The sequence below is a fragment of the Pungitius pungitius genome, unplaced genomic scaffold (genome assembly GCF_949316345.1).
Source record: "Pungitius pungitius unplaced genomic scaffold, fPunPun2.1 scaffold_48, whole genome shotgun sequence".
Lineage (NCBI taxonomy): Eukaryota > Metazoa > Chordata > Actinopteri > Perciformes > Gasterosteidae > Pungitius > Pungitius pungitius.
This window is the reverse complement of record NW_026909802.1, coordinates 7,520-149,457: the sequence shown is the minus strand read 5'-3', so window position 1 is coordinate 149,457 and position 141,938 is coordinate 7,520. Positions and strand designations below refer to the sequence as shown.

Below are 141,938 nucleotides of genomic sequence, written 5' to 3'. Positions count from 1 at the left end.
ATCTAGAAAAATGGTGTAATGAAAACACTTTTGTAATTGGGGATTTTAATGTGGTCCTAATGGAAAAAGATTTGTCAAAAAACAATGTCTATAGAAATGGTTCTAGTAGAAGTACACTGAAAAGAGTAATGAATAACTGCAATGTAATAGATATTTGGAGGATATTAAATGAAAACAAAACCGCATTTTCAAGAAGACAAGCTGTAGAAGAAATATTGAAGCAGTCAAGAATTGATTTCTTCTTAGTGGCTTCAGGTGTGGTTAAACATATAACATCTTGGTAATACTACTTTTACTCTGGGAGCGATCACGCTTCAGTGACAGTGTGTGTGGGAGGTGCGAGAATGAAGAGGGGAGGGGGTTTATGGTGTCTAAATATAAGTCACCTGAAAAACGACATATTTAAAAAAAAATTGAAAGGTATTAAGCAAAGGTGACACACGATATGGCTTTTGTAGATTACGTGTTTTGCTTTTGGGAGGATGTTAAAGAAAAACTAAAAAAGATGTATAAGGTTCAGCAAAAACAAAAACTGGGAGAATAAAAGAGGAAAGAGAGTTAATTCTCCTCCTGCAAAACGACATAGAAAAATGTGAAGAAGATCCAAATTAAAACAGCGAAAAATATGAACTGTATAAAACCAGAATAACTGAACTGGAAAGAATAAGATGTGCGGGTGCAATAATACGGAGTAGAGCAAAATATATAACTGAAGGAGAAAGATGCACAGCTTTCTTTCTAGGTCTAGAAAAAACGAATTAAGAGAAGACATACATCTCTAGCCTTGAAAATTCCAGGGGGTAAACAGAAGAAGAAACCGAAGGCATTTTGAGAACCATACAGGGTTACTATCAAAAATTAATTGAAAGTGAAGGGATTGTGACTAGTGAAATAAATTAAGTAGTAAGTAAGTAAGTACAATAAATAATAAACTAGATAATGACAGTGTGTGGTGTGAGATGCCGCTCTCACTGAGCGAAATAGAACAGGCCATAATGAAGCTAAATAAAAATAAAAGCCCGGGGGCAGATGGTTTGCCGGCAGAGTTCTTTCAAGAATTTAAGGAAATGCTGGGGCCACTGTTGCTGACACTCTATGAACAGATGGACACTGAGCAGAGGGCTCCAGCATCATTTACGGAGGGGATAGTCACTCTGATATTCAAAAAAGGGGAGAAAAAGCAGCTTTCCAACTACAGACCGATCAGTTTGCTTAACACAGACTATAACATTTTCACAAAAATACTTGCAAACAGATTAAAAACTGTAAGGAATTCAATAATAGGAACAACGCAGGCTTACAGCATTCCGGGGAGGGACATCTCAGACACCATCAACACAATCAGAGATACAGTATGCTGTTTAAATAAGGAGGGGGCGGATTTTGTTAGGAGTAGACCTAGAGAAGGCTTTTGATAGAGTAAAACATCCCTTCCTGTGGGCGGTGCTGGAGCGCTATGGTTTTGGACCAATATTCATAAAAAGAATCAAAATGATGTACAGCGGAGCGAAAAGTAGGGTGAAATGTAATGGATTACTAACTAACAGTTTTGAGCTAGGACGATCAGTGAGACAGGGTTGCCCGCTGTCGGCGCTGCTCTACAGCCTGGTGGCGGAGCCCCTGGCCTATACTATAAATAATGACGACCTAATAAAGGGAATCTGGACACCGGCAGGAAACCAAATTAAAATTATGCAGTATGCAGATGATGTAAATATTTGTGTGAAAACTAGTAGCTGCATAAACAAAGTATTAGACCATATAAAGAAATATGAAAGAGCATCAGGCGCAAAAATTAATACAAAAAAAACAGAGCTGATGGTCTTCGGGCCCTGCAATGTCCCAGCTGATATGTGGGGTTTTAAAAAAATAGAGGACGAAAGGAAAATCTTGGGTATATATATAGGTAAAAATGAAAAGAGTGCAACGGACAAAACATGGAAGGAGGTTTTGGTAAAAATAAAAAACCTGCTAAATTTATGGTATGCAAGAGGCCTCGCTTTGAAGGGAAAGGTAATAGTAGTAAATGCCCTGATACTGTCCAAAATTAATCACATTCTGGGGTCCTGTGAGCTGCCCACTTGGGTGTTCAATCGGCTCAATGCAGCCGTTGCCACGTTTTTTTGGAAGGGAAAGGGGAATTCGATCGCTCGCAAGACGTTAATAGCTAACAAAAGGGAGGGGGGTTTAGCTTTGATTGATGTAAGTGTAAAAAGAGACGCACTGAGGGTAAAATTAATAGGGAGATTTTTAAATCCAAAAAGGCAGCTGCCCGGTAGAGATTTCCTGGCAGGCCTCCTGGCAGGGTACGGAGAGAGAAGTGTGTATAACCTATGTGCCCTCTCGCCAGCACACGTAAGGGTTGGTCTGTCGGGGTTCTACAGGGAAGTGCTGGAGGCTTGGGACAAAATTATGCCGCATCTCACACCTGACGTTAAAGGAAAGGTGCAAGTGCTAAAATTACCTTTCCTATCAAGCCCGGGGTTTGTTGGGGGCGGGAGGCTGATTACGAGTTGCCACTTATTGCAGGCAGGTTTAACAGCCGTAGGGAGTGTGTGTGGAACAAACGGCAGTTTTGATTTAGGAAAAGTAAATGGAAAACTCATGGCATGTGGAAGTAAATATGCACCGGCAAGAAAAGACATAGGGAAAATATTTGATCAATGTATGGGTCATGAATTGAAAGAAAGAATGAATGAAGTGGCAGAGCAGGACAGGGCACTGGGTTTTACGCTCTGTGGTAAAGAAAAACAAAAAAATATAGTTAAAGTAAAAACAAAAACTTTCTACAGCATCCTAATAAAAAAAACATAGTTAAACCAGCAGCAGAAAAGGCATGGGAAAAAATCTTCGCAGGGGATAAGGCAAACTCAATATGGGTAAATCTTGAATTTAGCCTCATCCCCCCAGAAGTCTACAGCTCTGAGTTCAGGATAATAATAAAAAAACAGGTAATATTTTACAAGAATTGTCTTGCACCAGATACACAAGGAAAAGTTCTCAAGAACGTGTTCTGTGTGTGAAACGGAAGAAGAGGATTTGGAGCACCTTATTTGGTCTTGTACAGCACTCAGAGCCTTTAGAGAATACATAAGAGAGCTTATAACAAAGGGTTGTGGAGTAAAAGTGACGAGGGGAACATCATGGGACTGGACCTGGTGTTTTGGACTGCCAAAGAATGCTGGAGGCCGGAGGATGGATATCCCCAACGCATGCCTGGCATTTGCTAGGAAAGCAGTGCTGTCGAGAAGAAAACTTGCCCTCTTCGAGGGGAAAAAAAACAGACATTGAAACTCTTTTCAAGAACAATATAAAAGCATACTGAGAACAATATATGCATTCAAAAAAGATCTGCTCAAAGAATGGATGGACGAAAATAATCTCTTGTTTCAGGAGGTCAATGACAAAGATCTTTTGGTTTTAAATGTTTTTCTTGTGCTCCTTAACTTCTTGTTGGTGTGTTACGTCCCCATTTAGTCTAGGCGTAAGGGAGCGCAACCCCTGCAAACATGAGCCCTGGTGGAGCGGCTACCAAAGCTATGGGGTCGTGGTGTGGTGGACTACCAACACAAAGGCAACTAGTGTACACAAAAGGAGGTTTATTCTCTCCTTAAAAAGGAAAACCAAACAAATATTTAGGGGATAAGGGGCTGGGCGAGACCAAAGCAAAGAAACAAACTAAAAGGGTGAACACTTCCCTAACTGACCTAATTCCCCCCCCCCCCCTGCTATACTACCTCGGGCACGGGTAAGGCCCAAAAGTACAGGGAGTGGTCCACCCAGGTCTTGCCTAGTGTATTTAGACAGGCAGTCAGCTACGGGTGGTGTATATCCATGGGTCTCTTCCCTAACAGATCCTCTCTCCCCCCCCTGCAACACAGGAAGAAAAGTGTTTAACTCAAATAATAAACAGTAAACAAAACAAATGTAACATACACACTAAACCAAAGATAACAAACCAACTCTAACCAAACAAAACTCTCTCTCTCCAGAACAAAATACTTACAAAACAAAACAACAGAAACAAGCGCAGAACAATGAGAGCACACCAGCGAGCCACCAGAAGAGCGCTGCCATCAGAGCTGCAAAACCGACCCCTGCACGATCTTAAATGGCAGGTCTTTATAGACCTGCACCAGCTGCATCCAATAATGAAAGGGGGAGGAGTCCAGGTAGGTCGTTGTCCAATCGGCAGTGAACCTTGGGTGAAGGGTAGCCATCATGCCTGCAGACATCCTGTACATGGAGAGACAGGATACAAACCAAAACAAACACCGCCAAAACGTAACAGTTGGTGTGTCCTTCTATTTTTGGTTCTGTTTGCAAAAGCTATGGCTGCGAAAGCAAAACTTTCTACTGCTGAGTGAAAAAAAAGAAAAAATCCTATAATGTGACTTTGTTTTCATCTGAAAGACCCTGATCGCTGATATTCAGGAAATAGGTAAATAATATGTATATAGTGAATATGTAAAAAATGTGAAAAATGTTTTGAAAGTATTTTTTATAATCAAAGAAAAAAAAAAAGGATTAGCAAGAGAGGGCCTTAAAACCTGAAGGTAACTTTACTTTTCTTCACTGGCAATTCTACAGAGGTGGAAAGAGTAACAAAATTTTGTACTCAAGTAAAAGTACTGTTACTTAAGTAAAATGTTACTCGAGTACATTTTTAGACTGGTAACTTTACTTGTACTCAAGTAAAAGTAAAAAAGTAGCTCATTAAAAATGTACTCAGAGTAAAAGTTACTGAGTTACTTTTTTAACAGCTGGGTGGGGTGCAGGATTTTAGTGTAGTTAAAAAAAGACAAAGGAAAATAAATTTCAATCTAGTTGTTTTTAATTGAAGACCTTTACTAATTAAAGTGTAAAGCCAAAAATGATAAAATAAAAATAAGAGATACAAAACATCAAATCTAAATTGGGTCAGGGACCTTCAAGTATTTAAAGACCAAACTGTGCCATTGTCAGATAACAGACCAGTCGAACAACAAAACATCAAATGAACAACGTGGTCTATTCTTTTCTGTACATCTTTACACTATGAACTTTTTGTTAAGTTTGAGTAGCAGTTGGTTTTCAAAGTTAGTAGATTTCATCCTTGCCCGCTTTGCAGTGAATAACAGTCCAGCACTACTGAATAGAGGCTCACAGGCAGCTGAGGCAGTAAGACCAGTGTTGAGTTTGAGAGAGAGGTCCAACAGAACCATTTTGTTTGAGATACAAGCAAGGTACCCATCTAGCTCCCCTGTACCTTGTGACCTTCTGGACTTCATTGAGGAGAAGAAATCTTCTTCATCTGATGAATGTTGCCCTACTTGCTCCACTTCTGCCTCTGCCATTTGGTCAAGGTGTTTTCTCACATAGACCAGACATGTTGAACGACAACACAACAATGAATATTTAATATTTCTGTCAATGCAGAAACTGCAAAGATTCATTTTACTGTACTTACACAACCCTGGTATATTGAGTATTAACAAAATAGACAAAACTGGGATTGATAATTAGCAACTGATTACACTATAAAACAATGAAATCATACCTGCGTCTAGGATTTCAGTCCTCTCAGTCCAGGTGTTCTTGAACTTTGGAAGAAGGATTGCTGCAGCTATCAGTTCAGGGTCTTGCATCATCCCACCAAAACGCTTATGGACACCATCCTGAACTGCTCTGATAAGGGGCAGACACATTTTGGAGGATGTCTCCAAAATGCCGAGTTTTGCTTGTAACTGGAAGATCACCGGCAGGAGCCACCACATGTGTGTGTTGGTCTCAGACTGAAGAATGTTCAATGCCTTCACAACAGGTTTCATACCAGTGCAATACTCCGTCAGGAAGCTGGACTCAGCCTGTAGGACAACAAATGCAATTTTTTTTATATTTCTTGCAGGAATAGGTGTGGATTAAATATTAAAAATATATAAGGCGAACTTTGGGAAATGATTTTCATTTGTGTAATTTTATACTTATTTGATTAAATTATATAAAAAAACTCACATTTTCACTTTGAATTCTTCACAGATATTTCTGATAGCATCTTCGCCATTGTCTTGTATTATCCTTAAGATTCTCTCCACAGGCATGTATGTAGAGTTCCACCTAGTCTGATTTGGTTGGATGAGCTGTAGCTCGCATTTATCTTCAACAGTTTCTGCTGCCATGTATGACCGACCTGTCTTGTTCCACATTGCTTGGCATTTCCCAAAGGCAGCTCGTGATAGCCGTTTGTATGTGTCATTGTTCTTTTCTGCCAAGGCAGCATCTGTTGTGGCGACTAAATTTAACAAGTGACATGCACACCTTTGATGTGGAAGAAGCTGGTACTCAAGATCGCTGTCTTGTTCCAGGATGTCATCATAACAAACAAAGTTGATCATGAGCTTGTCAACCTTTGGCTGTGACACACGTTTGTTTGCACCCGGTGCAAATACGTCACTTATTTTTGCTTGCTTGGCTGGGATTTCTGGTGGTTCCAGGGTTCGCTTCCGTGTTGCCACATAGTCACTGAAGGCCTTCAGCTTTGATGGATGTTTTCTCTGTAACCAAACAATTGTAATCATTTAAATCAATGTCACGATCATTAAACATGCTGAATTTAAAATATTTACATTCATTGATAAAAGGTTTTCTACACACATTACATTTTGTCTTTACATTTCATAGTGCACAATTCTTGCTAACTGAACAGTAAGATAAGAATATGACTAAATGGATGTATTAACATGTCTAAATTAAAAGGGATGGGATAGTACAGTAGTATAGTAGAAATGTACCTGTGGCCTTCCTACCAGTCTAACAGGATATACAGAAATATAAAATGTCTGCGGTGCATTATAAATAATAAATTAAATATGGAATAACTTCGTATTAAAGCTACACTTTTCTCCGTTACCTTTGTTCTTTGATTAACTTTGGTGTGGCGGTCCGTCCGACGGTTCACTGACGTCGGGACGTATGCACTCCAGTGGCGGACCGTTTACTCTGCAATTTTTTAATTTCAAATGTTGCTTAAAGTACAGAAATGAAACAAGCTGAAATTATTCTAAACATTGCTGAAATAATAGAAAAGGCTGAAATACATTTAAAAATTGCAAAAAAACAGAAATGGGAGAAGCTTCTATGTATTTGAAAACACAGAAATAACTAGTAAATGCATTTCCTGCTGAAAATGCGTTGGAATGCAAAAAGCTGAAATTAATTTTAACCCTCCCGTTGTCCTCCCATCCTCCGGCAGTCGCACGCACGTACGTACGTACGCGCTTACGTCACGCGTTCAGCCATCATCCCCCCCCCCCGCCCTCCGGCAGTCGCACGCACGCACGTACGCGCTTACGTCACGCGTTCAGCCATCATACACCCCCTCCCGCCCTCCGGTAGTCGCACGCACGCACGCACATACGCACGTACGCGCTTACTTCACGCGTTCAGCCATCATACACCCCCTCCCGCCCTCCGGTAGTCGCACGCACGCACGCACATACGTACGTATTGCCTTACGTCACACGTTCAGCCATCATACACCCCCGCCCTCCGGTAGTCGCACGCACGTACGTACGTACTTACGCGCTTACGTCACGCGTTCAGCCTTCACCTCTCTGTGCAAGACTATTATGGCCCTTTCTCAATACCTGAGACGGCGAGAACGGACTTGCGTTCCCGCGAGAATACACTCGGGAGGTTCTGGAGGGGGGGGGGGGGGGAGAACGGAGAACGGTCATTTCCGCCATTGGAACAGCAGCTGACTTGATGACGTCACCACGTCAGCTGGTCTTGCTAATACGTTTTAATTTAGTTTTTGATTTAAATATTTTACTATTAACAAGCTTTTGTCTCATTTTTTGTCTCAGAAATTGTATATATAAGCAGTCGTAAAATCAACTTAGGAGGAGGTTGTAACAAAAAATAAACTATTATACTAAAATATTTTAATGCACACACACACACACACACACACCTACCGTTTGTCTTGTTACTCATCAAGAGGCTGATAATCAGTGTAGTGGTCCTCGTGCAGCAAGCCGCTGACCACACATCAAAGATCTTACAATAGTACAATAATCCATATGTGGATTTTTTTATTCATTATTATTACAATTCAGAGCTTCAGATTTTCTTTGAAGCTCTTCCGCCGGTTTAGACTCTCGAGCGCGGTGCTCACCTCGTGTCCTTTAATTAAAACATTGTTAGTTTTAATGCACAACGATGGACAATAAACAAGCTGCGCTCTGCGCATACAGACAATACGTATGTACAAAAGTTACATTTAAACATGAAGTTATGAATCTAAACAAACGGACGTAACCGGTGAACAACCTCCGTCTCTGACACCACGTTAAAAACGTACCAAGACTCGTCGTGGTACAGCTAAGTCTCACGTATAAACCGCTACGGAGACGCGAAAACAACCGGCGGAGCATTTCACAGCAGACTCGACGAAAACAGGCCGCTCTCCGCGGGCTGCGAGATGATCAGCTGACCTCCCGGCGCTGGAGGGTGTCTGACGGTCCGTTATGACTACACGTCCACGGGGCAGATTGTTACGTTAAAGGCTGTTGACAAACATTTGCTTTAACAACTAACTTTAGTCATAAAATTACATAACGTTACTTAACGGTTAACTCCTGGCTCATGGCTCTGCTGACACCTGCTGCTGCCATCATCATTACTTTAAATATGATTCATATTACTGTCATCAAAAACCAACATCTTTCTGCTCTCCCTCCCCACAGAAGCCTCTGTGGATGGTGGTTCGATCTGATGGAGGTTGTCCCTGCAGTGGTCCTGCCGTACACCTCTTCTGCTACTTGCAATTACTTGTATCATTTCAGTTAGAGAAATTGAATGTATTGTACATCTTTTACATTGTTGATTCTGTACACATGACATCCATTGCAGTCTGTCCATCCCGGGAGAGGGATCCCTCCTCTGACGTTCTCCCTAAGGTTTCTTCCCTTTTTTCCCCATTGAAGGGTTTTTTTCATATTTTGGGGAGTTTTTCCTGTGCCGATGTGAGGGTTTCGGGACAGAGGATGTTGCATGTGTACAGACTGTAAAGCCCTCTGAGGCAAATTTGTAATTTGCGATTTTGGGCTATACAAAATAAAATGAATTGAATTGAATTGAATTGAATTAAATAAAGTAGTATTTATAAACTCGGACATCAAGTTGTGTTTATTTTCCTCCGTCGGTCGTTGTTGCCTGCCGCTTAGGTTGAAATGCATTCTGGGATATTTGGCTCTCACAACAACAGGCGAGCCTGCTCCAATGCATTGTGGGTACAATGGGCGGCGCGAGTCGCATTCGCGTATTATGACCGCGTTCGTGTTGACGAGGAAGACTCATTTAGAATTTCACGTTAAACGGTGCAACTTTTACTATAGTAAGCAAACTATATATATATATATATATATATATAAATGTATGTATCCGTCAAGTATTTGTGTAAATGTGAATAAAGACAATGCAGATTGGTGTGTACATCCATTGCGTTTTTATTACGTCAAGCATTCAGCCTTCACCCCCGCCCTCCGTTAGTAGTAGCACGCACGCACACACGCGTTCAGCCGTCACCCCCCTCCACCCCTTGTCGTCCTCGCGTCCTCCAATAGTCGCAGGTGCGCGCCGCGCCTCCGTCGTCGCCGCCGTCGTCGTCGTCGTCTCCGTCGTCTCCGCGGCCCCCGCCTCCGTCGCTCGAGACACGCCGGTCGGCGCAGGCGGGGCAGAACGCGCGCGAGCAGCCCCGGCAGATGTACCTCCTGCACGTGCAGCTGACGGTGTGCGTCTTGCTGTCCTTCTTCGACGGGCAAATCTGACACCTCTTCCTCTTGCTCGCCACCCTGGACAGAGTCGAGGCGACGGCCGCTGCCCGCGTTTCCGGCTCCCGTTCCGCCTCCGGCGCCGCCTCGGCTCGACCGCGCGCCCTCCGGGCGGCCCGCACGACCGCCGCGGACGCTTCCGTGCGGGGGAGACACGCCCTCCTCTCGACGAGCGGCGTCACAAGCTCTTTTCCGAGCCGCTCGAGGAAGAACCTGCGCTTGCTCCGCTTGCCGGACATCAAGTCGGGACGGACCTCTCGCCATATCACGAAGGCGTTGTAGGCGGACACGTCGACGACGTTGTGGAACACGACCAAGGGCCAGCGGGCCGTCATCCTCCTGCAGCTGTACGTGGCGATAACCTTGTCCAGGTTGTCCACGCCTCCCTTGTTGCGGTTGTAGTCCAGGATGATCGCGGGCTTCCCGTCCGGGCGCTCGCCGACCTCGGCCTCGGCGTGCCGCGTGCTCATGAGCACCACGTTGCGGTTTTTCTTGGGCACGTAGGACACCAGGGCCGTGGTGGGCATGAACGCAAACATCGAAGAGAACACTGCCCTGTCCCTCGTCACCAGCAGAGCGGGCGGAAGCTCGGGCTTGTTCTTTCGAACCGTGCCGCCAGTTTGTCGCTCGCTCGTCGCTCGCGCCTCGTCTCGCGGTCGTCGAATCGCAACAGTGTCGAGTACGCGTGAAAGTCCTTCAGCGGCATCGTGGCGCGGAAAATGGCCCTTCCGCTCTCCGCGTCCCACAGACTGGCGGCGGCCTCCCCTCTGGACCTGTACACGCCCGCCAGGATCAGGAGGCCCATGTAGGCGCGCAGGTCGACCCGGTCCATGCCTTTCCAGTCGTCCCCGTATCTTCTGCGACCTTCGAGGTTGGTCATCTCCAGGACAATGTCTTCTATCGCGGGCGTCACAAACAGCCGGAACGTCGAGGCGATGTCGGTGGCGCGGGACGCCGCTTCCTCCGTGGGCCCGGGGGTCGGCGGACCACGTCAGTTCGCCGTTTTTGGACAGAAAGGTGCATGTCTCGGGTCTTTCACCCATGGCGCGGTCTTCTTCTTCTTCTCCTTCTTCCTCCTCCTCCAAAGACAAAGCTTCGTTCTCCGGGTTGTATTCTTCGCCGTCGTCGTCGTCGCCGTCTTCGTCTTCTTCTTCTTCTTCCCCTCGTAGCTCTCGTTCTTTGTTGTCAGCCGCGGTCGAAGCCTCTCCCTCTCCCTCTCCCATGTCAGAGTAGTGGTAGACCTTTCGCGGCTCCACCGGATCTGCGAAAAGACGTTCGAGGAGCTCGAGCGCGGTCGGCTTCGCGGCAGTCATGACTTCGGGCCCTTTCGGGGAGACGAGTGTTTCGCGCGTCGCCTCGCCCGACTTTATCGCGCGTCGCCTCGCCCGACTTTATCGCGCGACGTTAGTATCGCCTCTCTCGCCGACCCGTTCTGTCTCTTCTGTCTGTCTCTTCTGTCACCTACACGCACGCACGCACACACACACAAATCCAGCACCTCGGACAGATCTGCGCGCGCACGAGGCGAGAGAGAGAGAGAGAGAGAGATTCCAGCACCTCGGACAGAGGCCCCCGCGTCCCACACCCCCTGAAGCGCTATCTGCGAGCGCGTGAGGAGAGAGAGAGAGAAATTCCAGCACCTCTGACAGAGGCCCCCGCGTCCCACACCCCCTGAAGCTCTATCTGCGAGCGCGCGAGGAGAGAGAGAGAGAAATTCCAGCACCTCGGACAGAAGCCCCCGCGTCCCACACCCCCTGACTCTTTATCTGCGTGCGCGCGAGGCGAGAGAGAGAGAGAGAGAGCGGAACCGGAGAGAGAAATTCCAGCACCTCGGACAGAGGCCCCCGCGTCCCACACCCCCTGAAGCTCTATCTGTGAGCGCGCGAGGAGAGAGAGAGAGAAATTCCAGCACCTCGGACAGAAGCCCCCGCGTCCCACACCCCCTGACTCTCTATCTGCGTGCACGCGAGGCGAGAGAGAGAGAGAGAGACGCGTGCTTGTTTCTGTGTGTGCGTGTGTGCGCGCGCGTGTGTGCGATTTCATTTATTTATTTATTTTTAAATCGTCGCAGGGCCCGACGAAGCGGTGTGGAGGGAGCCCGGAGAAGCCGTGACCGTCCGGTGCCGATCTTCCCATCCGAAGCCCGAGTACAGTATTGTTATCTGATGACGGGTCGCGGCGGCGGCGACGTAAGGGTCCTGTTCAAAGACGACCAGCCGGGCGGCGGCACCGTCGCCCCCGAATACCGAGGCAGACTTCGGTGCGCTTCGCGTCGAGGCCGAGCGAATGACCCGCTCTCTCTCTCTCTCTCTCTCTACTAGTACTTTTGTTTATTTGGGGTTGTGTTTATTATGTGCTTTGTGTTGAGCTGATTTGATGTTGTGAATTGTTTTCTTGGGATGTTGAGAAATAAAGTGTTTTTGAAAAACCAAAAGAATCTGTCTGTCTGTCTGTCTGTCTGTCTGTGTGTGTGTGTCTGTGTGTGTGTGTGTGTGGTTCTGCACCCCTTCGGCCCTTTTGATTGCGACATACAGCGAAAGGTCAACTCGAGAGGCCTTGCCACGGTTGGATATTATACTTTGTGTGGATCTTTTGCGGACGTTGATCGCGTACCTGAAGCCTCTCTCGCACTCGGCGGCGATGCATGTTGTTGTCGTGTTTTATCTCTCTCTCTCTCTGTGTGTGCGTGTGTGTGTACGTGCGTGTGTGTGAGGTTCGGAACACATTCACCCCTTGCAATCGTGACATGCAGGAAAACGTCATCTTTGCCGAAGCCCCCACCCCCCCCCCCCCCGGTGGCGAAGCGAGCCGATTAGACCCGAGCGATGAGTTCTCGCGAGTTCTCGCGAGATGACGGCTCGCTACGAGCCGGGTCGTTGTGACCCGAATGACGTTGCCGAGGCGAGGGTCAGTGTGACCCGACGCCGTCGTCTGGGCTGAGGCGCTCGCCGGAGCGAGCCGATTAGACCTGAGCGATGAGTTCTCGCGAGTTCTCGCGAGATGACGGCTCGCTACGAGCCGGGTCGTTCTGACCCGAATGACGTTGCCGAGGCGAGGGTCAGTGTGACCCGACGCCATCGTCTGGGCTGAGGCGCTCGCCGGAGCGAGCCGATTAGACCCGAGCGATGCCGACTCGCCGGGTCGTTCTGACCCGAATGACGGAGACGAGACGACGGTCCCGGCCCTTCTGATGGTGACGCGTAGCTAGCCGTCATCTCGCGAGACCTCGTCGGGTCGTTTTGACCCGAACAGCGCAGGCCTCTCTTGTGTGAATGTTGCCGAGGGTTAATGACGTCACGCCCCCGGTTTAAGTCCAGCATACGGGGAGTAGCCTCGTTACCAGTTTAGCTAGCTAGCACTTATCGCTCTTTCATGTCCCAAATATCTTACCGTCCAGCCTCCACATTACTTACGGTCTGCTCGTCCGGGGTTTCCGTCCCAACTCACGACACACACGTCCATAGGTACCGTTAGCTAACCACGGTTAAACCTACACGTCCCTGCACAGTGGATGACTGCTGAGCTACTGGCCATCGATCACCAGCTGGTTTCTAATGAGCTCACAGCGAAGAGATTTAGACAAATGCTTCCTGGAGCAAAACTAATTGGAGTAGCCAAAAAATAGCATTTTGAGAGACAAGTGTAATGGCAAGATATAATGATGCCATAATGTTTTATTAGATTCATGTATAAAACCAATCATGACTTTAATTCTGAAGTTCCAAGACACCAGCTGTGTGGGAACTATCTGAGCAGAAGAATCTCAGAGCACCTCTCCTCTTTGATCCCATTTGTCTTTGCATAAAACGGGTGTGAATTTCTTTGATTAGATCCAGGACAATAGCCAAACATCTTTTGTAAGCACCTTGAGTTTCCCTTCACGTCTGGGACCTCCTTGCCTGTCTCAAAGTCTTTAGCATAACAAAACCAACGTGTTAACCCTGCCAATGTATGAATATAGCCGTGTTCCTCTCAAACATTAAGAAGAAGCTTGCCACTGCCTGTCCATGTATAGCTATTGCAGACCTCTTCTTCCTTACAAGAAATAAACGGAAAATGCAACTTTGATTCACAAGAGACTTTACAACTGATTCCCGATTGCATGAGAAAATCTTCCACAACAGTGTGTGTGGAAGCGAGCAGGGAGAGAGTTAGAAGTGATAAAATAGAGTGCATTAACACGTTTATTTAAGACAAACCGAAAAGGTTAATTATAAACTTGTGGCTATAATTATTGATTCTGAGGTTAAAAGAAGCTCACAGACACATTGACGGAAGGTTAGAATAAACTTTCGACATTGAATAAATTCTGCGAGGCTAACCTAAGCTTGTTGATCAGAACATAGTTGTCTGCTCCGGGAGGAATAAACATAAACTGGGTGATTGTATTAAAATGTAAGGTGAATTTGACCGGGAAACAGATGATGGTGGCTGGGGGCCAGCGCCAGGATATTTTTGGAAAATGATGAATGACCAAGTAAGTGGTTGTGGAAACATGATACAGTGGAACGTACGGACCATGCAGTGAGGAAATTGTTGGAGAAGAAAGCAGTTAGTGTCACTCACGCAGATATTGAGAAAGGAGAAGAAAGAACTAGAAGGTAAATTTAAATAAAAGGCCGGTTTATTGGGGAATCGTAAAATCCGCAAACAAATCAAAGACATGGAGGAACATTGTTCCGCGTGGTTTTTGTGTTGGATAAAAAGAGGGGTTCTTCATCGGCACAGAAGGAGGCTGCATGTGAAGGGGAGACGGTATTAATCCATGCGGAGATCTCACATAAGAGAAATGGAACACACACCGCCGCCTGCACGAAGAACGCTTTCTGCACTAACTGCATGCGCGCCAACTCACACACACATCCGAGCAGCAACAAGCTCTCATGGACATTGTAGAGCAATTGGATGCACAGCAAAAGCTTTCACTCAAACACATGTGCAAAGTTTTCTGGAAAATCATTAGAAAATAGGCCCACCACTATGGTGTGAGTTCAAGGCAGACTTTATCATGCTTTGTGGATTCAGGGGGATTCTGTAGTATAAGAAAAAAAGTCTATAACTCTTCTCAAAGTCCTCTGCCCTGGTCTGTTAAAGGATTAGTTTGGTTGTGTGAGGCCAGGATCCACTTGAGCTGGAGGAGAGTGATGACACCCGTTTTACTAGCGACCCTGGACTGATGTTTTTAAAGGTTTTCGCCCACTTTTCTCACTCAGTGGTACTGAAACAAATAGAAACTAGAAAATGCATTTCCTGCAGAAAATGCGTTGGAATGCAGAAAGCTGAAATTAATTTCAAAAAGTTGCTTAAAGTACAGAAATGAAACAAGCTGAAATTATTCTAAACATTGCGGAAAGAATAGAAAAAGCTGAAATAGATTTTTAAATGGCTGAAAATACATAAATGAAAAAAGCTGAAATGAACTTGAAAGAATTGCAAAAAATCAAATGGGAGAAGCTTCTATAAATTTGAAATCACAGAAATAGTAAAAGCTGAAATTAATTTCAAAAAGTTGCTTAAAATGCAACATGCTGAAATTATTCTAAACATTGCTGAAATAGAAAAAGGTGAAATACATTTAAAAATTGCTGAAAATACAGAAATGAGAAAAGCTGAAATGAACTTGAAAGAATTGGAAAAAACAGAAATGGGGGAAGCTTCTATGAATTTGACAAAATACAGAACTAATAAAAGCTTAAATTACTTCTAAACATTGCTGAAAGAATAGAAAAAGCTGAAATACATTTAAAAATGGCTGAAAATACAGAAATGAGAAAAGCTGAAATGAACTTGAAACAATTGCAAAAAAACTGAAATGGGAGAAGCTTCTATGAATTTGAAATCACAGAAATAATCGAAATAGGAAAAGCTGAGAATTAAAAAATACATTTTTTTGTAGTAATATAAGGTTTAGTACTATAGTTGTAATTGTGGTACTAGTGGTACTAGCAGCAGTAGAAGAAGTAAGTTCTAGTTTCACTAGTTTTTGAAAGCAATTGTGGTGTACCTATTGTAGAGGTACAGATAATCATTGAGGCTTTTATTTTGAAATAATGGAATTGGGTGGGGGTGGTTTGGGAGACAGAATGTTTGTTATTCAAAGCAAATGGACTTGGTAAAATAGATTTGTACAGCGCTCTTCTAGTTTTCTGACCACTCAAAGCACCTTAACACTACATAACATCATTCACCCATTCACACACCAATGACAGGACCTACCATACACATTGGCACCTGCCCAACCAGTAACTAACATTCACACACACTGTAGTCACAGCTAGAGGAACACTGCTGGGAATAAGTGTCTTGCCAAGGACACATTGACATGCAAGTTAGCCGGGCCTGGGATCAGACCGCCAACCCTCTGATTGGAGGACGGCCGGGCTCCCCACTGACCCACAGTCGCCCTAAGCTAATAAAACTAAAGTTTATAATTGATGGGCCTCAAACATTACAGTAAGAATTCCCTCCATTGGGGTTGAAATACTAGTAGTACTAGTAATATTAGTAGTAGTAAAAGTCATTTTAGTAATAATACCAGTTGAAATACTAGAAGTACTAGAAATATTAGTAGTGGTTGTAGTACTATTTGAAAGCGCAATAAGTATTCAACGAAACAGCTGAATCCTAAGCTTCATGTTTAAATAACATAATCATTGCAGCTTTTATTTTGAAATGATGGCATTGGGGGAGTGGGTGGGGGGTGGGGGGTTGAGAGACAGTATATATTATTTAATAGGCCTCATCAAACATTACAGTAAGAATTCCCTCCATTGGGTTGAAATACTAGTAGTACTAGTAATATTAGTAGTAGTAAAAGTCATTTAGTAATAATACCAGTTGAAATACTAGAAGTACTACTAGAAGTACTAGAAATATTAGTAGTGGTTGTAGTACTATTTGAAAGCCCAATAAGTATTTAACAAAACAGCTGAATCCTAAGCCTCATGTTTAAATAACATAATCATTGCAGCTTTTATTTTGAAATGATGGTATTGGGTGAGTGGGTGGGGGGGTGGGGAGGTTGAGAGACAGAATATATTAGAAGGCCTCATCAAACATTACAGTAAGAATTCCCTCCATTGGGTTGAAATACTAGTAGTAAAAGTATTTTAGTAATAATACCAGTTGAAATACTAGAAGTACTACTAGAAGTACTAGACATTCTAGTAGTGGTTGTAGTACTATTTGAAAGCGCAATAAGTATTCAACGAAACAGCTGAATCCTAAGCTTTATGTTTAAATAACATAATCACTGCAGCTTTTTATTTTGAAATGATGGTATTGGGTGAGTGGGTGGCGGGGTGGGGGGTTGAGAGACAGAATATATTATTTAATAGGCCTCATCAAACATTACAGTAAGAATTCCCTCCATTGGGTTGAAATACTAGTAGTAAAAGTATTTTAGTAATAATACCAGTTTAAATACTAGAAGTACTACTAGAAGTACTAGAAATATTAGTAGTGGTTGTAGTACTATTTGAAAGCGCAATAAGTATTCAACGAAACAGCTGAATCCTAAGCTTCATGTTTAAATAACATAATCATTGCAGCTTTTATTTTGAAAAGATGGTATTGGGTGAGTGGGTGGGGGGGTGGGGGGGTTGAGAGACAGTATATATTATTTAATAGGCCTCATCAAACATTACAGTAAGAATTCCCTCCATTGGGTTGAAATACTAGTAGTAAAAGTATTTTAGTAATAATACCAGTTTAAATACTAGAAGTACTACTAGAAGTACTAGAAATATTAGTAGTGGTTGTAGTACTATTTGAAAGCGCAATAAGTATTCAACGAAACAGCTGAATCCTAAGCTTCATGTTTAAATAACATAATCATTGCAGCTTTTATTTTGAAATGATGGTATTGGGGGAGTGGGTGGGGGGGTTGAGAGACAGTATATATTATTTAATAGGCCTCATCAAACATTACAGTAAGAACTCCCTCCATGGGGGTTTGAAATGATGAGAGAAGGTGGAGAGAAGGAGGTCATGTCAGGCTGCACTAATCAGCTAATTAGGATCAGCTGTGAGTCACAGAAAGAGGCCCAGCTCGTTGGCGCGGCAACGGAGCAAGGTGCACTTAGCTCACAGACAGTTACCGAGAACCCACACCTCAAACAAATGCTTCCTGGAGCAAAACTATTTGGAGTAGCCAAAAAATAATTACATTTTGAGCGACACAAGACTCTACCGAACGTTTGAGTGTAGTTTTTATGTCTTTATGTCTTTTAAAACTGCTCTACCAACAGTTTACAAAACATGGACCCTCTCTTGTCTTCCGACTTTGCCCGCACTCTAGCGCTCACTCTAAATTCGAAAAGGACCCCAAAACTAGTGAAACATAATGAGTGGTTATGAAAAAACTATAATAGATATCAACAAGCTGTTTTTTTAATGAAATTGTTAAGACTTGTGTCAACATTTTAAAGTTTAAATGGTGTCTCTAGCTGAAAGATTGGAAAAGCTGAAAAAGTTGAAAGTTAAACAAGTTTTGAGAGGATTTGAAAATTTAATCCATTGGAAACCATGTTAAAAAGTTTGATGTTTTTAATTTATATTAATTCAATTATAAGAGCTAAAAAGCTGAAAAGTCATAGCACACCTCTCCTGAAGGAGCTGAACATTTTAATATTTGAATGGTCTTAATAGCTGAAAGTGTGAAGGAGTTGAAAGGGGGCGCGGAAGAAATAGAAGAATAATAATAAGTTGAATAAAGACTAGAAAATGCATTTCCTGCTGAAAATGCGTTGGAATGCAGAAAGCTGAAATTAATTTCAAAAAGTTGCTTAAAGTACAGAAATGAAACAAGCTGGAATTATTAAAAACATTGCTGAAAGAATGGAAAAAGCTGAAATACATTTAAAAATGGCTGAAAATACAGAAATGGGAAAAGCTGAAATCAACTTGAAAGAATTGCAAAAAAACAAAAATGGGAGAAGCTTCTATGAATTTGAAAACAGAAATAAAAGCTGAAATTAATTTAAACGTTGCTGAAATAATAGAAATAGGAAAAGCTGAGAATTAAAAAATACATTCTCTGTAGTAATATACGGTTTAGTACTAGTTATAAATCTAAACTCTGTCCTCAAACAGACGTAACCGGTGAACAACATCAGTCTCTGACACCACATTAAAACGTATGAAGACTCGTTATAGTATAGTTATGTAGCAGGTCGAACCAACCATTTAGAAAGTTAAATTATGATTTAATTAGAGAATTTTAGAACAATTATTTCATACTGAAACATTTCCCCTTGTTCATGACCATGCTTTAACAGGGAAACACCAGTCTTACTCAAGGGGGAGTTATTCTAACTGAAGGGGGCTCAGTAACCAGAACAAAACAAATAAATTCCCCGTAACAACGTACATTCATTCCACTGCGTGGTAATGTCATTAGCAACATATAGCCATAGATGCAGTAAACGACAGGCCAAGCTTAACACTGTACTGTAACACTGAATGCAGCAAACATGTAATCACAGCATTCAAAACTACCCATAACGTAGACGTAAAAAAAGGAGCCACGATCAGCTGATCACGTTGCTGTTCGTGGACAAGGTGGATTCACGTGTGGCAGGATATTACTCACGTCGGGTAGTGGCGTGGGAGAGGGAGGGAGAGAAAGCATGCGTGCTGCTGGCACATCCCGGGCTGTAGAGGTGAGGCGGCTGGCCGTCGTTATTCGCTGGCGCGGTGAAGCCTTCAGCGTTGGAGACGAGCTAATAAAGTTCCTAATGTCAGCTAAACACTTAACTAGCAGCTAACATCCTACCGTTGCGCTTCCTCAATCACAGGTGTACTTCCCGGGCTCCGCCAGCAGCTTAATAACAACACCGAAGGAACGTCACGCCCCCGGTTTAAGTCCAGCATACGGGGAGTAGCCTCGTTAGCAGTTAAGCTAGCTAGCGCTCATCTCTCTCCCATGTTTGAAATACCTAACCGTCCTGCCTCCACATTAATTACGGTCCGCTCGTCCGGGGTCCCCCGTAACTTTCGACGTGCTTATTAACCGACGGACCTTCTTGCGGTCCGCGAAAAGTTTATTAATAGTATCACACCGCGTAAGAAAATAAACTCACGTGCCTGCAGCTCAATCACCGAACAACGTCACGCCCCTCCCCCGTAACTTTTGACGTGCTTATTAACCTACGGACCTTCTTGCGATCCGTGAAAAGGTTATTAATAGTATCACTCGCGTAAGAAAATAAACTCACGTGCCTGCAGCTTAATGACAACACCGAAGGAACAACGTCACACCCCAGCAGACGGGGAGTAGCCTCGTTAGCAGTATAGCTAGCTAGTACTTATCGCTCTCCCATGTCCCAAATATCTAACCGTCCTGCCTCCACATTACTTACGGTCTGCTCATCCCGGGTCACCGTCCCCACTCACGACACGCACGTCCATGTCATTCTTCCTCGACACGGACCCTGAACTTAACTTGAAGCTAAACTTGCGATTAGCAGACGCATCTGCCATCGTATCCGCCATTGCTCATCGCTCTTAGTCTCTCCCTCGTCCCGCCCCCTCCGCTCTCTCCGTTCGCCTGCACACAACTTCCTGGTCAATGATTGGCCGGACCTATGGCCAAGTTCAGGGGCGCTATTGGGTGTGGAACTTCAGATTGACATCCCAAAGTAATCTCAGGGGCTGTATATAAAGAAACATGTCCGTATTGTTATTTTTTTCCATGACTGTACGAACCCTGGTTGAAAGAATAGCTGTGTCACGTGACGACACTAATCAGCCGTTATGGTTCAGCTGGGTGAGACCAACTGACAGAGTGGAGTATCCATGGCGACGGAGAAGCTGCTCACAGACAGGCAGTGATTTACAGAAAACCAACACCTCAAACAAATGCTTCCTGGAGCAAAACTATTTGGAGTAGCCAAAAAATAATGACATTTTGAGAGACACAAGACTCTACCGAACGTTTGAGTCTAGTTTTTATGTCTCTATGTGTTTTAAAACTGCTCTACCAGCAGTTTACAAAACATGGACCCTCTCTTGTCTTCCGACTTTGTCTGCACTCTAGCGCCCACTCTAAATTCAAAAAGGACCCCAAAACTAATGAAACATAATTAGTGATTATGAAAAAAGTATAATAGATATCAACAAGCTGTTTTTTTAAAATAATTGTTAAGACTTGTGTCACCATTTTAAAGTTTAAATGGTGTCTCTAGCTGAAAGATTGGAAGAGCTGAAAAAGTTGAAAGTTGAACAAGTTTTGAGAGGATTTGAAAATTTATTCCATTGGAAACCATGTTAAAAAGGTTGATGTTTTTAATTTATATTAATTCAATTATAAGAGCTAAAAAGCTGAAAAGTCATAGCACACCTCTCCTGAAGGAGCTGAATATCTTAATATTTGAATGGTCTTAATAGCTGAAAGTGTGAAGGAGTTGAAAGGGGGCGCGGAAGAAATAGAAGAATAATAAGATTAAGTTGAATAAAGATTAGAAGAACAATACTTGGAATGCTTGAAGCATTCCAACTAATTAGAAGAACAATACTTGGAATGCTTGAAGCATTCCAACTAATAAAGAAAAGAAGAACAATACTTGGAATGCTTGAAGCATTCCAACTAACTAGAAAATGCATTTCCTGCTGAAAATGCGTTGGAATGCAGAAAGCTGAAATTAATTTCAAAAAGTTGCTTAAAGTACAGAAATGAAACAAGCTGAAATTATTCTTAACATTGCTGAAAGAATGGAAAAAGCTGAAATACATTTAAAAATGGCTGAAAATACAGAAATGAGAAAAGCTGAAATCAACTTGAAAGAATTGCAAAAAAACAAAAATGGGAGAAGCTTCTATGAATTTGAAAACACAGAAATAATAAAAGCTGAATTTAATTTAAACGTTGCTGAAATAATAGAAATAGGAAAAGCTGAGAATTAAAAAATACATTCTCTGTAGTAATATACGGTTTAGTTATATACTAGTTATAAAACTAAACTCTGTCCTCAAACAGACGTAACCGGTGAACAACATCAGTCTCTGACACCACATTAAAACGTATGAAGACTCGTTATAGTATAGTTATGTAGCAGGTCGAACCAACCATATAGAAAGTTAAATTTCAAAGTATGATTTAATTAGAGAATTTTAGAACAATTATTTCATACTGAAACATTTCCCCTTGTTCATGACCATGCTTTAACAGGGAAACACCAGTCTTACTCAAGGGGGAGTTATTCTAACTGAAGGGGGCTCAGTAACCAGAACAAAACAAATAAATTCCCTGTAACAACGTACATTCATTCCACTGCGTGGTAATGTCATTAGCAACATATAGCCATAGATGCAGTAAACGACAGGCCAAGCTTAACACTGTACTGTAACACTGAATGCAGCAAACATGTAATCACAGCATTCAAAACTACCCATAACGTAGACGTCCTTGTGTACAATAAAGTCCAATTTTATTATTCACACTGCTCCCTCAGTATTATGTCCACTTGCAGTTCACGGTTTTACCCGTTCAGTTAAAAAAAGGAGCCACGATCAGCTGATCACGTTGCTGTTCGTGGACAAGGTGGATTCACGTGTGGCAGGATATTACTCACGTCGGGTAGTGGCGTGGGAGAGGGAGGGAGAGAAAGCATGCGTGCTGCTGGCACATCACGGGCTGTAGAGGTGAGGCGGCTGGCCGTCGTTATTCGCTGGCGCGGTGAAGCCTTCAGCGTTGGAGACGAGCTAATAAAGTTCCTAAAGTCAGCTAAACACTTAACTAGCGGCTAACATCCTACCGTTGCGCTTCCTCAATCACAGGTGTACTTCCCGGGCTCCGCCAGCAGCTTAATAACAACACCGAAGGAACGTCACGCCCCCGGTTTAAGTCCAGCATACGGGGAGTAGCCTCGTTAGCAGTTTAGCTAGCTAGCTAGCGCTCATCTCTCTCCCATGTTTGAAATACCTAACCGTCCTGCCTCCACATTACTTACGGTCTGCTCGTCCGGGGCCCCCCGTAACTTTCGACGTGCTTATTAACCGACGGACCTTCTTGCGGTCCGAAAAGTTTATTAATAGTATCACACTGCGAAAATAAACTCACGTGCCTGCAGCTCAATCACCGAACAACGTCACGCCCCTCCCCCGTAACTTTTGACGTGCTTATTAACCTACGGACCTTGTTGCGGTTCGTGAAAAGGTTATTAATAGTATCACTCGCGTAAGAAAATAAACTCACGTGCCTGCAGCTTAATGACAACACCAAAGGAACAACGTCACACCCCAGCAGACGGGGAGTAGCCTCGTTAGCAGTATAACTAGCTAGCACTTATCGCTCTCCCATGTCCCAAATATCTAACCGTCCTGCCTCCACATTACTTACGGTCTGCTCATCCCGGGTCACCGTCCCCACTCACGACACGCACGTCCATGTCATTCTTCCTCGACACGGACCCTGAACTTAACTTGAAGCTAAACTTGCGATTAGCAGACGCATCTGCCATCGTATCCGCCATTGCTCATCGCTCTTAGTCTCTCCCTCGTCCCGCCCCCTCCGCTCTCTCCGTTCGCCTGCACACAACTTCCTGGTCAATGATTGGCCGGACCTATGGCCAAGTTCAGGGGCGCTATTGGGTGTGGAACTTCCGATTGACATCCCAAAGTAATCTCAGGGGCTGTATATAAAGAAACATGTCCGTATTGTTATTTTTTTCCATGACTGTACGAACCCTGGTTGAAAGAATAGCTGTGTCACGTGACGACACTAATCAGCCGTTATGGTTCAGCTGGGTGAGACCAACTGACAGAGTGGAGTATCCATGGCGACGGAGAAGCTGCTCACAGACAGGCAGTGATTTACAGAAAACCAACACCTCAAACAAATGCTTCCTGGAGCAAAACTATTTGGAGTAGCCAAAAAATAATGACATTTTGAGAGACACAAGACTCTACCGAACGTTTGAGTCTAGTTTTTATGTCTCTATGTGTTTTAAAACTGCTCTACCAGCAGTTTACAAAACATGGACCCTCTCTTGTCTTCCGACTTTGTCTGCACTCTAGCGCCCACTCTAAATTCAAAAAGGACCCCAAAACTAATGAAACATAATTAGTGATTATGAAAAAAGTATAATAGATAACAAGCTGTTTTTTTTAAATAATTGTTAAGACTTGTGTCACCATTTTAAAGTTTAAATGGTGTCTCTAGCTGAAAGATTGGAAGAGCTGAAAAAGTTGAAAGTTGAACAAGTTTTGAGAGGATTTGAAAATTTATTCCATTGGAAACCATGTTAAAAAAAGGTTGATGTTTTTAATTTATATTAATTCAATTATAAGAGCTAAACAGCTGAAAAGTCATAGCACCCCTCTCCTGAAGGAGCTGAACATTTTAATATTTGAATGGTCTTAATAGCTGAAAGTGTGAAGGAGTTGAAACGTGCGGCGGAAGAAATAGAAGAATAAGTCGGAACTAGAAAATGCATTTCCTGCAGAAAATGCGTTGGAATGCAGAAAGCTGAAATTAATTTCAAAAAGTTGCTTAAAGTACAGAAATGAAACAAGCTGAAATTATTCCAAACATTGCTGAACGAATAGAAAAAGCTAAAAATACATTTAAAAATTGCTGAAATTACAGAAATGAGAAAAGCTGAAATCAACTTGAAACAATTGCAAAAAAACTGAAATGGGAGAATTTTCTATGAATTCGAAATCACAGAAATAATAAAAGCTGAAATTATTTCTAAACATTGCTGAAAGAATAGAAAAAGCTGAAATACATTTAAAAATTGCTGTGTTGTTCTATGTTAACTTTTTGTAAAATGGATGTATAATCAGTTTAATCAATTCAATCAGTTATGACAAATCCATGTAATCGTGCAGTCTGTGTTCAATGTCCAATCAATACATGTTTTGATCCCTGATTACTGATTCAATTTTCAATCAATAAATGTTTGTCACAATTCTCGACTTTTCTTTTAAAGTCTTCAAAATCCCCGTGTAGCCTCGGATAGTGCTATTATTTGATTACTGTGTGGATGTTAAAAAGCCTTTAATTTTTGCCCACAAATGATAATTTACTCCTCGCGTGTTTCAGCATTAACTCTGATCATTTGTAGCCGGCATCGTGTGACGTCTGCCTTTGTTAGAGCGCTCTGTTTAGGACAGTTCTAATCAGTCTGTCGCTTCCACTCTGCCGCAACTCTCCCCATAGCAACCAGAGCCCCGCACACACAAGCAGCCGCTACGTCACACATAAACAAATGACTCTGTATCCAGTCAGCTGACGCTACCGGCAGCTAGCTTTCGTCGGCTAGCGCTACTATCGCGCTAGCTTTGCGGTGGCTGACAAGTTATGTCAGCAAGCGCAAACAAGTTGTACGAAGCTACTGCTGCTCTTGTATTTAGCCAGCTAGCCTACGTGGATAACCGTCACTCTGTCTGTCTGTCTGTCTGTCTGTCTGTCACTATTAGCTACGGAAATGGACGAGGGTCTCTGTTAGCTGTCCCTTTCCCGAGTACTGAAAGCAGCGCTTTACGCAGTGGCTGTTTAGCACAACAATGTCAAATATATACCTGTGTATGAACATCTATCTATCTATCTATCTATATCTATCTATATAGATATAGATATAGATAAATGCACACGTGTTATCTATCTATCGATTATTATCTATCTGATGGATACAACTCTGTGTATCCGGAACATATATATGTACATAACATCCGACTATTTTTATAATAAATGATAACACCAAATATGAAATGATAATCGTGTCCATAAATATTCAAAATAATAATTACTGAACTATAAAAGAGAGCAAAGAGAACAAAAACTTTGTTTCATGAGCACAAAACTCGCAAACGAGTTTTCCTGGACGAAGGGCTCGCGGACATGACGAGGCGGCGCGTGGACCTTCTAGAACATTGTCGGAGCCGCAGCGGCGCGAAAAATCCACTGCTGTCCATCCTGAACCGAGAAAGGTAGGTCACTTTGGTCCCTTAAAGATTCGATAAAAACGAGAGGCAAAAAAGCCGTGCTCTTTGAACCCCCTGCTTTGTATAACGTCAAACTTGGTCAAATAAATCAAAATAATATTAAAATGATATTAATTGAGAGGCTCGTGTAAAGACGTAACAGGTAGTTTAAATTTGAGAAGGCTGAAATGTTCGCCTTCAAGGGCTAGCATAAAACAGCACTCAGTTAATAGTAGGTAGCCTGTCTACATTCGATAAATACATACACCTGTTTAAAAATGAATGAAGACAGAAAATCTGCAAATGTCCATTTAGAAAAGACTTGCTGTGACTTTGACTATTTGTCTTTATTCATTTCAGAATGGCGTTAAGAAAAGTTCTTTCGTCGAAGCCCCAAACCCCTTACTTTAAGCCCCCGGCAATACACATTTGTGTGGTTGCACTGAAGGACCAGCATAGGGTCACGAGGTGGGACTTCCAGGACGGCAGAGCGGTGGCGGCCGTCACAAAAGCTAATGCCGTCATGGCCATCAGCGACGGGCACTCCGTGGCCAAAGTGACCCTGTATGAAGACCTGAAGGCCCAAGTTCAAGAGGGTGCTTCCTACGTGGTTCGTGGCTATAACCTGAGGGGCAATTCCCCTCCATATGCCTTTAATGTCTCAAGGGAGACAGAATTCTTTCGAAGCAGCGCCCTCGTCATCGACGAGAAATTACAAAACGAGGCCTTGAGGCTGATCAATCCTCGCTCGCCCCTGACCCCCCTCAGCACCTGCAGGGAATCTGCTGGTCTGGTCACGGTGGAAGGGGAGGTGGTCGAGGTAAGTAACTTTCCGTTTAACGGGACTGCGATATATATAGCCAATGTAGGTTGTTGCTGTAAAATTAAGAGTGTAAGTCCGCCGGACTGCAGCTATGAGAACATTAACACCCAAATCCACTGTGTTCAGGTGTCTGAGCTGAAGGAGGTGGTGGTGGCGAGGGACCGCGTGCCACTGCAAAACATCACGTTGAAGCAGGTGGGCTTTTTAATGAATGCCTATAGGTCACTTTGCATATTGTCAGCACAGTAATACACTATGTCATTCACAGGGGGAAACAAAGGTGCCCGTGTCCCTCTGGAGGGAAACCGCCCTCCACTGCTGTGAGATCGGGAACGTCCTGAGAGTGTCCCACCTGAGAGGGTCGGAGTCCAATTATGGATTCCGGCTCCAAACAACGGTGGAGTCAGCAATTGAGGTATGCCTACTAGGCTTTTTTTCTGCTTTTTCTTCATGTGTTAGTTACCTTGTTACGGTTATCCTCATCATCACAATAAATATGATAATGCATCAATTCAACAATGTATTTACGAAGCATGAAGCTGCATCAGATATTTTGTTGCGTATGCTATCAGTTTAATAGAACGTTTGTATGCTTGTGACCAAATACCTGCATGTCTTTCGCCAGGCGGTCAGTTCCACGGCAGCGGAGGAGGTTGGAGTTTACGGGGCAACACCGGCACGCGGGGCTCCCGGAAGCCTAAAAGTGCTCCTGGAGGACGACAGGACGCTGTTCATCGAGGAGAGCAAGTGGCTGCCAATAGCTGCCATAATGGAAGCGCCACCCTTACCGGTCAAAATAACCGTTAAAGGCAACACCATTGTCGCCATTGAAGCCATGCGGAAGGAGGAGTAGCTGTTTGAGTTTCTTTTTGTTGTTGCTGTTTTTGCTGTTGTTTTAATGTGTTCATTAGGAATCGGTTCTCCGTTGTTCAAATTACCTTTCACATTGTATAGGATGTTATTAATCAATTTGCCAAAGTTCATGTGTTCTGTTTTTGTTCTATGTTAACCTTTTGTAAAATGGATGTATAATCAGTTTAATCAATTCAATCAGTTTAATCAATTCAATCAGTTTATTCAATTCAATCAGTTATGACAAATCCATGTAATCGTGCAGTCTGTGTTCAATGTCCAATCAATACATGTTTTAATCTCTGATTACTGATTCAATTTTCAATCAATAAATGTTTGTCACAATTCTCGACTTTTCTTTTAAAGTCTTCAAAATCCCCGTGTAGCCACGGATAGTGCTATTATTTGATTACTGTGTGGATGTTAAAAAGCCTTTAATTTTTGCCCACAAATGATAATTTACTCCTCGCGTGTTTCAGCATTAACTCTGATCATTTGTAGCCGGCATCGTGTGACGTCTGCCTTTGTTAGAGCGCTCTGTTTAGGACAGTTCTAATCAGTCTGTCGCTTCCACTCTGCCGCAACTCTCCCCATAGCAACCAGAGCCCCGCACACACAAGCAGCCGCTACGTCACACATAAACAAATGACTCTGTATCCAGTCAGCTGACGCTACCGGCAGCTAGCTTTCGTCGGCTAGCGCTACTATCGCGCTAGCTTTGCGGTGGCTGACAAGTTATGTCAGCAAGCGCAAACAAGTTGTACGAAGCTACTGCTGCTCTTGTATTTAGCCAGCTAGCCTACGTGGATAACCGTCACTCTGTCTGTCTGTCTGTCTGTCTGTCTCTCACTATTAGCTACGGAAATGGACGAGGGTCTCTGTTAGCTGTCCCCTTCCCGAGTACTGAAAGCAGCGCTTTACGCAGTGGCTGTTTAGCACAACAATGTCAAATATATACCTGTGTATGAACATCTATCTATCTATATAGATAGATAGATAGATATAGATATAGATAAATGCACACGTGTTATCTATCTATCGATTATTATCTATCTGATGGATACAACTCTGTGTATCCGGAACATATATACAGTATGTACATAACATTTGACTATATTTACAATAAATGATAACACAAAATATTCCATTTCCAATGGTTTGCAGTATTCTTTATTTCAAACACAGGCTTTTTACATTGTTACCAGACCTAGGTTAATACTCACAGAAGTTCAAGTCTTTATGTTCCAGTAGCCCGGACTGATACGTCTGGTCCAAATTGTCATTTAAACTATCCCAACGCTAAGCTCAGTTTACTGAGGCTCACCAAAACACTTCCACTTCCTTATTTTGATGGAACATTTGGTTAGAATCACTACTCAAGGTTAGAACATGAGCATGATAGGATTTGCTTCAAATTAAATATTTTTACAAAACTCTTTGAACCAAGTTATTTTCAAGCCAATTTGGAAGATTTAGCTTGGATTACCCATTTTGATAATTTAACACTGGGTTTGAATACTCATCTTTACAGTAGAGTTTAGGTTACCCTAAGGATTGGTATATGCCTGTGAAGAACCTCCTATGTACCTACCAGCTGAAACCCCATAATAATGACTCATTTAATACAAATATGGAATTTCTTAAGGTTAATTTGTTCATATACACGTAGCAATTGCAATAACACATTTCCACTATTCATCTTGCATATATCTGTTAGAATATTGACTGAAGAGGGATGGATGACATAAATGAATAAATACAATCAACAAAAAAAAAGTGATGAAACAAAGAAAACATACATTGTTAGATCAAATGAAACAAACAAAATAGACAGGTGTCCTGTAGTTTTTAGAGATAACCATACTTTTCTTGAATTTGTTTTGTACGCTGTAAAGACCTGTAGTATTGTGACCTTTGACCTGAACCACTACACCAGTTATTATGTCATTGCTTAGTGCAAGGATAGTGTTTCTATAGCAACATGGAGGAGGAGAGGCCTTAAAGACAAAAACAGGAGAAGCTTCATTCATGTAGTTAAAAATGTAAATAGCACATGCAAGTAGTAAGACTACCAGAGATATATTTTAAAAAGGATATATTAACAAATTGTTACCGTTACTGCTGGTTTAGGAAGGAGCTTAATGCTTCACAAAATTGGGGCTGTGACAGTGATGACTGACTGAAGACTCATCTGCAGCTGTTTCATTGCAGTTGCTCACATGATCTCTTGCTTAAGAACCAACTGTTAGTCTCTGCTGAACGGACCAGTGGGCACCAATGGATGCACAAATGGAGACAGGGGGGTAGGAGGACAATGCTGGTCCTGAAAAAAGTAAACAGGAAGTTATTGTTATCAACTGAAGATTGAAACTAAACATTAAATAATTACATAGACAAAATACCTTGAACTCGGGCTGCAGGGCAGAACAACTTGTATCGCCAGTGCAACTGAATACGCTGCATGATCTTCATTTGTGTGTTTAGCCCTTTCTGCAGTCCTGAGTGTCTTCATTGTGAAGTGGAGAAATCACAGAGGAGAAGGAGCTGAAGGAAGAGGTGGATATAAATTACAATGTTATTTAAGATGTAAAGTTAGTGTTAATACATGTAGTGTTAGTGTTAATGCATTTATATAGAATGAATACATGAATGAAAACACAATTAAAAGAGAACATTAGGAGGCACATATCAAATAACAAAACAATACCTTATTATCTGTTGTGAAAAAAACTCGAAACTGACAGAGAGAACACGTGTCTCTGTGGTCCAGCCGTGAGGTGTCCACTGACAGTTAAGATAGTGCTCCAACATCTGCTCTGTGGTGGCATGATGTCTTGTTCGGTATGAGCTGATCCAGAATCTCAGAGTCAGAGAAAAAGTGAGGCAAAGACCAGCAGGTGTTTTCTCATCCTGTGCTTTAAAGATGACTCGGACAGCCAGGAAGTAAAATGTGTCTCTATGAGGTCTAATGGTGTTAGACAGTTCAGTTGGTGCTGCAGTCTTTGGCATGTCTTAGATGCTGTAAACTGATCCACCCATTGAGGAAGGAGATGAGGACAAAACTGGAAGGTGTCTTTACAGAGGACACAGGAGGATTGTGTCTCCCATCTATTACAAAGGAAACTTAACATTAGAGGACATGTGAGAACTGTGTCTCCTGTCCATCAAAAAGGAAAATTAACATTATAAAGGACACATAAGAACTATGTCACCTGCCCATCAGAAAGGAAACTTAACATTATGAAGGACACATAAGAACGGTGTCTCCTGTACACCAGAAAGGAAACTTAACATTATGAAGGACACATAAGAACGGTGTCTCCTGTACACCAGAAAGGAAACTTAACATTATGAAGGACACATAAGAACGGTGTCTCCTGTACACCAGAAAGGAAACTTAACATTATGAAGGACACATAAGAACGGTGTCTCCTGTACACCAGAAAGGAAACTTAACACTACGGAAGACACAGAAGGACATTGTCTGATGTCCATTACAAAGGAAACTTAACATTACACAGAACACAGGATAAATAAAATGACATTAATGGGGATAGAAGTGTGGGGATTCAGCTGGTAGGTACATCAGAAAGTATGTGTTACATCTAGAACACATACTTTCTGATGTGCGTCTGCTACACTAAATGTCAGCAGCTGTGTACAATGCCATGTACAGCATTTTACATTGTACACGGCTGCTGAAAGATTTTTGGCCTGTGCATTTATCAACCCTGATCCAAACCCACCCTGATAAATGCACAGGCCAAAATGTGTTAGAAATATAGATAAAAACAACATGATTACCTGGAAAACTATATGACCCATAATGTTTCCCATATTGTGAACACTTAAAATTACTCATTCTACTAACTAATTAACATGCAACCACATATTTTGACCAGATGATTAAGTTTTCTTTACATTGACAGTTGCATGAACCAAGACTAATAACATTTTATTTAATTTTTTTTAAATCCATGATTCTCAATGGATTTTGGACTTACCTGACAATTTTAAGACCTGTTGGAGGAATGTGGACAGAAAACGTGATTATGACAAGTGATATTTTTTACTGTACAAGAATAAAGGCCCTGCTGTGGCTGAGAAAATAAAAATGGCTGCACAGAGGATGCCCCTCTTCTGAATAATTTTGGAGAATAGTATTAAATCAATGTATATAAATATTAGTTTAAATTAAGTCACAGGGACATTACTTTTTTCTTTAAAACTCAGCTGATACCTTCATGGACCATTAGAGGACATGACACAATAGACAGGGTTGTGATAACTGTAATAAGTTCTCATCACACCAGAGTGGAGACAGTGTTGTGGTTGTGAGATGAAAATGAGGTCCAGCAGTGTGTTCTTAATCGGTGGTTGCATTAGTGATGACTTGTGCATATCCTCTGGACTGGAAGAGCTCAAGGATTGGCTTACCAGTGTTGGAGAAGAGATTCTCATTGAAATCCCCACAGACAATGATGGGCTGACAGTCCATGATCTCCAATGAGTCCAGAAGGTTCCCCAGGTTGGACAAGAATGATCTCACACTGTAGTCTGGAGGTCTGTACACAGCTGCAATCAGGGCACTCGCTGGGGCTTCTACCTTCAGAGCCACAAACTCAAGATCGGTTACATTATGTACGTACTGTTTCTCACGCACTTGAATGTGGTTTTTCACATAAACAGCCACTCCACCACCACCTCTGTTGGCTATTTGTGGAACATTTGTGTAAGACAGGTGTCTGTTGCGTTTGAACATGTTGTAGCCCTCTAAATGAAGACTCTCTGCAACAAAGGAGCCTTGAAGGTGAGTTTCTGTGAGACACAAAACATCTGCAAGACACAGTTCATGATGGCTCCTGATGTCATTGATGTGAGATGGCAAACCTTCAGTGTTATGGTGAACAATGGTCAGAGTGTCTCGTCTGCTCAATGTCTGTGTCATACAAAGAAGAGGCATCATGTCGTCCAAGTTGACTTGTCTCATGGTCTCGAGTGCTCCAGTGATTTCTCGGTTGGCATAGATTTTACTCTCATCCAAATCCAGCATGTGCAATCCACTGAGAGAGGTCACTCTACTGATAGCTACATAAGCCATGCCAGGTTCAAAAATATGTTTCAGTGACACTACAGCTGATGTCCTTGTCATACCCTGAACCTTGTGTATGGTACAGGCAAAGGCAAGTCTAACAGGAAACTGTCTGCGTACCACTCCTTTCTGTTTCAGATTATCCTCTGCTCTCTCTATGTACACCACATCATCAGGGCCGCCTGGTGCTCTATTACGGTAATTCGTTCCAGCAGTTTGATCATCCATCTTAAGGCCGAGCATAGTGACATGTGCAACACCACTCTGTTCTGAGGTTATCACCCTGACTAGTGTAGCAAACGACCCATTCACCAATCCCTGAGACACGTCTATGTTTCTGGTGAGCATGACTCGAGCACCTTCAGCTAGGTTTAGTGTATCTGGTAACTCATTTCTGGTTCCTTTGTATGGTTGGGCTTGTCGAGCCATTCTTCCAGTGCGTGGGTCTTTCTTGTAGTCATCTGCATCGATCTTGGTGATATTAGAATGGAGCAGAGCTAATGTTACTGAGTTGTGTGAATCAACCTGTTTATTAGTTGCAAAGATGTGCAGGACATCAGGTGGACAAAGTGATGGTTCAGTGATGGTCTGTGACAACAAGGCTCTGTCTGCTTTAGACAACTCATCTGACTTTCCTTTCACACGGATCCGATTCAACATCTCTGCAAAGGCAACATCATCCTTCTGCCGCATAATCTCAGTAAGGGTGATTGTCTGAAAGTGTTCCTGCCATAGGTCAATCTCACAGGGCTCGTACACACAGAGGGTCTTGGACTGTCGAACTGGTGGCAGCTGATAAAAGTCTCCAACCGCTATTACTGACATTCCTCCAAAGGGTTTGGGACTGCCTTTGATCTGTTTCAGTCTTGCATCCACATAAGCAAACAGGGGCTTTGACACCATGGAAACTTCATCAATGATGAAGATTTCAGCATTTAAAAGTTCTGATCGGACCTCATCCAGTTGGTTACCAAGTCCTTGAAATGGAGGTTTCAGACTTCGTGGAAGCTTGAGCAGAGAGTGCAGTGTTGATCCTGATATATTATAGGCTGCAGTTCCAGTGAAAGCTGTCAGCAGGACCGTAGGGTTTGATATGTCCACCTCCTCAGAATGGCTGGGCACTTTGCACAGTATCTTAGATGCTTCTGAGTAGATGCATTTAATCAGATGTGACTTTCCTGTTCCTGCACCACCATTGATGTAAAAGAAAAACTGCTCAGGGTTTAGGCCACAGACACGCTTTACGCACCAGTCTCTAACTGCATAGAATACACATGCTTGTTTCTGGTTCAGGTTCTGATACATCTGTCGTAGCAGTGCGGGGTCAAAGGCAGGAGGCTCTCTGATGGCTCGAGCTTCTGTTGCAGCATCAGCCTGATTACTGTATTCTGGAACATTTTCTTGAACACTTTCATGATCTGGCTCTCTTGCCTCCAGTTCTTCGATACATTCCAACCTCTCCACTTCAGATTCGGGAGCCAGATTGCACCATTCATCAATAACTCCTCTGTTCTGTTCAAATTCTTCAACTGCATTCTCAATCTCCTCACTATTTTTCTCATATTTGTCTTTGTTTCGTTTCACAATGTGTTGGACATACTCAGCATAGTCAGAACCTGGTAGTTGGACGCAACCATTTTTATAGAAGGACTCATATGTGGGAAAATGGGGTCTTTTGAGTTCCATGTCTGATCGGTGAGGAATGTACAATTTCAGTAATGTGCCATAAAACTTCTCTGGATATTTTTCCTGTGAGCAGCGGTAAAATCTGATGATAGCAGGCTTATCGTTTTTACGCTTTTGCACAAATCCCATCTCATTGAGGAGGGGCAACACATCTTTTCCTTTTTTCTGCTGGCCATAGACAATCCTGCAAGTAGCTGCGAAATCAGCCAAACACATCTGCTCAAACTCTGGTGTTTCTGGTCTGGCTTTGTATTTGTCAGTCAAAGATGTCATCCACACATTTACACTTTCTAATGTTGTGTTCTCCAGGTAAGACATGGGGCGACTCATTTTCAGTGCGTTGTCATCCGTAGGTACGAATATGACACCACGTGAACACTTCTTCATGTTTATTCCACATGCTCGAGTCACACACTCCTGGGCACTGACCTCTCTCTTTTTAGAGTATGCCTGCATGATTTCCCTCATTTCATCACATTCATTGACGTGGTCTCTGGTGGAGTTTTCAATGACTGTTTTAAGGTACTCAGAAAGTCCAGATTCCTTTTTGGTGATGTAGCTGGTGAGATACATGATGCACGAATATGCATTGAGAATATAACTGACATCAATGTTGGCATCCCAGGCTTTAAGTAGATGTGGATTATATCCATTTACCCAGCAGTCTTTTGGCTCACGTTTCAGGATCACCGCACTGGATTTGTTAATCACATTGAGGCATCCTTCATACTCTTGGAGTGTTAAGTTGCATTTAGCGAGGAGCTGCTGCAAACTGAGTGAGGCAGTTTCAGGTTCATTCAGCAACAAGTTCAGTGGTTGGAGCTTGGACTTTGCTATTTGCAGTTGCAGTGGAGCAACGCCCTCACCAGGTCTCGATATCATTGTCTTACTGGAAGGTGGTTTAGGAAAACCAAATCTGCAACCCGAGCTGGGACTTCTGAAACATGTCCTTGAGTGTTTTTTGCTGTGAATTTGCACCTCTGTGACCTTCTTGTGTAGTTCAGGTTGTCTGCGTGGATCAGGTAGCTGAGCTGTGATGTATTTGGAAACAAAAGCTGACACAGTCTGATCATCATCCTCCTCAAACACAGGCGCACCATCTACCCATATGAGACAGTGAATGTGTGGGCTTCCTCTGTGCTGAAACTCAACTCGATAAAAGTAGTCAACAACTTTGCCAAGAGGCTGTGCAGGAGATAAGAGCAGATCTCTGAATAAGGCCTCAACACGCTTATCAAACATGCGCATTGTTGTCACTGGATTGCTTCTCAGAATATCACACTTTGCTGACCAGTCAAGCCCTTCAAAATTCACCTCCTCGCCTTGCTGTCTTTTTATTGCTTCAATCACTTCAGGCCAACGCATCTCAGCAGCAGAAAATGTACAAAAGAATGTAGGAGTTCCCAACTGTCTGATCATGGCAAAAAGGTCTCGTGTGGTTTTCTCCCAGTAGGCTGGTGTTCCTCTCAGTGGCTGCATGAATCTGACTGCATCTTTGTTCCTCACCAGTTTCTCTACCTCTCGTTTATTCTGCAGCATACCAGAAGTTATATTTCGTCCATCTCGAGTCATTGGCTTTCCTTTCCTCAACTGTATTGTCATGCTGGATGTGGCCAAGTGTATTTCAGTCACAAACTGAGCAAAGAACAAATAGTTTGTGTCTCTGGCAAAACGATCATCAATACAGAAAAGCCTTGCTTTGAAATAACTGCTGGGTGTTACTTTCATACGTCTCCCTTCATCCAGTGTGTTTTGACCTGTAGGGAACTGCACAGGAAAAGCCATCGCCTCAAGTTTAGGAGTTTTAAAGAAACCAACTGGACTGTTACTTTCTGCAGGGGCAACCGAGTAGATTCCTTCACTGAAACATAAAATCTCCTCTGAAACATCACATGGCTGAAGACATGATTCTAGAGCAAAACCACCATTAGGCATGTCACCTTCCTGTTCTTCATCATCTCTTTGCTCCTCTGTTTGTTCACCATCACATGACAATATTTCAACATCCTGCTCTCCACCAAGCTCAGTCTCACACAGTGCACTTTTCTCACACATGTCAATTTCCTTTAAATCAGCATCATCATAGTCGTTCTCATCCATGGAGGCATCCTCATCATCATCCTCATCTTGAAGTGTTGGGTCACAAAGCTCAGCCTCATCTCTGATAGTGATGTCCTGATATTGTGGATGAATGCGTTTGAGTTTATGCAGCGCCTGCACTAGTTTAGACCAAGTGACCGTCTGGAACAGCTGATGACCTCTGTAACACAATCGTCTCTTCAGCTTTACTCTCATCACTTGAGACTCACTTCTCAGTCTGGGTAACGCTTCCACTGTTTCCTGCACCTCAGACGGGACACAAACCACATTGCCATGTATCGCTCTCTGTCGTCCTTTGGGAAGAGGAATGATCTTTGCAAACGCTATGCACTTGGCTATGAGATGTCTCTCCAATATGTTGAGGTCACACAGTTCAGGTGGAATGTCAGCGAGCTCCAAGTTGTTGGCTACAGCGAGTGTTGGCATGACTCCATCTTTAAGATGATTGTGGCAGGTGTGACAGATCCACTCTTCCTTTCTCTCATCAGGCACATTGCACTGTTGTTCATCTCTGCACTCATCATCACACACATGGACGTACTTTCCTGTCAGGCATGATGCTACTATGTCTGAATTTCGTACATAGTTTAACCTCTTACAGGGTCTTACTTGGTTTGGAAATGATGCTTTGTGACAGACGGTGCAAACATAAGTGGGACCGAACTTTATTTGTGATCTGAAAACAGATATGGCCTCTTTGATTACACTGTTGTCACTTTCTTCTGTTGGTTTATTTATCCCTCTGTATTTCCTTTTTACTTTCATGGCACATTTCATGTTCTGCATACTCCGATATGTAGGATTGTTTTTATATCTGTCTTTCATCCGTTGTTTCATTAGTTGTTTGTGTCTCAGTCTGAATGCCTGGTCATGGGCATAACGCTGAATAATATGAGATCTCTTCTTTTGTCTAAAATCAAGGCTGTCTCTATAAAAAGCAGTGTAGTACAGTTTTCTTCCCTTTCTAAACTCAGCATTGTCTCTGTAGCGGCCAGTAAAGTGCTGTTTTTGTTTCTCTCTAAATTCTGGATTATTTCTGTAACGAGAGACCAAGATTTGTTTTTGTTTCTCTCTAAATTCTGGATTATTTCTGTAACGAGAGACCAAGATTTGTTTTTGTTTCTCTCTAAATTCTGGATTATTTCTGTAACGAGAGACAAAGATTTCTTTTCGTTTCTCTCTAAATTGAGGATTATTTCTGTAACGAGAGGCAAAGATTTGTTTTTGTTTCTCTCTAAATTGAAGATTATTTCTGTAACGAGAGACCAAGATTTGTTTTTGTTTCTCTCTAAATTCAGGATTATTTCTGTAACGAGAGACAAAGATTTGTTTTTGTTTCTCTCTAAATTCAGGATTATTTCTGTAACGAGAGACAAAGATTTGTTTTTGTTTCTCTCTAAATTCAGGATTATTTCTGTAACGAGAGACAAAGATTTGTTTTTGTTTCTCTCTAAATTCAGGATTATTTCTGTAATGAGAGACAAAGATTTGTTTTTTTTTCTGTCTAAAATCAGCATTTTCTCTGTACCTCTTTGAAATGTACTCTTTCCGTTTTTGCTTGAAGTCAACGTTGTCTCTCGTATTATTACTTTTCTTTTGTCTAAATTCCGGATTATTCTGGTATTGCCTTTTTGCATGAGATATTTTTTCTGCTTTATATGCTTTATTTGAAGCATACCGTTCCCTTTCTTTTCTTTTCTTAATCTCTTTTCTTCGTTGAGTTTTCTCTGAGGTCATTAGTCTGCTCTTCATTTTTCTCCTTTTGTTTTTATTACACTTTGTCAGTTTACATGAGATTCCCTCTAATAGAATATCAGATAAATCACTGGCAACAGTCATTTCTACTGAAGAAGAAATATTTGGTTCATTGAGCAAAGCGTCATGTGATGGAAGCAAAGTGGCTTGACTTGACAGTTGTGGTTCATTCGGGGCATCAGGGAATATGACCTCTTGTGGTCTCGCCGATGATGTAAAGATGATGTCACTGGACTCTGCGGTCAATATGTTGTCAGAGAGATCACTGAGAACAGGGTTTATCACTTGAGCAGGTGATTCTGATTCATTGTGAGGAGCATCATGTGCTGTGATGAAGACCTCTGGTTGTTTTACAGCTGGAGTGTGAGGAGTCATTTCAGGTGAACTTGTCTGATCAGTGGCTGTGTTTCTCTTATGAGGAGGTGAGTTTGATTCATCCACAGGGACAGCTGTAGGTCTGCAGTCTGTGTTTGGGAGACCATTGTTCAGGTTGACTGTGTTCATGTTGTAGAACTCCACAGGCTTCAACTCATAGGTACATGAGGACTGTGTTTCCATCATTCTGTGGGACTTCTTGAGCCTGTCAATCATGTCACTGAGACGTGAGAATGTCACCATGATAGCAGTACCTGGTGTGCGTGAACCGGCTGGTAGGGGCAAACCTCTGGCTGTTCTGGAGTGTGGGTCAAAGAAACCATATCTGCCTGACTTGGTTCTGAATACTGCGATACACAAGAGTCTCATCAACAGCAGAGCGTACTTCACATCTGATAACAAGCAGCTGAGTCCTGACTCCAGGTCCAGGAAGCTATCCACAGCTCCAGGTAAAGGTTCTCCTAATGTGCCGTACCTTGAAAGCTGAGTCATGTTGACATAGTGTGTAGCGCTGCGTGCAGGAACTTCATCAGTGAGCTCATCGGTGGTCAGATAGATGTGATTAGTGACTTGTTTCCTGGTCTCTCTATACATGGTGTTACCTTTATCCAAAACATGGTCCAGGTCTGCTCTTGTGATGTTTTCATTCTCATGAAGGAATGAAAGAAAGGTCAGTGAGTTACAGGTGCACTGCCGATTTCTGGATCTGCCGTATCTGATGGAAGCCTGGCTGTGGGATGCACGCACATGTTGTTCAGAAGGCTGATCTCCAGGGTCTACACACTCTGCATTAGAAGGTCCTGCTACACATGGATCATCACAGTTTGTTCCTCTTTCTCCAGCATCTGATACCTGTGGTTCACATGACTCATTACTTTGACCTAGAAGGTTCACCTGCATGACATTAGAAGGTCCTGCTACACATGGATCATCACTGTGCTTTCCTCTTTTCACAACATCTGCATAAGATAGCGGTGGTGGACATGAAGCGTCAGGCTGACCTTCCTGTTCCACACGTTTACACTCTGCAGACATCTTTACCTCTGCACTGCTCTCAGGCCCAACGCATACTGCTCCTTCAGTAGTTGTTGCACAGTGAGTGTCATTGGACCGCTGCCAGCGCAGGCTCTGAGCTTGTGACCTCTTACTTTTCCTTGGCATTGTTGTCGTTTCAAAAACCACAAATGTTGTACAAAACCAAGATATTAAATGAAATTTAGTAAAATATGACCTTTAACGAACCAGGATTTGAAGATGGATTAAACCGGTTTGCTGCGATTAAACAAAAACTAATAATGCTAATATGAATGAAAAATAAACTGTTTGGGGTTACACTTTTCAAAACATGAATAAATAACCTAACACTTAAAGAGATCAATATATTAGTGTTACACAAATGTTTTGAACGTCAAATTCAGTGACAGCAACCTCAAGGATATTCCGGATTCTTTTGAGGTTTTAATCTAAAACCAAATTATCCAATTGTTTGCCTTATTACAATATATGAGGCTCTGGACAAAGCACTTCTAAGATTTAAATACTGCAATCGGGTCTCAGTATGTCTGCCTATGTTAATGAAGTACCATGTACTAAAGTGACCGATTGTATTTAATATGCAATAGATATTGCTTACCGAAACCTTGATTTATCTGTGAAAATAAATATTCAATGTAAAAACTGAAGTTTACCACAAACACACAACTTGGAACTGGTTAATTAAACTGAAAGGCGCGGTCAGATTCAAATGGCTCAATTTACTTGTAGAAATGATCCTAATACTTTACTAAGCTATTGTTTATATTCAGGAGCAGATGTTATAGGAGTGTGAGATGGCTGATGAATGCTTCTGAAGAACGTTGGATCAGCAGGAAACAGCCACACCTGATGAATCCAATTCAGTATTAACAGGTTAAACAACAAAACACTGATATACACAATGTAAGTTTATAAGAAAAATATGTTTAATTAGGTATAATGCATGTAGCAGTATGAGGTTTCCTTGTACGTAGACTAATCAAGTTAACAACAGTGTTAAGTGTGAAAATATATCGGTTCACCAAGAAAACCTCTTAAGTACAAACCAACAGAAGTCCACAGCAACAGAGATCAGGAGCAAATAACGCTTCTCTGTAATATAGATTTGTAATAGTTCTATGTATATTGACCAGAGTGCAGTTGTCTTAAATTATGTTTATTCCTTGCACTTTTGTAAATAGTATACCAGGAAATCTACCAGACTAGATTATAAAGTGTAATTTCTTTTCACAATCCAATTATCCAATTCTTTGTATCAAAGTGTAGTTCAATTACAACAAAAATATTTGTGCTTGTGTTTTTTTAGCTTCTGAATTAACTTTTCAATTCTTTCTTTAGGCCAATTTTGTTAATCTCATTAATAGTAAATTTCAAATGCTTTGTCAAATTAGTAAAAAGAGTAATAGCGTTGTATAAATATATGAGTTGATAGGAGATGGAAAGAGGTGAGAGTGAGAGAAGAGAATCTCTCAGATCATTCAAAAAGGTAGATCAGGTACCAATAACCCGGGTGAGAGTGTTCAGAGGAGAGACAGAGAGCGTGAGAGTGGAGACTCTCAGAGTTCTGTTCAGACAGACAGGTATCAATGACCTTAGGCAACCAAAAATTGGGTTTCAGAGTTCAGGTTTCAAAATTCAAGTTTCAAAATTCAGGTTTCAAAATATCAGTTCAGTATACAGATAGAGTGGGATAGAAGAGGGATACAAAGATAGAGTTTCCAAAATCAAAGACAGAGAGGTAGATTTGACAGGAAAGCTAGAGTAATCATATTGTAGACAGAGTGGATACAAGGTATAGGATAGACAGAGAGCCAATGGGATAGAAGAGAGATGCTGGACAACAGGACACCTGCAAGACACACAAAAAAACATCCGTTAGACAATCTTTATATATATATATATATATATATATATATATAAAATAATAAATAATGCTGGCAGGCACTTATTATATTGAGTGTTGATTTAAATCAATAATGGACTATTCTCCTGGTAAATGTTGACAAAGGGACATCAAAACTGTAGCAAGTTAAAGCTGTTGGTTGTACATCGAGAACTGTCAACGATGATTCCTGAGCCGATGGTGGGCTTCCGTGACAGGGGATGCTGTAGGTGCACACATTGTAAACCCCTGAGACAAATTTATGATTTTGGGCTTAAAAGAATTGATTGAAAATATTTTGTTATGCTCTGACTGTGAACCAAGCACAACCTGTAACATAATACAGTGATCTCCCCTACTATTATAACATTATATATGTTAAAAATATGTCACCAGAGTAGCAACAGCCCTCAAATCTCTGGAGAAGACACAGCTGACAAAGCCGGGCTACGCTGCTAACGTACGCGCCGAATATAAAACCAAGAGGTTGAGCAACACACACATGCTGCTCATACAAACAATGCTGCTCGGCCATCTGTGATTCATTACAACTTCACTAAATGTTTTAAGAAAGTACATTCAGTTGTCAGTCATATCTGAAAACTTACTGTAAAATGTGTCCGAGGAGTCACCAACACTAGTAGGCTGCAGTTAGAGACAGGAAAGAGGAGGCAGAAAGAATGAGAACTAAATGAGGGTTTTCAAGACTATTATTATGATGGGATGGTATTCTAAACTGGAAACCAATAAAAGATCAGTTTACTTACAGTAATATCTGAATGAATGTGTGAGCTTACACTTTAGAGTCACCAGCCGCAATAGTCTTCCGTTCTAGATAGAAAAGAGAAGTTGGGAGGAGTAAGAGGAGGGTGACGGATGAAGAGAGGTTGAGAAAAGGTAGATATTTTTAGTTCAGTTTATTTAACATGCAAGTACTTTCAAGTGAAACAATGCATTTCTTTATTGATCATTTCTGTCTCATTGAAAAGTCGCAGTTTTCACCAAAGTTAAAATATATATTGCAGTGTCGCGGTTTTGTGGCAATACTGACTGACGTCAACAAGACAACATTATATATTCTTTCCATATGTGTTAATGCCTCTTAGGGACTGAAATGGCTCTATAGTATGGTACATACAGTCAGAGCCGGGGCAATTAGTTTGGTAGCTGCAAAGTATGAAATTAAAGAAAGAAATGTAAAACTCTAATTCCACCTTCTCAATATTTATATTTATTAATCACTTTATTCCTTAAAAAAATAAAGACATTTGAGGAAATTATCTTGCAATATATCTGGACGATTAAAAACCCATCCCATTTCAAACAAAAATGAACTATTCAAATTATAAAGAAACAAAAATATACCAACAACTTCAAAAATGATGTGGCAGCCATCCATAAAATACGATGCAAATGTTGAATAAATTGAAAATATCTACGTCATTTGCAGTATAGTTATGTAGTCTATTAGATATTTCTGTTGCATTATTTTTAACTTACCACACACAATGCAGATAAGGAGGATGCTCTGTTGTCTAAGAGAGGAAACAATATGACAAACTGACATTAAGAAGGTTCTATCTTTCAGCCTTTAAACAAAACACCTTAGAAAATGATATATTACATACATAGAGAAGTAGATAACTGCTGTTCCATATTACCGACATAATGAGGAATGAAGTGTAATTCAATCTCAGTCATATATTAAGGTAATGTTGTTGTGGACAACGTTTTTATGACCTTAAAAGAAATAGACTACATACATACAGCTGGTAAATAAACATATGGCGGAAAAACGCATCAACTAAATTAACTTGTTCTTATAAAGTCAAGCATTAGCTTGAACTGGTCTCCAGCAGTCTACCACAGCCAATAAAGTTGACGTTTTACATAGATTTGCATTTTACATGTCCCAGCTTGGTAATATGTAATGTCAATTTATTGAGTTGACGTGATAAACTAACGTTAGTTAATTATGTTTCTCAAAAGCAACAAACTACTTTAAATGGAATTGACATCGGATTTGTTAATAGAAGAGTGAAACAGTCCCGTGGTTACCACATGCTAACTTCTACGTAATGGTAAAAGTAGCATTACGGTTAGAGCGGACGTGGCAATTTCATCAGTTGGCTGACTAGTTTGGCAGCGAGCAAAGTAACGCTAACCAGCTAACTCATAACTAATGCCTGGCAAACTAGTCAACTCAAACTGATAAAATCATTGCTATTTTAACCAATCTCCAATTAACTTTACTTGAATTATTATATTATAAAACGGGTAGAATAGATTCAGCGTTCTAATTGGTTGAGAGTGAGTCATGGGGTGTACATTATTGAGCTCTGTACAGTTCTTGTTCACATGGACCAGCGTTCCATATCACTGCGCACTCAAAGTAACAGATTACCGTTAGATTTTGCGCGACCGTTAGGTAATATTTCAATTTTTAGCTCGGTGGCGATCGCAGAAAAAAGACCGGAAACAGTACGAATGATTTCGGCCAGTGCGAGCTTTCGCAACCGGTGTGAATGAATAAGAATGTGCGAGATATTGCAAGGAGACCCAATGTTGTTTACATACACCTTCGGGGACTATTTTCTCTAGGCTACTGAAATGCGATACACAACCATTTAGTGCTGAAGCTATTTACTTACTATTTATAATTTCGCTGGTATCTGCATCATAGCATAAGCAATAAGGTTTTGAGCAGTACTTTATCTTCAATAATGTAAAGCCTATCGCACCTTTTTCCTCAATGTTGCAAATGAATTAAAATCGCCTCCTTCCTCGTAATAAACTATGACACAAATAGAAATATTTCCCTTATGGCACACAAACGAACCCGTGACTTTTAAACGTTAAACTACGTAAACATAGAGGCTAACGGAGACTAGCCATATTAACTGAAATGATAGTTAGATAAATAAGTAACCCAACTAACCAGTTGATGCCAGTTCAACACATAGCTTAATCCTGTTAACGTTACATATTTTTTGTCTTCGTCATACTAATGTGTGGCTAACGTAGCGGCTAGGCAAGTGTTAGCCACGAGTTGGCGTTGTCATACGGAGGGAATATTTCACGCTTTTATTAGCGTACAAATAGTGCACGGGTTACAAACGGACCGCAACGCCGTTTCACAACTATATAACTGTCATTACACCATCCAAACTATGAGCCCGGGGCTTAGTGGTACTTACCGGTCAAGACTTCAGAGGAAATTGACGGAGATCCGTTGAATGTGACGTGGAATTTGATAGATGCATTCAGGAACATTCGGAAAGTCATAAATCCGGGTATCGATAGAAAACTGTGCCACACAAACCTCATAGCTTAATTCATCAGCTATCTTAATTCATTTTATTAAATCCATAGATGTCCTTTAAGATCATTTGTATCATCACCAAGATACTGTAAAACAAGCTGATAAATTGACAAAAAGATATGGTCTTGATTAGGTAATGTTTTCCTAATGCATTATATGAATTCACTAATGTTTTTTTTAGTACATAATCCGTGACATGTTTTGTTAATATCACCATCAACACTATTAACCTGCTATCACCCGCTGAACAACTAAATACGCAAAAAAGAAGAATGTTATAGTTGTAATTGTGGTACTTGTGGTACTAGTGGTACTAGCAGTAGAAGAAGTAAGTACTAGTTTCACTAGTATTTGAAAGCAATTGTGGTGTACCTATTGTTGAGGCACAGATAATCATTGAGGCTTTTATTTTGAAATAATGGAATTGGGTGGGGGGGGGTTTGGGAGACAGAATGTTTGTTATTCAAAGCAAATGGACTTGGTAAAATAGATTTGTACAGCGCTCTTCTAGTCTTCTGACCACTCAAAGCACCTTAACACTACATAACATCATTCATCCATTCACACACCAATGACAGGACCTACCATACACAGTGGCACCTGCCCAACCAGTAACTAACATTCACACACACTCGTCGTCACAGCTAGAGGAACAATGCTGGGATCAAGTGTCTTGCCCAAGGACACATTGACATGCAGGTTAGCCGGGCCTGGGATCAGACCGCCAACCCTCTGATTGGAGGACGGCCGCCCGCGCTCCCCACTCACCCACAGTCGCCCTAAGCTAATAAAACTAAAGTTATTAATTGATGGGCCTCAAACATTACAGTAAGAATTCCCTCCATGGGGGTTGAAATACTAGTAGTACTAGTAATATTAGTAGAAGTAAAAGTCATTTTAGTAATACTACCAGTTGAAATACTAGAAGTACTAGAAATATTAGTAGTGGTTGTAGTACTATTTGAAAGAGCAATACGTATTTAACAAAACAGCTTCATCCTAAGCTTCATGGCTAAATTAGATAATCATTGCAGCTTTTATTTTGAAATGATGGTATTGGGGGAGTGGGTGAGTAGGTGCAGGGGTTGAGAGACAGTATATATTATTTAATAGGCCTCATCAAACATTACAGTAAGAATTCCCTCCATTGGGTTGAAATACTAGTAGTAAAAGTATTTTAGTAATAATACCAGTTGAAATACTAGAAGTACTAGACATTCTAGTAGTGGTTGTAGTACTATTTGAAAGAGCAATACGTATTTAACAAAACAGCTTCATCCTAAGCTTCATGGCTAAATTAGATAATCATTGCAGCTTTTATTTTGAAATGATGGTATTGGGGGAGTGGGTGAGTAGGTGCAGGGGTTGAGAGACAGTATATATTATTTAATAGGCCTCATCAAACATTACAGTAAGAATTCCCTCCATTGGGTTGAAATACTAGTAGTAAAAGTATTTTAGTAATAATACCAGTTGAAATACTAGAAGTACTACTAGAAGTACTAGACATTCTAGTAGTGGTTGTAGTACTATTTGAAAGCGCAATAAGTATTCAACGAAACAGCTGAATCCTAAGCTTTATGTTTAAATAACATAATCACTGCAGCTTTTTATTTTGAAATGATGGTATTGGGTGAGTGGGTGGCGGGGTGGGGGGTTGAGAGACAGTATATATTATTTAATAGGCCTCATCAAACATTACAGTAAGAATTCCCTCCATTGGGTTGAAATACTAGTAGTAAAAGTATTTTAGTAATAATACCAGTTTAAATACTAGAAGTACTACTAGAAGTACTAGAAATATTAGTAGTGGTTGTAGTACTATTTGAAAGCGCAATAAGTATTCAACGAAACAGCTGTATCATAAGCTTCATGTTTAAATTACAGATAATCATTGCAGCTTTTATTTTGAAATGATGGTATTGGGTGAGTGGGTGGGGGGGTTGAGAGACAGTATATATTATTTAATAGGCCTCATCAAACATTACAGTAAGAACTCCCTCCATGGGGGTTTGAAATGATGAGAGAAGGTGGAGAGAAGGAGGTCATGTCAGGCTGCACTAATCAGCTAATGAGGATCAGCTGTGAGTCACAGAAAGAGCCCCAGCTCGTTGGCGCGGCAACGGAGCAAGGTGCACTTAGCTCACAGACAGTTACCGAGAACCCACACCTCAAACAAATGCTTCCTGGAGCAAAACTATTTGGAGTAGCCAAAAAATAATTACATTTTGAGCGACACAAGACTCTACCGAACGTTTGAGTGTAGTTTTTATGTCTTTATGTCTTTTAAAACTGCTCTACCAACAGTTTACAAAACATGGACCCTCTCTTGTCTTCCGACTTTGCCCGCACTCTAGCGCTCACTCTAAATTCGAAAAGGACCCCAAAACTAGTGAAACATAATGAGTGGTTATGAAAAAACTATAATAGATATCAACAAGCTGTTTTTTTTAGGAAATTGTTAAGACTTGTGTCAACATTTTAAAGTTTAAATGGTGTCTCTAGCTGAAAGATTGGAAAAGCTGAAAAAGTTGAAAGTTGAAGAAGTTTTGAAAGGATTTGAAAATTGAATCCATTAGGAAACCATGTTAAAAAGGTTGAAGATATTAATTTATATTAATTCAATTATAAGAGCTAAAAAGCTGAAAAGTCATAGCACCCCTCCCCTGAATGAGCTGAACATTTTAATATTTGAATGGTCTTAATAGCTGAAAGTGTGAAGGAGTTGAAAGGTGCGGCGGAAGAAATAGAAGAATAACTAGAAAATGCATTTCCTGCTGAAAATGCGTTGGAATGCAAAAAGCTGAAATTAATTTCAAAAAGTTGCTTAAAGTACAGAAATGAAACAAGCTGAAATTATTCTAAATATTGCTGAAAGAATAGAAAAAGCTGAAATACATTTTAAAATGGCTGAAAATACAGAAATGAGTAAAGCTGAAATGAACTTGAAACAATTGCAAAAAAACTGAAATGGGAGAAGCTTCTATGAATTTGAAATCACAGAAATAAAAGCTGAAATAAATTTCAAAAAGTTGTTTAAAATGCAACAAGCTGAAATTATTCTAAACATTGCTGAAAGAATAGAAAAAGCTGAAATACATAAATGACAAAAGCTGAAATGAACTTGAAAGAATATCAAAAAAACAGAAATGGGAGAAGCTTCTATGAATTTGAAATCACAGAAATAATAAAAGCTGAAATTAATTTCAAAAAGTTGCTTAAAATGCAACAAGCTGAAATTATTCTAAACATTGCTGAAATAAAAAAGGCTGAAATACATTTAAAAATTGCTGAAAATACAGAAATGAGAAAAGCTGAAACGAACTTGAAAGAATTGGAAAAAACAGAAATGGGGGAAGCTTCTATGAATTTGACAAAATACAGAACTAATAAAAGCTTAAATTACTTCTAAACATTGCTGAATCTTTTTCATTCAAACTTAATGAACTTGTACACCGCTTTGCTAGTCTTCTGACAACTCAAAGCGCTTTAATACTAGATGACATCTCTCACCCATTAATACACTGATGACACAACCTACCATACACAGTGGCACCTGCCCATGTGCACAGAATAAACCAGACAGGAGAAGATCCTGGCAACAAGTCAAAATAAAATATAAAAACATTTTGCATGGTTGGTGAGTGCCTCAAAAGTTTGCAAATAGTGTAGAAATTACTGAAAGCTTCGTGGCGGTGCCATCAAAAACGCTCCTGGATACTTCCGGATAAGTTAACCGTCATGTCTTGATGATGTCATAAAGATGCGCGGTTTTGTGAAATAAACATGGACGCATACAGCGCCAATGACTAATACAAGTACTACGTGTTTCACTTGGACAATTAAATGTTAGTGGACACACACACAAATACTACAGCCCCCATCTCGATTACAATTGTTCACTCCTCAGTGCGCAGTTTCGCCCACCAGCGGACCCCCTCCTCCCCCCTAACCCCGGCTGGTCCACCGTAACTTTTGACGTGCTTATTAACTGACGGACCTTCTTGCGGTCCGATGAAGGTTATTAATAGTATATTAAGTTGACGCTTTGTTGCGTAAAATAAAGACCAAACGATCTCCTGTCATTCGCGTAAGAAAACAAACTCACGTATCTGCAGTTCAATCACCGAAGGAACAACGTCACGCCACTCCCCGTAACTTTTGACGTGCTTATTAACCTACGGACCTTCTTGCGGTCCGCGAAAAGGTTATTAATAGTATCACTCGCGTAAAAAAATAAACTCACGTGCCTGCAGCTTAATGACAACACCGAAGGAACAACGTCACAACCACGGTTTAAGTCTCCAGCGGGGAGTAGCCTCGTTAGCAGTTTAGCTAGCTAGCACTCTAGTACTTATGGCTCTCACATGTCTCAAATATCTTACCGTCCAGCCTCCACATTACTTACGGTCTGCTCATCCCGGGTCTCCGTCCCAACTCACGACACGCACGTCCACACGTACCGTTATCTAACCACGGTTAAACCTGCACGTCCCTGAGCTACGTCTTTATGGCCATAGATCAACAGCTGATCGCTAATTAGCTCACGGCGAAGAGAGTGAAGAGATTTAGACAAAATCCACACCTCAAACAAATGCTTCCTGGAGCAAAACTATTTGGAGTAGCCAAAAAATAATGACATTTTGAGAGACACAAGACTCTACCGAACGTTTGAGTGTAGTTTGTATGTCTCTATGTGTTTTAAAACTGCTCAAACAGCCGTTTACAAAAAGTGTACCGGCTGTGTTTTTTTTTTTTTAAATGTCGGCAGATTTGTATGGAAGCGTATGGGGCTCGGGGCAGACTTTGTCTCACAATCAGGCTCCTCACGCAAAAAGTAAATAACTCTGACATTCCAAACTTATACGAGTCCAACCAGCACAAGCACGGCTAATGTTTTCTTTTTAAATGAAGGCTGAAAAGTGAATATTGTGGCCGTAAAGATAAAAGTGCCTCTTTTTTTTTTACTGAATCCTCACACGGCGCTCACTCTAAATCGCGGGACAATCCGGAAAACTCCACTCTAAATTCGAAAGAAACCCCAAAACTAATGAAACATAATTAGTGTTTATGAAAAAACTATAATAGATATCAACAAGCTGTTTTTTTTATAAAATTGTTAAGACTTGTGTCAACATTTTAAAGTTTAAATGGTGTCTCTAGCTGAAAGATTGGAAAAGCTGAAAAAGTTGAAAGTTGAAGAAGTTTTGAAAGGATTTGAAAATTTAATCCATTAGGAAACCATGTTAAAAAGGTTGAAGATATTAATTTATATTAATTCAATTATAAGAGCTAAAAAGCTGAAAAGTCATAGCACCCCTCCCCTGAATGAGCTGAACATTTTAATATTTGAATGGTCTTAATAGCTGAAAGTGTGAAGGAGTTGAAAGGTGCGGCGGAAGAAATAGAAGAATAATAATATGAAGAAGATGAATAAGGCGGAATAAAGATTAGAAGAACAATACTTGGAATGCTTGAAGCATTCCAACTAATGATTCCGTTTCATGATTGCTAAATTAGTGTTGATCAACATTTACGATTGGCATACTATTGTTTGTAATTTAGCCGTTGAAATACAGGTGCTAACCCAACATGTTAGAATTGCCAGTGAAGAAAAGTAAAGTTACCTTCAGGCTTTAGGAACCTCTCTTGCCAATGCTAAGAACTGCTTCAATTTTAGAAAAAGAAACTTCTGATTATCTTTGACACGTTTTAAAGGATTAGGAAAAAGATGAAAAGCAGCTTACGGCCATACCTCTCTGGTTCCGCCCGATCTCGTCTGATCTCGGAAGCTAAGCAGAGCAGGGCCTGGTTAGTACCTGGATGGAAGACCGCCTGGGAATCCCAGGTGCCGTAAGCTTTTTCACTTCTCTCTCTGAAAGCCGCCCAGCGCCGTAGATTGTACACCTACACAATTGTAAAAAAAATGTCACATTGTAGAAGAGATGCAATAGGAAGAAGATGAAAGGTGGCTTACGTCCATACCATCGTCAGGCCATTTGAGGTGGCGGGGACTGCAATGGCCATTCACCGATTGGCTGGGACCCCTGGGCGGGTCTTCTCTAGTCCATCCAATTTTCGGCATGGGATGTCACAGCCTTCTTTGCATACCCTTATTTAACCCACACAAAGATGCCAACGGCAGGCGTGTCATAATTCATTGACGCATTATAAAGGATTAGGAAAAAGATAAAAAGCAGCTTACGGCCATACCTCTCTGGTTCCGCCCGATCTCGTCTGATCTCGGAAGCTAAGCAGAGCAGGGCCTGGTTAGTACCTGGATGGAAGACCGCCTGGGAATCCCAGGTGCCGTAAGCTTTTTCACTTCTCTCTCCGAAAGCCGCCGAGCGCCGCAGATTGTACACCTACAAATTACAAAAAGAATATCACATTGTTGAAGAGATGCATGTTTAGTGTTGTTTTAACGTTGGATATGAAAGGAAATTAGACAATATTATCCAAAATGATTCCGTTTCATGATTGCTAAATTAGTGTTGATCAACATTTACGATTGGCATACTATTGTTTGTAATTTAGCCGTTGAAATACAGGTGCTAACCCAACATGTTAGAATTGCCAGTGAAGAAAAGTAAAGTTACCTTCAGGCTTTAGGAACCTCTCTTGCCAATGCTAAGAACTGCTTCAATTTTAGAGAAAGAAACTTCTGATTATCTTTGACACGTTTTAAAGGATTAGGAAAAAGATGAAAAGCAGCTTACGGCCATACCTCTCTGGTTCCGCCCGATCTCGTCTGATCTCGGAAGCTAAGCAGAGAAGCCCCTGGTTAGTACCTGGATGGAAGACCGCCTGGGAATCCCAGGTGCCGTAAGCTTTTTCACTTCTCTCTCCGAAAGCCGCCGAGCGCCGCAGATTGTACACCTGTTTTAACGTTGGATATGAAAGGAAATTAGACAATATTATCCAAAATGATTCCGTTTCATGATTGCTAAATTAGTGTTGATCAACATTTACGATTGGCATACTATTGTTTGTAATTTAGCCGTTGAAATACAGGTGCTAACCCAACATGTTAGAATTGCCAGTGAAGAAAAGTAAAGTTACCTTCAGGCTTTAGGAACCTCTCTTGCCAATGCTAAGAACTGCTTCAATTTTAGAAAAAGAAACTTCTGATTATCTTTGACACGTTTTAAAGGATTAGGAAAAAGATGAAAAGCAGCTTACGGCCATACCTCTCTGGTTCTGCCTGATCTCGTCTGATCTCGGAAGCTAAGCAGAGCAGGGCCTGGTTAGTACCTGGATAGGGGATATAGGGATGCCTTTCACCTGATTGTGCTACTGACTTTGGTTTCTCTTCAATACGCATAAGTCTTTCGCCTTTTACTAAAGACTTCCGTGGAGAGGAACAACAATGAGTTGACCTTATTTTTTGCCAGGCTCTGCTATTTGGCTGAGCCTCATGTACTTGTAAGAAAAAGAAATTAGTAGGATGGAAGAGCCTGTCATTTGAGTAAACTTATTCCTGGAGTCTCTGGTTGAGCTTTGGATCAAGTCTCAAATTACTGTCTGAATTTAGAGTGAAATCAAGATTTAGGCAGGAGCTTACACTTTTGATTGCAAAAAAACGAATGATTTTTGAGGGCTGTTTGGGGTTGGTTCCATTTTTAGACAGAGGTGCCTAGAAGTGAAATCACTCTCTGAATTATAAGTGAATTCAACAAGAGTTCATCAAAAGCTTACACTTTTGATTGGAAGGAATCAACAAGAGTTCATCAAGAGCTTACACTTTTGATTGGAAGGAATCAACAAGAGTTCATCAAGAGCTTACACTTTTGATAGGAAGGAATCAACAAGAGTTCATCAAGAGCTTACACTTTTGATTGGAAGGAAATCAAAGATTTTTAAGAATACAGGCTGCGTGGGGAGTGGGATGTTAAGTAACAGGCGACTGCCACGCCCATTTGTATGAGCCGCACCCCGACATTTGAGAGATGCGCTAGTCCGTTGGGTCTGGAGGCAAACATTCATGTGTCATCGCTTCTCGGCCTTTTGGCTAAGATCACCATGGTAATCCATTTTTGACAACGCAAGGGAAGCGCGTGACGACGGAGGAATGGCCACATCACCCAACGAGCAGCCGATCCCAAAGGTCGGGCTGAGGTATACTCTGAGATTTCGAGCTACCAAAGAAGAAGATCAGGTCCTGTCGAGAGTTTTTTTTGGAAAACAAGTCATCATGGGCCAGCTTAATCTGGTGATACAGGATGTTCTGTGCATTCAGTGGAACCAGCAGGAAAAAGCTTTTGACGTTACCTTCAGGACCGAGGACATCTACAGAAGAGTATCGGAAATCTGCAGAAAGGAGGCGAAGGTGAGCCCTGTTGCCTACTACGAAGTCCTGAACCTTGACAGACCGAACTTCAGAACAGTGTCAGTCCATATGTACAACCCCTTTGTCACTGATGAAGCTTTAGTTTCCTTTCTGTGCCAGTATGGGGACGTGGCAACATCAGCCCGCCATATAAAAGACCCACTTGGTTTTTGGACCGGACGTCGGCTGTTCCAGGTTCTGCTGAATCCAGATCCGACAGGGCCGGATGGCCTCCAACACCCCCCTGCCTTTTTTAGTCTTGGGGGCGACCGCGGGTATTTGTTCTATAACCGCCAGCCAGCCTTCTGTCGTAAATGCAGACGGTCTGGCCACTCAGAAGCAGGCTGCACGGGGGAAAGCTGCCGGTTTTGTGGGCAAACAGGACACGTGGCCAAGGAATGTGTGGCACCGAAAACTTGCCACGGATGCGGAGGGGCGGACCACCTCTATAGGAGCTGCCCTAGCCGCAGGAGGACTTTTTCCGAGGTTGCAAAACAAACGGGAGTCCTTAACAGAACCACAGTGCAGGAAACAGAATCCGAGACATCGCGGCCTACCAAGGAGGGGCCAGCACCGATGGGGCCTGGAGCAGATACCTTAGAGGGAGGAGTGGGAGCCGCATTGCAGGACGAAGGAGCAGCATTAGTGGACGAGGCAGCCCAAGCAGCAGACCATAGCGAGATGGAGGAGTTTCCGGAGCTTACGCTTGGTGCATCCTTCCCCACGATGAAGCCAGGGGCACGAAAGGTCTCACAGGTTTTTGGAACACTGACGTGTGAGTATGAAGAGTGTGCAGAGGAGGCATGCAGTAAAAAAACAAAGAGGGAGAAGACGGATGTCGTGGATGAAAAGGAGGGGATTGACGGCAGTAGGAGAGAGGAAGCCGTGAAGCTAGGGAATGCCACTGACGACAGTGGAGCCAGAGAGGACATACAACAGGACCCAAATGGGAATGCTGCAGAAGAGTTGGAGGGACAGTGCACAGGGGAAGGAGCTGCCTTGATGGCCGAAGGGCTGGGGATGGATTTTGAACTCCCCCAAGGCTTGCTCATGTTGTCATCCCCATATGGGGAGGACGTATATGATGGACCTAGTCGACCGGCAAACTCGGCAAACACGGTTCCTCTTTCCTGGGCTGAACAGATGGACAAAGACACCCCGTACACCCAGTAGGGGGAACAAACTTTGCCTGAAATGGGTTCTCTTAAGGTACTGTCATTAAATACAAGGGGAATGAGGGACAAAGTGAAAAGGAGGGTCGTTTTCGATTTTGTGGCCACACTCCAAGCTGATATTTGTCTTTTGCAGGAGGTTCATTTACGGGATATGGGGGACGTCAAAATGTTTTCAAAGGAGTGGACCAAAGGGGACTCAGTTTGGAGTGTAGGGGGGGTCCACTCCACAGGGGTGGGCATTTTATTTGGAACTAAAGAAATTCTGGTAGAGACATCCTTTGTTATTGTCCAAGGGAGGATAATGGGTACAGACGTGACATGGGGAACAGCCAAATTCAGGGTTATTGTAGTATATGGGCCACAATCAGCAACCGAGAGGAAGGACATGATTGGCCAAATGGAACCACATCTTGCCACTACTAGGCAGGTTATTATAGGGGGTGACTTAAATGTTGAGCTAGGTATAGGGGGAGATACTAGTGACATTTTTATCACCAATTTAATGTCCAAGCACGGCCTAGTAGACGGGTTACGGTGGGTTAAACCACAGGTGCTAAGCCCTACATGGCGGAACTCAAGGGGCATAGCTAAACGCTTGGACTACATTTTCCTCTCAAGGTCTTTGAGCTTATTGGCAGGCAGATTGCTCCCGGTGTGTTTCTCGGACCATGATGGAGTACTGCTTGACATGGTTTCATGTGCACCAGTGTTTGGGACCGGTTACTGGCGCCTTAACATCAACATCTTAGAGGAAGATTTATTCATTAAAGATTTTCGTCTGTTTTTCGGAGGTCTGTTGGGATTACGGCCAATGTGTCCGGGAGCCATTGAGTGGTGGGAGGTTGCCAAGGAGCGAATAAGGTTGTTTTGTGTGCAATATAGCAAAAAGAAGGCGAGGTGGGCAAAGAGGGAGGGTTTTCGGCTCCAGCAACTTCTCGAACTTGAATACGCTAGGGGGAACTCGTGCGGCACTTTAAACCAGCAGGCTTGCGACTCCCTCAAGGCACAGCTCAGGGATATCTATGAGCAAAAGGCCCGAGCATTCCTGTTGCAGTCACGTGAAAAATTCATTGAGAGTTTTGAAACGTGTTCTGCTGCCTTTTTCAGCTCAATACGGGCCGACAGGGCAAAACGGGTAGTAACCGGGGTTAGGGACAAGCATGGTAGGGTTGTGTCGGACAAGGGGGAGATGGTGCAGGCCGCCACTGACTACTACCGCACAAGGTTTTTGGAGAAGGAGATAGATGTAGATGGTGGAGAGAATTTCTTGGAGTTGTTGACCCAGCGGGTGCCTTTAAACATAGCACAGACTCTGGATACCCCGCTGACCCTTGAAGAACTTGAGGAGGCCCTCCAAAGAATGAACAGGCGGAAGGTGCCTGGTATTGACGGACTGCCGGCAGAGTTTTATCTCAAGTTTTGGGACATACTAGGGCCGGTAGTGTTGGAGGTCCTTTCCACAATACTCAGCACCGGTGTGATGGGAGGGTCTATGGCCACCGGAGTTATCTCCCTTCTTTTTAAGAAGGGGGACCACACCGACCTAGGGAACTGGCGGCCACTGACCATGCTTTGTGTTGATTACAAGCTCCTGGCAAAGGTCTTAGCGGATCGGCTGGGCAAAGCACTTCCTCATGTTGTCCATGTGGATCAGACCTGCGGAGTGGCGGGGCGTTCGGTGAGATGGAATCTTCAGCTCATTCGGGACACTGTCGCATGGGTGGAAGACAGGCACTTACCACTTATGGTTGTGGGTCTCGACCAGGCAAAAGCCTTTGACAGGGTTCACTGGGGTTTTATGTTTAGGGTTTTAAGCAGATTAGGCTTCAGTGATAGGTTTGTAGGATGGTTACGGGTATTGTACACAGCTGTGGGGAGCACAATTTCAGTTAATGGTCATTTGGGGGAGTTTTTCAGTTTGCACGCAGGAGTCAGACAGGGGTGTCCACTCTCACCACTGCTCTACATCCTTTACATGGAGCCACTGGCAGCAGCCATTCGGGCTGACCCGGGTGTTAAAGGTTTCCTGATACCTGGCAGTGGAGGCCTACGAGTCAAACTGTCTCAGTACGCAGACGACACCACACTGCTGCTGGACGACGATGCTTGCCTAATCCGATCATTGGAGATTTTCCAGAGTTTCGGTCGGGCGGCTGGCGCAAAATTAAATCATGCCAAATCGTCGGTGAAGTACTTTGGGCGTTGGAAAGACAGGACAGAGGTACCAGGAGGGTTGCCGCTCTGTGAGGGACCCCTGAAGGTACTAGGGGTCAGCTTTGAGACAGCCCATAGTGCCACGGCCAACTGGAACAGGCGCTTTATGGCAGTCCAGAAGAAGCTTGCTCTCTGGAGGAGCAGGAGCCTGACTTTGATAGGGAAGGTGCTTGTTCTAAAGGTAGATGTTCTGCCATCTCTCCTGTATTTGGCATACATATACCCGATGCCTGTCAGCATGAGGAGGCCCCTCATGCGCCTTGTCTTCTCGTTCATCTGGGGGGGACGATATGAGTATGTTGCGAGGATTCGCATGATGGCTGGAATTGAAGCAGGGGGAAGGGACGTGCCGCACCTCCCGCTAAAACTGGACTGCATTTTTGTTTCTTCTTTGTATAGCCAGCTATCTGCTCCAGTGGCACATCCGTCAGGACACTTCCTACGGCTATACTTTTCATACCAAGCTAGGGGTGTAATATCTTGGAGTAATTTAGCTCCCCGGGTGGAGCAGCAGCCATGGCACTACAATCATGCAGCCAGGTGGTTGCGGGCCCATCCTGAGGCCTCAGAAACAGGCGTGTTAATAAGCCACAGGGCACTTTACAAGGTTGCCAGGAAGGGAGTGGTTGCACGTGCAATGGTTGGGACGCCAGCAGGTATTTGGAGGAGGATCCAACCGCGGGGGCTTGACAATGGGCTCAAGGACCTCAACTGGTTGTGCCTCCATGGGTGTCTGCCTGTACGAGATCTGCTTTATCGACATGGTTTGACTAAAGTCCCTGCATGCCCCAGAGGGGGATGTTTACACAACGAGACCATGAGACATGTCATGTGGGACTGTTCCTTTGCAAGTGTGGTGTGGGCAAGGGCAAATATTTGGCTTGTACAGTTGGTCCCAGGGTTTAGACTAACTTGGAGCAGGGTGAAAGAAGGAGTGGGCCTAGGAAGAACAATGGTCCTCGCATGGCTAATAGTGAGCCTGGTTAAGAGGGGCCTGTGGCGGGCGAGGCAAGACCTAGTGAACAATAACAAGGAAGTGAGCGTGGAGTGGGTAGTGAGGAGAATCGAGATGGAGCTGAAGGGGAGGATGATGATGGACATCAGGAGGTGGGGGAAGCATGCCGCCTTGGAAAGGTGGAAGGGTGGCCTTGGGTTAAAGGTGGTTCCTAGTGGCTAGGCAGACTGAGCTCATCCCTAAAATGTGTTATAAACAGTTTTTTGTTTTTGTTTTCTTGTTGGTGATGTATTGTGAGAAGACAGACCTACAGATATGAGTTTGTATGCATTTGAATTGTGTAAAGATCCTTTTCATAATAAAAAAAAAAAAAAAAAAAAAAATCTGTTCTTATCAGTTTAATATCTGATATGTCCTCTATATGAGGACTACATATTAAGCCGATTTTTAGCTCTGGGAGATGAAAAAGGGGCTTGCTCTGCTCACTCCAAGCATTGACCCGGTATTGCAGCACTTCTGGGAACGGTGCAACCTTTATCTTGTGAAAAAAATAACTGGTGACCCAATTCATTGGTGTAGTCTAGGTAGTTGGTTTGCCTCTGTGTACAAGTCTCAACTGGCTGAGACTTTCGGCAAGCAACTGATATGTTTACTCATCAATTGTGCCTTTATTTTGCATTTCACACTGATCACTGATTTTAAATTCACTGATCTGTGAGGACGGTGCCATCTGGGAACCGTCACCCCAAGTGCTCTGTTTGGGAATACCACTCCTGTCTCTGTCACTACCAACTTATACTTACCTGGCAGGGGAGATACCATGATCACAAAGGTGGTTCACCCAGGGCGAGGCTCAGCCATTGCACTCCGGCTGTGTTGACCACTGCGAATGGGGGTGAGCCGTACAGTAGTGCAATTCAATCGAAGACCATTTGCTTACAATCCACAGTAAAACTTGCAAAAATAGCGCCTCCTGGTGGACTACACATGGAATGTTTGATTAATGTTTGTTTACTTCCTGGTAGATCTCTATTGGCTCCTGAGCTGACTATTCATGGAATGTGTGATTAATGTTTGTTTACTTCCTGGTAGTTCTCTATTGGCCCGAGCTGATAGATTAATCCAATTATGCAACATTGTTTTTATTTACTCTATTGCTTTTTTACAGGACTGCTACATGGACTTCCCACCACTGGAATACATGCAAACAATATCACTTCAAATAGTCAATTAAAAGGCGTCCAAAATGTCTTACCTGCTTTTAGTGTCATTTAGACTGATGATCATCTGTATTGATTGCATGACTGGGAAATGTTTTGTTGTTTGTATTTTGATCATTATTGAAACATTTTCTACAGTGGTTTCTCTCACCATGGAAACATATAGACATCGATTTTGTTTAACATACTTATCTGTTTATATTGTTCTTGCTTTTTTTTCTTATTTTGCAGTATCTTATTCCAATTCACCAACTCAAATTTCTCTGTGTAACATGCGTGGCAATAAATGGTTTCTGATTCAGATTGTGATACCTGAAGTTATTATTGAATTGTGCAGAAATAGAAAATCTAGAAAGTATATTTGTAGCTGTTTATCTACTGTTTCTGAACTTATTTAAAATAAAAACTATTCTTGTGAGTTAATGTTTTATATGTGTTGACATGTAATGTGTACCCTTTTTATTTTCAAACTCCCTTATGACAATTGGAAGTGGTTTGATATTTCAGAACTGCCTAATGTTTTTATTCAAAACATATGAGATATTTTAATAAAGGCTTATAAACTTAATCTGGCACCCTATATTTATTTGTGTCTCTTATTTGTAATGGAAATAATGATTAATTTTCCACAACGCTTCACTGTAACACATTCTGCTTTATCAAGTAAAAGGGAGCACAATCATAAATATAACAGTACATCTGTCATAAAAGACACAATATGTAAACTATTTACAACATGCACAGGTATTTTAAGATCTACACTATTTACAACATGCACAGGTATTTTAAGATCTACACTATTTACAACATGCACAGGTATTTTAAGATCTACACTATTTACAACATGCACAGGTATTTTACAGGTATTTTAAGATATAAACTATTTACAACATGCACAGGGATCTTTACGATCTAAACTATTAACAATATGCACCAGGATTTTCACAAATATCTAAACTATACAATATAAAAAACACTGGGATGCAACTGCATAATATGCAGGTTGTCACTGTTTGTCCACAACAGAAATGAAGTGTTCGTAGCTGTCGTACACTGTTTTGTCCAGACCCTTGGAAGTTGACATCAATGTCACAGGGCAGAAAACCTTTCTTTTGTATTTTTATGTCCCTGGGTCGGTCGGCCACAGCATGTACATAGAGGGAGTTTGTGCACCCGCGACACCTCGACTCCAACTGCAGAGGGTTGATCCATACTTTTTCGCTTGTACTGCGTGGATCTTGCCCAGGATGGTAAGCTTAAATCACAAGCAGTAGGCGGAGATGGCAGTGGAGGATGCGCAGGCAATATATGCCGAGTGGAGGGGCCAGCGCACTCAATGTTGGCTGTGGAGACAGATGTGGAGGGCAGAGGTCTGGTGATGGTGGAGGTGGCAGGGGTGGTTTTAACAGGCAGTTTCAGGAGTGGCAGTGGTGGTTGAGGCCGGGAGAGAGGCATCATCATGTCCGTCCTTCCCTTCAACACCTTAGTCCCTGCCGTGCTGGGCGTGGGCATGTACTCCATCAGAGGGTAGAGTGGTGGAGGGAGGACTGACGGCTGGTGGGGTGCTGGAGGGAGGTCAGCAGATGAAATTGAGGTGATCTTCGTTACAGTGGAGGACTGTTTTGTGGCATTCATGTTGAGGAGGCGCTCCTGACGTCGGATGAAGTCCCGCACGGTTTTAATGTTAATCTTTGGAAGGGGAATGCCAGCTTTGCACAGGATCGGATCCTCCACCAGAATCCGGTGCTGGATTCTTTCATATGACTTACAAATTGTGCTTTTCTCGGGACTGCAGCGAGATCCTTGAGGGGAGCGCAGCCACAGCAGTTTAATCAGTGTGTACATCAGCCTGTTGTGTTGAGCGCTGACGTCTTGTTGAGCCGGTGCGTAGCGCTTAGCCATCTTAAGCTTCTGAATCACAGCAGCATCAACCAGATCGTCTCTCTTAGTGCGGCAGTAGAGCGTGTTGCCCCAGTGCGTTCTGTAGAGCTGGTTGAACTGCTGCGGCTGCTTGTCGTGCTCCTCCACGGCGTTCCAGGCTTCGAGGACCTTGTTCCTCTGCTCAGTGGAAAGAGTCAGCTTGTCCTCTGTAAGGCTGATTTCCACCAGAGCAGAGCAGAACTTTTCCAGCCTTTCAAAGCCAGGAAGCGGGTTTGAACTGCAGGCATCAACCTGTTGACAAGTTTCCATATAAAAGTTCCAATGAGCACGTTATCACGTTAGCAATCAATGCATTGCATTTACATTTGACCACATATACATATACTCACAAAGGCTGGAGGGTCCACAGTTGCGGTTTCGTTGCTGGTCAGGTTAATGTGGGGCAGGATGGCATCCAACACGTCGGCACCAGCCTCCCCGTCGCTCTGGTAGGCTTCGTCGGCTTCTGGATCTGGGTTGGGCTGCCCATGCTGAACCACCTCCTCCTCTGGACCAGGTCCATCATTGATGATGTCCACGAGAGAAAATGGTTCAGATTCACCTGTGCTTTGGCTGAATAAATATTCCAACCCCAGCAACTCGTTGGAAGCAACATTGGCGGGGGCCCGGAAATTCTCCTCCACAGTCTCGCCGAACAGCTGCTGACAGCGGGTGTTGAGGCGGTCAATGAGCGGTGCAGAGTATGTCCTGTGGTTCCGTCCTTTGCCACCAAACACGGCGTCTGAACTCCTGTCCGAATTCCACCGCGCAATGCCACTCATCAGGTAAACCTGATAGGGCCGGGCTGCACAATGGGGACCTGAGTAGAGCAAAGTTAAGTTTTAATGTCAATTTGTCTTAATAACTCCACACTAGTACACAGCTGGTACACATGAGAGTAAAACCTTCACCTTGAGCTGGAATGTAACTAAGTACATTTAATTAAGTGATGAAGTCAAGTCCACCTTATTTTATCATTTTCATTTGAAGCTACTTACATGTCAATATATCTCTTTCAGACTATAACTTCTCATCCCCATCCTGTCCAGTGAAACATGCCCAAAAGTGTTGCTATTGTAAGAAGAAGAAGAATAAAGTGTTTTATCTTTAATGAATCAATAGTTCAGTCTGTACTTTCTCTCTTTCAGTGGTCGTGTTGTTTGGGAAGCTAGTAGAATATTGTCAAAGTCACATGATTTATTTTTTCCAACTATACAGACAACACTAGGCATCACCTGGAATCATGTGTGGCAGCGATTTGTGGAATCCTTCCAGGCTGTTGCTTCCACGCAGACATTTGTAATAGGGAACATCCACATTGTTGATTGTTGTGGTACGGGCCACCCTATACATGTTCATGCCTGGTGGATCCTGGATGCATTCGAGGTGTCGCTGCTGGCCTGCCCACATCTCATCGATAGCCTCTGTAAATACACATGCATAAAGTGTGTTATGTTCACTACTCTATTTTTAATGTTGTAATAACTTTTTTTTGGGGGGTGTTTAATACCTGGTGTTTTGAAGAGGCTAACTCCGCTCTCGTCCAGCCCAACGGGACCTTTCAGCTCCTCGATGGCCAATTGGATGAGCCGAAAGGTCTCCTGAGCACCGAGTGTGACCCTCCTCACGTGGTGCTTGAGCTGATCCCTGGTGATGTGGCAGCGGACAATGTCCTCGTCTGAGACCGAGGTAAGACTGGCCGGGTTCTTGGCTCTGATGGCTTTGATGAGCAGCTCCAGGTCTGGGCAGTTGTAGGCCAGGACTGCCCCAGCTAGAGCAGACTTGAACACCGCATACTTACAGTGGGACTCTGTGCGTATGGCTGCGTCAAACCTGTGGATCCAGTGGAAAATGTCCAGCCGCACAACCATCCCATTGTCCACCCAGGAACGGAACAAAGTCTCCACTCCTGTTGGGCCTTGAGACCGGCAACACCCACGGTCCACGTAGAGGAGCTTGGGGACAGGCTGATTGGCCAGCCGGAACCTCTCCATGACTCCACTGCACATGGGTGTGAGCCGCGGAGTGGACTCCTCACAAGTCAGCACAAAGGTCACTATCTGTGAGTGCTCGTTCCCAATGCTGGTGAACCACTCGGCTGAGCCTCGACCTTCCCCAGACAGCTTCTTGACCACCTGAAAAAATAACATTTCAGGTTTGAATTGTATGAACCCACTTATGGATTCTGTTGATGTTGGGTTTTTTTCAAACATTTTGACTTCAGACGTTAAGGCATTATGTTGTGGGCATTATTTGTTTTGATTGACATACTTTCTTAGTGGAGTCCATTTTCAGTGCTGTGCCAAAAGTGGAGAGGATCTGGCTTCGGTAATCTTGCACATTGTCCGCCTCTGCCAGCAGGAAGGCGTGACGCAGGAGCCGTGCAGAGGGAAGGTCTCTCTGAGCAGGTGGAGCCTGGAATGCGTGGCCTAATGCGGAGACGATTCCGCCCGGTTGCGCTACGGTCATGAGGAGTGTGGTGTACAGGTCCTTATGTTGAAGATACTCCTCAACATGACTCTCCTGTACCTGCCTCCACACCTTGACCATAGTGTTACCTTCGGTCCTGTCCCTCAGAAGGCGCACCACGTTCTTATCCACCCCACGCCTGTGAGCAGATTCATGAGCAGCGTGGTGAGGTTTATTTCTCTGAAGTTAGTCTGTCAAACGCACAAAATATGTTTAGTATACTCACTTGCTGGTGAGGATGGCAGGGAACAGAGCTTGATGAGCCTCACTAAGTTGAGATAAAATAGCCCGATCCCATGCAAGCCATCGGCCCACTGTGCCACCTCCTCCACTCCTGGCGGCCTTTGTGCAGGGTCCACAGCACAGGACCTCAGTGACCAATGTGTACCAGCTGGACACATCGCAAATGTGACGTACCTATAGTAGATATTATATTATTATCAGATATTTTGCATATATGTTTACATACGTAGTAAGAACACACGTGCAGTGATTCATACTCTGTGGTGGAAGCCAGACTTGTAGAGGTGTACATCCCTCCCGTGCCCGACGCAGTCATCCCCTCGAGGGCACTTCAGCGAGTATCGCCAAACTCCAACTGGACGCCACACAAAAACACGGCTCCGGAAAAAAAGGTGTGGTGTTGGCACTGCTCCCTTCACATAGCCAGGAGGTTCAGGTGGATAAAACCACATGCGGTCGGATTTCATCACCCGGCGCCTCTTTAACTGACCAGATTTATGCTGAAATATCTGAACAGGGGTGAACAGGCCTCTTTCTGCGTCCTCTTTTAGCCAGGATATGTCTGCTGATGGGACACCATTGGGGTTTTCCCACAAACGCACCCAGCCCTCCAGCTCCACCTGGAACGCAGAAACAAAACATTTGGTTATTTTTGTCTAAAAATGATTGCTAAAACATGAAACCAATTACAACATTTAAAACAAATGTCTAATTTACTTTGTTTGCATATAGTGTGAATATCACTTACAGAGGAGTCACTCAGAGTTGATTCCACGGCGGAATCAGGACCCCTGGATGTGGACGGGGTCTCTGTGGGCTGGCTGGTTGACGCGTGCTGGTCCGTCCTCACAGGGGTCTCCGGCTGCTTGGTCCTCACAGGGGTCTCCGGCTGCTTGGTCCTCACAGGGGTCTCCGGCTGCTTGGTCCTCACAGGGGTCTCCGGCTGCCTGGGCCTCACGGGGGTCGTGGGCAGATTTGCCGTCTCAGACTGACTCCTCGGCTTTGTCCTGTCTGTGGGTCGGAAATCCTGGCTCTGCCTGCCAGTTTTGCGACATGGAGGCTCTTGGAACTTCAGCAAGTCTAAGAATTCACCAAACACAATAGTTTTGTATTGTATTATATGTTCCAATGTAGGTTATGATGTCTGTTAATTGTGAATCTCACTAACCTTCAACTTCCTGGCTTGCAGCAACCAATTCAGCGTCATCATCTGCCGAAGATGAGGGATCACACCTAGTGCTAGCCTGCGGTTGGTGCACAACAAATGTAAAGTCTTAGTTTTATGACATATCAGTTATTAATTACCAAAAACCAACAAACTAATTTTGCCTTCTGCATATTCTGCTCTTCATAACTTCATAATGAATAATGTAATCCACCCTCACCTGCTCCTTCTCTTTGAGGTATTTCCTGAACCTCTTCATCTGCACGCTTGTGATGTGGGTCACTGGTGTGTGCAGCCACCTCCTCACAGAAGTGTAGGCCTTGTGTGTGAGCTCCCTCTGCTCAGCACTGAAGTGCTCTGGCCTGTCCTTTTGGGTGAGGTACTGACTGTAAAGCTCCCACATCTCCTCAAAGGTGTAATGCTCAAATCCTTTCTGGCCGTAGATACACCTGTGGATGTTGGCCTCAAGGAGACTGGAGACTTGTGGGAAGCTCTCTGCATATTCTGTGAGGTAGTCCTTCACCCACTGGTTCCCCACCTTTCCTTTTCTCTGTGGGTTTCTAACCTCCAGTCTGTGCTTGTCGAGCATGCTGGAATCATACACTTTAACTTAGTACTTCTATCAGTAATATAACTGCACTTGAGATAATGAAGAAAAAAAATAAACACTCATAATTCATCTATGCAAACAGACAGGCTCATACCAACTATATTCAAAATGCATAGCCTACAATGGTAATAACATGATAACGATATTATAACATTCTTACTATTTCACGTAGCCCACGTCGTTGGCCACAAGCCAGTGAAATGGTGCATTTTCATACTGGCCAAATGGAATAACGAGCTTTCCCAGACACAGCTGACGTGATGGTGCAGAGATTCCTTCTGCTCGAAGCAGCCGCTCTGCGTAGGCCAGGGAAGAGGCCTGCTCCAGCAGCTGGCTTGGAGGTTTGGGGAAGACCATCCTCTTCTCCCTGTAGTCACGGGCCTCTTTGGTAGGTACCACTACAGCCTGTTGCCGATGCCAAGGGGCATCTGGGTTCACGACGCGGATTACTGGGGTCGCCATCTCCTAATGAGCAATCCCACAACAACGACAAAAATATTACTATTGTTTAAAATATTGTAATAATATATGAACAATGTAAGAATGAATGTCAGAGAACAACAGGCTATTGATTTTTATTTTAACACCCAGGGGAGAAGAGAATAAAGTGTCAGGTCAGGATGACAACTGCTGTAACCCTGTTATAACTTAGATTAAGGATCTCTTGAGTTATTATAAAGGGAACTGGTATATCATAACATTATAAATCTTGGGCCTATGAGACTAGCTGATTCCTCTGATAATTAATCAACCTTTAAGATTGTATTCCCTTTGATTAATCTGTTACCAAAGGATGACATGGATATTGAGAAATCATATTCAGTGGTGGGTAATGGAACCATTATGAACTATGATTTCAGCTTCGCTGAGAGATATGAGCCGTCAAGTAACTTAGTTAGCTGGAAATGTAGCTACCTGACATGACCGTCAAGAGCTTGGCCTTGAACGTTATTTGTGGGATAACACCAAATAAAATGTACAATGATGTTTATTATGGAGTATCGCGAGTAAAACCAGAACTTTTTACTGAGAGGTTGAACATGAACTAGCTGCCAAGTTACTTTACCTGCCGCACGACGTCTTGGCCAGCTCGCTCGCTCGCTAGCAAACATTAACTCTCCTCCAAACGACGATAGGGCAGTATAAATAATTATTGCTAAAAATAATTATCAATGATAGCCTGTTTCGCTGTTTCCGCTAGACTTGATAATTGTCCTTAATAATTGTCAAGAATAAATTATTTTCAGCTCCGGCGGACTCGTACGATACCGTTTGGGTAGAGGTCTCTCATTGGTCGTCCACAGTCGGCTCCTTAGAGGTCTCTCATTGGTCGTCCACAGTCGGCTCCTGTGATGTGATTGGAAGTCCACAGTCATGTCGACCAATCATAACCCGTAACTGTCTACAGTCACTGTAGACTTTGCACTACTGTGGACTCGACCTCTGCGAATTCCTCAAATGTGGGAATCTCGACTGCATAATTTGTGGTAGTGGGGGACTGCGTCCGCGCTCTCCCCTGATATTAGTGTCAAAGAAAAACCAGTGCTTTCCACTTGGACACATCTCTTTCAACTACTGTTGGTCCCCAGATTGAGCCTCTTTGCCAACAATGGACCAGTATACTCACCACTGGAGTGTTAAACCACTGAGTGATTGTCTGAATTAACAGTAAACCAACAACATTTCAGGAGGGCCTTACAACTTTTGATTGAAAAAAAATCAATGACTTTTGAGGTTTGTTTTTGGGTGATTCCATTTTCGGACAGAGGTGCCTGAAAGTGAAATCACTGTCTGAATTCAAAGTGAATTCAACAAGAGTTCATCAGGAGCTTGCACGTGTGTGCTCGTGTGCATGCTCTACCCATGGTGGCCCTGAGCTTGTGTGTGAAGTTTGCAGAGTGCGGCTGTCAGTCCAAGAATTTGTGAAACCGACCACTACAAACCGGGAAATGAGTTTGGATTTTGCCTGCAACTCTGTCTTGGTTGGTGCTGGGCTGCTGAAATTTGGACCAGCTCCTCCCGGGGCCCTCAGGGGGGCCACTGTAGATTTTGGGCCCAATAGGAGGTTCCCCTGGGGAAGCTCCCATTGACTCCCATTCAGTCGGAGTGTGTGTGTGTGTGCGTGCACGTGTGTACTTGCGTGCATGCTCTTCCCGTGGTGGCCCTGAGCCTGTGTGTGAAGTTTTCAGAGTGCAGGGCAGTGTTTTTGTGGTAGTTGGGGACTGCGTCCGCACTCTCCACTGATATTAGTGTCAAAGAAAAACCAGTGCTTTTCACTTGCACACATCTCTTTGAACTACTGTTGGTCCCCAAGATTGAGCTTCTTTGCCAACAATGGACCTGTTTACTCACCACTGGAGTGTTAAATCACTGAATGATTGTCTGAATTCACAGTAAACCAACAACATTTCAGGAGGGCCTTACAATTTTTGATTGAAAAGAAATCATAGATTTTTTGAGGAAAGGGGGCTGGGAAATGGGTTAGGCTTTGGACACCCGCAGCTCAACCACTCCCTACCGCAAGAGGGATTACTTGTTCCACAGGGATATAGGGCTGCCTTTCACCTGATTGTGCTACTGACTTTGGTTTCTCTTCAATACGCATAAGTCTTTCGCCTTTTACTAAAGACTTCCGTGGAGAGGAACAACAATGAGTTGACCTTATTTTTTGCCAGGCTCTGCTATTTGGCTGAGCCTCATGTACTTGTAAGAAAAAGAAATTAGTAGGATGGAAGAGCCTGTCATTTGAGTAAACTTATTCCTGGAGTCTCTGGTTGAGCTTTGGATCAAGTCTCAAATTACTGTCTGAATTTAGAGTGAAATCAAGATTTAGGCAGGAGCTTACACTTTTGATTGCAAAAAAAACGAATGATTTTTGAGGGCTGTTTGGGGTTAGTTCCATTTTTAGACAGAGGTGCCTAAAAGTGAAATCACTCTCTGAATTATAAGTGAATTCAACAAGAGTTAATCAAGAGCTTACACTTTTGATTGGAAGGAATCAACAAGAGTTTATCAAGAGCTTACACTTTTGATTGGAAGGAATCAACAAGAGTTCATCAAGAGCTTACACTTTTGATTGGAAGGAATCAACAAGAGTTCATCAAGAGCTTACACTTTTGATTGGAAGGAAATCAAAGATTTTTAAGAATACAGGCTGCGTGGGGAGTGGGATGTTAAGTAACAGGCGACTGCCACGCCCATTTGTATGAGCCGCACCCCGACATTTGAGAGATGCGCTAGTCCGTTGGGTCTGGAGGCAAACATTCATGTGTCATCGCTTCTCGGCCTTTTGGCTAAGATCACCATGGTAATCCATTTTTGACAACGCAAGGGAAGCGCGGGACGACGGAGGAATGGCCACATCACCCAACGAGCAGCCGATCCCAAAGGTCGGGCTGAGGTATACTCTGAGATTTCGAGCTACCAAAGAAGAAGATCAGGTCCTGTCGAGAGTTTTTTTTGGAAAACAAGTCATCATGGGCCAGCTCAATCTGGTGATACAGGATGTTCTGTGCATTCAGTGGAACCAGCAGGAAAAAGCTTTTGACGTTACCTTCAGGACCGAGGACATCTACAGAAGAGTATCGGAAATCTGCAGAAAGGAGGCGAAGGTGAGCCCTCTTGCCTACTACGAAGTCCTGAACCTTGACAGACCGAACTTCAGAACAGTGTCAGTCCATATGTACAACCCCTTTGTCACTGATGAAGCTTTAGTTTCCTTTCTGTGCCAGTACGGGGACGTGGCAACATCAGCCCGCCATATAAAAGACCCACTTGGTTTTTGGACCGGACGTCGGCTGTTCCAGGTTCTGCTGAATCCAGATCCGACAGGGCCGGATGGCCTCCAACACCCCCCTGCCTTTTTTAGTCTTGGGGGCGACCGCGGGTATTTGTTCTATAACCGCCAGCCAGCCTTCTGTCGTAAATGCAGACGGTCTGGCCACTCAGAAGCAGGCTGCACGGGGGAAAGCTGCCGGTTTTGTGGGCAAACAGGACACGTGGCCAAGGAATGTGTGGCACCGAAAACTTGCCACGGATGCGGAGGGGCGGACCACCTCTATAGGAGCTGCCCTAGCCGCAGGAGGACTTTTTCCGAGGTTGCAAAACAAACGGGAGTCCTCAACAGAACCACAGTGCAGGAAACAGAATCCGAGACATCGCGGCCTACCAAGGAGGGGCCAGCACAGATGGGGCCTGGAGCAGATACCTTAGAGGGAGGAGGGGGAGCCGCATTGCAGGAGGAAGGAGCAGCATTAGTGGACGAGGCAGCCCAAGCAGCAGACCATAGCGAGATGGAGGAGTTTCCGGAGCTTACGCTTGGTGCATCCTTCCCCACGATGAAGCCAGGGGCACGAAAGGTCTCACAGGTTTTTGGAACACTGACGTGTGAGTATGAAGAGTGTGCAGAGGAGGCATGCAGTAAAAAAACAAAGAGGGAGAAGACGGATGTCGTGGATGAAAAGGAGGGGATTGACGGTAGTAGGAGAGAGGAAGCCGTGAAGCTGGGGAATGCCACTGACGACAGTGGAGCCAGAGAGGACATACAACAGGACCCAAATGGGAATGCTGCAGAAGAGTTGGAGGGACAGTGCACAGGGGAAGGAGCTGCCTTGATGGCCGAAGGGCTGGGGATGGATTTTGAACTCCCCCAAGGCTTGCTCATGTTGTCATCCCCATATGGGGAGGACGTATATGATGGACCTAGTCGACCGGCAAACTCGGCAAACACGGTTCCTCTTTCCTGGGCTGAACAGATGGACAAAGACACCCCGTACACCCAGTAGGGGGAACAAACTTTGCCTGAAATGGGTTCTCTTAAGGTACTGTCATTAAGTACAAGGGGAATGAGGGACAAAGTGAAAAGGAGGGTCGTTTTCGAATTTGTGGCCACACTCCAAGCTGATTACTGAATGGCCTTATTTTCAGTAATGACCATAAATGTCAGGGGTATGAGGAATGTGGTGAAGAGGGCAAGTATTTACCAATACCTGTTTCAGACGCCCTTACATGTTTGCTTTCTGCAGGAAGTGCATCTGAGGGATGGTGGGGATGTCAGGGCCTTTTCGGAGGCCTGGCTCAAGGGTGAGTCCAGATGGGGAGTCGGGGGGTTCACTCCTCAGGGGTCGGAATCCTCTTTGGGAATAAAGAGTTTCAAGTTCGGGACAGTTTTTCAGTGGTCCAGGGGAGGGTCCTGGTGGTGGATGCATTTTGGAGGGGGGTTTCATTTAGATTTATTAATGTGTATGCACCAGCGGAGCCGAAGGGACGTAAGGCCCTATTTATTGCACTAACAGAGGTGTGTGTCACAAACAAGGTGGTGGTTCTAGGGGAGGATTTCAATGTCTCTTTTGAGGGGTCGGGGGATTTTAGTTTGCCGTATTTGACAGATTTGGTGAAGGGGTTCATGCTGAAAGACGGGTACAGGGCTGTGGAGCCAACAGGCGAGGGTACAACATGGTCAAATTCACGGGGTGCACATAGTAGGATTGATTTTGTTTTTGTGCCAGGTGCTGTTGCTGTACGTAAGGCAGTTGTGAGACCAGTGTGGTTCTCTGACCACAACCAACTGGAGGTGGCCTTTTTAGTGGTGGCCCCAAGTTTTGGAAAGGGGTACTGGAAGTTAAATTGCAGGGTTTTGGGGGAGGAGGCTTTCCGTAGAGCCGTCATTTCACACTATGAGGGGTGGGTCTTACTGAAGCCCTTCTTTGGCAATATTGTGGACTGGTGGGAATACATAAAGGTAAACATCAGGAGGGTGACGGTTGAATATTGTTCAGAAAGAGCAAGGGAGAAGAGGGGGGGTTTTAGGAGGCTTCAAAAGGAGTTGCATTCTTTAATGGAGGCAGAGAACAAGGGGGGAATAAGGGATAAGCAGAGGGACAGGGAAGTGAGGGAACAATTGGGCCTGTATTTTAAAGGGAAAGCTGATGACTTCCTGAAAAGATGTAGGATGGAATCATTAAATGTGGCAGAGACCTGTACGCCCATGTTTTTTAAACAGGTGAGGGATGCCCGGTCAAGGGTGTGTATTTCCGGGCTACGGGAGAAAGATGGTAACCTTGTCTCGGATCCAAGAGGCATGGTTGGGATTGCCTCCAAATTTTTTGGGGACACCATGGGGCCACAAGAGGTGGACGGACCAGAACAAGGAGGTTTTTTAAAGGGCCTTGAGGTTAAGGTGCCAGGGGAAGTGGTGGAGGCCTTAGAACGTCCGGTGGGTCTTGCGGAATTGGAGGAAGCTATGAGAGGGTTGGGAGCGGGAAAGGTGCCAGGGATTGATGGGTTACCGAAGGAATTTTATGCAGCTTTTTGGGGAATCCTGGGGGAGGATTTTTTAAAAGTTGTGGGGTCAGTGATAGAAGGGGGGCTGTTGGGGAAGACAATGAGGGAGGGGGTGTTGACACTGTTACACAAAAAAGGGGAAAAAGAGGACCTGGGAAATTTCAGGCCAATAACTCTCCTCTGCGTTGATTACAAGATCATCGCCAGAGTGTTGGCTAGACGACTCCGATCGGCTCTACCTCATGTGGTAAATGTGGATCAGACATGCGGGGTGGAGGGGAGACACATCCAATGGAATTTAGGGCTGGTGAGGGATTGTATCCACTGGGCGGAGGAACGTGGGGTGCCTCTCATGCTGGTGGGGTTGGACATGGAAAAGGCGTTTGATAGGGTCAACCAAGGTTTTTTGGCAGCTGTCTTAGAGAGGATGGGTTTCGGACCCATTTTTAGGAGGTGGTTAGGGATTATGTATACAGGGGTTGGAAGTAGGGTGGGAGTGAATGGGCATATGGGGGATCTGGTGCCACAGCAAACAGGGGTGAGGCAAGGGTGTCCACTCTCACCACTGCTTTTTGTTTTATATGTCGAACCTCTAGCTTTAGCTATTAGGGCGGATGCTGAGGTTAAAGGATTGCGCCTTCCAGGAGGGGGAGAAAGAGATTTGAGGATGTCTCAGTATGCAGATGACATGACTCTCTTTTTAACAACGGAGAGCTCCTTGCTTCGTGTTTTGGACATCTTGGAGTCCTTTTCCAAAGTATCCGGGGCAAAGGTCAATGTGGGAAAATCCAAAGTCAAGTATTTTGGACCATGGAAGGGGAGAGGGGGGGTGCAGTTTGGATTGTCAGAGTGCCAGGGTCCAATGAGAATACTGGGGGTGGATTTTGATAAAAGCGAGAGTGGGCGGGTGAATTGGAGAAGGCGACTGGCTGGTGTGAGGTCAAGAATAGGGCTGTGGAAGACCCGACGTTTATCCTTAACTGGGAGGGTTTTGGCAGTCAAGGCGGACATCCTGCCATCAATAATTTACCTGGCGTATGTTTTCCCGCTGCCTCCGGAGTATAGGAGAAGATTAGTGGGGGATGTTTTCTCCTTTGTGTGGGGGGGATATGAGTATGTGAGGAGGGACTGGATGAAGCAAGGCGTAACAGAGGGGGGGAGGGGAGTGCCTGATGTTCCGCTTAAATTAGATGTTCTTTTCTTTTCTTTTTGCTGCAATGGGGTAAGATCCCCCAGTGGGCACTGGTACCACGTGCTGCTCAGGTTTTGGCTGTCCTTTCCCCTGAGGAATTTGGTGAAATGGGAGAATGGGCGGCCGAAAGGGGAAATTATTCCACCACATTACAAGCAGATGATAGGCTGGGCTAAGAGGCACAAGGAGTGTGGGGAAGGGGACCTATGCCTGGATCATAGGAGGCTATACAAGGCCTTAGTGGCAAAACAGGGACCTGTGAGGGTTCTCGGAGTCGGCAGAGACAAGTGGACTTTTACGCAGCACAAGGAGCTGCCAAACCGACTGAAAGACATCAACTGGCTATGCCTACATAAGAGGATGCCTGTGAGGGATACTTTGTACAGGCATGGCCTGTCAAGGCTACGCTCCTGTCCACGGTTAGGTTGCGGCAGAGACGAGGATTTGTGCCATGTTTTTTGGGGATGTGGGTTTGCAAGAGCAATGTGGGGAGAGCTGGGGGTTTTTTTTCCGAGATTGGGGAGACTGTCTTATGAGGTTTTGATGTTGGGTGTGGGATTAAGAGGACGAGGGAGGGAGGGATTTTTGTTGTGGTTAATTCTGTCAATGGGGAAGGCAGCACTTTGGGATGACAGAATGGCCCTTATTAAAAGTAATGAGGGAAACGAGATAGAAAGTATTGTCGCGAGGGTGAGGGAGAAGCTGCGCCAGATGAAAAGGGGGGAGGAGGAAAAGTATGGCTTCCATGCAGCTAAGGAACGATGGAAGGGAGTGTGGCCCTAGGGGGTAGGGTTTGAGTTCTACAAACTGTATTATGTATGAGTTCTGCATTGTATTATCCGTATATTGTATTTTTGCTGGTGTAATGGATGATGTAAGGTAAAGATGTGAAAGATAATAAAAAAAAAAAAAATCAAAAAAAAAAAAAAAAAATCTGTTCTTATCAGTTTAATATCTGATGTGTCCTCTATATGAGGACTACATATTAAGCCGATTTTTAGCTCTGGGAGATGAAAAAGGGGCTTGCTCTGCTCACTCCAAGCATTGACCCGGTATTGCAGCACTTCTGGGAACGGTGCAACCTTTATCTTGTGAAAAAAATAACTGGTGACCCAATTCATTGGTGTAGTCTAGGTAGTTGGTTTGCCTCTGTGTACAAGTCTCAACTGGCTGAGACTTTTGGCAAGCAACTGATATGTTTACTCATCAATTGTGCCTTTATTTTGCATTTCACACTGATCACTGATTTTAAATTCACTGATCTGTGAGGACGGTGCCATCTGGGAACCGTCACCCCAAGTGCTCTGTTTGGGAATACCACTCCTGTCTCTGTCACTACCAACTTATACTTACCTGGCAGGGGAGATACCATGATCACAAAGGTGGTTCACCCAGGGCGAGGCTCAGCCATTGCACTCCGGCTGTGTTGACCACTGCGAATTCCTCAAATGTGGGAATCTCGACTGCATAATTTGTGGTAGTGGGGGACTGCGTCCGCGCTCTCCCCTGATATTAGTGTCAAAGAAAAACCAGTGCTTTCCACTTGGACACATCTCTTTCAACTACTGTTGGTCCCCAAGATTGAGCCTCTTTGCCAACAATGGACCAGTATACTCACCACTGGAGTGTTAAACCACTGAGTGATTGTCTGAATTAACAGTAAACCAACAACATTTCAGGAGGGCCTTACAATTTTTGATTGAAAAAAAATCAATGACTTTTGAGGTTTGTTTTTGGGTGATTCCATTTTCGGACAGAGGTGCCTGAAAGTGAAATCACTGTCTGAATTCAAAGTGAATTCAACAAGAGTTCATCAGGAGCTTGCACGTGTGTGCTCGTGTGCATGCTCTACCCATGGTGGCCCTGAGCTTGTGTGTGAAGTTTGCAGAGTGCGGCTGTCAGTCCAAGACAGGTCTCCAAGAATTTGTGAAACCGACCACTACAAACCGGGAAATGAGTTTGGATTTTGCCTGCAACTCTGTCTTGGTTGGTGCTGAGCTGCTGAAATTTGGACCAGCTCCTCCCGGGGCCCTCAGGGGGGCCACTGTAGATTTTGGGCCCAATAGGAGGTTCCCCTGGGGAAGCTCCCATTGACTCCCATTCAGTCCGAGTGTGTGTGTGTGTGTGCGTGCACGTGTGTACTTGCGTGCATGCTCTTCCCGTGGTGGCCCTGAGCCTGTGTGTGAAGTTTTCAGAGTGCAGGGCAGTGTTTTTGTGGTAGTTGGGGACTGCGTCCGCACTCTCCACTGATATTAGTGTCAAAGAAAAACCAGTGCTTTTAACTTGCACACATCTCTTTGAACTACTGTTGGTCCCCAAGATTGAGCTTCTTTGCCAACAATGGACCTGTTTACTCACCACTGGAGTGTTAAATCACTGAATGATTGTCTGAATTCACAGTAAACCAACAACATTTCAGGAGGGCCTTACAATTTTTGATTGAAAAGAAATCATAGATTTTTTGAGGAAAGGGGGCTGGGAAATGGGTTAGGCTTTGGACACCCGCAGCTCAACCACTCCCTACCGCAAGAGGGATTACTTGTTCCACAGGGATATAGGGCTGCCTTTCACCTGATTGTGCTACTGACTTTGGTTTCTCTTCAATACGCATAAGTCTTTCGCCTTTTACTAAAGACTTCCGTGGAGAGGAACAACAATGAGTTGACCTTATTTTTTGCCACGCTCTGCTATTTGGCTAAGCCTCATGTACTTGTAAGAAAAATAAATTAGTAGGATGGAAGAGCCTGTCATTTGAGTAAACTTATTCCTGGAGTCTCTGGTTGAGCTTTGGATCAAGTCTCAAATTACTGTCTGAATTTAGAGTGAAATCAAGATTTAGGCAGGAGCTTACACTTTTGATTGCAAAAAAAACGAATGATTTTTGAGGGCTGTTTGGGGTTGGTTCCATTTTTAGACAGAGGTGCCTAAAAGTGAAATCACTCTCTGAATTATAAGTGAATTCAACAAGAGTTCATCAAGAGCTTACACTTTTGATTGGAAGGAATCAACAAGAGTTCATCAAGAGCTTACACTTTTGATTGGAAGGAATCAACAAGAGTTCATCAAGAGCTTACACTTTTGATTGGAAGGAAATCAAAGATTTTTAAGAATACAGGCTGCGTGGGGAGTGGGATGTTAAGTAACAGGCGACTGCCACGCCCATTTGTATGAGCCGCACCCCGACATTTGAGAGATGCGCTAGTCCGTTGGGTCTGGAGGCAAACATTCATGTGTCATCGCTTCTCGGCCTTTTGGCTAAGATCAAGTGTAGTATCTGTTCTTATCAGATACTATCCTTGGCTTTCTATTGGTTGAGACAGCGATCACTTCCGCCTAGCATCTCCACTATTGCCTGTTTGTGGCATAGTCTCGATGCTGTTTAGGAAGGACACAAAATTACGTCCTGTTTAACTTTAAACCTTTGTCAGTTTAAGTTCTGTGTTACAGGTATACCTTTGAAGGGAGTTCATCTGATCCAGACCGCCGATCCACCTTCAAGGTATAAGGTTAGTACACTGTTAAGTACCTTTTCGATTTACTACATCTTAGCCACAAGGTGCCTCCACCATGCCGGCCGACCAGGCTGGCATGCGGAGGCACCATAGTGTCCGCCTCACTTTCAGAGAGGTAGAAGGAAAGCTGCTCTGGATATCCAGACTAGACTTTTCGAGGAATTTAATTCAAAAATCCCTAAATTTCAAACCAGAAGATTTGAACTGCATACTGACATTACCAGCTAACAAAGGATTTGATGTGAGCTTTCGGTCAGCTATTGTATTGAAGGAGTTCTGGATACGTTTTGAAAATGTAAAGTCTCAGTTTTCTGCATTCAACGTTGAGAAACTGACTGATAATGCCCTTAAAACAGTCATTGTCAGAATGTTCAATGAGACAGTAAATGCGGAAGACATTTGGTGGTGGCTGAGTAGATACTGCACTGTGAAAGGCCCGGCTACTAAGGTGAGGGACGAAGATGGCATTTGGAACTGTGCTTGGAGAGTACCCATCCAGCAATGGGAGGACCCTAAAGGCTATCAAGGCCTGAAACATTTGCCATCTGTAATTGCCCTGGGTAACAACAAGGGCTATATACATTATCAAGGGCAGCCCAAGCTCTGCCGCAAGTGTGGTGAGCATGGCCACATGGCAGAAGCATGCCAAAAGATGGTCTGTGGTAAATGCAGAGAAATTGGGCACACTTTTGAGGAGTGCACAAATGGCAGACAATGCAACTTGTGTGGAAAAACAACTCATCTCTTTAGAGATTGTCCACAGTCTTTTGCAAACAGAGTGAAGGATACAAAGGTAAAAGGAAAAGCAAAGATGTTTGAACAAAATGGTAGACACGAAGACCTAGTTCAAGAGGCTGCTGAGGGGGCGGGGCCAGAAAATCAGGAGCCCCTTCCGGGTTGTTTGACGGGACAACAGAGATCAGGTGAGAAGAGAGAAGGGGATAGAACCGCGGGTGCCCCAAATTTTGGAAAGGAAAAGAGTGAAGGGGTGGTGCAGGCAGAGGGTGGAGCTGACATGGAGAAAACCCAAACAGTGATGAGTGGAAAAGATGCTCCTCTCCCCAACGCCCAGCAGAAAAAGAGACCTCTAGCAGAATCGTCCCCTGAACCTCCCGGAGCCTCAGAGAAGAGAGGTAGAGAGGGACTCTCAGAAAGTCCTAGTCTGGAAGAGGCCAGAGTCTTCCCCCACAGCTCCCCAAATGAAGTCTCCTTTTTAACTATAGAACTAAAAACAACACCGAAGGACTCACAGCTTAATGCTGGCTTACAACAGAGGCAAAAACCCAAAGTCCGAAAAGGAAGTAGAGTGCAACCCTGTCAGTCTTCACCAATAAGAATGGATGAGCTCCTCTCAGAAGAATTTAAAGATCTGCCTTTTTAAGACATCCTAATCTTGGAAATGCCATCAATGTCTTACAAAACGTCTTACCTGTTATTTTTCCTTTTTAGCGTACTCATGACATTAACCCTCTCAACAATCAATGTTAGAAGTGTGAAATCGAGAATTAGAGCCCAGAGTGTTTTATCCTTTCTTAATTCCTGTAAGTCGGATGTGTTTTTAATACAGGAGTGTGGTCTGCCCTTCCTAAACCACTATAAAAAATGGGAAAAATTATGGCCACAAACGTCAATATGGAGTGGATCCAATGAAAATAAAAATGATGGAGTTGCCATTTTACTAAAAAATCCACTCATCCAGGTGAAGGGCAGCACTGTGGTGAGGGATGGCCGGGCACTGTTAGCGCACTTATCTTTTATGGGAAAGGATGTCAAGCTCTTAAACATTTATGGTTTTAATGACAAAAATGACAGATATGACCTCTTAGAAGAACTGCAGTACCACATGCTAGGTAAGACACCTTTAGTCGTAGGAGGAGATTTTAACTGTATTCTTAGCAGAAATGACAGAAAAGGAGCAGGGGAAGATTTCAAAGTAGACAAAACATCAGTTCTACTTCAAAATATTTGCAAGGATTTTAAATTGCTGGACTGTTTCAAAACCATGCATCCCAGAGAGGAGGGTTTCACCTGGTTCAGTGATGATGGCGCCAGAGCCTCTCGAATAGACCACATTTTAACACGGGATTGTCCACCAACTGATGCTAATTTGTCACCTGTGTTCTTTTCAGACCACGCAATGCTTTCGTGCACCCTCTCACTATCCTCTGGCGTGACAGCAGGAACGGGTCTGTGGAAACTCAACTGCTCCCTACTAAAAAATAAGGAGTTAGTTAGCCAGTTTAGGGAGCAGTACCAAGAGTGGCAGACCCTCCAAGACATGTACAATACACGTGCACACTGGTGGGAAATGATAAAAAAAAGGACAAAGACTTTCTTTAGACAGGCAGGTAAGAAAAAGAAAGATAAGGACAATAGACGCATGTTGGGACTACAGAAGAGACTACAGCGCTATTTTACAATAAACAAACAAGGGATAGATTTTAAGGAAGAAATAAAAGAAATCAAAGCAGATATGTTGTTGTTAGCAGAAACGAAAAGCAAAGGTGTTATTCTAAGAAGTAAAGAAAGGGAGATTGAGGAAGGGGAAAAATGCACAAGGTATTTCTTTAAGAAAATTGTAAACAAAGGAGGGGGCATGCTAAGACTGAAAAAAGACAACGGAGACACAGCTGAAACAACTGCAGAAATACTTTCTGTAATAGAAAACTTTTATTCAGAGCTCTACAAAGAAAAATCTGTTAAGAGCGAAGCCATAGAGGATGTTTTAAAATGCATTGAAAAAACGGTGGAAGACAGCAGGCTTTTAACCCACAATTTTACCATACCAGAGTTAAGCAACTGCATGAAAAGTTTTAAAACAGGGAAGTCTCCAGGAGAGGATGGCCTCCCCTGGGAATTCTACTCAACCTTTTGGGACATTCTAAACCCTGACTTGCTCACTGTCTTCATGGAACTTGAAAAATTTGATCAACTACCTGAAAGCTTTAGAGTAGGAATAGTGACCCTCCTGCATAAAGGTAAGGAAAAAACCGACCTGAAGAACTGGAGACCGATCACCCTTTTAAACTGTGACTGTAAACTTTTTAGCAAAATATTGGCATCACGGATGTCTGGAGTCTTAGGGGAGATGATTCACCCAGATCAAGCCTGTGCCGTACCTGGGAGGAAGATCACAGATAGCCTCATACTGATCCGAGACACCATCTGTTATGCGAGAGACAGAAACATTCGGCTAGTAGTCCTAAATTTAGACTTTGAAAAAGCCTTTGATCGGGTCTCGCACCAGTACCTCTTTCAAGTGCTGCAAAAAGTGGGCTTCCCGGAGAGGATGATAAGATGGGTGGGATTGCTGTACCGGGGCATTACAAGCAAATTTGTTGCTAACGGACACCTGACAAAAGCAGTTAACATAAACTGCGGTGTTCGCCAAGGTTGTCCGTTATCTGCCCTCCTCTATGTTATAGGTATCGAACCTTTGGCAAGAGCCTTGAGAAAAGACAAACAAATCAATGGGGTAATAGTGCCAGGGAGTGGAGGACTCGAAACCAAATGCATCTTATATATGGACGACATAAACATCATATGCACTGATCTTTCATCTGTCTACAGGACACTGGACCTCACTGACTGGTATGGACGGGCCTCTGGGTCAAAGCTCAACAGAAGCAAGACCCAAGCTCAATTTTATGGACCATGGAAGGCCACAGAAACCACAGAACTCCCCCTGACTGTGACCCAGACTGATCAAAGAATACTTGGGATCAAATTCAATGCAGAAGGGCGGGGGGAAACCAATTGGCCAGACGTGATAAGAAAAGTTAGGCAGAGACTAGGTTACTGGACACTGAGAGGACTGACCTTAGAAGGAAAGGTTCTAATTATCAAAGCTGTGATCTTACCTTTGTTTCTACTCATCTGTTCTGTTTTCTTACCACCAAAAAAAGTGCTTTCAGAGTTGGAAAGAGCCATCTTTTATTTCCTGTGGGGGTCCAAGTGGGAACGACTGAGAAGAAGTGAAATGAAAAAGACAAAGAAAAAAGGAGGAAAAGGAGTGCCGGACCTGCTTTTGTTCTTAGGAAGCAGATACACTGCACTGCATCTCACCGCTGCAACAGCACCATCAAGAAACCCAAAGACTGCAGCAATAACCCAGTTCTGGATGGGGTCCTATCTCAGAACTTTAAAACTTATACCCAAGGATTTGAGAAAACCAGTTTCCTTTAACCTGCCACCGGCCTATGCTTTTATCCAGACCTTTTTACAAAATTTTAAACTCGAACAGGAGGACTTAAAGGCACTAACTAATCACCGCTGTCTAATTTCTGTTGTGCAGGAACGAGATCCAGTTACCCCAGTACGTGGGCTAGCATTTGGAAAGCCATCAACAGTTTGGCACAATGTAAACAACCCTGCTCTTCCAAACAGACTCCGGGACCTGTCATGGATGGTGGCTCACGAGATCCTCCCAGTCAGGTCCGTCATGTACTCCCGCGGGATGTCTGCACACTCGACCTGCCCCAGACCAGGCTGTGGCGCACCAGAGTCTGTGAGGCACCTGCTGTGGGAGTGCAGTGCTGCCGTAGACCAGTGGGCAATGGCCGGCTCCTTGAATTTCCCGTACTTGCCAGCAAAGGAGGTCCTGACAGCGCAGCTAGTGTTGTATGGGGTGAGCGAAAAAGCAAAAATCCCAGCAAGTGACTTTGCCAAACAGTGGGTCACCCTAGTCGCAATTACAGATGCCATATGGACCTCCAGAAACATGCTGGTAAGAAGGCACATGCAGATCCCCCCCATGGCTGTGACCCGAATGGCCGCAGCAACGGTCCAAATGGCCGCAGGCGGAAGGCCAAGGGCACAGCCAAAAAGAAGAATCGCCTCTGTGCCCATTCGGACGAAGGAGCCGGAGCCACACATGCAGAGGTCAAAGCAGCGGCGGCCTGACTCTCCGGGAGAGGCAGGTGGGAAGGAGCATTGGGTGGGGCTCTCCTGAGTACCAACTACAGAGTATCCAGGAAAATCCGTTTTGAAGAGAGAGAAGAAAAAAGAAAAAAAAAAAAAGAAAAAAAAAACGAGACCCCTCTCGCAAATCCTGCACAACAAGAGATGATAGATTACTTTTAAAGTCATGTGTCAATTCTGTAAAATCTGGTTGGTTTTTAAATTTGAATGTATGTTGTAAATGCAAAGATCCCTTTCTAAAAAACATCCTTGTATACTGTTTTCGACCTTTTTACCTAAAAAGTACTTTGATTGACTGATGTTGGACAAGAAAAAGTACCAATAAAACTTTTCGAAAGAAAAAAAAATCTGTTCTTATCAGTTTAATATCTGATATGTCCTCTATATGAGGACTACATATTAAGCCGATTTTTAGCTCTGGGAGATGAAAAAGGGGCTTGCTCTGCTCACTCCAAGCATTGACCCGGTATTGCAGCACTTCTGGGAACGGTGCAACCTTTATTTTGTGAAAAAAATAACTGGTGACCCAATTCATTGGTGTAGTCTAGGTAGTTGGTTTGCCTCTGTGTACAAGTCTCAACTGGCTGAGACTTTTGGCAAGCAACTGATATGTTTACTCATCAATTGTGCCTTTATTTTGCATTTCACACTGATTTTAAATTCACTGATCTGTGAGGACGGTGCCATCTGGGAACCGTCACCCCAAGTGCTCTGTTTGGGAATACCACTCCTGTCTCTGTCACTACCAACTTATACTTACCTGGCAGGGGAGATACCATGATCACAAAGGTGGTTCACCCAGGGCGAGGCTCAGCCATTGCACTCCGGCTGTGTTGACCACTGCGAATTCCTCAAATGTGGGAATCTCGACTGCATAATTTGTGGTAGTGGGGGACTGCGTCCGCGCTCTCCCCTGATATTAGTGTCAAAGAAAAACCAGTGCTTTCCACTTGGACACATCTCTTTCAACTACTGTTGGTCCCCAAGATTGAGCCTCTTTGCCAACAATGGACCAGTATACTCACCACTGGAGTGTTAAACCACTGAGTGATTGTCTGAATTAACAGTAAACCAACAACATTTCAGGAGGGCCTTACAATTTTTGATTGAAAAAAAATCAATGACTTTTGAGGTTTGTTTTTGGGTGATTCCATTTTCGGACAGAGGTGCCTGAAAGTGAAATCACTGTCTGAATTCAAAGTGAATTCAACAAGAGTTCATCAGGAGCTTGCACGTGTGTGCTCGTGTGCATGCTCTACCCATGGTGGCCCTGAGCTTGTGTGTGAAGTTTGCAGAGTGCGGCTGTCAGTCCAAGACAGGTCTCCAAGAATTTGTGAAACCGACCACTACAAACCGGGAAATGAGTTTGGATTTTGCCTGCAACTCTGTCTTGGTTGGTGCTGAGCTGCTGAAATTTGGACCAGCTCCTCCCGGGGCCCTCAGGGGGGCCACTGTAGATTTTGGGCCCAATAGGAGGTTCCCCTGGGGAAGCTCCCATTGACTCCCATTCAGTCCGAGTGTGTGTGTGTGTGTGCGTGCACGTGTGTACTTGCGTGCATGCTCTTCCCGTGGTGGCCCTGAGCCTGTGTGTGAAGTTTTCAGAGTGCAGGGCAGTGTTTTTGTGGTAGTTGGGGACTGCGTCCGCACTCTCCACTGATATTAGTGTCAAAGAAAAACCAGTGCTTTTAACTTGCACACATCTCTTTGAACTACTGTTGGTCCCCAAGATTGAGCTTCTTTGCCAACAATGGACCTGTTTACTCACCACTGGAGTGTTAAATCACTGAATGATTGTCTGAATTCACAGTAAACCAACAACATTTCAGGAGGGCCTTACAATTTTTGATTGAAAAGAAATCATAGATTTTTTAAGGAAAGGGGGCTGGGAAATGGGTTAGGCTTTGGACACCCGCAGCTCAACCACTCCCTACCGCAAGAGGGATTACTTGTTCCACAGGGATATAGGGCTGCCTTTCACCTGATTGTGCTACTGACTTTGGTTTCTCTTCAATACGCATAAGTCTTTCGCCTTTTACTAAAGACTTCCGTGGAGAGGAACAACAATGAGTTGACCTTATTTTTTGCCAGGCTCTGCTATTTGGCTAAGCCTCATGTACTTGTAAGAAAAATAAATTAGTAGGATGGAAGAGCCTGTCATTTGAGTAAACTTATTCCTGGGGTCTCTGGTTGAGCTTTGGATCAAGTCTCAAATTACTGTCTGAATTTAGAGTGAAATCAAGATTTAGGCAGGAGCTTACACTTTTGATTCCAAAAAAAACGAATGATTTTTTAGGGCTGTTTGGGGTTGGTTCCATTTTTAGACAGAGGTGCCTAAAAGTGAAATCACTCTCTGAATTATAAGTGAATTCAACAAGAGTTCATCAAGAGCTTACACTTTTGATTGGAAGGAATCAACAAGAGTTCATCAAGAGCTTACACTTTTGATTGGAAGGAATCAACAAGAGTTCATCAAGAGCTTACACTTTTGATTGGAAGGAAATCAAAGATTTTTAAGAATACAGGCTGCGTGGGGAGTGGGATGTTAAGTAACAGGCGACTGCCACGCCCATTTGTATGAGCCGCACCCCGACATTTGAGAGATGCGCTAGTCCGTTGGGTCTGGAGGCAAACATTCATGTGTCATCGCTTCTCGGCCTTTTGGCTAAGATCAAGTGTAGTATCTGTTCTTATCAGTTTAATATCTGATATGTCCTCTATATGAGGACTACATATTAAGCCAATTTTTACCTCTGGGAGATGAAAAAGGGGCTTGCTCTGCTCACTCCAAGCATTGACCCGGTATTGCAGCACTTCTGGGAACGGTGCAACCTTTATCTTGTGAAAAAAATAACTGGTGACCCAATTCATTGGTGTAGTCTAGGTAGTTGGTTTGCCTCTGTGTACAAGTCTCAACTGGCTGAGACTTTTGGCAAGCAACTGATATGTTTACTCATCAATTGTGCCTTTATTTTGCATTTCACACTGATCACTGATTTTAAATTCACTGATCTGTGAGGACGGTGCCATCTGGGAACCGTCACCCCAAGTGCTCTGTTTGGGAATACCACTCCTGTCTCTGTCACTACCAACTTATACTTACCTGGCAGGGGAGATACCATGATCACAAAGGTGGTTCACCCAGGGCGAGGCTCAGCCATTGCACTCCGGCTGTGTTGACCACTGCGAATGGGGGTGAGCCGTACAGTAGTGCAATTCAATCGAAGACCATTTGCTTACAATCCACAGTAAAACTTGCAAAAATAGCGCCTCCTGGTGGACTACACATGGAATGTTTGATTAATGTTTGTTTACTTCCTGGTAGATCTCTATTGGCTCCTGAGCTGACTATTCATGGAATGTGTGATTAATGTTTGTTTACTTCCTGGTAGTTCTCTATTGGCCCGAGCTGATAGATTAATCCAATTATGCAACATTGTTTTTATTTACTCTATTGCTTTTTTACAGGACTGCTACATGGACTTCCCACCACTGGAATACATGCAAACAATATCACTTCAAATAGTCAATTAAAAGGCGTCCAAAATGTCTTACCTGCTTTTAGTGTCATTTAGACTGATGATCATCTGTATTGATTGCATGACTGGGAAATGTTTTGTTGTTTGTATTTTGATCATTATTGAAACATTTTCTACAGTGGTTTCTCTCACCATGGAAACATATAGACATCGATTTTGTTTAACATACTTATCTGTTTATATTGTTCTTGCTTTTTTTTCTTATTTTGCAGTATCTTATTCCAATTCACCAACTCAAATTTCTCTGTGTAACATGCGTGGCAATAAATGGTTTCTGATTCAGATTGTGATACCTGAAGTTATTATTGAATTGTGCAGAAATAGAAAATCTAGAAAGTATATTTGTAGCTGTTTATCTACTGTTTCTGAACTTATTTAAAATAAAAACTATTCTTGTGAGTTAATGTTTTATATGTGTTGACATGTAATGTGTACCCTTTTTATTTTCAAACTCCCTTATGACAATTGGAAGTGGTTTGATATTTCAGAACTGCCTAATGTTTTTATTCAAAACATATGAGATATTTTAATAAAGGCTTATAAACTTAATCTGGCACCCTATATTTATTTGTGTCTCTTATTTGTAATGGAAATAATGATTAATTTTCCACAACGCTTCACTGTAACACATTCTGCTTTATCAAGTAAAAGGGAGCACAATCATAACTAGAAAATGCATTTCCTGCAGAAAATGCGTTGGAATGCAGAAAGCTGAAATTAATTTCAAAAAGTTGCTTAAAGTACAGAAATGAAACAAGCTGAAATTATTCCAAACATTGCTGAACGAATAGAAAAAGCTAAAAATACATTTAAAAATTGCTGAAATTACAGAAATGAGAAAAGCTGAAATCAACTTGAAACAATTGCAAAAAAACTGAAATGGGAGAATTTTCTATGAATTCGAAATCACAGAAATAATAAAAGCTGAAATTATTTCTAAACATTGCTGAAAGAATAGAAAAAGCTGAAATACATTTAAAAATTGCTGTGTTGTTCTATGTTAACTTTTTGTAAAATGGATGTATAATCAGTTTAATCAATTCAATCAGTTATGACAAATCCATGTAATCGTGCAGTCTGTGTTCAATGTCCAATCAATACATGTTTTAATCTCTGATTACTGATTCAATTTTCAATCAATAAATGTTTGTCACAATTCTCGACTTTTCTTTTAAAGTCTTCAAAATCCCCGTGTAGCCACGGATAGTGCTATTATTTGATTACTGTGTGGATGTTAAAAAGCCTTTAATTTTTGCCCACAAATGATAATTTACTCCTCGCGTGTTTCAGCATTAACTCTGATCATTTGTAGCCGGCATCGTGTGACGTCTGCCTTTGTTAGAGCGCTCTGTTTAGGACAGTTCTAATCAGTCTGTCGCTTCCACTCTGCCGCAACTCTCCCCATAGCAACCAGAGCCCCGCACACACAAGCAGCCGCTACGTCACACATAAACAAATGACTCTGTATCCAGTCAGCTGACGCTACCGGCAGCTAGCTTTCGTCGGCTAGCGCTACTATCGCGCTAGCTTTGCGGTGGCTGACAAGTTATGTCAGCAAGCGCAAACAAGTTGTACGAAGCTACTGCTGCTCTTGTATTTAGCCAGCTAGCCTACGTGGATAACCGTCACTCTGTCTGTCTGTCTGTCTGTCTGTCTGTCTGTCTGTCTGTCTGTCACTATTAGCTACGGAAATGGACTAAGGGTCTCTGTTAGCTGTCCCTTTCCCGAGTACTGAAAGCAGCGCTTTACGCAGTGGCTGTTTAGCACAACAATGTCAAATATATACCTGTGTATGAACATCTATCTATCTATCTATCTATATCTATCTATATAGATATAGATATAGATAAATGCACACGTGTTATCTATCTATCGATTATTATCTATCTGATGGATACAACTCTGTGTATCCGGAACATATATATGTACATAACATCCGACTATTTTTATAATAAATGATAACACCAAATATGAAATGATAATCGTGTCCATAAATATTCAAAATAATAATTACTGAACTATAAAAGAGAGCAAAGAGAACAAAAACTTTGTTTCATGAGCACAAAACTCGCAAACGAGTTTTCCTGGACGAAGGGCTCGCGGACATGACGAGGCGGCGCGTGGACCTTCTAGAACATTGTCGGAGCCGCAGCGGCGCGAAAAATCCACTGCTGTCCATCCTGAACCGAGAAAGGTAGGTCACTTTGGTCCCTTAAAGATTCGATAAAAACGAGAGGCAAAAAAGCCGTGCTCTTTGAACCCCCTGCTTTGTATAACGTCAAACTTGGTCAAATAAATCAAAATAATATTAAAATGATATTAATTGAGAGGCTCGTGTAAAGACGTAACAGGTAGTTTAAATTTGAGAAGGCTGAAATGTTCGCCTTCAAGGGCTAGCATAAAACAGCACTCAGTTAATAGTAGGTAGCCTGTCTACATTCGATAAATACATACACCTGTTTAAAAATGAATGAAGACAGAAAATCTGCAAATGTCCATTTAGAAAAGACTTGCTGTGACTTTGACTATTTGTCTTTATTCATTTCAGAATGGCGTTAAGAAAAGTTCTTTCGTCGAAGCCCCAAACCCCTTACTTTAAGCCCCCGGCAATACACATTTGTGTGGTTGCACTGAAGGACCAGCATAGGGTCACGAGGTGGGACTTCCAGGACGGCAGAGCGGTGGCGGCCGTCACAAAAGCTAATGCCGTCATGGCCATCAGCGACGGGCACTCCGTGGCCAAAGTGACCCTGTATGAAGACCTGAAGGCCCAAGTTCAAGAGGGTGCTTCCTACGTGGTTCGTGGCTATAACCTGAGGGGCAATTCCCCTCCATATGCCTTTAATGTCTCAAGGGAGACAGAATTCTTTCGAAGCAGCGCCCTCGTCATCGACGAGAAATTACAAAACGAGGCCTTGAGGCTGATCAATCCTCGCTCGCCCCTGACCCCCCTCAGCACCTGCAGGGAATCTGCTGGTCTGGTCACGGTGGAAGGGGAGGTGGTCGAGGTAAGTAACTTTCCGTTTAACGGGACTGCGATATATATAGCCAATGTAGGTTGTTGCTGTAAAATTAAGAGTGTAAGTCCGCCGGACTGCAGCTATGAGAACATTAACACCCAAATCCACTGTGTTCAGGTGTCTGAGCTGAAGGAGGTGGTGGTGGCGAGGGACCGCGTGCCACTGCAAAACATCACGTTGAAGCAGGTGGGCTTTTTAATGAATGCCTATAGGTCACTTTGCATATTGTCAGCACAGTAATACACTATGTCATTCACAGGGGGAAACAAAGGTGCCCGTGTCCCTCTGGAGGGAAACCGCCCTCCACTGCTGTGAGATCGGGAACGTCCTGAGAGTGTCCCACCTGAGAGGGTCGGAGTCCAATTATGGATTCCGGCTCCAAACAACGGTGGAGTCAGCAATTGAGGTATGCCTACTAGGCTTTTTTTCTGCTTTTTCTTCATGTGTTAGTTACCTTGTTACGGTTATCCTCATCATCACAATAAATATGATAATGCATCAATTCAACAATGTATTTACGAAGCATGAAGCTGCATCAGATATTTTGTTGCGTATGCTATCAGTTTAATAGAACGTTTGTATGCTTGTGACCAAATACCTGCATGTCTTTCGCCAGGCGGTCAGTTCCACGGCAGCGGAGGAGGTTGGAGTTTACGGGGCAACACCGGCACGCGGGGCTCCCGGAAGCCTAAAAGTGCTCCTGGAGGACGACAGGACGCTGTTCATCGAGGAGAGCAAGTGGCTGCCAATAGCTGCCATAATGGAAGCGCCACCCTTACCGGTCAAAATAACCGTTAAAGGCAACACCATTGTCGCCATTGAAGCCATGCGGAAGGAGGAGTAGCTGTTTGAGTTTCTTTTTGTTGTTGCTGTTTTTGCTGTTGTTTTAATGTGTTCATTAGGAATCGGTTCTCCGTTGTTCAAATTACCTTTCACATTGTATAGGATGTTATTAATCAATTTGCCAAAGTTCATGTGTTCTGTTTTTGTTCTATGTTAACCTTTTGTAAAATGGATGTATAATCAGTTTAATCAATTCAATCAGTTTAATCAATTCAATCAGTTTATTCAATTCAATCAGTTATGACAAATCCATGTAATCGTGCAGTCTGTGTTCAATGTCCAATCAATACATGTTTTAATCTCTGATTACTGATTCAATTTTCAATCAATAAATGTTTGTCACAATTCTCGACTTTTCTTTTAAAGTCTTCAAAATCCCCGTGTAGCCACGGATAGTGCTATTATTTGATTACTGTGTGGATGTTAAAAAGCCTTTAATTTTTGCCCACAAATGATAATTTACTCCTCGCGTGTTTCAGCATTAACTCTGATCATTTGTAGCCGGCATCGTGTGACGTCTGCCTTTGTTAGAGCGCTCTGTTTAGGACAGTTCTAATCAGTCTGTCGCTTCCACTCTGCCGCAACTCTCCCCATAGCAACCAGAGCCCCGCACACACAAGCAGCCGCTACGTCACACATAAACAAATGACTCTGTATCCAGTCAGCTGACGCTACCGGCAGCTAGCTTTCGTCGGCTAGCGCTACTATCGCGCTAGCTTTGCGGTGGCTGACAAGTTATGTCAGCAAGCGCAAACAAGTTGTACGAAGCTACTGCTGCTCTTGTATTTAGCCAGCTAGCCTACGTGGATAACCGTCACTCTGTCTGTCTGTCTGTCTGTCTGTCTGTCTGTCTGTCTGTCACTATTAGCTACGGAAATGGACGAGGGTCTCTGTTAGCTGTCCCTTTCCCGAGTACTGAAAGCAGCGCTTTACGCAGTGGCTGTTTAGCACAACAATGTCAAATATATACCTGTGTATGAACATCTATCTATCTATCTATCTATATCTATCTATATAGATATAGATATAGATAAATGCACACGTGTTATCTATCTATCGATTATTATCTATCTGATGGATACAACTCTGTGTATCCGGAACATATATATGTACATAACATCCGACTATTTTTATAATAAATGATAACACCAAATATGAAATGATAATCGTGTCCATAAATATTCAAAATAATAATTACTGAACTATAAAAGAGAGCAAAGAGAACAAAAACTTTGTTTCATGAGCACAAAACTCGCAAACGAGTTTTCCTGGACGAAGGGCTCGCGGACATGACGAGGCGGCGCGTGGACCTTCTAGAACATTGTCGGAGCCGCAGCGGCGCGAAAAATCCACTGCTGTCCATCCTGAACCGAGAAAGGTAGGTCACTTTGGTCCCTTAAAGATTCGATAAAAACGAGAGGCAAAAAAGCCGTGCTCTTTGAACCCCCTGCTTTGTATAACGTCAAACTTGGTCAAATAAATCAAAATAATATTAAAATGATATTAATTGAGAGGCTCGTGTAAAGACGTAACAGGTAGTTTAAATTTGAGAAGGCTGAAATGTTCGCCTTCAAGGGCTAGCATAAAACAGCACTCAGTTAATAGTAGGTAGCCTGTCTACATTCGATAAATACATACACCTGTTTAAAAATGAATGAAGACAGAAAATCTGCAAATGTCCATTTAGAAAAGACTTGCTGTGACTTTGACTATTTGTCTTTATTCATTTCAGAATGGCGTTAAGAAAAGTTCTTTCGTCGAAGCCCCAAACCCCTTACTTTAAGCCCCCGGCAATACACATTTGTGTGGTTGCACTGAAGGACCAGCATAGGGTCACGAGGTGGGACTTCCAGGACGGCAGAGCGGTGGCGGCCGTCACAAAAGCTAATGCCGTCATGGCCATCAGCGACGGGCACTCCGTGGCCAAAGTGACCCTGTATGAAGACCTGAAGGCCCAAGTTCAAGAGGGTGCTTCCTACGTGGTTCGTGGCTATAACCTGAGGGGCAATTCCCCTCCATATGCCTTTAATGTCTCAAGGGAGACAGAATTCTTTCGAAGCAGCGCCCTCGTCATCGACGAGAAATTACAAAACGAGGCCTTGAGGCTGATCAATCCTCGCTCGCCCCTGACCCCCCTCAGCACCTGCAGGGAATCTGCTGGTCTGGTCACGGTGGAAGGGGAGGTGGTCGAGGTAAGTAACTTTCCGTTTAACGGGACTGCGATATATATAGCCAATGTAGGTTGTTGCTGTAAAATTAAGAGTGTAAGTCCGCCGGACTGCAGCTATGAGAACATTAACACCCAAATCCACTGTGTTCAGGTGTCTGAGCTGAAGGAGGTGGTGGTGGCGAGGGACCGCGTGCCACTGCAAAACATCACGTTGAAGCAGGTGGGCTTTTTAATGAATGCCTATAGGTCACTTTGCATATTGTCAGCACAGTAATACACTATGTCATTCACAGGGGGAAACAAAGGTGCCCGTGTCCCTCTGGAGGGAAACCGCCCTCCACTGCTGTGAGATCGGGAACGTCCTGAGAGTGTCCCACCTGAGAGGGTCGGAGTCCAATTATGGATTCCGGCTCCAAACAACGGTGGAGTCAGCAATTGAGGTATGCCTACTAGGCTTTTTTTCTGCTTTTTCTTCATGTGTTAGTTACCTTGTTACGGTTATCCTCATCATCACAATAAATATGATAATGCATCAATTCAACAATGTATTTACGAAGCATGAAGCTGCATCAGATATTTTGTTGCGTATGCTATCAGTTTAATAGAACGTTTGTATGCTTGTGACCAAATACCTGCATGTCTTTCGCCAGGCGGTCAGTTCCACGGCAGCGGAGGAGGTTGGAGTTTACGGGGCAACACCGGCACGCGGGGCTCCCGGAAGCCTAAAAGTGCTCCTGGAGGACGACAGGACGCTGTTCATCGAGGAGAGCAAGTGGCTGCCAATAGCTGCCATAATGGAAGCGCCACCCTTACCGGTCAAAATAACCGTTAAAGGCAACACCATTGTCGCCATTGAAGCCATGCGGAAGGAGGAGTAGCTGTTTGAGTTTCTTTTTGTTGTTGCTGTTTTTGCTGTTGTTTTAATGTGTTCATTAGGAATCGGTTCTCCGTTGTTCAAATTACCTTTCACATTGTATAGGATGTTATTAATCAATTTGCCAAAGTTCATGTGTTCTGTTTTTGTTCTATGTTAACCTTTTGTAAAATGGATGTATAATCAGTTTAATCAATTCAATCAGTTTAATCAATTCAATCAGTTTATTCAATTCAATCAGTTATGACAAATCCATGTAATCGTGCAGTCTGTGTTCAATGTCCAATCAATACATGTTTTAATCTCTGATTACTGATTCAATTTTCAATCAATAAATGTTTGTCACAATTCTCGACTTTTCTTTTAAAGTCTTCAAAATCCCCGTGTAGCCACGGATAGTGCTATTATTTGATTACTGTGTGGATGTTAAAAAGCCTTTAATTTTTGCCCACAAATGATAATTTACTCCTCGCGTGTTTCAGCATTAACTCTGATCATTTGTAGCCGGCATCGTGTGACGTCTGCCTTTGTTAGAGCGCTCTGTTTAGGACAGTTCTAATCAGTCTGTCGCTTCCACTCTGCCGCAACTCTCCCCATAGCAACCAGAGCCCCGCACACACAAGCAGCCGCTACGTCACACATAAACAAATGACTCTGTATCCAGTCAGCTGACGCTACCGGCAGCTAGCTTTCGTCGGCTAGCGCTACTATCGCGCTAGCTTTGCGGTGGCTGACAAGTTATGTCAGCAAGCGCAAACAAGTTGTACGAAGCTACTGCTGCTCTTGTATTTAGCCAGCTAGCCTACGTGGATAACCGTCACTCTGTCTGTCTGTCTGTCTGTCTGTCTCTCACTATTAGCTACGGAAATGGACGAGGGTCTCTGTTAGCTGTCCCCTTCCCGAGTACTGAAAGCAGCGCTTTACGCAGTGGCTGTTTAGCACAACAATGTCAAATATATACCTGTGTATGAACATCTATCTATCTATATAGATAGATAGATAGATATAGATATAGATAAATGCACACGTGTTATCTATCTATCGATTATTATCTATCTGATGGATACAACTCTGTGTATCCGGAACATATATACAGTATGTACATAACATTTGACTATATTTACAATAAATGATAACACAAAATATTCCATTTCCAATGGTTTGCAGTATTCTTTATTTCAAACACAGGCTTTTTACATTGTTACCAGACCTAGGTTAATACTCACAGAAGTTCAAGTCTTTATGTTCCAGTAGCCCGGACTGATACGTCTGGTCCAAATTGTCATTTAAACTATCCCAACGCTAAGCTCAGTTTACTGAGGCTCACCAAAACACTTCCACTTCCTTATTTTGATGGAACATTTGGTTAGAATCACTACTCAAGGTTAGAACATGAGCATGATAGGATTTGCTTCAAATTAAATATTTTTACAAAACTCTTTGAACCAAGTTATTTTCAAGCCAATTTGGAAGATTTAGCTTGGATTACCCATTTTGATAATTTAACACTGGGTTTGAATACTCATCTTTACAGTAGAGTTTAGGTTACCCTAAGGATTGGTATATGCCTGTGAAGAACCTCCTATGTACCTACCAGCTGAAACCCCATAATAATGACTCATTTAATACAAATATGGAATTTCTTAAGGTTAATTTGTTCATATACACGTAGCAATTGCAATAACACATTTCCACTATTCATCTTGCATATATCTGTTAGAATATTGACTGAAGAGGGATGGATGACATAAATGAATAAATACAATCAACAAAAAAAAAGTGATGAAACAAAGAAAACATACATTGTTAGATCAAATGAAACAAACAAAATAGACAGGTGTCCTGTAGTTTTTAGAGATAACCATACTTTTCTTGAATTTGTTTTGTACGCTGTAAAGACCTGTAGTATTGTGACCTTTGACCTGAACCACTACACCAGTTATTATGTCATTGCTTAGTGCAAGGATAGTGTTTCTATAGCAACATGGAGGAGGAGAGGCCTTAAAGACAAAAACAGGAGAAGCTTCATTCATGTAGTTAAAAATGTAAATAGCACATGCAAGTAGTAAGACTACCAGAGATATATTTTAAAAAGGATATATTAACAAATTGTTACCGTTACTGCTGGTTTAGGAAGGAGCTTAATGCTTCACAAAATTGGGGCTGTGACAGTGATGACTGACTGAAGACTCATCTGCAGCTGTTTCATTGCAGTTGCTCACATGATCTCTTGCTTAAGAACCAACTGTTAGTCTCTGCTGAACGGACCAGTGGGCACCAATGGATGCACAAATGGAGACAGGGGGGTAGGAGGACAATGCTGGTCCTGAAAAAAGTAAACAGGAAGTTATTGTTATCAACTGAAGATTGAAACTAAACATTAAATAATTACATAGACAAAATACCTTGAACTCGGGCTGCAGGGCAGAACAACTTGTATCGCCAGTGCAACTGAATACGCTGCATGATCTTCATTTGTGTGTTTAGCCCTTTCTGCAGTCCTGAGTGTCTTCATTGTGAAGTGGAGAAATCACAGAGGAGAAGGAGCTGAAGGAAGAGGTGGATATAAATTACAATGTTATTTAAGATGTAAAGTTAGTGTTAATACATGTAGTGTTAGTGTTAATGCATTTATATAGAATGAATACATGAATGAAAACACAATTAAAAGAGAACATTAGGAGGCACATATCAAATAACAAAACAATACCTTATTATCTGTTGTGAAAAAAACTCGAAACTGACAGAGAGAACACGTGTCTCTGTGGTCCAGCCGTGAGGTGTCCACTGACAGTTAAGATAGTGCTCCAACATCTGCTCTGTGGTGGCATGATGTCTTGTTCGGTATGAGCTGATCCAGAATCTCAGAGTCAGAGAAAAAGTGAGGCAAAGACCAGCAGGTGTTTTCTCATCCTGTGCTTTAAAGATGACTCGGACAGCCAGGAAGTAAAATGTGTCTCTATGAGGTCTAATGGTGTTAGACAGTTCAGTTGGTGCTGCAGTCTTTGGCATGTCTTAGATGCTGTAAACTGATCCACCCATTGAGGAAGGAGATGAGGACAAAACTGGAAGGTGTCTTTACAGAGGACACAGGAGGATTGTGTCTCCCATCTATTACAAAGGAAACTTAACATTAGAGGACATGTGAGAACTGTGTCTCCTGTCCAACAAAAAGGAAAATTAACATTATAAAGGACACATAAGAACTATGTCACCTGCCCATCAGAAAGGAAACTTAACATTATGAAGGACACATAAGAACGGTGTCTCCTGTACACCAGAAAGGAAACTTAACATTATGAAGGACACATAAGAACGGTGTCTCCTGTACACCAGAAAGGAAACTTAACATTATGAAGGACACATAAGAACGGTGTCTCCTGTACACCAGAAAGGAAACTTAACATTATGAAGGACACATAAGAACGGTGTCTCCTGTACACCAGAAAGGAAACTTAACACTACGGAAGACACAGAAGGACATTGTCTGATGTCCATTACAAAGGAAACTTAACATTACACAGAACACAGGATAAATAAAATGACATTAATGGGGATAGAAGTGTGGGGATTCAGCTGGTAGGTACATCAGAAAGTATGTGTTACATCTAGAACACATACTTTCTGATGTGCGTCTGCTACACTAAATGTCAGCAGCTGTGTACAATGCCATGTACAGCATTTTACATTGTACACGGCTGCTGAAAGATTTTTGGCCTGTGCATTTATCAACCCTGATCCAAACCCACCCTGATAAATGCACAGGCCAAAATGTGTTAGAAATATAGATAAAAACAACATGATTACCTGGAAAACTATATGACCCATAATGTTTCCCATATTGTGAACACTTAAAATTACTCATTCTACTAACTAATTAACATGCAACCACATATTTTGACCAGATGATTAAGTTTTCTTTACATTGACAGTTGCATGAACCAAGACTAATAACATTTTATTTAATTTTTTTTAAATCCATGATTCTCAATGGATTTTGGACTTACCTGACAATTTTAAGACCTGTTGGAGGAATGTGGACAGAAAACGTGATTATGACAAGTGATATTTTTTACTGTACAAGAATAAAGGCCCTGCTGTGGCTGAGAAAATAAAAATGGCTGCACAGAGGATGCCCCTCTTCTGAATAATTTTGGAGAATAGTATTAAATCAATGTATATAAATATTAGTTTAAATTAAGTCACAGGGACATTACTTTTTTCTTTAAAACTCAGCTGATACCTTCATGGACCATTAGAGGACATGACACAATAGACAGGGTTGTGATAACTGTAATAAGTTCTCATCACACCAGAGTGGAGACAGTGTTGTGGTTGTGAGATGAAAATGAGGTCCAGCAGTGTGTTCTTATCGGTGGTTGCATTAGTGATGACTTGTGCATATCCTCTGGACTGGAAGAGCTCAAGGATTGGCTTACCAGTGTTGGAGAAGAGATTCTCATTGAAATCCCCACAGACAATGATGGGCTGACAGTCCATGATCTCCAATGAGTCCAGAAGGTTCCCCAGGTTGGACAAGAATGATCTCACACTGTAGTCTGGAGGTCTGTACACAGCTGCAATCAGGGCACTCGCTGGGGCTTCTACCTTCAGAGCCACAAACTCAAGATCGGTTACATTATGTACGTACTGTTTCTCACGCACTTGAATGTGGTTTTTCACATAAACAGCCACTCCACCACCACCTCTGTTGGCTATTTGTGGAACATTTGTGTAAGACAGGTGTCTGTTGCGTTTGAACATGTTGTAGCCCTCTAAATGAAGACTCTCTGCAACAAAGGAGCCTTGAAGGTGAGTTTCTGTGAGACACAAAACATCTGCAAGACACAGTTCATGATGGCTCCTGATGTCATTGATGTGAGATGGCAAACCTTCAGTGTTATGGTGAACAATGGTCAGAGTGTCTCGTCTGCTCAATGTCTGTGTCATACAAAGAAGAGGCATCATGTCGTCCAAGTTGACTTGTCTCATGGTCTCGAGTGCTCCAGTGATTTCTCGGTTGGCATAGATTTTACTCTCATCCAAATCCAGCATGTGCAATCCACTGAGAGAGGTCACTCTACTGATAGCTACATAAGCCATGCCAGGTTCAAAAATATGTTTCAGTGACACTACAGCTGATGTCCTTGTCATACCCTGAACCTTGTGTATGGTACAGGCAAAGGCAAGTCTAACAGGAAACTGTCTGCGTACCACTCCTTTCTGTTTCAGATTATCCTCTGCTCTCTCTATGTACACCACATCATCAGGGCCGCCTGGTGCTCTATTACGGTAATTCGTTCCAGCAGTTTGATCATCCATCTTAAGGCCGAGCATAGTGACATGTGCAACACCACTCTGTTCTGAGGTTATCACCCTGACTAGTGCAGCAAACGACCCATTCACCAATCCCTGAGACACGTCTATATTTCTGGTGAGCATGACTCGAGCACCTTCAGCTAGGTTTAGTGTATCTGGTAACTCATTTCTGTTTCCTTTGTATGGTTGGGCTTTTCGAGCCATTCTTCCAGTGCGTGGGTCTTTCTTGTAGTCATCTGCATCGATCTTGGTGATATTAGAATGGAGCAGAGCTAATGTTACTGAGTTGTGTGAATCAACCTGTTTATTAGTTGCAAAGATATGCAGGACATCAGGTGGACAAAGTGATGGTTCAGTGATGGTCTGTGACAACAAGGCTCTGTCTGCTTGAGACAACTCATCTGACTTTCCTTTCACACGGATCCGATTCAACATCTCTGCAAAGGCAACATCATCCTTCTGCCGCATAATCTCAGTCAAGGTGGTTGTCTGAAAGTGTTCCTGCCAAAGATCAATCTCACACGGCTCGTACACACAGAGGGTCTTGGACCGTCGAACTGGTGGCAGCTGATAAAAGTCTCCAACCGCTATTACTGACATTCCTCCAAAGGGTTTGGGACTACCTTTGATCTGTTTCAGTCTTGCATCCACATAAGCAAACAGGGGTTTGGACACCATGGATACTTCATCAATGACAAGGATTTCAGCATTTAAAAGTTCTGATCGGGCCTCATCCAGTTGGTTACCAAGTCCTTGAAATGGAGGTTTCAGACTTCGTGGAAGCTTGAGCAGAGAGTGCAGTGTTGATCCTGATATATTAAAGGCTGCAGTTCCAGTGAAAGCTGTCAGCAGGACAGTGGGGTTTGATATGTCCACCTCCTCAGAATGGCTGGGCACTTTGCACAGTATCTTAGATGCTTCTGAGCAGATGCATTTAATCAGATGTGACTTTCCTGTTCCTGCACCACCATTGATGTAAAAGAAAAACTGCTCAGGGTTTAGGCCACAGACACGCTTTACGCACCAGTCTCTGACTGCATAGAATACACATGCTTGTTTCTGGTTCAGGTTCTGATACATCTGCCGTAGCAGTGTGGGGTCAAAGGCAGGAGGCTCTCTGATGGCTCGAGCTTCTGTTGCAGCATCAGCCTGATTACTGTATTCTGGAACATTTTCTTGAACACTTTCATGATCTGGCTCTCTTGCCTCCAGTTCCTCGATACATTCCAACCTCTCCACTTCAGATTCTGGAGCCAGATTGCACCATTCATCAATCAGTCCTCTGTTCTGTTCAAATTCTTCGACTGCATTTTCAATCTCCTCACTGTTTTTTTCATACTTGTCTTTGTTTCGTTTCACAATGTGTCGGACATACTCAGCATAGTCAGAACCTGGTAGTTGGACGCAACCATTTTTATAGAAGGACTCGTATGTGGGTAAATCCGGCCTTTTCAGTTCCAAGTCTGATCGGTGAGGAATGTACAGTTTCAGTAATGTGCCATAAAACTTCTCTGGATATTTTTCCTGTGAGCAGCGGTAAAATCTGATGATAGCAGGCTTATCATTTTTACGTTTTTGCACAAATCCCATCTCATTGAGGAGGGAGAACACATCTTTTCCTTTTTTCTGCTGGCCATAGACAATCCTGCAAGTAGCTGCAAAATCAGCCAAACACATCTGCTCAAACTCTGGTGTTTCTGGTCTGGCTTTGTATTTGTCAGTCAAAGATGTCATCCACACATTTACACTTTCTAATGTTGTGTTCTCCAGGTAAGACATGGGGCGACTCATTTTCAGTGCGTTGTCATCCGTAGGTACGAATATGACACCACGTGAACACTTCTTCATGTTTATTCCACATGCTCGAGTCACACACTCCTGAGCACTAACCTCTCTCTTTTTAGAGTATGCCTGCATGATTTCCCTCATTTCATCACATTCATTGACGTGGTCTCTGGTGGAGTTTTCAATGACTGTTTTGAGGTATTCAGAAAGTCCAGATTCTTTTTTGGTGATGTAGCTGGTGAGATACATGATGCATGAATATGCATTGAGAATATAACTGACATCAATATTGGCATCCCAGGCTTCAAGTAGATGTGGATTATATCCATTTACCCAGCAGTCTTTTGGCTCACGTTTCAGGATCACTGCACTGGATTTGTTGATAACATTGAGGCATCCTTCATACTCTTGGAGTGTTAAGTTGCATTCAGCGAGGAGCTGCTGCAAACTGAGTGAGGCAGTTTCAGGTTCATTCAGCAACAAGTTCAGTGGTTGGAGCTTGGACTTTGCTATTTGCAGTTGCAGTGGAGCAACGCCCTCACCAGGTCTCGATATCATTGTCTTACTGGAAGGTGGTTTAGGAAAACCAAATCTGCAACCCGAGCTGGGACTTCTGAAACATGTCCGTGAGTGTTTTTTGCTGTGAATTTGCACCTCTGTGACCTTCTTGTGTAGTTCAGGTTGTGTGCGTGGATCAGGTAGCTGAGCTGTGATGTATTTGGAAACAATAGCTGACACAGTCTGATCATCATCCTCCTCAAACACAGGTGCACCTTCTACCCATATGAGACAGTGAATGTGTGGGCTTCCTCTGTGCTGAAACTCAACTCGGTGAAAGTAGTCAACAACTTTGCCAAGAGGCTGTGCGGGAGATAAGAGCAGATCTCTGAATAAGGCCTCAACACGCTTATCAAACATGCGCATTGTTGTCACTGGATTGCTTCTCAGAATGTCACACTTTGCTGACCAGACAAGCCCTTCAAAATTCACCTCCTCACCTTGCTGTCGTTTTATTGCTTCAATCACTTCGGGCCAACGCATCTCAGCAGCAGAAAATGTACAAAAGAATGTAGGAGTTCCCAACTGTCTGATCATGGCAAAAAGGTCTCGTGTGGTTTTCTCCCAGTAGGCTGGTGTTCCTCTCAGTGGCTGCATGAATCTGACTGCATCTTTGTTCCTCACCAGTTTCTCTACCTCTCGTTTATTCTGCAGCATACCAGAAGTTATATTTCGTCCATCTCGAGTCATTGGCTTTCCTTTCCTCAACTGTATTGTCATGCTGGATGTGGCCAAGTGTATTTCAGTCACAAACTGAGCAAAGAACAAATAGTTTGTGTCTCTGGCAAAACGATCATCAACACAGAAAAGCCTTGCTTTGAAATAACTGCTGGGTGTTACTTTCATACGTCTCCCTTCATCCAGTGTGTTTTGACCTGTAGGGAACTGCACAGGGAAAGCCATCGCCTCAAGTTTAGGAGTTTTGAAGAAACCAACAGGACTGTTATTTTCTGCAGGGGCAACCGAGTAGATTCCTTCACTGAAACATAAAATCTCCTCTGAAACATCACACGGCTGGAGACATGATTCTAGAGCAAAACCACCGTTAGGCATGTCACCTTCCTGTTCTTCATCATCTCTTTGCTCCTCTGTTTGTTCACCATCACATGACAACATTTCAACATCCTGCTCTCCACCAAGCTTAGTCTCACACAGTGCACTTTTCTCACACATGTCAATTTCCTTTAAATCAGCATCATCATAGTCGTTCTCATCCATAGAGGCATTCTCATCATCATCTGCATCAGGAAGTGTTGGGTCACAAAGCTCAGCCTCATCTCTGATAGTGATGTCCTGATATTGTGGATGAATGTGTTTGAGTTTATGCAGCGCCTGCACTAGTTTAGACCAGGTGACCGTCTGGAACAGCTGATGACCTCTGTAACACAATCGTCTCTTCAGCTTTACTCTCATCACTTGAGACTCACTTCTCAGTCTGGGTAACGCTTCCACTGTTTCCTGCACCTCAGACGGGACACAAACCACGTTGCCATGTATCGCTCTCTGTCGTCCTTTGGGAAGAGGAATGATCTTTGCAAACGCTATGCACTTGGCTATGAGATGTCTCTCCAATATGTTGAGGTCACACAGTTCAGGTGGAATGTCAGCGAGCTCCAAGTTGTTGGCTACAGCGAGTGTTGGCATGACTCCATCTTTAAGATGATTGTGGCAGGTGTGACAGATCCACTCTTCCTTTCTCTCATCAGGCACATTGCACTGTTGTTCATCGCTGTACTCATCATCACACACATGGACGTACTTTCCTGTCAGGCATGATGCAACCACGTCTGGATTTCTTACATAGTTTAACCTCTTACAGGGTCTCACTTGGTTTGGAAATGATGCTTTGTGACAGACGGTGCAAACATAAGTGGTACCGGCCTTTATATGGGACCTGAAAACAGATATGGCCTCTTTGATCAAACTGTTGTCACTTTCTTCTGTTGGTTTATTTATCCCTCTGTATTTCCTTTTTATTTTCATGGCACATTTCATGTTCTGCATACTCCGATATGTAGGATTGTTTTTATATCTGTCTTTCATCCGTTGTTTCATTAGTTGTTTGTGTCTCAGTCTGAATGCCTGGTCATGGGCATAACGCTGAATAGTATGAGATCTCTTCCTTTCTCTATAATCAATGCTATCTTTATAAAAAGCAGTGAAGTACAGTTTTTTTTCTTTTCTAAACTCAGCATCGTCTCTGTAGCGGTCCGTAAAGTGCTGTTTTTGTTTTCTCTAAATTGAGGATTATTTCTGTAATGAGAGACAAAGATTTGTTTTTTTTTCTGTCTAAAATCAGCATTTTCTCTGTACCTCTTTGAAATGTACTCTTTCCGTTTTTGCTTGAAGTCAACGTTGTCTCTTGTATTATTTTTTTTCTTTTGTCTAAATTCCGGATTGTTCTGGTATTGCCTTTTTGCATGAGAATTTTTTTCTGCTCTATATGCTTTATTTGAAGCATATTTTTCCCTTTCTTTTCTTTTCTTAATCTCTTTTCTTTGTTGAGTTTTCTCTGAGATCATTAGTCTGTTCTTCATTTTTCTCCTTTTGTTTTTATTACACTTTGTCAGTTTACATGAGATCCCCTTTAATAGAATATCAGATAAATCACTGGCAACAGTATTTTCTACTGAACAAGAAATGTTTGGTTCATTGAGAGAAGCGTCATGTGATTTAAGGAAAGTGGATTGACTTGACAGTTGTGGTTCATTCGGGGCATCAGGGAATATGACCTCTTGTTGTCTCACCGATGATGTAAAGATGATGTCACTGGACTCTGCTGTCAATGTGTTGTCAGAGAGATCACTGAGAACCGGGTTTATCACTTGAGCAGTTGATTCTGATTCATTGTGAGGAGCATCATGTGTTGTGATGAAGACCTCTGGTTGTTTTACAGCTGAAGTGTGAGGAGTCATTTCAGGTGAAAAGGTCTGATCAGTGTACGTGTTTCTCATTAGAGTAGGTGAGTTTGATTCATCCACAGGGACAGCTATAGGTCTGCAATCTGTGTTTGGGAGACCATTGTTCAGGTTGACTGTGTTCATGTCGTAGAACTCCACAGGCTTCAATTCATAGGTACACGAGGACTGTGTTTCCATCATTCTGTGGGACTTCTTGAGCCTGTCAATCATGTCACTGAGACGTGAGAATGTCACCATGACAGCAGTACCTGGTGTGCGTGAACCGGCTGGTAGGAGCAAATCTCTCTCTGTTCTGGAGTGTGGGTCAAAGAAACCATATCTGCCAGACTTGATTCTGAACACTGCGATACACAAGAGTCTCATTAACAGCAGAGCGTACTTCACATCTGATAACAAGCAGCTGAGTCCTGACTCCAGGTCCAGAAAGCTATCCACAGCTCCAGGTAAAGGTTCTCCTAATGTGCCGTGTTACGATAACTGGCGGTCTAGGGATAGCCGTAACACTAAAATTGTCGATGTATCACGGGGGAGAGGGAGATGAAAGGAGACAATGCAGGCACTTTGTGAAAGAAGAGAAAACTGGGGTTTTATTGTTTTCCACGGACCCAGTTGATTTCCAAATGCTCGGGCACTATGCACTGTGCACTATGCACGGGGCAAAAAAACAGAGGGGGATAAGCACCCCTACATGAATACATTGGGGAAAGAACGTAAGCGGCGCCAACTGAGAGAACCAAGTATAACCAAAACACCCCTACCTCGACCTACCCCTATCCAAAGAAAAAGGTCGAAAGAAAACGGAGTCTTCGCGCACTCGGCGCCTACACCTCCTATCTAATAACAAAAATACAGGGGGTGGCGCTCACCTCTATCCTAGTGTGTCTATACACAGGACAACTACGGGCAGGATGTATATCGCGATATACTAACCTACCGTTCTTCCCCCGGCGTGGCTTTGCAGCTGATGCCGCTGATGAAACAAAAACACTTATCCAAAACACAGTCTGAGATGCACAACAATCTGTGTGCCGGAGAGCAGCCCACAACCGACGGCCCTGAGTGTCAGCGATACTGAGAGGGGCCCAGAGAATGAGCCCGCCGTCCCTCTTAAGCAGCGTCTCCGTCTCCTGATTGGCCCTCGTCCTCCGCCCCACTGACGACCGATCCGCCAGTCACAGCGACCTAGAGGAGGGGCAATTCACAGGAAACCAATCAAGGTGTAATCAAACAATAAGCAACACTCCTGCAGTGCACGGGGAACGTAACATGCCGTACCTTGAAAGCTGAGTCATGTTGACATAGTGTGTAGCGCTGCGTGCAGGAACTTCATCAGTGAGCTCATCAGTGGTCAGATAGAGGTGGTTAGTGACTCGTTTCCTGGTCTCTCTGTACATTGTGTTACCTTTATCCAAAACATGGTCCAGGTCTGCTCTTGTGATGTTTTCATTCTCATGAAGGAATGCAAGAAAGGTCAGTGAGTTACAGGTGCACTGCCGATTTCTGGATCTGCCGTATCTGATGGAAGCCTGGCTCTGGGATGCACGCACATGTTGTTCAGAAGGCTGATCTCCAGGGTCTACACAGTCTGCATTAGAAGGTCCTGCTAAACATGGATTATCACTGGTTTTACCTCTCTCTACAGCAGCTGATACCTGTGGTTCACATGACTCATCACTTTGACCTGTAAGGTTTACCTGCTTGACATTAGAAGGTCCTGCTACACATGGATCATCAGTGTGCTTTCCTTTCTTTACAAGATCTGCATAAGATAGAGGTGGTGCACATGAAGCATCAGGCTGACCTTCCTGTTCCACACGTTTACACTCTACAGACATCTTTACCTCCGCACTTCTTTCAGGACCAACACATTCTGCTCCTTCAGTTCTTGTTGCACAGTGAGTGTCATTGGAGCGCTGCCAGCGCAAGCTCTGAGCTTCCGACCTCTTACTTTTCCTTGGCATTGTTGTTTCGAAAACCACAAATGTTGTACAAAACCAAGATAAATGAAATTTAGTAAAATATGACCTTTAATGAACAAGGATATTCCAGATTCTTATTTTGAGGTTTTAACCTAAAACCAAAATATCCAGTTGTTTGCCTTATTACAATATATGAGGCTCTGGACAAAGCACTTCTACACTGATTTAAATACTGCAATCAGGTCTCAGTATGTCTGTCTATGTTAATGAAGTACCATGTACTAAAGTGAACGATTGTATTTAATATGCAATAGATATTGCTTACCGAAACCTTGACTTATAAACGTAAAGTTTACCACAAACACACACCTTGGAAACGGTTAATTTAAACTGAAAGGCACTGTCACATTTCAAATGGCTCAATTTACTTGTAGAAATTATACTAATAATACTTTATTAAGCTATTGTTTATATTCAGGAGCAGTTGTTATGGGAGTGTGATGGCGGATGAATGCTTTTGAAGAACGTTGGATCAGCAGGAAACAGCCACACCTGATGAATCCACTTCCTCCTGGTTGACGTCTGTGTTTTATTTCAGTGATAACAGGTCAAACAACAAAACACTGATATACACAATGTATGTTTATAAGAAAAAAAATGTGTAATTAAGTGCAAGTAGCGGTATTATGTTTCCTTGTACGTAGACTAATCAAGTTAACAACAGTGTTAAGTGTGAAAATATATGGGCTCACCAAGCAAACTTTTAAAGTACAAACCAACGGAGGTCCACAGCAACAGAGATCAGGAGCAAATAACACTTTTCTGTAATATGGATTAGTAATAGTTCTTATGTATATTGATCAGAGTGCAGTTATCTTAAATTGTGTTAATTCATTGCACTTTTGTAAACGGTATATCAGGAAATCTACCAGATTAAATTATAAAGTGTAATTTCTTTTCACAATCCAATGATTTTGTATTAAAGTGTAGTTTTTTTCAATTACAACAAAAAGATTTGTGCTTGTGTTTTTTCAGCTTGTGAATTAACTTTTCAACTCTTTGTTCAGGCCAATTTTGTTAATCTCATTAATAGTAAATTTCAAATGCTTTGTCAAATTAGTAAAAAGAGTAATAGCGTTGTATAAATATATGAGTTGATAGGAGATGGAAAGAGGTGAGAGTGAGAGAAGAGAATCTCTCAGATCATTCAAAAAGGTAGATCAGGTACCAATAACCCGGGTGAGAGTGTTCAGAGGAGAGACAGAGAGCGTGAGTGGAGAGACTCTCAGAGTTCTGTTCAGACAGACAGGTATCAATGACCTTAGGTAACCAAAAATTGGGTTTCAGAGTTCAGGTTTCAAAATTCAGGTTTCAAAATATCAGAGTTCAGTATACAGATAGAGTGGGATAGAAGAAGGATACAAAGATAGAGTTTCCAAAATCAAAGACAGAGAGGTAGATTTGACAGGAAAGCTAGAGTTGTTGTATTATAAATTGTAGACAGAGTGGATACAAGGTATAGGATAGACAGAGAGCCAATGGGATAGAGGAGAGATGCTGGACAACAGGAAACCTGCAAGACACAAAGAAACATCCGTTAGACAATTTCCAACTAGCACTGAATCATTGAAGGTGTCATCTAACCTTAAAATATATATATATATATATATATATATATATATATATATATATTATGCTGGCAGGCACTTATTATATTGAGTGTTGATTTAATCAATAATGGACTATTCTCCTGGGAAATGTTGCCAAAGGGACATCAAAACTGATGCAGGCTAAAGCTGTTGGTTGTACATCAAGAACTGTCAACGATGATTCCTGAGCCGATGGGGGGCTCCCGTGACAGGAGATGCTGTAGGTGCACACATTGTAAAGCCCCGAGACAAATTTATGATTTTGGGCTCCAAAGAATTGATTGAAAATATTTTTTTACGCTCTGACTGTGAACCAAGCACAACCTGTAACATAATACAGTGTTTTCCCCTACTATTATAACATTATATATATGTTACAAATATGTCTGTGTGGCGTCCCAGCCGGGCAGAGAGCACCAGAGTAACAACAGCCCTCAAATCTCTGGAGAAGACACAGCTGACAAAGACGGACTACGCTGCTAACGTACGCGTCGAAAATAAAACCAAGAGGTTGAGCAACACACACATGCTGCTCACACAGGCAATGCAGCTCGGCCATCGGTGATTCATTACAACTTCACTAAATGTTTTAAGAAAGTACATTCAGTTGTCAGTCATGTGTGAAAACTTACTGTAAAATATATCCGAGGAGTCACCAACACTAGTAGGCTGCAGTTAGAGACAGGAAAGAGGAGGCAGAAAGAATGAGAACTAAATGAGGGTTTTCAAGACTATTATTATGATGGGAAGGCATTCTAAACTGGAAACCAATAAAAGATCAGTTTACTTACAGTAATATCTGAATGAATGTGTGAGCTTACACTTTAGAGTCACCAGCCACAATAGTCTGCCGTTCTAGATAGAAAAGAGAAGTTGGGAGGAGTAAGAGGAGGGTGACGGCAGAGGTGTGGACTGGAGTCATGTGACTTGGACTCGAGTCATGAATTTGATGACTTCAGACTCGACTCGACAAAACGTACAAAGACTTGCAACTCAACTTGGACTTTAACATCGATGACTCGTGACTTCACTTGGACTCGAGCCTTTTGACTCGAAGACTTGCTACTTCCCATGAAAACTGGGGGAAACATTTTCACACGGCCGCGCCGCTCTGTTTATCTGCATCTGTCAAAAAAATGTGCGCCACCTGTATGCAGAGAGCGCTGCCTGCACGACATCCAATCACTGCAGTCCCACCTGGTTCTGATTCGACAGCATCTAAACAGGCACATTGCAAGACAACCAATGAAGCGCAACAACGCGCCAGTTGGAAAAATGATACCGAAGATAGTTTCGTTTGGCTATAAAAATGACGAGGTAGTCGACAAAAAACGAGTTGATATTTGCAAAACATGCGGGTCGAAGATTACAGACGGAGCTGCCACAACGTCCAACTTTGTTTCACAAAGAAAGGTAAGTTTTGAACGAATGCGGAGCACCTTATTGAATGTACCGTAACTCACAAGCATTTTACCGTATCAACGAGACAGCTCGTTCATGCTTACAAAAATCGGGATTTTTGAACCCGGATTCAGACTCCGATGGAAATCCTCGCCAACATTATGTCAACATCCGTTTTAAAGTACTATAACACAGTCACAGTCGATCCACCATTACCCTTCCCTTCGTAGTCTAAGGTCTGTGAGGCAGCGCACCATCACCCAGGGTTTCCCGTCCCCACTATAATAAGAGGACTTGAAATGACTCGAAACTAAAATGGTAAGACTTTGGACTTTGACTTGAGACTTGTCGGCTTTGACTTGGGACTCGAGGGCAACGACTTGAGACTTACTTGTGACTTGCACAACAATGACTTTGTCTCACCTCTGGGTGACGGATGAAGAGAGGGTGAGAAAAGGTAGACATTTTTAGTTCAATTTATTTAACATGCAAGTACTGAAGTGAAACATTGCATTTCTTTATTGATCATTTTTGTCTCATTGAAAAGTCACAGTTTTCACCAAAGTTAAAATATATATTGCAGTGTGGCAGTTTTGTGGAAACCCTGACTTATGTCAACAAGACAACATTATATTCTTTCCACATGTGTTAATGCCTCTTAGGGACTTAAATGGCTCTATAGTAAGGTACATACAGTCAGAGCTGGGGCAATTAGTTTGGTAGCTGCAAAGTGTGACATTAAAGAAAGAAATGTAAAACTCTGGTTCCACCTTCTCAGACGTAATATTTTTTTTAATCACTTTATTCCTTAATAAAAAATAAATAAAGACATTTGAGGAAATTATCTTGCAATATATCTGGACAATTTAAAACTTCCCATTTGCAAACAAAAATTAACTAATGAATTATAAAGAAACAAAAAAAATACATCAACAACTTCAAAAATGATGTGGCAGTAATCCAAAAAATACGATGCAAATGTTTTTTAATAAATTGAAAATATCTACATCATTTGCAGTATAGTTAGGTAGTCTATTAGATATTTCTGTTGCATTATTTTTAACTTACCACACACAATGCAGAGAAGGAGGATGCTCTGTTGTCTAAGAGAGGAAACAATATGACAAACGGACATTAAGAAGGTTCTATCTTTCAGCCTTTAAACAAAACACCTTAGGAAATGATATATTACATACATAGAGAAGTAGATTACTGCTGTTCCATATTACCGACATAATGAGGAATCAAGTGTAATTCAACCTCAGTCATATATTAACTTAATGTTGTTGTGGACAACGTTTTCATGACCTTAAAATAAATAGACTACATACATACAGCTGGTAAATAAACATATGGCGGAGAAAAGCATCAACTAAATTAACTTGTTCTTATAAAGTCAATCATTAGCTTGAACTGGTCTCCAGCAGTCTACCACAGCCAATAAAATTGACGTTTTACATATATTTGCATTTTACATGTCCCAGCTTGGTAATATAATTATGTAAAGTCAACTTATTGAGTTTTTAGTCAACTTATTGAGTTGACTTTAGTGATAAACTAACGTTAGTTAATAATTATGTTTCTCAAAAGCAACAATCTACTTTGAATGTTATTGACATCGGATTTGTCAATGGAAGAGTGAAATATTCCCGTGGTTACCGCACACACTTCTACGTAATGGGTTAGAGCGGACGCGGCAATTTCATCAGTTGGCTGACTAGTTTGGCAGCGAGCAAAGTAACGCTAACCAGCTAACTCATCACTACTGCCTGACAAACTGACAAAACCATTGCAATTTTAACTTTACTTTCAATCAGCATGACTTTGTATTATTAAACGGGTAGATTAGATCCAGCATTCTGATTGGTTGAGAGTGAGTCATGGGGTGTACATTATTCAGCTATGCACAGTTCTTGTTCACATAGACCAGCGTTCCATATCACTGCGCACTCAAAGTAACAGATTAGATTTGACTGTTAGTTAATATTTATTTTTAGCTTGGTGGCAATGGCAGGAAAAAAGACCGGAAATATTTTGTGGTGAAGCTATTTACTTACTATTTATAATTATCATCCGTCTTATGTATCATAGCATAAGCAATACGGGTTTGAGCAGTACTTTATCTTCAATAATGTACAGCCTATTGCACCTTTTTGCTCAATTAACGTCACGAATGAATTATATCGCCTCCTCCCTCGTAATGAACTATGACACAAATAGAAACGTTTCCCTCTTACGGCACACAAACGAACCCGTGGCTAACGGAGACTAGCCATATTAACTGAAACGTTAGCTAACTAAGTTAGCAACCAACCAACCAGTTAATACCAGTTCAACACGTATCTTAATGCTGTTTTTCTTCGTCATGCTAATGTGCCGCTAGCGTAGCCGCTACGAAAGTGTTAGCCACGAGTTGGCGTTGTCATACGGAGGGAATATTTCACTCTTTTACTAGCGTACAAATACTGCACGGGTTACAAACGGGCTGCAACGCCTTTTCACAACTATATAACTGTCATTACACCATCCAACTTATGAGCCCGGGGATCAGTGGTACTTACCGGTGTTACGTGCCTACTGGTTTTTGAACCTGCCTACTGGTTTTTGAATGTGTGACGAATCAGGTGACCGAGGCAGACAACATCTGCCGCTGTCGGGGCAAAACAAACACGCACGCGTAGCCAAACCAGTAGGTTCAAAAACCAGTAGGCACGTAACACCGGTCAAGACTTCAGAGGAAATTGACGGAGATGCGTTGAATGTGACGTAAGATTTGATTGATGCATTCAGGAACAATTGGAAAGTCATAAATGGGGGTATCGATAGAACACTGTGCCACACAAACCTCATAGATTAATTCATCAGCTATCTTCTGCTATCAGCATTTTATTAATTCCATAGTTGTCCTTTAAGAGCATTTGTATCATCAGCGAGATACTGTAATATAAGCTGATAAATTGACGAAAATATATGGTCTTAATTAGGTAATGTTTTACTGAGGCATTATATGAATTTACTAATGATTTTTTTAGTACATAATTCGTGACAGGTTTTTTTAATATCACTATCAACATTATTACCTTGCTATATCTAGTTTTGGAAATAGCAAAGTAAGCTCTTACGCTGTGTATCAGGCTGGACAAACACTGAAGTCATCACCCGTTATATCCGATCAAATAAAAATGACAGGAAACACGGTGCAGGCCATTGAAGTGGCGAAAAATTAAAATTTCGACTGTTATTTATACGTTTTTAAGACTTGTGGTCACAATGTATTAGTTATGTGTTCATTTGAATTTTTCTTGTTATTTATGCTCAAATGTTTTTTTAAACTTGTTTGCTGCAATAAATATTTAACCGTAGACATTGTTGTCCATCACTATTCATTTTGAATGCTGCTTCAAGTCGAAGTCTTCAAAGTCGATTCAGGTGCACATAGCTGGGATAAGTGCACGTCCATGGCTTTCTTAAGTAGACCACGCTATCAATCACATATTTATTGATGCTGAAATAGAGAAGACGCCGTGCGCAGCATATTTCTCACCCGCTAATCAGCAACTGATCAAATATATGAGCAGGTGAAGCATATCATACGCAAAAAAAGAAGAACGTGGTTTTAGTGAATGTCATTTTATTTTTTTCCATGACTTTTCCAGGTTTTTCATGACTGTACGAACCCTGGTTGAAAGAATAGCTGTGTCACCTGACGTCACTAATCAGCCGTTATGGTTCAGCTGACTGAGACCAACTGACAGAGTGGAGTATCCATGGCGACGGAGAAGCTGCTCACAGACAGGCAGTGATATACAGATAATCCACACCTCAAACAAATGCTTTCTGGAGCAAAATTATTTGGGGTAGTCAAAAAATAATGGCATTTTGAGAGACCCAAGACTCTACAGAACGAATTAGTGTATTTTTCATGTCTCTATGTGTTTTAAAACGGCTCAAGTAACAGTTTCTAAAACATTCGCGGGCAAAAGTCCATCTCGCGCAGGCAAAAGTCGGCAAATGTTTGATGTGTGCGCGAGCATAGGTTTCTAACAGTAATTTTGCCTTCATACGCCGTGTCCTGAGTCCTGTGAAAGCTGACAGAGAGGTAAGTTTGTTCCTCTCTAAATGAGATAAGAAGATAAGAATAACTGGCATTAATTGAGTCCAGTTTTTATATACACATACAATTATTTTTTTACCAAAAGAAAATTAAGTGACTAGAATTGTTTCAAATGTTTAAGCTAGTGGTAAGCTTAGCTATCAAAAGTGATTTGCAAATATTGGTCATGAATCTTTGAATGCAGTTTAGCATTTTAGGCAAACTTAATGAACTCTTTAATACAAAATATGAATGTTTGTGGTAACCATATGCTAACGAAACAATACAATATGAAAAAAGAAACGTTTTAGAAAAAGAATGTGTACTAACCTACTACAAAACTTTTTCTGACTACTTTGTGTTTATTTTAATATTTCAGAATGGCCTTAAACGCACTTTTGAACTAGAAGCCCCCAACGCCCTATTTTCGACCCCCCCAATCCACCTATGTGTGGTGTTGCTGGTGGTGCAGCCCAGGGTGGTGGCCTGGGAGTTCGACTCAAATGGTGTGAGATGGCAAACACCAAAATTAATGTTTTGGCGGCACTCTCCGACGTAAAGTCAGTGGCCAAAGTCACAATATTTCAGGAATTTGCCAAACGTATCAAGGAAGGTGGCAGTTGTAATATTAAGGGGCTTTCATTGAGAGGGCAGTCTCCCCCATACCAATTGAACATCACTAAAGACGCCCTGTTTTTTAGAAGCGCTCCTATAGCGCTCAGCGCAGAGCTAAGACAGGAAGCGCAGGGGTTAATTCACCCCCCCTCTCCACTGACCCCGCTCAGCAACTGCCGGGATGCGAGGGGCCTGATAACCGTGGAGGGCGAGGTGGTCGAGGTAAATTAAGTTTAAGCCTTTGGTGGTTTAAAAAGAAAACAAATTTAATAGTTGGTGCGAATTGGTTTAAAATGTAAATTAACTGAAACATCCATTTTGTTCAGCTTTCCACCTTAAAAGAGGTCACGACGGGGAGAGATGTTGTTCCCTTGCACAACGTCACAATGCAGCAGGTAGGCAATCCACTTAATTCATATACATATACAGTATATGTATATATTGTGACGTCACGGGAGGCCACACCGCTCTCTGCGGAACAGTTCAAGGAGTGCTAGGACACCAGGTTAACGGAAAATAATGTTTTATTGCTGTTCGGGGGGTTCCAACAGAAATTAACGTGCTTCGTGATAAACTTAAGTAGACCCTCTCCTTGAGGTAAACTAAAAACACTGGTTCCCTCTGGCAGGGAAACACCCTTCTTCTGTCTTACTGGTATGTCGTGGTCTGGTCCTTTGTCCGGCGCCCAGTCTGCTGCTCGTTTCTTTCAGCTTTCTCTCCCCCCCTACTCCCTCTCTCTGTCTCTTAAAAACCCTTCAGTTCATTAGGTGTTGATCCGTCTCAGGTGTGCGGGACTGGAAGGGTGGGGTTCCTGGGTCCACCAGCAGATGGGGCCATAGCTGTCCCAGGACACAGCCATCTTCTGGGGATGTAGCGTCCCTCCAGGACCCAGCCTCTCGTGACGCCACAATATATATATATATATATATATATATATATATATATATATATATATATATATATATATATATATATATATATATATATATATATATATATATATATATATATAGAGAGAGAATTAAAGTAATTGAAATATTATTTCACATTACCTTCTACAGGGTGAATCACAGATGTCGCTGTGTTTCTGGAGGGAGGCGGGTGGGAGCCCACATTAAAGTCTCACACCTTAAAGCTGGAAGGTCCAATTACGGTATTAGACTCCAGTCCACAAATTTTTCCACCATCGAGGTAGGCCTACATGTTGTTGGGGGGGTTATTTTAGTTGCCTGCTTAAACACGGTAATGATTGTTCTACTTTTCTCTCAACAGGAGCTTTGCTCAGAGGACATCGTGGGTGCACTCGGGGTGATGGAGATTGAGGGAGATCCAGGGAACCTCAACCTTCTCCTAAAAGACGGCCGTACCGTCGTAATTGAGGAGCGTTTGTGGGAGCCGATTGAAATTCTTATGACCGACAACGTAATAAAGGTTAAAATAAAAATGACAGGAAACACGGTGCAGGCCATTGAAGTGGCAAAAAATTAAAATTTCGACTGTTATTGTATTTATATGTTTTTAAGACTTGTGTTCACAATGCATTAGTTATGTGTTCATTTGGATTTTTATTGTTATTTATGCTCAAATGTTTTTTAAAACTGGTTTGCTGCAATAAATATTTATAATAATCCTTTGGATTTACTTGATTTTAATGTGTACATCGGTCCCACATAAGAATGTGTATGACTGACATTTCCTTCTTTCCTTTCTCCTACTTTTTTGACCAAACTATTTCAATCATATTCAGGTAATCTAGTCGAGTTAACATATATTTTTAAGCTACAGCAACACCAATTAATTAAGTAGAATGAAAGTGATTTTATCATGTTCAGGATAACTGATGTCCAAAAAAAAAAAACTTGATTTGTTAATGCTAATACTATTTAAATGTGCTAAATTAAAAGCAATTTCAGTTTATTTGTTACAACCCAGCTTAGGTCTAATTTGTTAAAGCCAGCCAAATGCATTGTAGACATCAGTTTTGTGTTGTGTGGAAATACAAAAAATCAAACCCGATGCATTGAAAAAATGTACTGTACTCTTCCATATAACTTTGGAAATCATACACACATACAGTAATTTTAGCATAGAAATACTAAGCTGTAACCATTATTACACCAGCAGCATTCAAATTACAAATCTCTTATTGCAGTACAAAAACTGAACAGTTAGTACTGCACAAGTGCATCCCCAACAGCAAAAAAATACAACAGTAATATGTTCTTTTTTCTTTACTGTAAACCAGTAAACAACAAATCTGAATTGGGCAACTAAGAGGTAGTGTTCACACAAACAGTAACTTCAGCGTATAAATACAAAGCTGTAACCATTGTAATACTAGTAGATTTGAAACATTCAAATCATTTATTGCAGAAAGAGTTGGTACTGCACAAGTGCATCCTCAGCAGGAAAAAGTATTTTCACTGTAAACCAGTAAACAAAATATGCCACTATCTAAATTGGGCAAGTAAGAGCTAGTGTTCATGAAAAGGTTTTACCATGACGGTTAACTCTGAACACCCTTATACATGAAGGACAAATCAAAGTGGATTTGCAAACAAAAAGTAATAATCCCTGCATTGACTTGTCATGGAGAAATAACACAAATAATAATAATACAAAAATGTGCAGTGATATCAGTGTGACCATTTCACTGAGAGAGCCTGTTTTTCAGAGCAAGTGCTTTGTTGGAAAGCTTACCTCCATCCAAATCTTTTGGATAACCTCAAAAGTGTAGTGGCGGTCAGCAGGGTAGCTAAGGTTGAGCACATACATCAGCCCGAACAGCATAGCAACAGCTAATGGCACATTATCAAGATGCTGTAACACCTTGATGCCTCTACTTCATCACTGGAAGGATGTTGTTTGACGACATAGATCCCAACAGTGGTGTTTTTACACAGGCTCTGTATTAAACAGAAAAAAGGTAAATAAACCAGTTAGCCAAATTAAAACGTTTCACCAAGCTCCATCAAGCAAATGATATATTATAAAACAGTGACACTATCTAGAGAAGGTGAAAGTTAGTCAAGGCAAATATAAACATGAAGCATTATCTGTTCCATGAGTCATCTTTGTTGCATTTATGTGCAACAAAGATGGCCGTGTATGAACACAGGATTCTCTTTCGGCACACACAGATGAGACAGATGGTGAGCCATGAGATAATTGCTGAATTTGACAAAGTCTTGAGAACCATTCATCAATAAATGTTTGTCTTGAAGTCACATCCTAAAAACATACAAATGACTGTCTCATTTCGTTTGAGATGTCCATTTATATGAGAAAAATAATCCTTCTCTGATGCTAAATCAGTACAACTACAAATGTGACAACTGAATATAGCTTCTTTTATGTGAGGGACCCCTGTGGTGTGGATTTTACTTTGGTGGACAATAACGGCATTCCACGTCTTAAATGTGCATGGACAGTGCTGGTATGTACATGGATAGCGAGAACTACGTCCAATGTGGATGCTTTAACTTGTAGTGATGTAAAAGCTTGCACCTACTTGATCCAGTTTCTGTGCACCCCTTATAGCTCCACATTGCCTGGACCTAATCCTGCAACATACATCAAGCCCATTAGTCATATCATTCATCCCCAAAATGAGAGTCAGAACAAAAATTCTTTTCAAGATAGAAATATGGGTAACACTTTACTTGAATGGGTGTTCATAAGACTGACATAACATTGTCATAACCATGACATGACAGCTGTCATAAATATCAATGAATACTTATGACAGTTGTCGTTAAGTGTCATTCGGTAAGTTATGTCACTTTTGATGCAAAGGTGACATTGTTTGAGATGTCCTTGTTATGACAACTTGACATAAGCCAAGACAACAAAACCTGTCATAAACATGTCATAGCAGACCTAACTGTCAAACTTAAGAAAAACGTTTGGTTTCATATCTTAGAGCGACATTAAACCGTCCTATATGGATGGTTTTGACACTCGCTGTCACAAAACCATTACAACTGTGTCATAAATGTTGTCCCTTTCTTTAAGATGTCGTTAAGTGTAACTACACTGCCAAATGACTTTATAACAGTGTCACGACTGTTTTCTTTGAATTCAAGTAAAGTGGAACAATTAGATTCTTCAATTAATATGTCATTTTATGTTATTACATAGTCAAACCAGTTTATAATTGTGTCATAACTGTTTTCTTTGAATTCAAGTAAAGTGGAACAATTTGAATGTTTCGTTAAAATGTCATTAAGTGTTATTACACTGTCAGATGATATAAATACCTTAACAAAAGCAACAAACAAGTCAAGAGGTAGTGTTTCCTTTATGTATTCCAACACAAAACATAACACATAGAAAATTTCTACATATATTGTGTATGTATAAACACATTAACTTTAAGTTCAACAGCAAGTTTAAACAGTTTAACAAAATGAAAATTATTAAGTATACTTATACATTATTGGGAGGAGCTTTCCATTTTTTTTGCATGCTGTGATGGTTTCGGCCATCTCCTCGTTTATAGCCCCGCGGCAACGCTCTGCAAGCACACAAATCTTCATTTGATCTTCGTCACCTGTCAGCAGACCTTGGAATGCGTCCCGAAAAGTAATTGCGAGCTCAGCAATTATAGCTGTGCGTGCAATCGTGTTTCGATCAACGTTCATTTTCGCGAAGGCTTTCTTCATGGATCCACACTTTTTGAAGATCCGAAGGACATTCCTATAGCGACGGATCACTCCATCTGTTGTGGTTACTCAAGAACACAACAGAAAAACAAACAAAATAGGTCACTTTTTCAGACTTATACTGGCATTGTTGATTTGGCACCCTATAGGTTTTGTAGTACTAGCAGATGAGAAAGGATCCTTCTTACTTTTGCATCCTTCTTCTAGGCTGGTTATATTAGACTTTCCTACCCGACTCTGTGGCTAGCTAATATCTGCCTTCACCAGCCTAGAAAGAGGATGCCCAGGAAGTAATGTCCTTTTTTACCTGCCTGTACCAAACATAACCCTATAATGGATAGAGGATGCACAGTGAACTAGGATGGTACAGTAAGTAGATTTATTTCTTATATTTTTCTGTTTCAGAGGTTAAATATCTAACAAAAAAAGATCATAGAATAACCTGAGGAGATCAAGAGAGCTATACACGGCTGTAGAGATCTCAATCACTGATTTTCAGAATGATTACTAAAATATACCATTAGCGAGACATCAATATATCATCTTTAGTTCCATCTAATTATTATTAACAAAGCCCATGGAAGTAGTTGATTTTCATACAAATGTAATCCATAAAAGGTTAAGCGGTCAACTTTAACTTTTTTATAAAGGTGATTATAAAGTCTGTTATAATATCATATCTATATAATATCTCTGCTTACTTCTTGAACGACTGTATGATCCAGGGTGTTTTTTTGACTTCTTGGTCTTTTTCTTGGACTTCTTCTTCCTGGACTTTTTCTTCTCTTCTTCTGAGGATGATAAAAAGCTTGATTCTGAGGAGGGAGATGTCGATGTTGAAGTCGAAGATGAAGAAGGTTCTGGAGCAGTCTTTCTGCCTGGGGGAAGCAAAGTGGGGGTAGGTGGAGAAGCAAAGATGTTTATAAGTAAACAAACCAAAAAACTAAGAATATACTTTTTTATGCAGAGTCACTTTTTTGAGAGCAGACAACTGCACATGTACAAGAAGAGGGTTATAATTACATTAATTATTATTAATTATTATTTTCTTATTTTTTTTTTCTTTCTTATTTTTTCTATTGCACTGTAGTTGATTAATTAACACACAGAGTTTTTTGGGGGGAGCGAAAAGCGATTGCACTCTGGTTATACTCCCAGAGCAATTTACTGGCAGGAAAGCTCAGTTATTTTTTTAGCAGTAACAGTGAGTGAAACAGTTTGTGTGTTTTTGTTAACATGTTAGTAGAGCATTAGCTGTAGCATACAGTGATGGCTCTACTCTACTCTACTATGTCAGTGGCTAACATTACTAGCTTGGGCAAAAGTTAAAATAATTTTCTGTGTAGCAATGCAATCACCAGAGACTAATCAGGTCATATAGGAAAGGTTTTGGAAGGGCTTGGGAAAATAGTATTTCCACTCAAATGGACATCTCAGTTGTAACAACAATGCAATTGTATATAATAGTATATCCTTACACTCTGTGCCCAGCCTATTTATATTTCTGGTTCCTTGAACAACAAGTACTGCATGAATGTTAATTGTAGTGTATTTGTACCTTTCCCAGAAGATGCAAGTGTGCTGGGGACTTCCTTAATTTGGGAGAGTAGGAAGTCCTTGTCGGCTTTCAGGTCCTTGTTGGCCTCCTCCGGTTAATTAATGCGCTCCTCAAGATGTTCAATCTTCTGTCGATCCATCTTGGCTTGTTCCTTCAGTTTGGGCAACTCCAATGCCCCTGTTGGAGCCACTGGAACAAAGGAAGTACTTTAAGTGGATGATTGAGGTTAGTGAATGGTGGTGGTGTACTGCAGTGCAATATTTTGATCTGTGTCCTTATATTTTATAAGTTTATCTAATTCATTAACATACATTAATTCATTGCACTGCAGTACACCAACCAAATTCCCAGTACTTTTGTGCATATTGTTTATTGAGAAGACAAAAATGGACATATGTGCCTCAATCAGCCAACTACCTGTTACGAAGGACGCTCCCGCACCGCCTCCCTCTCGCCATCGGAGGGACCCCTCTCCCGAGTACTAACTGGTTTCGAACTCCATCTCCCATCATGCTTCACACCTGGGACTGATTCCACAATACCACTGATGACACACACACCTGCACCTCATTGACACACACACCTGCACCTCATTGACACACACACAAAAGCCACTGACACCCACACACTCACTGCGAAGTCTTGATTCTGCCCCGGCTGTCATTTCTGAGCGTTTTCTCCTTGTCTTGATCCCTGTTTATTGACCCCGGACCGTACTGCTGATTGCTCTCTACCTGCCCCGACCCCTGCCTGCCCGCTGACTACGATCCTGTCTGCTCTACGTTGCCCTGTCTGCTGTCATTGACTCTGCCTGTCTGATGCTCTAATAAAAACCTGCGAATGGATCCCTCCGAATCCGGCGTCTCCTTACACTACCATAAATAAAAAGTATATTTCTAGCCATACTGGTGAAAGTAGTAAAAAAAAAACATGAATAAACTAGACTTACTTGTTTTCCTTGGAGAATATTTGATTGGCTTTCTTTTCTTTGGCTGAATAGGGACCTCTTCAAATTCTTGTGCCAGGTCCTCCTCCACAGCTTGTAGCAGCTTAGGGTTATCTTCATTATTTTCCTCAGCCTTCCCGCCACGTTTGCTGAAACGGGTATCCATCTAGCTACACTTGTGTGAGCAAAGAAAACAGCACCGTGTCATAACAGCTACGGTTACATTGGTTAAGATAAAATAGCCAACCGTGACCGTGATCTTAGTTGTTTAGAAATAGCGACAAGAAAACTGGAGGAAATACTACTAACCTCTATGCTACTACCATTATAGCCTGTTGGCTGCCTTGTAACAGAGACGTAAGGACTTTGCTTATAAGTACCTAAAGGCTAACTAGCATTAGTTGCTGACTCACTTTACCTAAAACGGCAAAGACCATAAACTGTAAACAAGACTACCGTCAGTTATAATGTTCTCTTCAAAAAAAATGCGCCACCTTCTGTTCCGGAGTGACACTGCGTCGCGAGATTTGAACGGCAGAGACCAAACTCGATTACATTGAGTTGTTTAATCTGATTTATTTCAATCAAATTGAATGAAACTAGTTAGTTCAACCTTCTTTACAAACAACTTAAGTGTACTCGATTAAACCATGTTCACAAACAGAATATAAATTAATTGTGTTGCTTTTACTCATTCTACTTTTGTAAAGTCAAAGACCCAGAATTTCCATTTTTCCCAGTGTAGACATTGTTGTCCATCACTGTTCATTTTGAATGCTGCTTCAAGTCGAAGTCTTCAAAGTCGATTCAGGTGCACATAGCTGGGATAAGTGCACGTCCATGGTACAGTACTACTGAAATACTAGTGGTACTAGTAATATTAGTAGTAGTAAAAGTCATTTCGTAATAATACCAGTTGAACTACTAGAAGTACTAGAAATATTAGTAGTGGTTGTAGTACTATTTGAAAGAGCAATAAGTATTCAACGAAACAGCTTTATTCTAAGCTTCATGGCTAAATTACAGATAATCATTGCAGCTTTTATTTTGAAATGACGGTATTGAGTGAGTGGCTGGAGGGGTTGAGAAACATAATATTTGTTATTCAAACTAAGAAGCTATTAATTGATAGGCCTCATCAAACATTACAGTAAGAACTCCCTCCATGGGGGTTGCTTTGAAATGATGGGAGAAGGTAGAGAGAAGGAGGTCATGTCAGGCTGCACTAATCAGCTAATAAGGATCAGCTGTGAGTCACAGGGTCAGGGTCTATAAATGCACAGGCCAAAACTTCTTCAGCTGAGATTTATTCTAGCAGACGCACATTCAAAAGTATGCGTTCTAGATGTAACACACTTTCTGATGTACCTACCAGCTGAAACCTTACACTTCTATTCTTATTATTTTAATTATCCGGTGTCCTCTGTACCGTTATGTTTCCTTTCTGATGGACAGGAGACAAAGTTCTCATGTGTCCTTTTTTCTCAAGTCGGACCAAGCAAAGCCCGGTTAGGGTTCTCGACTCCTACGTCCACAGAACTGCCCTGTGTAGACGTTCCGAACTGCATGTGTTTCGGACCACCCAATACTGGGGGCCCGGTGTCTAAACAGAGGATGAGCAAGTGGGTGGTTGAGGCCATCTCACTTGCTTATGAATCGGCCGGTCAGCCCGCACCTTTGGCTGTCCGGGCCCATTCTACCAGGGGTATGGCCGCTTCTAAAGCCCTCTTGTCGGGTAAAGTGTCGCTGCATGACGTTTGTATGTCGGCAGGTTGGTCCTCTCCGCACACATTCGTGAGGTTTTATCGTCTCGACCTTAACTCCAAGCCGGGAGCGCAGGTGCTCTCGTCAGAATGTGCGCCCTGACTTCACACTACGGTTACTGGCTCATATGGCGGAGTGGGTATTGGCGTTCCCACAGCGTTTTCACGCAGCTCGAGTTCCCTGATAGGGAACGTCTCCGGTTACGTATATAACCTTAGTTCCCTGAAGGGAACGAGACTCTGCATGTTTATGCCATACTCCCGGCATGCCCGTGGCACTTGATACGGCCGTTCAGAGATGAATGGGCTTGTGTTTCAGGGCTCTTTATAGCTTCCTGGTCCTGGCGTCGCCCGCCTATGACGTACCAGCTTGCCATTGGATGGATTTCACACGTGCTTCATGACGCGGTCACGCAGCGTCTTGTTCCTTCAGGGAACTAAGGTTACATACGTAACCTCAGACGTTTTTCACATGTGTATACCGATCCTTAGGGTAACCTAAACTAAGCTTGACGTTGAGATAGTTCAAATGATAATGTTGACAAAACTGTCAGGGCTACTGGACCTTGAAGTCTGAGTATAACCTTAAGTCTGGAAACAATGTGAAAAGCCTTTTCATCGTACGAAATATTGTTAACTATTGAAACTGTATTTATTCAGAAATATGGTCCAATGTTCAGGAAGCTTTGTGTTGTTAAATTTGTCACTTTGACTAAGATGAGGGTTTTTTTTGCCACAAAATATACACAAGTGTGTGATTTATATATGAATATTTACCAAAGATAGAGATCAACACAACAGTACTGAACTGTTTTTCTTTTGTCAAGTGTTTTTACGTTTTTCAAATTTGATTTTTAACATTGTTTGCGTCCTCCACCCCTTGACCTTTTAGGGACGTAACTACTATTATTTCTATTGCTTTTAATACTACTGTGACTAATAGGCTCCCGGAGGCCTCTACGCCGTGGACTACGTAGAGGGATTTCTGCACCGCATCACTAAAGGAGCCAAAGGAGCACAGAGGTCTCTCTCTCTCTCTCTACCTCGACACGGGGTGTGTTTGTGTGCGTGTGTGATTCAGAGACACGCGCGTTGGTGTAGAATGACACTGGACTTTGGCAGGAGAATACAGTACTTTTGTTTATTTGGGGTTGTGTTTATTATGTGCTTTGTGTTGATGTTGTGAATTGTTTTCTTGGGATGTTGAGAAATAAAGTGTTTTTGAAAAACCAAAAGAATCCCTCTCTCTCGCTCTGTGTGAGAGGTTCGGCACCCCGGCCCTTTTGATTGCGACATACAGCGAAAGGTCAACTCGAGAGGCCTTGCCACGGTTGGATTGTATACTTTGTGTGGATCTCTTGTCTTTTGCGGACGTTGATCGCGTACCTGAAGCCTCTCTCGCACTCGGCAGCGATGCATGTTATTGTCAGAGGGGGGCATTTCTTTCTCTCTCTGTGTGTGTGTGTGTGTGTGAGGTTCGGAACACATTCACCCCTTGTGATCGTGACACGCAGAAAACCGCCATCTCTCGCCGACGCCCCCCCCCCCCCCCCCCGGTGGCGATGCGAGCCGATTACACCCGAGCGATGCCAAGGCGAGGGTCAGTGTGACCCGACGCTGTCGCTCGCCGAAGAGAGCCGATTAGACCCGAGCGATGCCGTCATCTCGCGAGAACTCGTTCTGACCCGAATGACGGAGACAAGACGACGATCCCGGCCCTTCTGATGGTGACGCGTAGCTAGCCGTCATCTCGCAAGACCTCGTCGGGTCGTTTTGACCCGAACAGCGGAGGCCTCTCTTGTGTGAATGTTGCCGAGGGTAAGAGATACCCGAGGACAACGTGAGGGTTAACAACCACAGGAGCTCCATCACCATTAAATCGACCAATACGTCGGTGGACTTTCTAGACAGCACTACTTTAAAGGGGGACAACTTCTCGGGGTCTTGCACGTTGAGCTTCAAGGTATTCTTTAAAAAGTCAGACATACACGCCCTTCTTTTTAAAACGAGTTTTCATCTTAAACACACATTAGTCGGCCTAATTAAATCACAACTGTTCTTGTAAATCAGACTTTGAGGAGACGGTTATTATTTTTAGCACATTGTCCACAAGGGGGTAGTCCCACTCCTTTTGCAGGAAGGGACTCAAAGTTTTCACTTAGGTTCACAAAACCACGTTGTGAACTATTTGCGCTGTGAGTATGAGAGCATCCGGCTCATATTTTATGCTTCTCTTTAAAACCATATGAATTATTTGAAACATATCTTAAATGAACCATAAATGTAACAAATTTCCATGACTTTTCTGAAACTTGTGTGATTTTATTTTTTTCCATGACTTTTCCAGGTTTTTCATGACGGTACGAACCCTGTGAAAGAAGATGGATCTGGAAACTTGGCACGAGCTCAGCGATGGACAGTACACAAGTTTCGAAAGGGTTACGAAAACCCAACCCTGATCCTAATATGGCCTTGAAGAGATTTTTAGCCAAGTTTAATTGGATCTGTGATACTTCTTACAAGTACTAAGGAATTACTTTTCTTTGTTGAGCCCGTACCATGAGGTTAATTGCTTTTGGAAACCTCCACAAAAAATTATTTATAACCCACATTCCCTAACTTGCCAGTGCCATCAAGAAACCAATTCTCATTTTTTTTCATGTATACAATACACAGATATAAAACATACTTTTTTTTCAGTGGGAAGCTACATTATAATCAAATCAATAGTCTGTAACTTTTCACGGATTTTTTCCGGTCGTTAGAGGTGATGAAGAACAGACGTGGTAAACACCATCAGGTGGGATCAGAGTCAGCAAATCAGGATGCTTCCTATAAGCCCCTCCCCCTGACTACTTCCCCTTCTTATGCTCTTCCTCATTCAGCTATCCCTTTACTTCCTCTGAAAGAGGTCATGTAGACTGAAGTCAGGAGCGCTTTTATTTAGTTTGAGACTTTTAAACTTTGCTGTTTAACATAAGGGTTTTATTTTCATGGGCTTTTCATTACTTAATGCCCCTTGGCTATCAGCACATTTAACCCATTTATTTGTGTCTTTATTGCACCAGATTCACTTGATTTTTATCCCTATATCTTGATGAGCATTTTTATGAGGGCACAGATATTGAGTGTTGGGATTTCCAATCCCCCCCAAGTTGGTTGATGAGAAGAATCTGACACGTCAAAAGTTCCCTTGAAGAGTCTGTCTGCTGTATGAGTTTTTATAATCTCCTCATGCCCTTGAAACTAGTTTGAGCCGGTTCATCCTGGATGGTTGTTGCACGGGAGGTTTTCACTGTGATTCTCCCCTCTGTGCTAGCAGCACTGCCAGGTAGTGATTTATCTTGACGCTTCCTGTACTCATTCATCCCTCAGTTCCCATATTTGCCTTATAAGGTCACAGCGTCATTTCCTGCATTGTCAAAACATCTGCTCTATAGACTAAACTAAGCATCATCTACCTCTAAACTAACATCTTTGTTGGCCGACACTCTGGGCCCCATTGGTGACATTTGGGGAACCACCAGCCTTGGAACGCTCTTTCTTTCTTTAAAAATGGCTGCCATTGCCAACACCAACCAATACTCCTAGGGATCTAATCTACATACGGGAATGTGGACTCTGCTTTCACCTGGACTCGGTGGTACAGTTTGGGAATAACTCTTCCTAAACACAACAGTCGTTCTGGAATTTGAGGGTGGAAAGAAGTGGTCATTGGAGATTCAAATCTATCCACAATACAATTACCCGTGTGTGCAAGTTGAGTTTTCCAGGAGCTCAAATTCATCACCTTAAAGCGGTGTTGGCCAAACTACCCACACAACCACAAGCAAGTAAATCTCAGGGTGTCTCAACAATTGTCTAGAGGTCATTTAATTCTACAAGCAGATTTTTGTCCCTCATTCAATTTTCCAAACGACTATTGCAACAAACAAATCAAATTTTCAAAGGGAGTTAGATACTTACAAGGAGTAGAGGTGAAATTCTTCTCTGGACTCTCGACACTGCCTTCAAGATATTAGAAAATTTGGCTTCAGTTAAATTAAGAATGGGGGGGCAGAACGCTCCCTCACATTCATTTAAAATTTCTCTTACCTTCTTCCCTCAACATCAGAACTTAGTTTACTGGAAAAAAGGATTAGGTTTCATTCAGACACAAGGACATTTATGAAGAGATAAATGACATCACACTGAAAAAAGGCAACTCCAAAAATAAGCAAAAAAAAATTAATACAAGATATTTTAGCTTGTAATAAGCAAAAAAATCTGCCAATGGAACACGTGAAAATTCTCTTGGTAACATTTCTTGAAATAAGACATTGTATTTAAGCTTTACAAGATGAGAGTGATCTTGAACTTAGCTGGGAAAACTCATTTTTAGCTATATTTAACTAGTATTGTGGTTTTTTTTTGTGTGTCTAATAAGCCTGTGATTCTCAAAAATAGTATTTTCCCCTAAAAAGTAGCAGGTGTATTTAACTAATTTTTTGTTCTATAATTGTTACACTGTTCTAGATTTAAGTCAACCACCTACCTAAAATAAGATTAGAAACTGACATTTTTGGACAAAATGTATTGAAGTTAGCATTTCTGACTCGTATTAGGCAGTGCTCTTTTGCCATAATAAGCTGTAATTTACCATCCTGTCATTATCTCAAGTGTATTTACCGTATTGTAAGCTCTACAAAAGTAATACTGTTCTAGATTCAAGATTTCACCTACTAGATTCAAAACATTACATACTTATTATAATACAGAATACATTAAAACTATTCTTGCATTTAACCAACTTCTGTTTTATTTAAACAGCAAAAAGTCTGCATAAAAGTTGCAAACTTTCCTCAACATTTTAGCTCACAGTATTTCTGCAACTGCAATAAGAAAACATAGAGCATGCCAAATATGTGTGTGAGTTGAGGATAGATCAAAACATCTGACCAAAGTACCCCTCAATACATGAACCAAATCTGTGCTTTGCAATGGTTTTATTGGCCAATAAAACCTTTCCACTCAGCCATGCTCTTCTTGTAAGAAGACGTGAGATCTCTCTCATGGATTTTGTCTAAGAGGACCTCCGTCTGTATGACTGAAAGCAGAGTGGCTACACACTTTGGATAAGTCAGGTGTAGGGTGTAATCGTAGGCCATAAGGTATAAAGCACTCTCTGTAAGCTCGTCTTTTGGAAAGGTGGTTATTGGCACATCTCCTACCACTAGGAGGCAGTTGGACGAGCTGACTATCAGGACTGGGCAGGAGAGAGGGCGTTTCTTTAAGTAGGAATTGGGGTCTTCTGTTTCCTGTAACACAGACATCCTTCTGTCAGGATCATGCATTTTGGTCATTTGGAACCTAGGGTAGAGGGTTGTTTGCAAACACATAACTTTACAAAGCAAAATTATGACTATAGTTAACAGTACTGAGAAAGCTCCATTGGAAAGTGCTGTTTTTAACTATCCCCAATGCATTTACTGTTTACACACATCTAGCCTTCCAAAAGAACTAAACCAAGGCTAGGCTAGTCTTGCTTGGTTATCATTAGAGTGATAAAACCTGCTACCATGTAATGCACCCATTTTTTTTCAAATACTGCAGTCAAAATGATCCTCCAACATTTTACACAGCTCACCTCGAGGACATGTACCAGAGCCTCATTCGCATCTCGTACCCTCTTTGGAGGAGCAGACGTGGAGGGGAACAGTAATGGCAGCACACGTGGATCTCAAGAGCCTGTTCAGCTGTACAGGAAAAGATGTATTACTTAAAACACTTTGACAAAGTGCACAAGGTCAAATCTAATCAAAAAGGTACAGACACAATGCTTAAAAAAAAAAAAAAAAACATTCAGCAAATTAACATGCCTGAAGGTCCACCCTAAACCCCAATAACACAAAAACAGCATTCCTTACCTTTGTCCATTCCGATTGGGGGTTTCAGCGCCTTTTTCCATACACCAAAAAACTGCACCTTCTGGCAGAAGTCATGCCATCTTCCCTTCAGTTCATCGATGAAGTTGGTATTATTATCTAAAATGCGTTGAAGCTCCTCCATCACCTACGAAATATCAAATATACCAATACAGACATTTGAATATATCATTTAAGACACAATTTGTATTTTAAACATTGTGTTTTAATCATGCACCGTCAATAATGACTTGCGTGTCCAACATCCTTGAAACAAGGATATGCTTTTAGAACCTTCTGGTGTCTGTCCTCCTCGCGAATGGTATTTGAATCAATGAATGCTCTTCTGGCTACAAATTCCAAATCCAAGAGATGAGAGACGTCCTGGTGGTTTGGATTTTTTCTTTTATACAAAGTTTGTAGGGTCTTGTAGTGCTTGGCCAAGGTTGCTGGACTGTAGGTGTCTGGACTGTCAACATCTGCAGATTTGTTAGCTGTAAGACACAAAAATACATAATTAATATGCCTGTTTATAAAAAAACACTGCTATGGAAATTGTACAATAATTAACTTAAACTTTCATGGAATTAAATCTTTTAACAAATCTTAATAACAAATACCTATTTTTGGAGAAAATAACAAATACCTATTTTTGGAGAAAAAAAAGTCAAATAATTATTTGTATAATAAATGCATGAGAACTATTTGCGTAAAACTCATATGGTCATGCAATCACATACAATTGCATGTAGGAACACAAGTAAACCCCTACAAAGATGCACACACCCCCATTACACAGTCATGAGGCAGTTGGACAAACTCACCATCAGGACTGGAGAGTGCAGATGGTGCTTCTTCAGGTTGAAACTCACCTTCTAACTCACTTTCTTTGCCTGAACTTCCACTTCCTTCTGTGGACAGATCTAGAATGATTGTTGAGTCACTTGAATCCATTTCATCCGTGTCTGTTGGCTGCTCAAGACAGCGCCTTTTTTGTAGAGCTGCAAAGATTAGCCAGATAAACAATTAGTTGTACTACTACTAAATCAATCCATTTGATTGATCATTTTGATGTTTTTCCTTGTTTTTTTCATGTCCAAATATGATTTAAGCTGCTCAAATGTGAATATTTTCTAGCTTTTTTTAGTCCTCTGACAGTGAAATTAATATTTTTAGGTTATGGACCAAACAAGGCTTTTGAGGACATCACCTTGGACTTTATATTGACCAGACAACTGATCAATTAAATTCATCTTGAAATTGATTAACAGATGAATCTTTGATGAAAATAGTCATTAGTTACAGCTCACCTCTTTGAATGTCTCACATTTTGCAATCTTTTGTTTAGCTGTGTGTAAACAGTGACCTGCACAAGACATTTAATCCATTTTTTAAATCGCTACTAAAAATGTCCAACATAAAACAGTCATCCACTGGATGCATTTCACTTACCCATGTATAGAGGCCCTGTTCCTGTAGCATGGGGTAGTACCGTACTATTCTCTTTGCCATTGCTGTAATTTCTGGCTTTGATGGGTATCTGTGCGATTCTCCATCCCCCTTTGCCCTCAGAATTGCAATCATACTGGTCATGGTGTTTCGAATGAGCCGGCATCTGAGCTCCTTTGACAACTCAAAGTATTGTTGTCGGACTTGCTCAAGTTCTGTGTCGGTGTGCAATACATATTCTGGAGAGGATAACTTCACAACCTTTTCAAGGGTTTTGTGGTTTGCAGGACTTGCGTTCACAGGAGTGGATGATGTATTAAAGGAGGAACTGCCCGATAATTTTGAGTGTTCTTGGCCAGACTCCTGTAAAATAAACGATAATGAACTACTGCAAAAATCAACATTTGTTTTTTGTGACAACACAACTAACTGAACACCTAACAATGAATCTAAACTGAATAGCACACACGTAGACTACCATGCCTGTTCCAAAAACTCTATGCTGTTGTTATTGTAGCTCAATTTGCTGCTGCAAACTTAAATAAGTGGTTAGTTTAGACCACTTTACTGAGAAACTGACCTCCTCCGATGCACCGTGACAGGCACGCCAAAATGCTTTTCTCCGTAAAAAGTTCTCTGGGCCTGGGAAAAGATCCCACAAGTCTTCACGAGACAGGGTGCTCATCATTGTCTCTGTGATATTTGCAGCTATTCAAAGACAAACCTAGCAAGATTAAACAGTGCCCTAGAAATGAAACTTCATGAGACTATTAAGCCGGCTACACACTGGCTGCGTCCCGTGAGTGTGGCGTTTCTGTTGACTGGATTTTTCTGTCTTTAAACATTAGAAATGTGTCTGGCGTGGCGCTGGAGCTGCTAGCCTTGTCTGTACACATGTACGTTTCCCATTAATTTACTGCACTCAAGCAGTAGTATACTTGTTAAACATATACTGATTTGATTACAGCAAAGACAAATATTACACCTGTCAATACAAAACGAAATATTCTTTAGCCTATTTTTCAGTCAAAACTGCCGACATTGTTTTTGCTGTAATCAAATCAGTATTTATTTATGATTAACATGGAATGTTCTGGAACATTCATGTGTCCAGAATGCATTAGACAGGTTTCTGGTGTGTAAAGACTGTGGGATGTGGGGATCTCTGTGTGTGTGTCTTCTTGTATTTACTTTTTAGCTTGTAGAATAGATGTCCGCTTGTAGGACAGATGGCGTGACCGGATCGGTCCTTATAAGGCAGACAATGTGAATGGTGGAAGAGAGAACACAGGAAAAATGAAGATAAAATATTATCTGAGATAAAACACCTGCGACCGAAGGGAGAGCCAGTTTGAACCCATTTTCAGGGCAAGGCCGAAGGCTGCAGGAGAGAGTCTCATTGTTCGGGGAAGGCATTTGTTACAGAAGGATGAACTGGGTTGAACCAACGTTCAAGGGCACCAGAGGGATTAAAACAGGTCAGTGTCAGAAGGCAGGCGGACTTTGGAAGGGATCTGCTTGCGATGCGTATTTCATTGTCTCCAGATATATCTGTGGAGAATTGCTCATGTACAACTTTTTCTCTTCTAAATAAATGTTAAACTTTTTAACTAATTTCCTGTAGTGGATTCTTCTATCAACCAACTCGGGTAGATAAGGAATATCCTAACAATGGCCATAAAGACGTAACTCAGGGACGTGTAGGTTTAACCGTGTTTAGCTAACCGTACATGGACGTGCGTGTCGTCAGTTGGGACGGAGACCCCAGACGAGCAGACCGTGAGTAATGTGGAGGCTGGACGGTAAGATATTTCAAACATGTTAGAGTGCTAGCTAGCTAAACTGCTAACGAGGCTACTCCCCGCTGGAGACTTAAACCAGGGGTGTGACGTTGTTCCTTCGGTGTTGTCATTAAGCTGCATGCACGTGAGTTTATTTTCTTACACGAGTGATACTATTAATAACCTTTTCGCCCGTAGGTTAATAAGCACGTAAAAAGTTACGGGGGAGGGGCGTGACGTTGTTCTTTCGGTGATTGAGCTGCAGACAAGTGAGTTTGTTTTCTTACGCGAATGACAGGAAATCGTTTGGTCTTTATTTTACGCAACAAAGCGTCAACTTAATATACTATTAATAACCTTCATCGGACCGCAAGAAGGTCCGTCGGTTAATAAGCACGTCAAAAGTTACGGTGGACCAGCCGGGGTTAGGGGGGAGGAGGGGGTCCGCTGGTGGGCGAAACTGCGCACTGAGGAGTGAACAATTGTAATCGAGATGGGGGCTGTAGTATTTGTGTGTGTCCACTAACATTTAATTGTCCAAGTGAAACACGTAGTACTTGTATTAGTCATTGGCGCTATATGCGTCCATCTTTATTTCACAAAACCGCGCATCTTTATGACATCATCAAGACATGACGGTTAACTTATCCGGAAGTATCCAGGGGCGTTTTTCATGGGAGCGCCACGAAGCTCTCAGTAATTTCTACACTATTTGCAAACTTTTGAGGCACTCACCAACCATGCAAAATGTTTTTATATTTTATTTTGACTTGTTGCCAGGATCTTCTCCTGTCTTGTTTATTCTGTGCACATGGGCAGGTGCCACTGTGTATGGTAGGTTGTGTCATCAGTGTATTAAAGGGTGAGAGATGTCATCTAGTATTAAAGCGCTTTGAGTAGTCAGAAGACTAGAAAAGCAGTGTACAAGTCCATTTACCAGGTTCATTTAGTTTGAATGAAAAAAGATTCAGCAATGTTTAGAAGTAATTTAAGCTTTTATTAGTTCTGTATTTTGTCAAATTCATAGAAGCTTTGAAACATTTCTGTTTTTTCCAATTCTTTCAAGTTCATTTCAGCTTTCCTCATTTCTGTATTTTCAGCAATTTTTAAATGTATTTCAGCTTTTTCTATTCTTTCAGCAATGTTTAGAATACTTTCAGCTTGTTTCATTTCTGTACTTTAAGCAACTTTTTGAAATTAATTTCAGCTTTTTGCATTCCAACGCATTTTCAGCATTACATATACATTGATTTAATAGACTTGTCATCAATTATCCAGAGGATGACTATTGTTAGTAATTTAAAAAGAGAGGCTCGTGTTCAAAAATGTGAAGCCTGGATGGGGACGTCTGTAAGAATTCAGCCAAACTACTTCTCTCGTTCTGGTAGATTTATTCATCAGATCACAGGTCAAGTATAAGCGCTGCATTTGCAAAGGCAGGAGCAATCCTACCGGCCCGCAGGCCGGAAGAACACACACTTACTTACATCAGCAAGAACATCATGTTTTATAACCCAAAAGACAAAGAAAAGATTTCTATTGGCCCTAAGCTGGCGTAGGGGATGAACCTTCTCCCCCGCCTCTAAGGATCCGGTCACATCCAATGTCCAGACCACCTTGCCTAACGTAAACAATGAAAAGTGTTGTATGAAGTGTGGTGTGGCCCTCCCGCCTTATCTTACACATCTGCTGGTTGACCCGCTGACCTTGCTTCCTTAGTCAGAACAGAAACCGATCCCCTTATCAATACACACAGAGAAACCTCTGTTTGTCCGTGCGGGTCCCGACTCTTAAATCAAGTCCAGACAGGAACCCCCATCCTGCCAGACTGTCTCTGATTTGAATTCTTTAGCAGGACAGGGCAACATTTTCTAACTTAGCACAAAGAAAGAAACTTTTGATTTATCACTATCCTCTGTGCAGACATTTTCTTTTCTTTTTTTATCCCCACCGGGGCTTTATTCTGCTATGGTAAAATAATATCACTTGTCACAATCATGTTTTCCTCCAACAGCTCTTAAAATTGCATGGTAAGGCCAACATCCACTGAGAATGTATTTTTTAACAATACCACATTGTCTGTACCACAGTTTGTCTAGGATTATCTAACTGTTGATATAAGGAAAATCTAAACCAATGGCCTGTGCATTTATCAGGGTGGGTTTGGGTCAGGGTTGATAAATGCACAGGCCCAAACTCAGCAGCTGTGTACAGTGCTGTATACAGCATTGTACACAGCTGTGAACATTTAGTATATCAGAGAGTATGTCTTCTAGATGTAATACTTTCTGATGTACAGATACCTACCAGCTGAAACCCCTTACTTTCAGCCCAATTAATTGTATTTCTCATGTGTCCTTCATAGTGTTAAGTTTCCTTTCTGGTGTACAGGAGACACCGTTCTTATGTGTGTCATGGTTTTGGGCTCTTCCTGTCCCTTTTCCTCCCCCTACTGGTCTTTAGTTACTCATACATTGTTTCCAGAACTCATCAGCTGAATCCCATTATCTCCCCCCCTTTCACACTAATAGTTGCACACCTGTTCTCTATGTTGTTAATTATTTCTGCTATTTATAGCCCCCCTTTTCCTTTGTTCTCTGTCAGATTATTTCACTACCCAAGCAGGAGGCACACTCACCGTCTCTTATGCTCAGTCGTGTCCTGTTGCGCCTTGTTTTTTACTGTCCAGACTCAGCGTCCGGCCCCGCCGAACAGCCGCCACCCCAGCCAGTCGACTTTGTCGGGAATGACGGACAGTGAACGCCTCTTCCCTGCCACCGACCTCTAGCGCCTCGTTTAACCCGAGAGACTTTCTGTTTGTTTCTTGAGAAGACTTCAGTTGTCGTTTTTGTGCCTGCCTTCGCCAGTTACCACCTTCTGATTAAAGATCATTATTTTTTTCTGCATCTCTTATTTTTTTTTTTTGGGGTCCTCTCTCTCCACATCACAATGTGTCCTTCATAATGTTAATTTTCCTTTCTGGTGTACAGGAGAGACCGTTCTCTTATGTGTCCTTCATAATGTTAATTTTCCTTTTTGATGGACAGGAGACACAGTTCTCACATGTCCTCTGTAATGTTAAGTTTCCTTTGTAATAGATGGGAGACACAATCCTCCTGTGTCCTCTGTAAAGACACCTTCCAGTTTTGTCCTCATCTCCTTCCTCAATGGGTGGATCAGTTTACAGCATCTAAGACATGCCAAAGACTGCAGCACCAACTGAACTGTCTAACACCATTAGACCTCATAGAGACACATTTTACTTCCTGGCTGTCCGAGTCATCTTTAAAGCACAGGATGAGAAAACACCTGCTGGTCTTTGCCTCACTTTTTCTCTGACTCTGAGATTCTGGATCAGCTCATACCGAACAAGACATCATGCCACCACAGAGCAGATGTTGGAGCACTATCTTAACTGTCAGTGGACACCTCACGGCTGGACCACAGAGACACGTGTTCTCTCTGTCAGTTTCGAGTTTTTTTCACAACAGATAATAAGGTATTGTTTTGTTATTTGATATGTGCCTCCTAATGTTCTCTTTTAATTGTGTTTTCATTCATGTATTCATTCTATATAAATGCATTAACACTAACACTACATGTATTAACACTAACTTTACATCTTAAATAACATTGTAATTTATATCCACCTCTTCCTTCAGCTCCTTCTCCTCTGTGATTTCTCCACTTCACAATGAAGACACTCAGGACTGCAGAAAGGGCTAAACACACAAATGAAGATGAACACCATGCAGCGTATTCAGTTGCACTGGCGATACAAGTTGTTCTGCCCTTCAGCCGAGTTCAATTTATTTTATTTTGTAATTATAAACGTTTAGTTTCAATCTTCAGTTCATAATAATAACTTCCTGTTTACTTTTTTCAGGACCAGCATTGTCCTCCTACCCCCTTGTCTCCATTTGTGCATCCATTGGTGCCCACTGGTCCGTTCAGCAGAGACTAACAGTTGGTTCTTAAGCAAGAGATCATGTGTGCAACTGCAATGAACCAGCTGCAGATGAGTCTTCAGTCAGTCATCAATGTCACAGCCCCTATTTTGTGAAGCATCAAGCTCCTTCCTAAACTAGCAGTAACGATAACAACTTGTTAGTGTATCCTTTTTAAAATATATCTCTGGTAGTCTTACTACTTGCATGTGCTATTTACATTTTTAACTACATGAATGAAGCTTCTCCTGTTTTTGTCTTTAAGGCCTCTCCTCCATGTTGCTATAGAAACACTATCCTTACACTAAGCCATGACATAATAACTGGAGTAGTGGTTCAGGTCAAAGGTCACAATGTTACAGGTCTTTACAGCGTACACAACTAATTCAAGAAAAGTATGGTTATCTCTAAAAACTACAAGACACCTGTCTATTTTGTTTGTTTCATTTGATCTAACAATGTATGTTTTCTTTGTTTAATCACTTTTTTTTGTTGATTTGTATTTATTCATTCATGTCATCCGTCCCTCTTTAGTCAATATTCTAACAGATATATGCAGGATGAATAGTGGAAATGTGTTATTGCAATTGCTACGTATATATGAACAAATGAACCTTAAGAAATTCCATTTTTGTATCATAATGAGTCATTAATATGGGGTTTCAGCTGGTAGGTACATATGAGGTTCTTCACAGGCATATACCGATCCTTAGGGTAACCTAAACTCTACTAAAAAGATGAGTATTCAAACCCAGTGTTAAATTATCAAAATGGGTAATCCAAGTTAAATATTCATAATTGGCTTGAAAATAAATTGGTTCAAAGAGTTTTGTAAAAATATTTAATTTGAAGCAAATCCTATCATGCTCATGTTCTAACCTTGAGTAGTGATTCTAACCAAATGTTCCATCAAAATAAGGAAGTGGGAGTGTTTTGGTGAGCCTCTGTAAACAGAGCTTAGCGTTGGGATAGTTTAAATGACAATACTTGAAATAAACAATACTGCAAACCATTGGAAATGGAATATTTTGTGTTATGTACATATATATGTTCCGGATACACAGAGTTGTATCCATCAGATAGATAATAATCGATATAGATAACACGTGTGCATTTATCTACCACGTAGGCTAGCTGGCTAAATAAAAGAGAAGCAGTAGCTTCGTACAACTTGTTTGCGCTTGCTGACATAACTTGTCAGCCACCGCAAAGCTAGCGCGATAGTAGCGCTAGCCGACAGAAGCTAGCTGCCGGTAGCGTCATTTGTTTATGTGTGACGTAGCGGCTGCTTGTGTGTGCGGGGCTCTGGTTGCTATGGGGAGAGTTGCAGCAGAGTGGAAGCGACAGAGCGCTCTGTTTAGGACAGTTCTAATCAGTCTAACAGAAGCAGACGTCACACGATGCCGGCTACAAATGATCAGAGTTAATGCTGAAACACGCGAGGAGTAAATGATCATTTGTGGGCAAAAATTAAAGGCTTTTTAACATCCACACAGTAATCAAATAATAGCACTATCCGTGGCTACACGGGAATTTAGAAGACTTTAAAAGAAAAGTTGAGAATTGTGACAAACATTTATTGATTGAAAATTGAACACAGACTGCACAATTACATGGATTTGTCATAACTGATTATACATCCATTTTACGAAAAGTTAACTGTGGTGGCGGGCGTGGTCTCCGCTCGGCTGCAGGGGGGAGGCGGCTCGGGGAACGGCGCCAGGTGACAACTATCACAATCAGGCAGAGGCTGACTGGTGTGGTTGTGCTTAAAACCCCAGTAGGAGAACCATCAGGAGGCGGGCGAGCACGGAGCGAGCGGCGCCTCAGTGGGAGACAACGGGCAGATGATAAATAATAAAAACTCATCTCGTGATTCATTGTGCGGACCTCGTTATTCCCGGAACCCTTCCCCAGAACCCAGACTGGTTACATTAACATAGAACAAAAAAAGAACACATGAACTTGGGGAAATTGATTAATAATATCCTATACAATGTGAAAGGTAATTTGAACAACGGAGAACCGATTCCTAATGAATACATTGAAACAATGGTGAAGACGCCGCGGGCAGCATATTTCTCACTCGCTGATCAGCAACCAATCAAATATATGAGGAGGTGAAGCATATGATACGCAAAAAAGGAATAATTGGCACCTTAGTTTTATTAGCTTAGGGCAACTGTGGGTGAATGGGGAGCGCGGGCGGCTAACCTGCATGTCAATGTGTCCTTGGGCAAGACGCTTGTTCCTCTAGCTGTGACTACAGTGTGTGAATGTTAGTTACTGGTTGGGCAGACGCCACTGTGTATGGTAGGTCCTGTCATTGGTGTGTGAATGAGTGAATGATGTTATGTAGTGTAAAGGTGCTTTTGATCGACTCTAATTATATTGTGTATTAACAGTGGTGACCATTTTTAAAAACACCAAACATGCCTAAAAAAAACGAAATGCAGCTGAACATTTTATTTGACTAAACAATGTGGGGACTCGAATAAAAAACGTGCAGAGCTGGAGAGAGGAGACTGTAATACATCTTAGGAGCAAATGACTCTGAGCTGCTCCACAACATCAGGGGCACACAGCCACCGAGTCAGGTTGAAGAAACGTTTATTGCCATATGAACACAAAACAGTCAGGAACTTTTTACAAATATTGAAACTATAAATAAAAATAATAATACTGGTCCCCACCCCTGGAACAGTTCACTCGCTCTCAGGGATGAGACAGCCCAGGCTCTATTTCTGGTTACTCATCCAGCCCCTCCCCTCTAAAGGACTATCTGTTGACCCCATAGTCAAATTTTAACTCTTCATCCACTCTGATGTCATTCATGGCTTTGAAGAGAATGACATCAGTGGGCTCTTCGTTTATTTTACACACAGTGAAGTGGCTTTAGTTTAGGCTTTTTCCGGGAATGGTTTGTAATGGCAAAATATAATGATGCCATAATGTTTTATTAGATTAATGTCAAAAACCAATCATGACTTTAATTCTGAGGAAGTTCCAAGACACCAGCTGTGTGGGAACTATCTGAGCAGAAGAATCTCAGAGCACCTCTCCTCTTTGATCCCATTTGTCTTTGCATAAAACCGCTGCGTGGAGGAAGGAGAAGGTGTGAATTTCTTTGGCTATTGTCCTAGATCTAATCAAACATCAAAGCACCTTGAGTTTCCCTTCACGTCTCGGACCTCCTTGCCTGTCTCAAAGTCTTTAGCATAACAAAACCAACGTGTTAACCCTGCCATGTATGAATATAGCCGTGTTCCTTTAAAACATTAAGAAGAAGCTTGCCACTGCCTGTCCATGTATAGCTGTTGCAGACCTCTTTTTTTTAAACGGAAAATGCAACTTTGATTCACAAGAGACTTTACAACTGATTCCCGATTGCATGAATGAAATGAAATTGCATGAAAATCTTCCACAACAGGTTCAGCATTCGGCCAACCGTCTGCATTTCCGGATGGCACTTGCACGGAAAAGTTTGGGCATCTATGCAAAGTTGCCTCGCCCCAGCCTTAAAGAAAAACCAGTAAACAGCTCCGTCTGTTATGGCTTTCATACGTTGGTTCCCCTTCAGCATCTGTGACAACTTCGCCATGGTAATCACAAATAATGTCACCTTTGGCAAAATTCTTGTTGGCAACCACTCCTGTAATCCAGAAAACACGACATTTTAGGGTGTTTCGAAATATCTACTGCATAAACAGATTTCATTTCAGCGTTCCTGTTAAAGAAAATGAATATTTTGTACTTACCAAACCCATTTTCTTTACTGAAGTTTTTGATGACAACGCCATTCCATTTCTGGTTCATGACACTTCTCAGGATAATTTTGTTTTCCTCCACAGCTTCTCTGGAGGCTGGCCTCTGGAGTGGGGCAGTTGCTCAACCAGCCTTCCTTGGCAATGTAGCTCCCCACCTTCTCGACAGACGGCTTGCGAATTGTGTAACGGGCTGATGGAAAGAATACACATATATTCAGTCATGCAAGTAAAACCAATTGAATTGCTGGGTTTGAGTTATTTTCCACTCAGTTGTATTCATAGGTTGGAGTACTTACAGAGCAGATGTTTTTTCCGCTTGACGTACTGCTCTGCTCGCCACCGATCCTAGAAGGTGTGGTCGTTTGGGAAACCAGCTTCTGTTCTTCGCTTCTTTGACGTGGCATGCCGTCAGTCATCACCGGAAACAAAGTTGTAAACTCGTCATATCTCTTGGTTGAAGAGCGGACGTCTTGTTCAGAAGTCTTCTCCAATTGGCTGGCTCTTTGTGTAGAAAGGAGTAAAATTAAGATTTAAACGATTGTTTCGTTGTATTCTGCAGCAACAACATACAACAGTTAATTATGATGGGAGTGGCTCATTTAATATGGTACACAAAGTCAGTCACATCATATATACACATCATGAGATTAAGTTACAATTAGCTACACACCTCTTATGCAGACGAAAGAGGTCACTTGTCATGCTGTGAACTTGATTTCCTCTCAACGATAGGAAAAATTGATCACAGGGATCGCTGGGATTTATGTATCTGATCCAAATGGTCTCGTAGTATGCTTGAAACCACTGTGGGGAACAAGAAACAATCAGTTGACAGCAAATGACATACACATTGTATCATACTACACATCGAGGTTAAGTAAATTTGTTTGGTATAGAACTTACAGCCTCCTCCTCTTGTGTAATGGCAAAGGTAGCAAGCTGTGATGTTGCCGTTTTGTGATAACGGATGCCAATCACGAGGCTGTTGTTGCACATCTTCCGATCGACCAACTCTGCAAAGCAATGAAAATATATGAATATATGGCCATAAATCTATTGGAGCGTGTCAAAGGGACTCCTTCACGCTGTTACAGTATACTCACAGTAAAGCCTTCTACTGCTCCTGGGCGCTGAAGGTGGCGAAGCACCAAGATCGCTTCGCAGTAGTATCTGTAGTTTGTCCTCTCAGACTCAGAGATCCCATCGGAGCCCTCGGCAGCGACACTCTTCCGAAATGTGTTGAAGTCTGCTTCAGCGACATGCAAAACACGCTGGCACTCTTTCTGTCACACCGCGGTGAAATTGTCTGTTGTTTTACTCTGTTGGGCATTTTGTCTTGTCATTTACGGTTTTATTTTGAAATAATAACTCCTCTCGTTTCAGGTCACTTACCCTTCCTCATGTGTCACCAGTCTGATTGTCTTCCCTGATTCCTGATTGTGTCCACCTGTTCCCCATTCCCCTCCATGTGTATTAATAGTCTGCGTCTCCCTTTGTCCTGTGCCAGTGTGTTCGTCATTACCCATGAGTTCTACCTCGTTCTGCCACGTCACAGGTTCCTTTTTGTTGTTTATTCAGGATCTTCGATCGGCCCAGTGCCTTCACCTCCACGCAGGTTGTTTTTGGTTTTGCTTAAGTTTTGTATACCTAGGTTAGATGCAACCTTAATCTTTCATAGTTTCTTTGTTTTTCCTCCGGAAGGAGTGATTTAGTTTTTGGGACGTTGCCTCCGTCAATAGAGTGCGTTTGTTATTTTGATAAATTTAAAAGCCTTTTTGTTTTCCTCCTAGAGCGGAGTGATTTTGTTTTTTGATAGTTTTATAGCCACACTTCTTCCTGGTTTATTTTATCGGAAGAAGTGTGACCTAGGATAATTTCATAGCCCGCCTTAGACTCTGTCTGGAGGACCTTTTGCTGCGTAAATAAAGATCTCCTTTCCTACCTGAGAACCCTGCGCCTGCTTCCTATTTTCCTCCCGGGCGTGACACTTTCAGGCCGCATGTGCCGTCCACAAACCGTGAGTATCTAGATAGAAAAAGAAAGTAATTTTAAAATTCCACCCTCAAGATTATAGGAGCAAACATAAAATAGATGAATCAATATTAAAATCCCCAACTTACCGTGTGGAGAGCACGTCCCTGGAATGGGTCTTTGAGGTGGCCTTTCTCAGTGTCTCAACCAGTTCTCTGTAAGCCTGGCACTTGTTTCGCAAATCCATGTTAGAGACATCTAGGTCCAACCTGTTTTTAATGTAATTTAGTACTGTCGCTGCACTCAGCTCAGCGCCCTTGAGACAGTTGAGGAAGTCTCTTTGGTCTCTGTACTCTTTGTTAGAAACTCCAGCGTAACCGCGTCCCCAGTCGGCTGCATATACCGCAGGAAACGGGAAACGTCAACCTTGGAAAGAGAATAGCGATAAATAAAGATCAGCGTTAACATCTTGATAATAAACTACAGTTTGAAATCAATGTTCTGACAACTGAGGTGTTTAGACATCTTATCTCTTGTTGGCAATTGTTGACATCCATCAGGTACTTTTTAAGTCCAAAAGGAGCTTTTCATCCGTGGAGAACTTGTTGTACAGACGAGCCTCTTTCATTTTGATTAGCACTGATGTTGTCGCAGCAGGAAGATCTCTGTAAAATAAAGAATTCATGAAAATTATAGGTATTTTATGCAAGGCCACACACGCTTTCACTCGCCCTAAACGCCCACAGCCGCTTCCCATACCAATCAACACTTACACTGATTCTTCACTCACCTGTTTCTGCTTACTGGTTAATTTGTTTGACTTTATCTACCTCCCTGTCAGACTATTGTTGAATGCTACGCCTCTGCGTTACCAGCCCGGCTTGTCTCTTCGAGATCTCCTTGGCCCGGCCCTGTCCTGTCACGTCTAGTTGTTTGTGTTTTTTGGAGACTCACCTGTGTTCTCTACCCTGTTCACCTGCTCCCTGTGGACCTCCACTAACCTGCCAGCTGTGAGTCACCTCGGGAACCGGGGGTTGCAGATGGTGGCTGCTTTCTGAGGAACACACTGACTTTAAGTTTGATTCCGGACTGCGTCTGCCGACGGCAGTCCCCCTTAGTTCTAGTTTGAGGAAATAAAAGACATTTTGCTGTACCTCTGCATCTGGGTTCTCTGTTCTCCACGTAACAATTTCCTGCTGTTTCCTGATTTTTTGAGAGACCTGATTTTTTATGATGGCTTCCAAACTTAGAATGAGAATGTTCACTTCAGTAATTCTTTCTGAAGATTCTTTTTATTTAATGTGGTTTGATGAAATTGCACTCAAGTCACTTTGGATAAAAGTGTCAGCTAAATGACATGTAATGTAATGTTCCTTTCTATCAATTTGTCATCATAGGACTAAGGTGCCCCATGTTGTCCACTGCATCAGGTGCAAAAAGGCCTAGGAGAACATCTCTGTCCATCTTACTCTGGTGTGTATGAAGAACAATACGCCAGAAGCTGCTTGAGGTGCAAAAGATGAAGTTCGCCAGCCGGTTGTTTACTCAGAAATGCAGAGTTTGGAACTACAAGGACATCTGCAAGAGCTTCACACACAAATCCTGCCAGCTAATGCTGCTGAAGGAGTTGCGTGAACGATTGGTGGAAAATGAGCCAGAAGATGTGGATATTGAAGAAGGCGATGACACAATTCCTGCCTCGGCATCTGCAGCCGTCTCTACCTCCGCAGCCACGGCTATTTCTCCCGCAACAAATGCAGCGTCGCCCTCGGAGCCAGATGTTTGGAATTTAAGCATCTTTGGGTTATTTTTTCGCGTGTGCGTGTGTGTGTGGAAGGAAGGAATCCGAAACGGCAGCAAACTAGTTAAAGTCAGCAAAACACTGAATCTTTGAGCTCTGCCACCGGTATTTATACTGTTCTGAGCTCTCACAGCCAACTTCTCTGATTCGCTATACCTTGATGGGGCACTCACAGGTAAGGGGATGGGATCATTTTCTGTATATTTAAAGAATAGCCCTTTATCTCTTTCTAACATTATCTGATTAAAGAAAGACAAACTACATGTTACATGGATTACATTGAGACCTTTTCAAAGATACCAAACATGTCCTTCTTGACTTTTGTACAGCTTTTAAAATAAAAAAAGCCAGCAGATTCTACCTGTTGATCGTGCTTAAACATGGCCGGGCCTAACCTTGCCAATTTTACTATCTCTGCGAAGGCCTGCATGTGATCTGTAAGATGGAGTGTAAGTTAACTCAATCAGACCATCCTATCCAGAAGCACAGGATTATATAGAAAATAAAAATTAAAGTGAATACACATGTCCCCCCCCAGACACAGACAGAAGCGTCTGCAGCCGCCCACCTTCATGAACGACTTTGAAATGGCCGCACATCAGGGCAATCTCTTCTGGAATGTTTAGCCACACTTGGTGGCATAAAACCTAAATGCATTTTTACGAACACCAAACATGCCATTAAAAAACGAAATGCAGCTGAACATTTTATTTGACTAAACAATGTGGGGACTTGAATAAAAAATGTGCAGAGCTGGAGAGAGGAGACTGTAATACATCTCAGGAGCCAATAACTCTAAGCTAAGCCAAAAAGTTGAT

General features: G+C 42.4%; 4 protein-coding genes, 6 long non-coding RNA genes, 12 other non-coding genes and 4 pseudogenes across 25 annotated transcripts; 19 read left to right on the top strand and 7 right to left on the bottom strand.

Annotated features, from left to right (window-relative positions):
• The first annotated feature begins 24,476 nt into the window (after window positions 1-24,476).
• Window positions 24,477-29,468, top strand: LOC134109765 (uncharacterized). Of its 2 annotated transcripts, XM_062560315.1 has the most exons (5): window positions 24,479-25,745; window positions 26,100-26,559; window positions 26,689-26,757; window positions 26,831-26,977; window positions 27,188-29,468. In XM_062560315.1, the coding sequence occupies exons 1-5, from the start codon at window positions 25,657-25,659 to the stop codon at window positions 27,413-27,415; spliced, it is 993 nt and encodes a 330-aa protein (XP_062416299.1). In that variant the 5' UTR covers window positions 24,479-25,656; the 3' UTR covers window positions 27,416-29,468. The 2 variants fall into 2 exon arrangements, with proteins under 2 accessions (XP_062416298.1, XP_062416299.1); XM_062560314.1 differs by having other exon boundaries at window positions 24,477-25,745; window positions 26,100-26,757.
• Window positions 29,469-29,644: 176 nt separating this feature from the next.
• LOC134109764 (uncharacterized) lies at window positions 29,645-30,724 on the bottom strand. Its single transcript, XR_009943164.1, has 3 exons — window positions 30,122-30,724; window positions 29,817-29,958; window positions 29,645-29,737 (listed from the first exon to the last, which is right to left on the bottom strand). It is a non-coding gene; the product is annotated as an uncharacterized LOC134109764 (long non-coding RNA).
• A 19,678-nt stretch (window positions 30,725-50,402) lies between these two features.
• On the top strand, window positions 50,403-50,521 carry LOC134109781 (5S ribosomal RNA). The gene has a single exon (XR_009943177.1). It is a non-coding gene; the product is annotated as a 5S ribosomal RNA (ribosomal RNA).
• A 339-nt stretch (window positions 50,522-50,860) lies between these two features.
• On the top strand, window positions 50,861-50,979 carry LOC134109773 (5S ribosomal RNA). The gene has a single exon (XR_009943171.1). It is a non-coding gene; the product is annotated as a 5S ribosomal RNA (ribosomal RNA).
• Window positions 50,980-51,374: 395 nt separating this feature from the next.
• On the top strand, window positions 51,375-51,493 carry LOC134109772 (5S ribosomal RNA; annotated as a pseudogene).
• Window positions 51,494-51,958: 465 nt separating this feature from the next.
• Window positions 51,959-52,075, top strand: LOC119208007 (U5 spliceosomal RNA). Its single transcript, XR_005118981.2, has one exon. It is a non-coding gene; the product is annotated as a U5 spliceosomal RNA (small nuclear RNA).
• Window positions 52,076-57,680: 5,605 nt separating this feature from the next.
• On the top strand, window positions 57,681-57,870 carry LOC134109779 (U2 spliceosomal RNA). The gene has a single exon (XR_009943176.1). It is a non-coding gene; the product is annotated as a U2 spliceosomal RNA (small nuclear RNA).
• Window positions 57,871-58,129: 259 nt separating this feature from the next.
• On the top strand, window positions 58,130-58,293 carry LOC134109776 (U1 spliceosomal RNA). The gene has a single exon (XR_009943174.1). It is a non-coding gene; the product is annotated as a U1 spliceosomal RNA (small nuclear RNA).
• A 5,675-nt stretch (window positions 58,294-63,968) lies between these two features.
• LOC134109761 (uncharacterized) lies at window positions 63,969-64,940 on the bottom strand. The gene is made up of 4 exons (XM_062560312.1): window positions 64,572-64,940; window positions 64,355-64,430; window positions 64,118-64,266; window positions 63,969-64,007 (listed from the first exon to the last, which is right to left on the bottom strand). The coding sequence occupies exons 1-4, from the start codon at window positions 64,938-64,940 to the stop codon at window positions 63,969-63,971; spliced, it is 633 nt and encodes a 210-aa protein (XP_062416296.1).
• A 2,599-nt stretch (window positions 64,941-67,539) lies between these two features.
• On the top strand, window positions 67,540-67,656 carry LOC119208578 (U5 spliceosomal RNA). Its single transcript, XR_005119255.2, has one exon. It is a non-coding gene; the product is annotated as a U5 spliceosomal RNA (small nuclear RNA).
• A 5,624-nt stretch (window positions 67,657-73,280) lies between these two features.
• Window positions 73,281-73,521, top strand: LOC134109780 (U2 spliceosomal RNA; annotated as a pseudogene).
• Window positions 73,522-73,780: 259 nt separating this feature from the next.
• LOC134109775 (U1 spliceosomal RNA) lies at window positions 73,781-73,944 on the top strand. The gene has a single exon (XR_009943173.1). It is a non-coding gene; the product is annotated as a U1 spliceosomal RNA (small nuclear RNA).
• A 1,075-nt stretch (window positions 73,945-75,019) lies between these two features.
• Window positions 75,020-75,135, top strand: LOC119208006 (U5 spliceosomal RNA). Its single transcript, XR_005118980.2, has one exon. It is a non-coding gene; the product is annotated as a U5 spliceosomal RNA (small nuclear RNA).
• Window positions 75,136-75,670: 535 nt separating this feature from the next.
• On the top strand, window positions 75,671-75,805 carry LOC119208000 (U2 spliceosomal RNA; annotated as a pseudogene).
• A 5,385-nt stretch (window positions 75,806-81,190) lies between these two features.
• On the top strand, window positions 81,191-81,367 carry LOC134109778 (U2 spliceosomal RNA; annotated as a pseudogene).
• Window positions 81,368-81,619: 252 nt separating this feature from the next.
• LOC134109774 (U1 spliceosomal RNA) lies at window positions 81,620-81,783 on the top strand. The gene has a single exon (XR_009943172.1). It is a non-coding gene; the product is annotated as a U1 spliceosomal RNA (small nuclear RNA).
• Window positions 81,784-82,858: 1,075 nt separating this feature from the next.
• On the top strand, window positions 82,859-82,974 carry LOC134109782 (U5 spliceosomal RNA). The gene has a single exon (XR_009943178.1). It is a non-coding gene; the product is annotated as a U5 spliceosomal RNA (small nuclear RNA).
• A 535-nt stretch (window positions 82,975-83,509) lies between these two features.
• Window positions 83,510-83,700, top strand: LOC134109777 (U2 spliceosomal RNA). Its single transcript, XR_009943175.1, has one exon. It is a non-coding gene; the product is annotated as a U2 spliceosomal RNA (small nuclear RNA).
• Window positions 83,701-83,959: 259 nt separating this feature from the next.
• On the top strand, window positions 83,960-84,123 carry LOC119204732 (U1 spliceosomal RNA). The gene has a single exon (XR_005117177.2). It is a non-coding gene; the product is annotated as a U1 spliceosomal RNA (small nuclear RNA).
• A 1,988-nt stretch (window positions 84,124-86,111) lies between these two features.
• Window positions 86,112-88,275, top strand: LOC119208972 (uncharacterized). Of its 2 annotated transcripts, XM_037457833.2 has the most exons (5): window positions 86,112-86,597; window positions 86,952-87,411; window positions 87,541-87,609; window positions 87,683-87,829; window positions 88,040-88,275. In XM_037457833.2, exons 1-5 carry the CDS (start codon window positions 86,509-86,511, stop codon window positions 88,265-88,267), a joined length of 993 nt encoding a protein of 330 aa, XP_037313730.1. In that variant the 5' UTR covers window positions 86,112-86,508; the 3' UTR covers window positions 88,268-88,275. The 2 variants fall into 2 exon arrangements, with proteins under 2 accessions (XP_037313730.1, XP_062416300.1); XM_062560316.1 differs by having other exon boundaries at window positions 86,952-87,609.
• Window positions 88,276-89,518: 1,243 nt separating this feature from the next.
• Window positions 89,519-93,367, top strand: LOC119199511 (uncharacterized). Of its 2 annotated transcripts, XM_062560318.1 has the most exons (5): window positions 89,519-89,644; window positions 89,999-90,458; window positions 90,588-90,656; window positions 90,730-90,876; window positions 91,087-93,367. In XM_062560318.1, exons 1-5 carry the CDS (start codon window positions 89,556-89,558, stop codon window positions 91,312-91,314), a joined length of 993 nt encoding a protein of 330 aa, XP_062416302.1. In that variant the 5' UTR covers window positions 89,519-89,555; the 3' UTR covers window positions 91,315-93,367. The 2 variants fall into 2 exon arrangements, with proteins under 2 accessions (XP_062416302.1, XP_062416301.1); XM_062560317.1 differs by having other exon boundaries at window positions 89,999-90,656.
• Window positions 93,368-93,543: 176 nt separating this feature from the next.
• LOC119198776 (uncharacterized) lies at window positions 93,544-94,463 on the bottom strand. Its single transcript, XR_005114558.2, has 3 exons — window positions 94,021-94,463; window positions 93,716-93,857; window positions 93,544-93,636 (listed from the first exon to the last, which is right to left on the bottom strand). It is a non-coding gene; the product is annotated as an uncharacterized LOC119198776 (long non-coding RNA).
• Window positions 94,464-105,303: 10,840 nt separating this feature from the next.
• LOC119206515 (uncharacterized) lies at window positions 105,304-106,317 on the bottom strand. The gene is made up of 3 exons (XR_005118194.2): window positions 106,253-106,317; window positions 106,094-106,130; window positions 105,304-105,385 (listed from the first exon to the last, which is right to left on the bottom strand). It is a non-coding gene; the product is annotated as an uncharacterized LOC119206515 (long non-coding RNA).
• Window positions 106,318-114,426: 8,109 nt separating this feature from the next.
• On the bottom strand, window positions 114,427-117,192 carry LOC119206516 (uncharacterized). The gene is made up of 3 exons (XR_009943163.1): window positions 116,936-117,192; window positions 115,082-116,302; window positions 114,427-114,476 (listed from the first exon to the last, which is right to left on the bottom strand). It is a non-coding gene; the product is annotated as an uncharacterized LOC119206516 (long non-coding RNA).
• Window positions 117,193-125,413: 8,221 nt separating this feature from the next.
• On the bottom strand, window positions 125,414-126,493 carry LOC119206517 (uncharacterized). The gene is made up of 3 exons (XR_005118195.2): window positions 126,408-126,493; window positions 126,128-126,236; window positions 125,414-125,798 (listed from the first exon to the last, which is right to left on the bottom strand). It is a non-coding gene; the product is annotated as an uncharacterized LOC119206517 (long non-coding RNA).
• Window positions 126,494-137,131: 10,638 nt separating this feature from the next.
• On the bottom strand, window positions 137,132-137,689 carry LOC134109763 (uncharacterized). The gene is made up of 3 exons (XR_009943162.1): window positions 137,645-137,689; window positions 137,340-137,538; window positions 137,132-137,233 (listed from the first exon to the last, which is right to left on the bottom strand). It is a non-coding gene; the product is annotated as an uncharacterized LOC134109763 (long non-coding RNA).
• Between the last annotated feature and the right edge of the window lie 4,249 nt (window positions 137,690-141,938).

Bases quoted from the DNA above. Each gene is read 5' to 3' on its own strand.
- LOC119199511 (XM_062560317.1), top strand. From the start codon at position 89,556: ATGACGAGGCGGCGCGTGGACCTTCTAGAACATTGTCGGAGCCGCAGC. The intron at 89,645-89,998 runs GTAGGTCACTTT...TATTCATTTCAG, and splicing joins TCCATCCTGAACCGAGAAAG to AATGGCGTTAAGAAAAGTTC. The intron at 90,657-90,729 runs GTGGGCTTTTTA...TGTCATTCACAG, and splicing joins AAAACATCACGTTGAAGCAG to GGGGAAACAAAGGTGCCCGT.
- LOC119208972 (XM_062560316.1), top strand. From the start codon at position 86,509: ATGACGAGGCGGCGCGTGGACCTTCTAGAACATTGTCGGAGCCGCAGC. The intron at 87,610-87,682 runs GTGGGCTTTTTA...TGTCATTCACAG, and splicing joins AAAACATCACGTTGAAGCAG to GGGGAAACAAAGGTGCCCGT. The intron at 87,830-88,039 runs GTATGCCTACTA...GTCTTTCGCCAG, and splicing joins CGGTGGAGTCAGCAATTGAG to GCGGTCAGTTCCACGGCAGC.
- LOC134109761 (XM_062560312.1), bottom strand. From the start codon at position 64,940: ATGCTCGACAAGCACAGACTGGAGGTTAGAAACCCACAGAGAAAAGGA. The intron at 64,431-64,571 runs GTGAGGGTGGAT...CACCAACCGCAG, and splicing joins ACCTCAAAGAGAAGGAGCAG to GCTAGCACTAGGTGTGATCC. The intron at 64,267-64,354 runs GTTAGTGAGATT...GTGAATTCTTAG, and splicing joins TGCAAGCCAGGAAGTTGAAG to ACTTGCTGAAGTTCCAAGAG.
- LOC134109765 (XM_062560314.1), top strand. From the start codon at position 25,657: ATGACGAGGCGGCGCGTGGACCTTCTAGAACATTGTCGGAGCCGCAGC. The intron at 26,758-26,830 runs GTGGGCTTTTTA...TGTCATTCACAG, and splicing joins AAAACATCACGTTGAAGCAG to GGGGAAACAAAGGTGCCCGT. The intron at 26,978-27,187 runs GTATGCCTACTA...GTCTTTCGCCAG, and splicing joins CGGTGGAGTCAGCAATTGAG to GCGGTCAGTTCCACGGCAGC.